The sequence below is a fragment of the Ylistrum balloti genome, unplaced genomic scaffold (assembly GCF_031769215.1).
Source record: "Ylistrum balloti isolate Yb309-2 unplaced genomic scaffold, AGI_CSIRO_Ybal_v1 Utg369614, whole genome shotgun sequence".
Lineage (NCBI taxonomy): Eukaryota > Metazoa > Mollusca > Bivalvia > Pectinida > Pectinidae > Ylistrum > Ylistrum balloti.
Window position 1 is genome coordinate 1,605,286 of NW_026781888.1, and position 108,512 is coordinate 1,713,797.

Genomic DNA, 108,512 nt, shown 5'->3' on the forward strand with positions numbered 1-108,512 from the left:
GTTTTATCACAGTACTTTTACGTCAACGTTTGAATTCAAATTATTCAAGATTTACATAGATTAACCTTACTATTGTGTAAGGAACATAGAATTATTTCACACAGAATGAAAACGATAATCTAAAATCTTTCTCAGAGGCCAGATCACGGCGCATTGTGGGATTGAAACGCATTTAAATGATAAAAGATAACCAATTCTTGAAATTCAAATATCTTAAGCATATTTAGACTGGTATAGTGGATAGCTAACATGGCGCTATATCAGTCTTTTTATGACGTCACTTTCCTATTGGTTGGTAAACTACGGTGGGTGTAATTGCGCGTTGTCGTGATAAAAGCGAGCTTTTATAAACCACAGACGAGCTGAAATAGAAAAAAAAAGTGGAGAAAAATTAAGTATACTTTTACCGTAAGGGGGAGTGATTAATGTCTAAATTAATAAATAATATCGCTTGCCGAATCTATTTATTTATTTAGTTATTTATTTGTATTTTTAATGCCAATAAAGTACTCAACTCAAGTATGCCAGCCTTTTGTGAATATAATACATAAGTGTGTCTCCACTCTAGAGCAATCCAACCGAGGACTTCCGAATGGAGTGGACATATCCGGCCACATACAACACAAGAACGGAGTACTTAATGTCAATTATATATTAATACTTCATATATGTATGTATATTCATTTGAGCATTGCATCCATTCCAATGAGAAAACAGGCTTCGTAACTTTGACTTAAATGCGATTTAGATGACAAAACACATTTATAATAAGAATAACAGTAGTGTTCATTACATTAAAGCACTAAAACACGTGTGGTGCTGTGTAACATAACTTTTCTTAATTACTATATGACAAGTTTGAAACGATTTCATATCTGGCAGAAAAAAAACTCTTCATTGGTAAACACTCTTTTTTGTCTGTGTAAGTGTTATCCCTAAAAGTGTTCAGTTTTTTTATACTAAGAGATCCGGACTTAATCAAAACGTTGTCAAGACATCGATTCAAACTTCCCTATGACGGAGATCTGGAAAACAAACTTTCACTTGATCGGAATTTCAGATTGAAACCAAATCGTGTGTAAATGTTGCATTCTTTAAAACATTTTACGTTTTGCTTGTTTGTATGTTTGTCGGAAACGAAACACTCATCAAATATATCGTTTGAAAGCATGTCATAATTCCTTCAGGCCTAAACTCGACACTGAAACCCTAATGATACATATCAATTACAGTCATAATGACAGAGATAAAGGGAAAATTGTTTACCCTCGGAAAGCCGATGGATAAAAAATATAACAATTTCCGTTTGCATCTGGTGTAATGATTAATGGCAATAAGGAAATTCAATTGAAAATGTAGAAAAAAAAAATAAACAAAACACGCTTTAGGACAATTACGGAACATTGGTACCATGGAAAGACAGATTCTACAACGACAGAATGACCAACGGAAACGCAACAAGAAATAGGCGATCAAAAGGAGGAAAAAGCAATGCTCGAGAGTCATGAGACTCCGACAACAAAAGAAAGGAAATTCAACACAGGAACTAACACCAAAACAAACAAAAAAAGACAAAAGCGGGAACTATTGAGACACCGAAACAAAATGTAATATAACACATTAATTGCTCAGACAACTGAATTGCGTTGTTTTATAGTTGATGGAAACTCATAACATGTATCTCCTCAACTGTTGGGTTCCAAATGACTGACGTTAGTTTATTGGCCTGTAAATTTACGTACAATAAATAAGCTACATAGACAGACTATTTGATTGACAAAAGGCGATTTTGCCGCAGTCCCAGAGAAAATACAAAACCATTCCAACAGATCTATCGATTTTATCATATGTATGGCATGGTTCCCTCGGCCCTGAATTGTTCTTCAGAGTTTGAAGCGACTTTTGACGTCGATGAGAAATGTCACAGGAAGAATGTTTATTTTATTTGTTCACTTTATTGTGATTATTTTCGCGTAATGGGTAGAAGAGTGTCTTAAAGTGCAAAGAAGGAGTAGGTGTACATTAAGGATTGATAGAGTCATTGTATCAATGAATGAAAAGCTGATGTAATGTAAATTTTTTTAGTAATTAAGGAAGTAATTTTATTTTATCTTGTTTAGCTTTTTATGTTTTCTAATCCCTTAGCGACATCCAAAGTGTGTGGGGCCTTCTAACGAGATATTTACACATTCGAAATATATATCTTATAACCATCAATTTGAAATGATCTATCATCTAAACACAATATAGGTTCATGACACGCTAAGCCTCCAGTTGTAACAAAATTCTCAAGTAGGACATTAAAATATGTACTGTGTAAGGCATGTGCTATTTGCATGTACATTTTGTGAAACACTTCTGTCTTCATTGTGGAAGATGAATGTCAAGGGCACACAAATGGTCAAAACTGTTGGTACCATCGGAACGGTCTAGTCTCAAAGAACACATATGCCAAATATGAAAGCACTACCACTTACGATGCAATAGTTATGGGCGAGGTTAAAGTTGACAACAGACAGACAGACATCATAAAATACGACATGTTCTCGATCTTTGGATCCGAGGACATAAAACAGTAAAAATAATTTTCGACAAGAGTACTCTAAGTGGTTATTGAATTTGAGTGATATTTTGCTTCTATGAACAAGTGTAAACCATAACAATTTCGGTTTGGTATCTATAAAATATATAATGTTTATAACCTATTCAATAATTAAGTAACAGTTTTCTAACTTTTTTTTTCTTTACATTGAAAATGTCTAATGATACTCATACTCGCTCCTATCAACATGTTGTAATAATTATGGTTTATTCACAAGGAATGTTTGAATTGTCATTTTCTTTTTTCAAAAGATATTTTTCTTCTCTGACAAAGAAATTCAAACACAAAGCCACACAATTATCTTTCCTTGTCACCATGCTGGCTGTCTGCCATCACATTTTAAAAAAGAAATTAATAGAATGGAGGATGTTTGTTGACTTCCCATTAAGAAATTAACATATTTCACAGTAGATCGAGTGAAAAGTAATTTATAACTATCTGTACAATACTAATGAGCTGGGCTGTTATTCAGCATAAAACCAACCATTTTCTATAAATTACACAACTACAACTCACAACTACGGAACAAATCGGGATGTAATCATATTGGCCTTGTTTTAAAATGTTGACAGATCCCTTATATTCGTTCAAAAGTGTGACATGTAGTAGATGTCTGAGAGAATATTGAAAAGACGAGGCAGTGTTTTCATCGATTAATTCTACTGATTGGTCAGTTATCGAAAAAAACGTCCGTTTTTCTTTGATTTAATAATTTTATCAAATAAATGATTTTTTATTTCTCAATGAAAAAAAAATGAAATAAGCGAATGAACCTTACTACTAATATGCATATTATTTCATTTTAAATCTCAGTTCTTTCGTAACCAATTTAGTACATGGCGGAGTCTTCATGAAATTCATCCAGAGATGAAGATAAAATGTACAAATAATATTTAAAGATAAAAACAAAAAACAAAAACAAGCGTTCCATAACTGTCCCGCTATGAATAAAATTGTCTCTAGAGAACCATTTTCATTGGCTGGAACCGAGGCTGACTCCGTATGTTAGTTTCGAACAAACATTGTTCTGTAGACTCGTACTCTGATAGACATGCCCCGGGGATAACACATGTTCAAGTCAATGCGTTTATTTTTCGTCAATGACACTGGTTGCAATACGTGTATTTGGTATGCTACTGAGAGAGCATTAGTAGATATCTATATACTTTAGTGTTGTTTGCTAATGGGCGACTTTATAGTACTATATCACTGACACGTCATATCATGTAAAATTAAGGCGACAAATCCTTGCTATTTAATCTGACAGGTGATTGGCTGCTTGTGTCCAGAGAATTACACCAGAGAGATAATATGAAGAGAGAAATGCACTTTTCTCGTTTATGTGTTTATGTCCTCGCGCTAGTGAGCGCCTTGTCTGCGATGTTGAATTGATATAAAGACTTGAATCTACGAAAACCTGATATACCAAGACCCTCGTCGAAGTTCCGATAATCCAAAGGTTTTAAACACAAAGGATTCGTTACTCCGAGGGTCCGATACTCCGAAGTCGTGGTACGTCCAATTCTTGAAGACTTGAGAAACAATTACTGCGTAAACTATTAATGTCTGATACTTCGATGTCTGGCTACACAGAATGTCGAAAAATTGAAGGTCTGACACTTGGCAGGACCAATAATTCGAAGAATCGATATTTCGAAAGAACAACAATCCGAGGACTTACAATGAAAATCAATTAATGAGCCTCCGGGGTAACCGTTCTACGGTATAATCTACATTTGATACATGACAGAGCCATCCTTGTTCCGATGTAGACCGCTTCTAAAGTAAGGGGACATTAGCAGAATAAAAACCCTTACAAGAGACGGGGGAAATGAAAATGTTATAAATATTTCATGATTCTAGGAGTACAGAAGCTGAAATCTAACTAATATCCTTTAGGAAGACGACATGGAAAACTGGCGAATCATCTGAAAGGAGTTGAGATGGAGAGGGAGAGATAGTAGATTGGATTAACTCCCTTAGTTATATAATTCTTCACAGGTGGCGCTATAACCGAAACAATTCTATTTCAGAATGGATATCAATCGGTTGGCAGAAAATCTGCGACAGGAGCAAACACAATGGACAGAGCCATGAAATCACATCGTTGATCCTTATCAGGAGAATCGTGGTAACATTCGGATAAAATTATATCATGGTGACAAAATTCATCGAAGAATTGAAAGTAGATCGCATAATGGAAATAAAACAGAAATTCTCTGCAGGATTTCGCCGGAGTCCTGACATGTCTGTCACTGCCAAGCGTAGTGATATTCATCTCCGCCATAGCCTGTTATGCAGTTTTTTCCACACAGATATTTTTTGACAAAAAACAGTTGCCCCAAGTCGATTCTGAACGCAGTGCAGTATCAGCTCTATTATATTGGACATGTGCATTAAAACAAGAGATAGAAATGCAAATAATGTCAAGCGTCTCATAAACAGAGATGATATCACATTCCTAAAGGGCAAACGCGTCCTACATGAGCTGGGTCAGCTTGACGCTTGCTCTGAGCATTTATTAATACTGTCATGTGACGGAAACGGTTTTCATTTTTTGATAAAATATTGATATATTGACAAAATTAATGAAAATTAATGCATACGTGAACAAAATGAATTAAACAAACGATTTTCTGGAACACGTGACACAGGGTGGTTTGCAAAGGACTATCAGCTAATCATGATTCAACATCATGAAAAACAACGCAATTGCATTCGCATCAATTTCTGTAATACCGTAGTCCGCATATCTATTTCGGGACCATTAGCCTGATGAATGAGGTCTTTGGTGCTGCAAGTAATCGTGTAAAGTAGTAAAATTGACACCGTGGTAATCGTATACTTTTTTATCATGTCTCACAGTCTACTAGTAAAATTGACTCCGTGGTTACCGTATACTTTTTTATCACGTTTAACAGTATCGTCTGATTTAAGGTGAAGAGTACCGATAAAACTGTTGTCACGAAAGTAAACGAGTTCCCCATAAGGTGAGTTGATGTACCGGTATTGTTCACTCTCATTTAGATCAATTTAAAACTTAGTAAGAAAGAACCAGCGTTCTACCTGTATTGTAGTCATCTTAAAAATGATAAAATTTCTAACTAGGAATACCTATTTACAAAGAGTAGAGCTGGTTACTGAAAGTTCTCGAGGTCCACTCGTCATGTTTTACAATGTGATTTCAAGCGAAACTAATATACATATATATGACTTCGACGAAAAGGGGGTATTCAACGAATAGCGGTTCGAGGAATCCGGGGTTTTATAACATAGAATATATAGGGAAACGGTAGGGACCGAGCGGAGAGTTCGACGAATACGGGGTATTCGAGAAATGCGGGTTCGAGTAAGTGGGGTTTTACTGTATTTCATATAACTTTATTCCTGAATTAATTCTAATCACTTCTCAGAAAAAAATACTACACATGTTGAGAATATCAATAACATGATATGATAACGACATAATTTTATCTTTAACTATATTCGATATATTATGTTTCAAAATGATTGTATGGATTCCTAGTGTACATACCAAAAAACTGTCATGTCTCTTTGTGAGTGGTAGCGATAATGGGTGGTCTTTTACCAAAACGTCTGGGGTTCGATTCCCCCATGTGAAAAGTATGGGGTCATCTCCCCAACCAAGAGGGCTTTCCCCGAGTTACTAATTTTTCCTCCCTTGAAGCACGCATCAATCCGGGCCAACAAGAGTGATTAGTATAAACTGGATATCTTGCTTCGCAGTTATTGTTAAAATAAGTAAAGTTGATATCTAAAGATAACTGTCTGCTAACTTAAATCAATAAAAAAAAGTGGTGAGGGGTATCATGGAGAAGTTTTGGAGTTTTACAATCCGCAGATTGAAATAAAGTTATAATTATCTACAGACTTCAGTAAAGGTTGGAGACGATTCCATGTGATATGTGTGTGGCTTTGTCTAGTAGACTTCTGTAAAGGTTGGAGACAATTCCATGTGATATTTGTCTGGCTTTGTCTAGTAGACTAGTAGACTTCAGTAAAGGTTGGAGACGATTCCATGTGATATGTGTGTGGCTTTGTCTAGTAGACTTCTGTAAAGGTTGGAGACAATTCCATGTGATATTTGTCTGGCTTTGTCTAGTAGACTAGTAGACTTCAGTAAAGGTTGGAGACGATTCCATGTAATATTTGTCTGGGTTTGACTAGTAGACTTCTGTAAAGGTTGGAAACGATTCCATGTGATATTTGTCTGGCTTTGTCTAGTAGACTAGTAGACTTCAGTAAAGGTTGGAGACGATTCCATGTAATATTTGTCTGGGTTTGACTAGTAGACTTCTGTAAAGGTTGGAAACGATTCCATGTGATATTTGTCTGGCTTTGTCTAGTAGACTAGTAGACTTCAGTAAAGGTTGGAGACAATTCCATGTGATATGTGTCTGGCTTTGTCTAGTAGACTTCAGTAAAGGTTGGAGACGATTCCAAGTGATATTTGTCTGGCTTTGTCTAGTAGACTAGTAGACTTCAGTAAAGGTTGGAGACAATTCCATGTGATATTTTTCTGGCTTTGTCTAGTAGACTAGTAGACTTCAGTAAAGGTTGGAGACGATTCCATGTGATATATGTCTGGCTTTGTCTAGTAGACTAGTAGACTTCAGTAAAGGTTGGAGACGGTTCCATGTAATATTTGTCTGGGTTTGACTAGTAGACTTCAGTAAAGGTTGAAGACAATTCCATGTGATATTTGTCTGGCTTTGTCTAGTAGACAAGTAGTCTAGTAGACCTCAGTAAAGGTTGGAGACAATTCCATGTGATATTTGTCTGGCTTTGTCTAGTAGACTAGTAGACTTCAGTAAAGGTTGGAGACGATTACAAGTGATATTTGTCTAGTTTTGTCTAGTAGACTAGTAGACTTCAGTAAAGGTTGGAGACAATTCCATGTGATATTTGTCTGGGTTTGTCTAGTAGACTAGTAGACTTCAGTGAAGGTCGGAGACGATTCCATGTGATATGTGTCTGGCTTTGTCTAGTAGACTAGTAGACTTCAGTAAAGGTCGGAGACGATTCCATGTGATATGTGTCTGGCTTTGTCTAGTAGACTAGTAGACTAGTAGACTTCAGTAAAGGTTGGAGACGATTCCATGTGATATTTGTCTGACTTTGTCTAGTAGACTAGTAGACTTCAGTAAAGGTTGAAGACGATTCCATGTGATATGTGTCTGGCTTTGTCTAGTAGACTAGTAGACTTCAGTAAAGGTTGGAGACAATTCCATGTGATATTTGTCTGGCTTTGACTAGTAGACTAGTAGACTTCAGTAAAGGTCGGAGACGATTCCATGTGATATGTGTTTGGCTTTGTCTAGTAGACTAGTAGACTAGTAGACTTCAGTAAAGGTTGAAGACGATTCCATGTGATATGTGTCTGGCTTTGTCTAGTTGACTAGTAGACTTCAGTAAAGGTTGGAGGCGAGTCCATGTGATATATGTCTGGCTTTGACTAGTAGAATAGTAGACTTCAGAAAAGGTTGGAGACGATTCCATGTGATATTTGTCAGACTTTGTCGAGTAGACTTCTGTAAAGGTTGGAGACAATTCCATATGATATGTGTCTGGCTTTGTCTAGTAGACTTCTGTGAAGGTTGGAGACAATTCCATGTGATATTTGTCTGGCTTTGTCTAGTAGACTAGTAGACTTCAGTAAAAGTTGGAGACAATTCCATGTGATATTTGTCTGGCTTTGTCTAGTAGACTAGTAGACTTCAGTAAAGGTTGGAGACAATTCCATGTGATATTTGTCTGGCTATGTCTAGTAGACTAGTAGACTTCAGTAAAGGTTGGAGACAATTCCATGTGATATTTGTCTGGCTATGTCTAGTAGACTAGTAGACTTCAGTAAAGGTTGAAGACAATTCCATGTGATATTTGTCTGGCTTTGACTAGTAGACTAGTAGACTTCAGTAAAGGTTGGAGACAATTCCATGTGATATTTGTCTGGCTATGTCTAGTAGACTAGTAGTCTAGTAGACCTCAGTAAAGGTTGGAGACAATTCCATGTGATATTTGTCTGGCTTTGTCTAGTAGACTAGTAGACTTCAGTAAAGGTTGGAGACAATTCCATGTGATATTTGTCTGGCTATGTCTAGTAGACTAGTAGACTTCAGTAAAGGTTGGAGACAATTCCATGTGATATTTGTCTGGCTATGTCTAGTAGACTAGTAGTCTAGTAGACCTCAGTAAAGGTTGGAGACAATTCCATGTGATATTTGTCTGGCTTTGTCTAGTAGACTAGTAGACTTCAGTAAAGGTTGGAGACAATTCCATGTGATATTTGTCTGGATATGTCTAGTAGACTAGTAGACTTCAGTAAAGGTTGGAGACAATTCCATGTGATATTTGTCTGGCTATGTCTAGTAGACTAGTAGACTTCAGTAAAGGTTGGAGACGATTCCATGTGATATGTGTCTGGCTTTGTCTAGTAGACTTCAGTAAAGGTTGAAGACAATTCCATGTGATATTTGTCTGGCTTTGACTAGTAGACTAGTAGACTTCAGTAAAGGTTGGAGACAATTCCATGTGATATTTGTCTGGCTATGTCTAGTAGACTAGTAGTCTAGTAGACCTCAGTAAAGGTTGGAGACAATTCCATGTGATATTTGTCTGGCTTTGTCTAGTAGACTAGTAGACTTCTGTAAAGGTTGGAGACGATTCCATGTGATATGTGTCTGGCTTTGTCTAGTAGACTTCAGTAAAGGTTGGAGACAATTCCATGTGATATGTGTCTGGCTTTGTCTAGTAGACTAGTAGACTTCTGTAAAGGTTGGAGACGATTCCATGTGGTATTTGTCTGGCTTTGTCTAGTAGACTAGTAGACTAGTAGACTTCTGTAAAGGTTGGAGACGATTCCATGTGATATGTGTCTGGCTTTGACTAGTAGACTAGTAGACTTCTGTAAAGGTTGGAGACGATTCCATGTGATATTTGTCTGGCTTTGTCTAGTAGACTAGTAGACTTCAGTAAAGGTTGGAGACGATTCCATGTGATATTTGTCTGGGTTTGTCTAGTAGACTAGTAGACTAGTAGACTTCAGTAAAGGTTGGAGACAATTCCATGTGATATGTGTCTGGCTTTGTCTAGTAGACTAGTAGACTTCAGTAAAGGTTGGAGACAATTCCATGTGATATTTGTCTGGGTTTGTCTAGTAGACTAGTAGACTTCAGTAAAGGTTGGAGACAATTTCATGTGATATGTGTCTGGCTTTGTCTAGTAGACTAGTAGACTTCAGTAAAGGTTGGAGACAATTCCATGTGATATGTGTCTGGCTTTGTCTAGTAGACTAGTAGACTTCAGTAAAGGTTGGAGACGATTCCATGTGATATTTGTCTGGGTTTGTCTAGTAGACTAGTAGACTAGTAGACTTCAGTAAAGGTTGGAGACAATTCCATGTGATATTTGTCTGGCTTTGTCTAGTAGACTAGTAGACTAGTAGACTTCAGTAAAGGTTGGAGACGATTCCATGTGATATGTGTCTGGCTTTGTCTAGTAGACTTCAGTAAAGATTGGAGACGATTCCATGTGATATGTGTCTGGCTTTGTCTAGTAGACTAGTAGACTAGTAGACTAGTAGACTTCAGTAAAGGTTGGAGACAATTCCATGTGATATGTGTCTGGCTTTGTCTAGTAGACTAGAAGACTTCAGTAAAGGTTGGAGACAATTCCATGTGATATGTGTCTGGCTTTGTCTAGTAGACTAGTAGACTTCAGTAAAGGTTGGAGACGATTCCATGTGATATTTGTCTGGCTTTGTCTAGTAGACTAGTAGACTTCAGTAAAGGTTGGAGACAATTCCATGTGATATTTGTCTGGCTATGTCTAGTAGACTAGTAGACTAGTAGACTTCTGTAAAGGTTGGAGACGATTCCATGTGATATGTGTCTGGCTTTGTCTAGTAGACTAGTAGACTTCAGTAAAGGTTGGAGACGATTCCATGTAATATTTGTCTGGGTTTGACTAGTAGACTTCAGTAAAGGTTGAAGACAACTCCATGTGATATTTGTCTAGTAGACTAGTAGACTTCAGTAAAGGTCGGAGACAATTCCATGTGATATTTGTCTGGCTTTGTCTAGTAGACTAGTAGACTTCAGTAAAGGTTGGAGGCGAGTCCATGTGATATATGTCTGGCTTTGTCTAGTTGACTAGTAGACTTCAGTAAAGGTTGAAGACAACTCCATGTGATATTTGTCTGGCTTTGTCTAGTAGACTAGTAGACTTCAGTAAAGGTTGGAGACGATTCCATGTGATATGTGTATGGCTTTGTCTAGTAGACTAGTAGACTTCAGTAAAGGTTGGAGACAATTCCATGTGATATGTGTCTGGCATTGTCTAGTAGACTAGTAGACTTCAGTAAAGGTTGGAGACAATTCCATGTGATATTTGTCTGGCTTTGTCTAGTAGACTATTAGACTAGTAGACTTCAGTAAAGGTTGGAGACGATTCCATGTGATATTTGTCTGGCTTTGTCTAGTAGACTAGTAGACTAGTAGACTTCAGTAAAGGTTGGAGACGATTCCATGTAATATTTGTCTGGGTTTGACTAGTAGACTTCAGTAAAGGTTGAAGACAACTCCATGTGATATGTGTCTGGCTTTGTCTAGTAGACTAGTAGACTAGTAGACTTCAGTAAAGGTTGGAGACGATTCCATGTAATATTTGTCTGGGTTTGACTAGTAGACTTCAGTAAAGGTTGGAGACAATTCCATGTGATATTTGTCTGGGTTTGTCTAGTAGACTTCAGTAAAGGTTGAAGACAACTCCATGTGATATTTGTCTGGCTTTGTCTAGTAGACTAGTAGACTTCAGTAAAGGTTGAAGACAATTCCATGTGATATGTGTCTGGCTTTGTCTAGTAGACTAGTAGACTTCAGTAAAGGTTGGAGACGATTCCATGTGATATTTGTCTGGCTTTGTCTAGTAGACTAGTAGACTTCAGTAAAGGTTGAAGACAACTCCATGTGATATTTGTCTGGCTTTGTCTAGTAGACTAGTAGACTTCAGTAAAGGTTGAAGACAATTCCATGTGATATGTGTCTGGCTTTGTCTAGTAGACTAGTAGACTTCAGTAAAAGTTGGAGACGATTCCATGTAATATTTGTCTGGGTTTGACTAGTAGACTAGTAGACTTCTGTAAAGGTTGGAGACGATTCCATGTGATATTTGTCTGGCTTTGTCTAGTAGACTAGTAGACTTCAGTAAAGGTTGAAGACAATTCCATGTGATATTTGTCTGGCTTTGACTAGTAGACTAGTAGACTTCTGTAAAGGTCGGAGACGATTCCATGTGATATTTGTCTGGCTTTGTCTAGTAGACTTCAGTGAAGGTCGGAGACGATTCCATGTAATATTTGTCTGTGTTTGACTAGTAGACTTCAGTAGAGGTTGGAGACAATTCCATGTAATATTTGTCTGGCTTTGTCTAGTAGACTAGTAGACTTCAGTAAAGGTTGGAGACAATTCCATGTGATATGTGTCTGGCTTTGTCTAGTAGACTTCAGTAAAGGTTGGAGACAATTCCATGTGATATTTGTCTGGCTTTGTCTAGTAGACTAGTAGACTTCAGTAAAGGTTGGAGACAATTCCATGTGATATGTGTCTGGCTTTGTCTAGTAGACTAGTAGACTTCAGTAAAGGTTGGAGACAATTCCATGTAATATTTTGTCTGGGTTTGACTAGTAGACTTCAGTAAAGGTTGGAGACGATTCCATGTAATATTTGTCTGTGTTTGACTAGTAGACTTCAGTAGAGGTTGGAGACAATTCCATGTAATATTTGTCTGGCTTTGTCTAGTAGACTAGTAGACTTCAGTAAAGGTTGGAGACAATTCCATGTGATATGTGTCTGGCTTTGTCTAGTAGACTTCAGTAAAGGTTGGAGACAATTCCATGTGATATTTGTCTGGCTTTGTCTAGTAGACTAGTAGACTTCAGTAAAGGTTGGAGACAATTCCATGTGATATGTGTCTGGCTTTGTCTAGTCGACTTCAGTAAAGGTTGGAGACAATTCCATGTGATATTTGTCTGGCTTTGTCTAGTAGACTAGTAGACTTCAGTAAAGGTTGGAGACAATTCCATGTGATATTTGTCTGGCTTTGTCTAGTAGACTAGTAGACTTCAGTAAAGGTTGGAGACAATTCTATGTGATATTTGTCTGGCTTTGTCTAGTAGACTAGTAGACTAGTAGACTTCAGTGAAGGTCGGAGACGATTCCATGTAATATTTGTCTGGGTTTGACTAGTAGACTTCAGTAAAGGTTGGAGACAATTCCATGTGATATTTGTCTGGCTTTGTCTAGTAGACTAGTAGACTTCAGTGAAGGTCGGAGACGATTCCATGTAATATTTGTCTGGGTTTGACTAGTTGACGAGTATACTAGTAGACCTCAGTAAAGGTTGGAGACAATTCTATGTGATATTTGTCTGGCTTTGTCTAGTAGACTAGTAGACTAGTACACTTCAGTAAAGGTTGGAGACGATTCCATGTGATATTTGTCTGGCTTGGCTAGTAGACTAGTAGACTTCAGTAAAGGTTGAAGACAATTCGATGTGATATTTGTCTGGCTTTGTCTAGTAGACTAGTAGACTTCAGTAAAGGTTGGAGACGATTCCATGTAATATTTGTCTGGGTTTGACTAGTAGACTTCAGTAAAGGTTGAAGACGATTCCATGTAATATTTGTCTGGGTTTGTCTAGTAGACTAGTAGACTTCAGTGAAGGTTGGAGACAATTCCATGTGATATTTGTCTGGCTTTGTCTAGTAGACTTCAGTAAAGGTTGAAGACGATTCCATGTAATATTTGTCTGGGTTTGTCTAGTAGACTAGTAGACTTCAGTAGAGGTTGGAGACAATTCCATGTGATATTTGTCTGACTTTGTCTAGTAGACTAGTAGACTAGTAGACTTCAGTGAAGGTCGGAGACGATTCCATGTAATATTTGTCTGGGTTTGACTAGTAGACCTCAGTAAAGGTTGGAGACAATTCCATGTGATATTTGTCTGGGTTTGACTAGTAGACTTCAGTAAAGGTTGGAGACAATTCTATGTGATATGTGTCTGGCTTTGTCTAGTAGACTAGTAGACTTCTGTAAAGGTTGGAGACAATTCTATGTGATATTTGTCTGGCTTTGTCTAGTAGACTTCAGTAAAGGTCGGAGACGATTCCATGTGATATGTGTCTGGCTTTGTCTAGTAGACTTCTGAAAAGGTTGGAGACAATTCCATGTGATATTTGTCTGGCTTTGTCTAGTAGACTAGTAGACTTCAGTAAAGGTCGGAGACGATTCCATGTGATATTTGTCTGGCTTTGTCTAGTAGACTAGTAGACTTAAGTAAAGGTTGAAGACGATTCCATGTAATATTTGTCTGGGTTTGTCTAGTAGACTAGTAGACTTCAGTGAAGGTCGGAGACGATTCCATGTAATATTTGTCTGGGTTTAACTAGTAGACTTCAGTAAAGGTTGGAGACAATTCCATGTGATATTTGTCTGGCTATGTCTAGTAGACTTCAGTAAAGGTTGAAGACGATTCCATGTAATATTTGTCTGGGTTTGTCTAGTAGACTAGTAGACTTCAGTAAAGGTTGGAGACAATTCCATGAGATATTTGTCTGGCTTTGTCTAGTAGACTAGTAGACTAGTAGACTTCAGTAGAGGTTGGAGACAATTCCATGTGATATTTGTCTGGCTTTGTCTAGAAGACTTGTAGACTTCAGTGAAGGTCGGAGACGATTCCATGTAATATTTGTCTGGGTTTAACTAGTAGACTTCAGTAAAGGTTGGAGACAATTCCATGTGATATTTGTCTGGCTATGTCTAGTAGACTAGTAGACTTCAGTGAAGGTTGGAGACAATTCCATGTGATATTTGTCTGGCTTTGTCTAGTAGACTAGTAGACTTCAGTAAAGGTTGGAGACAATTCCATGTGATATTTGTCTGGGTTTGTCTAGTAGACTAGTAGACTTCAGTAAAGGTTGGAGACAATTCCATGTGATATTTGTCTGGCTTTGTCTAGTAGACTAGTAGACTTCAGTAAAGGTTGAAGACAACTCCATGTGATATTTGTCTGGCTATGTCTAGTAGACTTCTGTAAAGGTTGGAGACAATTCCATGTGATATTTGTCTGGCTTTGTCTAGTAGACTAGTAGACTTCAGTAAAGGTTGAAGACAACTCCATGTGATATTTGTCTGGCTATGTCTAGTAGACTTCTGTAAAGGTTGGAGACAATTCCATGTGATATTTGTCTGGCTTTGTCTAGTAGACTAGTAGACTTCAGTAAAGGTTGAAGACAACTCCATGTGATATTTGTCTGGCTATGTCTAGTAGACTTCTGTAAAGGTTGGAGACGATTCCATGTAATATTTGTCTGGCTTTGTCTAGTAGACTAGTAGACTTCAGTAAAGGTTGGAGACAATTCCATGTGATATTTGTCTGGCTTTGTCTAGTAGACTAGTAGACTTCAGTAAAGGTTGAAGACAACTCCATGTGATATTTGTCTGGCTATGTCTAGTAGACTTCTGTAAAGGTTGGAGACAATTCCATGTGATATTTGTCTGGCTTTGTCTAGTAGACTAGTAGACTTCAGTAAAGGTTGGAGACAATTCCATGTGATATTTGTCTGGCTTTGTCTAGTAGACTAGTAGACTAGTAGACTTCAGTAGAGGTTGGAGACAATTCCATGTGATATTTGTCTGGCTTTGTCTAGAAGACTTGTAGACTTCAGTGAAGGTCGGAGACGATTCCATGTAATATTTGTCTGACTTTGTCTAGTTGACTAGTAGACTTCAGTAAAGGTTGGAGGCGAGTCCATGTGATATATGTCTGGCTTTGTCTAGTTGACTAGTAGAATAGTAGACTTCAGTAAAGGTTGGAGACAATTCCATGTGATATTTGTCTGGGTTTGACTAGTAGACTTCTGTAAAGGTTGGAGACAATTCCATGTGATATTTGTCTGGCTTTGTCTAGAAGACTTGTAGACTTCAGTGAAGGTCGGAGACGATTCCATGTAATATTTGTCTGACTTTGTCTAGTAGACTTCAGTAAAGGTTGGAGACGATTCCATGTGATATGTGTCTGGCTTTGTCTAGTTGACTAGTAGACTTCAGTAAAGGTTGGAGACGATTCCATGTAATATTTGTCTGGCTTTGTCTAGTAGACTAGTAGACTTCAGTAAAGGTTGGAGACAATTCCATGTAATATTTTGTCTGGGTTTGACTAGTAGACTTCAGTAAAGGTTGGAGACGATTCCATGTGATATTTGTCTGGCTTTGCCTAGTAGACTAGTAGACTTCAGTAAAGGTTGGAAACGATTCAATGTAATATTTGTCTGGTTTTGTCTAGTTGATACAGTCGACTGCGAATTTCACTAACCATTTTTCTTAATGTTCTGAGTGATTAGCAGCGAAATTAGAAAGACGAGCATTGAAAAATACCACATCATTGTTCTTTACGCCAGGGAATTCAATGGCAGATTATGTCATGCCTTTATCACGAATTTCTCAAATGTCAACGTCGATCACTTACCTCCACACGAAGGATGGCCGCCATGTTTTGGTTAGCTTCAAAATGATTGCCATGACAAGTTATTGGCGATTCATGAGAATCCATGTAAATTATCCAACGAGGATGTTGTATCCCCCTTACCCCTCCTCCTCCCCCCTCCTATCTCCGAAAAGAAAATGTATTTTTATTTATTGGCTAGTAGACTTTAGCTGAAGTAATGTGCACGTGAGCGTAATATACACGTATAGAAACTATTGTAGAATTTTCACTAAATCCGTTATATGTTCCACCTTCGCAAAATTAAGGTCAAGAAGTTGACGAAGGTCTTTGAGAGTGCAACGATCCAACATCTCGACGAAGTAAAATGTTTTTTAGTATTTACAGCCAATCAAATTTGAGTGAAGCATATTTTGCAGAACGGGATAGAACGAGTTTCCTTGACGAATAACCCAGTATGTAGGATAATGCTTTTACGGATTTCATGCTCGACGAAATACAGCGACATTTAATTCCACTTAGAGGGGTCGGCAATCTTTTAGCTGTATTAATTATTCATCAGTGCTGTCAGACGAATTGATTTGTGATGTCAACAAACCATCGACAAGACCAGAAATATTTTTTATAGTATAACAATAATATTTGTCCTAGTGTGTACATATAACAGCACCCTGTTAAAGGTTATCAGTGTCCTAGGCACAGAGACGTGTTTCTATATATTCCTGGTGGATTTAGCGTCAATTTACAGGTCCGGGGTTCCGGTAAATATTAGTGTTCATAGCTAGACATGGCCAACGAAGCGGTTAGTAGTCAAAGTGGCATACGTCCATAGGAACGAAATAAGCTTTCGTTACCTAGAGGTGCAAGTCACAGCACCGACATAAGCATAGTTATGTATCTTAGTTTCAAGGTCACAGTGACATAGGGAATAAAGTGTACTAGCACTAAAAAAACAATAAGATTCTCTTAACTAGAAGTCATCAATTCTTCCAAAGAACCATTAACTGCAAAGAGTATGGTGCTTCAGTGGTCGGGTGGTGCTATGGTAACGCACCCAATTTCCACCAACGCGTTTTCAATGGTACTTCAAATTCCAAACAACTACAGAAATTCTAAGACAATCGACTCGATAAAGTAGAACATCTGGCATGACGTTAAAACTGTAGACATTGAAGATAGTATATAAACATAGTCCCAAAGCCCACAAGAAACCTCTAGACTTTCATTCATTTTACAGCCACTGCCTTTCCCAATTCGTATGCATTCACAAAGTAGTAAAAGTGTGTTCGAAGGCATGGTTATATGTTTAAAAGACCATTATGCAATTAAAATGTTATCTTTTAAGTCGAAGGAGAGCATAGATACGGACGAGCCTGAATATTCTGAGGTGAAAAGACAAACACCATTCTGTCTTGTCTGATTGGCTAAAATGGAAACTCACACTACAAGAACGACACACGTAATTCCTAAGATTTATTTTTGTTGGCTGGGTTTACCGTCCTGTCAACAGCGAGAGTGGATCTCCACGAAGGTCCTGACCAAAACCACTGGAAACCACTCATGTCACACAATCTAGAGCTGGCACTATCCCTACATTTAGAACAAACCAGTGCATTTCTCAGCTTCCCCAGAAAAGAAAAATATATGCGGAGTAGGGAGCTATGAACCAAGCTCACCTTGTTCACCCGAAGTTTTCTACACTGTCTAAGCTATCTAAAAAAAAAACACCTGCTTGTATAACAGAATGATTATCATTATAAACTAAATCGGTAAATATTTAACATTTTGTCTTTTCGTACTGTTGCTCACGGAAAGAAATCAATCGACAAAATGAAATACCGAATAGAAGAAAACTCGAGGCGAAGGAGTGAAAATTCGGGGAAGACAAAATGAAGCAATGAATGCTTATTATCGTTATGACGAAGTTCGAGGTTGTGATGGCAATTCCCTGGACTAGACTGATTAATATTTGTTTGTTCCTTCTGACAATTTTGAGCTTTCGTTTTTGTCCCATTATCGAAAGAATCTTACGTCATTTAGCAGAGACTTTTGATAAATGACCTCTTTAGTTTGAGTGCTGTTATATATCTCTTCTATACATTGTCGGTCAGGAAGGAACCACTACAGACAATGACGGCACGTTATCCACTAAGCCATGATTTATTCGATTCCTTTTTCCATCTACACCAGCTCCTCAACGATTGTATAGACGATGAACTTAGGTCAAAGAAATGCTCAGCAATCAGTTTTATCGACTACTTTAACCTAGCCGGCTTTGAGCGCGTATGACTCGTGCATCTTACTGTGGGGATTGATTTACAAGTGTTACGTCACCATAGCAATTGATCTTTTTTTGTTCTTCCGCTTTAATCAATCTGCAATCTTAATCTGGATCACGCTGCCTGATTCGGACACTAATCGATCGTCACTTGTAACCTTAGTAACCCGTTAGTAATTCAAAACGATCGTTCTGTCCCGGAGTGTATATAATCTAACAGTCGCCTTTTACAGGACGTAAAAAATCGAACGATGGCCGGTCTTTGACATAAGTAAAAAAAACAGCAGTTGATAAGACTGTAGGCCTATGATCTGAGAAAATGTCTGGTGTCGAATTATTTTGTTTGATTGTCAGATTGTATTCACCATTTTAGTCACGTGACGCAATATATTTACGTGATATAGTTTGCTCAAATAATAAACTCTTGCCATCTGATAAACATGTTCACATGATGTACTGTAATCATGTGATACAATGAAGTCATGTGATACAATGAAGTCATGTGATACAATGAAGTCATGTGATACAATGTAGTCACGTGATACAATGAAGTCATGTGATACAATGAAGTCAAGTGATAATGAAGTCATGTGATACAATGAAGTCAAGTGATACAATGTAGTCACGTGATACAATGAAGTCATGTGATACAATGAAGTCATGTGATACAATGTTGTCACGTGATACAATGAGGTCATATGATACAATGAAGTCTTGTGATACAATGTAGTCACGTGATACCATGTAGTCATGTGATACAATGTAGTCACGTGATACCATGCAGTCAATTGAAGTCAAGGGATGAAGTGTTGTCGCAGGAGACAATTCAAACAGGGAATAGTTCTGTGTTACGGGTTTCCGGCGAAATAGTTCATACTTAATCTTACTTGGAGACATTGAGAATGGGCTAAAATAATGTACATATTGTTTTTTTCAGTCATGTTAACTACCTGTTCTAAATCCTAAGTTTCTTGAAAAAGTATATCTATCGATGTTCCTTTCTGTTTTAAAGGAACATATCAGACAAGTTTGGGTTTCATTAGATGCTATTTTTTCGTTGTTATAGAATTCGTACCCTTCGATCTGTAAAACTTCTACAGATATAAATAGATCGATTTAGCAATGGCCCTAATTGCATCACGGCGTGTTTGCATCTGCAGCATTGCTGTTATCGAAGTTTGTCCTTATTATTTAGCTACCAGCTACATTTCACGCACATCGATATCTATTTTTTGTATATATATGCAGTACATTGCACATGCTGCCTGGATTGGACTTCGTGCTTCTCGTTTCGTTTTCAAAATCATCACCAGATGAATATACTATATATTGGTAAATCCATCAATTTAGCCTGTCCGAACTGACCACACGAAATATATTTTGACTATGACAATTTGCTTTTTGTAATGTACAGAACATCCTGAAATATGCCTGTTGTCGGGAATATCCCTTAAAAATCTTATTTGGGTTACTTTTTCGAAACAAAAGAAGTGTTTTGTATCAGTCTCGTTGTCGATGATGTATGTAACATAAACACTCTCTTAATATACCGATCTCTGTATCCCCTTTGTATAATATATGGTCTCCTCACTTTATGAGCAGTCCCATTCGAAACATCTCAAAGTTTATCAACTTGAACACTTGATCAACTTCGAAAACTACATTGATATATGTTCTGTGTCACGTCAATTCCGATCGTACAGCTGGTGGGTTAGTTAGTTACTAGGATGGATGATTACTGGTTTTTCGTCTCCATGATTATTCCTGTTGCTAGGCGTTATCTAACAGACAAATGTCAGTGTTCTGGCGAAATGATAGGGAGGGGGAAAGGCGGCCTTTATGTCCCTTTCTGATCATATCTATAACTGTGATACATGTCGTGTGATGGGTTATCTCCCGTGTTGGGGTTTTCCTTCTGTATTTAGCATGCTATCATATATTGAGGTGACAACATTGCAGACGACCGACAGGACACTGGTAAAGTACTTGTGCTCAGGCACTTACACAACATTCCATATTTGGACTGATGACGTCATGTCATCAAATATATGTTTTTGACGTCTCACAGTTAAGATCGATAAAGTGAGACAAAAGTTTGAATGCTAGAATGATCACGTGATCACTAGCAATCGGCAAACACTTCATTTTCCTATTGAGAAAGTGCATAATTCCATGGACAACTTCCACAGGCTGGAATTGACCCGCTCTTGACAGTATCTGTGGTATTGCTGGTATTTTTTGTAAAAAACAAAACTGCGTGAAACGTGAATAATGGTCCCGCCGTAAGAATCAATCCATTTTTCTAATTTCAGCTGAAGTCATAAATTATGTATCAATGACCTTAATTTTGAAACGGAAATTGATTATAGCTCGGCTATCTGCCTAACTCTGTCAGTTTTGATACATAGTACAGCTATCTGCCTAACTCTGTCAGCTTTGATACAAAGTTGATACAAAGGGAACCCTATTATTGGTTCTTATCAGCATTCACTACAATTTGAAGTTGTTCACTGACACACAACATGTAATACATATAACATGCGTTACATTTGGTATAGGTTGTTATAATGAAATACTGTGTTATACGTGATAAATTCCAGTGACATGTATTTCGTTTTGTCATACAGAATGTAATATCATGTAATATCTAATTCTCATACAGAATGTAATAAATTGTCATACATAATATGATATGTAATAAATTGTCATACATAATATGATATGTAATAAGTTGTCATACATAATATGATATGTAATAAATTGTCATACATAATATGATATGTAATAAATTGTCATACATAATATGATATGTAATAATTTGTCATATAGAATATGATATCATATGATATGTTATAGATCATACAAAATGTGATACTATGTAATATGTAATAAACATACAGAATACATACCAAGTAATATCCAATTCTCATACAAAATGTGATGCGATGTCACATATAAAAATGTCATACACACAATGATATATAATATGATATAAGTTGTCATACAGAATAGGATATCATTTGATTTATAATAAATTGTCATATAGATTAGGAATGTGGTAATGAGTGATCTGTGGTAATGAGAGTTCTGAGTTAATGAGTGATCTGTGGTAATGAGTGATCTGTGGTAATGAGTTTTATTTGGTAACGAGTGATCTGAAGTAATGAGTGATCTGTGGTAATGAGAGTTCTGAGTTAATGAGTGATCTGTGGTAATGAGTGATCTGTGGTAATGAGTTTTATTTGGTAACGAGTGATCTGAAGTAATGAGTGATCTGAAGTAATGAGTGATTTGTGGTAATCGTGATCTGTGGTAATGAGTGATCTGTGGTAATGAATGATTTGTGGTAATAAGTGATCTGTGGTAATTAATGATTTGTGGTAATGAGTGATCTGTGGTAATGAGTGGTCTGTGGTAATGAGTTTTATGTGGTAATGAGTGATCTGTGGTAATGAGTGATCTGTTGTAATGAGTGATCTGTGGTAATGAGTGATCCATGGTTATGAGTGGTCTGTGGTAATGAGTGATCTGTGGTAATGAGTGATCTGTAATATTAAGTGATCTGTGGTAATAAGTGATCTGTGGTAATGAGTGATCTGTGGTAATGAGTGATCTGTGGTAATGAGTGATTTGTTGTAATGAGTGATCTGTGGTAATGAGTGATCCGTGGTAATGAGTGATCTGTGGTAATGAGTTTTATGTGGTAATGAGTGATCTGTGGTAATCGTGATCTGTGGTAATGAGTGATCTGTGGTAATGAGTTTTATGTGTTAATGAGTTATCTGTGATAATGAGTGATCTGTGGTAATGACTGATCTGTAATATTAAGTGATCTGTGATAATGAGTAATCTGTGGTAATGAGTGATCTGTAATATTAAGTGATCTGTGGTAATGAATGATCTGTGGTAATGAGTGATCTGTGGTAATGAGTAATTTGTGGTAATGAGTGATCTGTGGTAATGAATGATCTGTGGTAATGAGTGATCTGTGGTAATGAGTGATCAGTGGTAATGAGTGGTCTCTGGTAATGAATGGTCTGTGGTAATGAGTGATCTGTAATATTAAGTGATCCGTGGTAATGAGTGATCTGTGGTAATGAATGATCTGTGGTAATGAGTGATATGTAATAATGAGTGATCTGTAATATTAAGTGATCTGTGGTAATGAGTGATCTGTGGTAATGACTGATCTGTAATATTAAGTGATCTGTGGTAATGAGTGATCTGTGGTAATGACTGATCTGTAATATTAAGTGATCTGTGGTAATGAGTGATCTGTGGTAATGACTGATCTGTAATATTAAGTGATCTGTGATAATGAGTGATCTGTGATAATGACTGATCTGTTGTTATGAGTGATCTGTTGTAATGAGTGATCTGTGGTAATGAGTGGTCTCCGGTAATGAATGATTTTTGGTAAAGAGTGGTCTGTCGTAATGCGTGATATGTAGTAATAAGTGATTTGTGATAATAATGAGTTATCTGTGATAATGAGTGATCTGTGGTAATGAGTGATCTGTAATATTAAGTGATCTGTGGTAATGACTGATCTCTTGTAATGAGTGATCTGTGGTAATGAGTGATCTGTGGTAATGAGTGATCTGTGGTAATTAGTGATCTGTGGTAATGAGTGATCTGTAATATTAAGTGATCTGTGGTAATGACTGATCTCTTGTAATGAGTGATCTGTGGTAATGAGTGATCTGTGGTAATGAGTGATCTGTGGTAATTAGTGATTTGTGGTATTGAGTGATCTGTGGTAATGAGTGGTCTGTGGTAATGAGTTATATATAATTACGTTTCGTATGTGAGATTTTGAGATCAATAGTTTAGGGGTATCTGCAATTTAGATACTGAATACTATAAATAATTTGATGTTTTCACTTATTCGTGCTTTTCAGTGTGATTCTGGCCGTGATCTCGTGTTGTTCTACATCACGGTCCACACACGTCATGCAGACGAGTATTATATTATACAACCATGCTTTTAACGATTTACAGGCAAATCCATTACCGTAGACACAAGTAAACTCCCGGGAGACCACTGGACAGACAGGATCCGGAAACACACAATGTAATTGTTAAAACTGTACCTGTAGCTTTTACAGTATCTTCGTCACATCAAGGAGACCTGTCTCGCACGGTGTGTTTTCAGCATTATTTGTAAATACTAGGAGACTGTCACTGCGTGGTAAAACACCTAACGTTCATGAGACTTTTGTACTCAGACATCGTTCTCTCTGAGGAACATCGCGTCACATTAGTGGTTATATAAGTGATGTGTCCGACACATGACTTTATCAAATAAAGAAGAATAAAAGCAAAACATGCTAGCTGAATTTTAAATGATATCCAGCATACATTGATTGTGATTCCGTGTCTGTATATGGTGATTGAGTGTGGACTCAGTGTCTGTATCTGGTGGTTTAGTATGAACTCAGTGTCTGTATCTTGTGACTGAGTATGGACTCAGTGTCTGTATCTTGTAACTGAGTATGGACTCAGTGTCTGTATCTGGAGTTTGAGTATAGACTCCGTGCCTATATTTGGTTATTGAGTATGTACTCAGTGTCTGTATCTTGTGACTGAGTATGGCCTCAGTGTCTATATCTGGAGTTTGAATATGGGCTCATTGTCTGTATCTGGTGGTTTAGTTTGAACTCAGTGTCTGTGTCTTGTGACTGAGTATGGCCTCAGTGTCTGTATCTGGAGTTTGAATATGGGCTCATTGTACGTATCTTGTGACTGAGTATGTACTCAGTGTCTGTGTCTTGTGATTGAGTATGTACTCAGTGTCTGTATCTTGTAACTGAGTATGGACTCAGTGTCTGTATCTGGAGTTTGAGTATAGACTCCGTGCCTATATTTGGTTATTGAGTATGTACTCAGTGTCTGTATCTTGTGACTGAGTATGGACTCAGTGTCTGTATCTGGAGTATGAGTATAGAATCCGTGTCTATATTTGGTGGTTGAGTATGGACTCCGTGGAGACTGTGTGGACCTGATGGCGTAGTTTGAGTATTGACATTTTGACTTTCGCGTTCGAACACGAACTCGATTTGGTTTTTATTTCTTTCCGTATGTTTTTTTCCAAAGTTTGTCGCATGTGTTAGGTCTGAAAGATGAAACAGTCTTGTATAGAATCAGGTGCAATATGTTTACTAATGTACTTATCAGGACTTCACAGAGAACGTCTGGTCTTATGTAAGGCTTCACACCGTAAGGCCTAGTCAAATTGTCTCTCTCTCTTGTCTTAGTTTAATTGTTGGCGAGGAAAAATCAATACTTTCTTTTATCGTGATTCACACTAAGATTTCCTTATGTCTACATACAATATACAGCCGCATACAAACCGTCTCACACTCACTTTTCGTGATATTTAGAAATGAATATTATCGCATTCCTCATTATATACAATTTTATTATTAGCATTATATGCCTCATACACCAGTCATTAAATGTTCCTATTTCGGGCCTCATACACCAGTCATTAAATGTACCTATTTCGGGCCTCATACACCAGTCATTAAATGTTCCTATTTCGGGCCTCATACACCATTCATTAATTGTTCCTATTTCGGGCCTCATACACCAGTCATTAAATGTTCCTATTTCGGGCTTATACACCATTCATTAATTGTTCCTATTTCGGGCCTCATACACCAGTCATTAAATGTTCCTATTTCGGGCCTTATGCACCATTCATTAAGTGTTCCTTTTCGGGCCTCATACACCATTCATTAATTGTTCCTTTTCGGGCCTCATACACCAGTCATTGAATGTTCCTATTTCGGGCCTTATACACCAGTCATTAAATGTTCCTATTTCGGGCCTCATTCGCCAATCATTAAATGTTTCTAGTCCTGACATCAGTCACATTCACTCATTGTTTTTAGTCCAAGCCTCAGTCAACAGTCATTAAATGTTCCTTCCATGTTCTTATTCTGGGCCTCAGGCAATCATTAGATATTCAAAATCCGGGCCTTATTCATCATTCCTTAAGTGCTCATGTTCAAAGCTAGAACATTTAGTTTCGCATTTCTATTAAATAGCTGTATGATGCAATTAAGATTTTAAATTTCTACTGGGAACACAACATTTAGCATCCGAAATCTGATAAAAGCTCACTTCAGTTGGCAGTTACCCTACTTATGGCCTTAATCTCAAGTTGGAAATTTCCCCGTTCACGGCCTGAACCTCAAGTAGGAAATTTCCTCGTTCACGGCCTGAACCTCAAGTTGGAAATTTCCCCGTTCACGGCCTGAACCTCAAGTTGGAAATTTCCCCGTTCACGGCCTGAACCTCAAGTTGGAAATTTCCTCGTTCACGGCCTGAACCTCAAGTTGGAAATTTCCCCGTTCATGGCCAGGACCGTAGGTTGGGATTTCCCTATTCACGGCCTGAACTTTTTGTTGAAAGTATCTCTGTTTATCTTCTGATGTGACTGTTTGAATTTGCAAATATTGCTAGGGCTGTTGTTGTTGTTGTCGTTGTTGCTATGGTTTCTGCTTTGCTTGTTGTTGCTGCTGATTCAGTTGTTGTTGGTGTTGTTGTTTTAAAATATATAATTCACAACCAATATCTCCGAACCGTTGGGTTTGGTTTCGTCTGATATTATATTTTTTCATGGCTGATTTGATAAAAACACAAGCATGCGTATCAATTTTCAATGTGATTTTCCCTCAGGAAAAATGCGATTTATATGACATTCTAATGTAGAAAACAAATCCAGTTTCTATCATGATAGCAGTCAGCCAGACATGTAGATTTTTCATTTCGCAAGTTCTACATTTCTCATTCTCTGTAGAGATTACTTCATGCCATTTCGTCTATTATGTCATGTTACAGGAAACGACAAATCAATAATCAATGACTATCCCCTTCGTATTGCAGTATGAGTGAAGAGAGGGAGAAAGTGGGAGGTTTACGGTCCCGTCGCCTTTAAAGACGGAAAAACGTTGAAATAAGACTATCATTCTACTGTATTCGGTTCCTCTTTCTCCGTTTGTCTGCAGTATATTCTTCCGTATTTTTGTTTTTTGTTTTTGTTTTTGTTTTTTTTTTTTTTTTTGTTTTTTTTATTTTAGCAGTTTGTTGGTGCCTCTTAAAATATATTTGGTATTACTTGGATTATAGAAAAATAACCAGACAAAATTCTGATATTGTCTTAATTTGTCCTTGTGGTTTTGATATAATAATGTGATAAGTGTTTCTATATATAACCAGTTACAGTCCCCTTATGAAGTAATATGAGGCTACCACTAGGGTGACGCCAAATCTCTCCTATCTAATTTGATAACATTCAACAGCTGCCGTTATTCAGGTTGACATTTTCTCGGGTTGCATTTATGAAAATTACACCAAAAATAGGCAGCCATTTTACGTGTTAACTTGTATCAGTGTCACGTGCTTCTCTACCTAATTTTATATATAAAGGACAAGTTTACATCATTGTAAAAGTCTGGGTAGTGAAGTACGTAAAAAAGCTCACATGTTTGTTTCCGGGTCATATTAATTTATGTAGATGTGAAGATTCATCATCATCATCATCATCATCATCATCATCATCATCATCATCATCATCATCATCGTCGTCGTCGTCGTCGTCGTCGTCATGGCACCAACACATCATCGTCATCATCATCATCATCATCATCATCATCATCATCATCATCATCATCATCATCATCATTATGACACCAACACATCATCATCGTCGTTGTCGTCGTCGTTTAAGTTGTGTAATAACTTTGAAAATCCTTCATGGCCGTACTCGCTACTCAGGCCATTTTCTCCAGTCGCTCTCGTTCTTCAAGTTGAGAGATTGATGCAGAGTCCAAACCCTCCCCTCCCCACCCTAAAACATAAAAAGAAAAAAGAAAAAGAAAAATGTGAATCATGTCGGCCACGGTTTCGGAAGATATTCCTGTTTTTTGTATGTATATGTCTGTCAATGAGACTTTCATTAATTATTTGCATACGGTTTTATAGGAAATGAATTTAATACCTTAGTCAACGTTTGATCTTCATCAGTATATATTTTAAACTTCTCCTAGGTCATCTCGTTAACGAGATTTCATGAAAAATATATGAAAAACTTGTCGCTTCGACAATGCAGGACCATGGTCGTGCCGTGGTGAATATTCTTTCCTGCGCTGCAGAACTGACGATGTGTGAGATCGTCATACAATGTGTCTTTCAAATGTGTTGTGTTCCTGTAATTTAGATGCAACTTCCATTAGTAAGAGAAATCTTTGTGAAATCGCTCAGCCCTTTTAGCGAGTGATAATTGCGGCCACGTACTAACACAGGTTGTCAAAAATTTAACCGAGAAACTACTGAACCATGATATATGTACTTGAAACTGTTGTTCAGTGGAACGTATGTCACTCAATAAGCATATCCAGCATCGATCCATAGCATTCGATGATGTAGTCTTTTTATTAGTATGAAAAACGTCTAAAATCGACATTTTCCCCAAAATGGTGGTCGACCGGCCCGCCGACCTGGATTGCCCTTGGTTGCTTCAAGCTTTATTTAAGTCCGGGATTCTATATGGTTCATTACACCTTAAATAACATATCATTCCCTGATATTCCTTTTATTGAAATTAGAATCGATTTTGCTGTTTTAGCTACACTGGGTTCCGTAGGTCTGCCATAATTGATACAGTAATTTTATCGGCTCTGCGATTAAATCGAACAATGGGAGGTAACTCTCATTAAAGGAAGCGTTCGCGTAGAAAGGATTATTACTCACGTGTGATAAATAAATAATTTTTATTGTCAGACTAGAAGGTGGTCTCTTGCCACGTCTGGCGCCACATTGTTCGCTAGAACACAATCAAATGTATAAACCACTATAATCACAGAAAAATATATGATAAAACTCTATATAACACTGTCGTTTACACGAAGTTTATTAGAACTGTGAATGTCGATCGCAGAATCAAAGGTGAAATTACAAACGGTATAAATTTCTGCAGCCAAAAATTCAGATGTTTTATTCTAGTTTATAATTTTATCGTTTGAGATCTTGTTCTTTATTCTTTTAAAATACTGATCGATATAGACGGTATCATTTAGATTCAAAATACGACCCATTCAAAAGAAACATATCTGTGATAGATTGCAATGAATTAATTTCTATTTGTTGTACTAAACCAAAACACAGGACACGAAGGCTTGTTGTACAACGTATGTCAAGCTTAAATAAACATTATTGCGTTTCGAAAGTGTGATATTGTAGAAATAAGACTGCAACAATTCTGATCGGTGTTTCTTATCTTGAAGGGTATATCAGCAAATGTATTTTTGAATTAGTTTTGAAGAAGAAAATCATATGTAAAGTTTAAAGATATTTTGTTTTTATTACACTTACTAGGCTTGGAAAATTTTGTACATGTTTTACATCTCTTTCTTTGTTTTGTTTTTGTTGTAAATTTCATGGTCATACTGATGTTATGTTTTATTGCATTGTTTTACAAAAAATGTAAAAATATCACACTAAACTACACATTTCTAAAGCAAGTCGATAGTGATTGACCCGGTTATCTCCCTTTGCTATAATGGAGTCCTTTGATCTTCAGTGACAGAACTCTTTTTTATATCCGACACACACACATCCCACAGACACGTTTGTATTCTCTGATTGTCGACAAGTAGAGATAATAAATGGACGTCGTCGCGTTTTATTACGTCTGTGAAAATATTTCAAAGGAAAATCACAGTTATTGTCCTAGAGTGTGAAGCATGGTGTTATTTACGTTTGAAAGGATGTCCACGTCTCAGGGACGCTTGACAAAAGAATATAAATGGCATAAATATTTGGTGATCCTAAATAATTGGATATATATTTACATATAGCCATAATAGATGATTTTTATACTATATAGATTTTTATGAGAACAGAAAATTTAAGATAATTAATCGATGTTGCGTCAGTAGCGAAAAATCGAAAGTCGCAGCATGCATAAAATTTCTCTTGTTATTTTTCACATTTACGCATCAGAAATAAAAGACGTTTTACGTTACATGGTAGTAAACAAATCACGTGATTTACATCCGGGGTTGTAGAGTGGTTATCTGTACTTCGAATTGTAGCTTAACATGTAATACCCAGAGGTCATTAACCCAATAATGCGCTGATATATAAAGTTACAGTTTAATATATAAGGCTTAGATAACAGATGTTTCAGATTTGTGTTCACGGGTAAAACCCGACAGAAAGCTTCTACCAGATTCTAACATGACATGGACAAGTTTTTTTCTATCACAAATGATTATCACATTTATTGTAGTAGACCACATACTGTCAGATCGTATTGGCAACAAGCGATTCTCAGACCTGGATTAATGTTAAGATAGTGGTTCATAACATGCATCAATATTCTACCAAATCAGCACGGGTGTGAAACTCATGTACACCGATGTTACACAAAACGTGTAGCTTGCATAACTCGAAACTAGCATTGGGTACAGATTCATGTTTTTATTACAAACATCGGAGATATATGATGCTGACAGAGTTAATACCAGCTGTGTATTATTGATATTAAGCGTGTCGTTTCCAGACGTCATTGATACCGGGCAGTTTTCATGGTTTTGCGTGCTTAAAATTTATAGAACCTCTCCCTAGCTGTAGGCTATGACAGAGAAGTCTTCACCCGCGGTCGTCCTTACATGACCAATGTTGTTGGTAGGACGTTAAATGATGTAATGCCAAATTCAAACTGTAGAAAATGATCTTGATTTTTTGACAGGGGACGTTGCAAAGCTATAGGAAAGATACCATTAACCTATGGTTAAAATGGGAGATTCCATTTCGCTAGATATAGCAATGACGTCACGTTATCGAATGTCAAGTCTCAAGATATATCAGAAAATACCAAACCGATAAGAAGGCAAAAATGACCAAGATGAGAAATCTCAACCGCCGAGGAACACTCGATATTCCTGTGTTTGTCAACACACTAGCGATCTGCCTCTATCTATAATTCTATTGGGATATGTTACAAACCTGTATCAACGACAATGTATTACTTATCTATCGACTGACGCTGGTGTCATGGAAAATATCTCCAAACTACGATACGTAACCAGCTTGATTGTGACATATTTAAACATATGTGTTCTCATTTGTTACATAAAGAACGCAGGAAAGAAATCAACATGCACACACTGCACCGGAAGTGCGTTTTCTGGTGGTTTTTAACCTCGTATCCAATTTCGGAGTCTGTTTCCTCTTCCATGTCACCAGAACGGCCATTGACTAATAGCATTTAGATTTTTTGATGGATATTTCTCATTTTTTTCAATTCAAAAATAACAAACAGCGGAAATTGTATTATATAGGTGAACATCAGCTTGATAATGAATTGTCGGCGACAATTAAAACAATAGCGAATAAGTTAAAGGTGAAATAAAATGATTAAAAGTAGAGCAATTTAATGGCAGAAGCATTCATTGTTTAAATACCGATAATGTAATATCATTAAAAAAATCATCTTTTTATTCACGGTTCTATAAACACAAACGAGAGGCCGAAAGTAGTCCAACGTTACTTCTAATGGTACCAGGCAGGAGGTGCTCACGTGCCACGTAGTGAAGTGGTCGACAGCCATTACGCTATCGATTTCCTGTCATGCGCGGTAATGGCTTACGAAGGTGCTGTCGAACGATTTTCCGTGCACTAATTGTGAAGCTATATATAGCACTATGAATGAAGCAGAATTTGAAGGATCCGTCTGTTTGTGAGGTCCTAGGTAGAGAGGTCTTATTATGTAACAGAAATCTATAAACTCTACACAACCAAGTCTGTCGGTACTACCCAAGCAACGTGTAACGGGCTTATGGAAGCCGCTTGGGACTAAAAAAAATCCACAATCTTTTGTTTCTCGAGATGTATCTGAGAGTGTGGCAACTAAGGGATAAAGTTACGTGACTACTTAAAAGTACGGAGACCAATATAATACAGCATTTCGTTTTGTGGCTGCCTATTGTTTATCGCTTTCGTTGAAACATTAAAATCTTGCTTTGGTTTTTTATCATCCCGCCTCGTGCGCTAACTATATGTATATAAAGTACATATATGCATTAAGATATTATATAACTGAAACAAACACGTCATTAATATGCTATATGGTATCTCACATTGCAACGGAGATCTACAGATAGGAGCAAACTAAATTTGGTGGTCTACTGCGCTGAAATGCAAATGTAAAATTACTCCATTTCACAAGTTAGTGCACAGACAGTGACTTCAGTGCTTTACATTGTGCGATGGAGTTTCATTTACTGGAATTAACTAGCTTGTGCACTGGAGTTAGCTAGCCTGTTCACTCACTGAAGTTAACTAGCCTGTTCACTTAACGGACTTCACTAGCTTGCGCACTGGAGTTAACTAGCTTGTTTACTAATGTTCACCAACTTGTTCACTAACTGGCGTTCACTAGCTCGTTCACTCACTAAAGTTTTCTAACTTGTTTACTCACTGATGTTCACTAGCTCGTTCATTCAATGAAGATCAAAAGCTTGTTCACTCAATTAAGTTCACCAGCTTCTTCACTCACTGAAGTTCACTAGTTCGTTCACTCACTGAAGTTCACTAACTTGTTCACTCACCGAAGTTCACTAGTTCCTTCACTCACTGAAGTTCATCAGCTTGTTCTCTCACTGAAGTTCACTAGCTTGTTCAATCACTGAAGTTCACTACCTTGTTCACACACTGAAGTTCACTAGATCGTTCACTCACTGAAGTTCACTAGTTCGTTCATTCACTGAAGTTTACTAACTTGTTCACTCAATGAAGTTCACTAGTTCGTTCATTCACTGAAGTTCACTAACTTGTTCACTCACTAAACTTCACTAGCTTGTTCACTCACTGAAGTTCACTAACTTGTTCACTCACTGCAGTTCACTAGATCGTTCACTCATTGAAGTTCACCAGCTTGTGCACTAGAAGTTGACTAACTTTCGTAATAGAATTCCCTACCTTGTACCCTCATTAGAGCTCACTAGCAAATATTTCAAAATAAGTGTATCTGTTTGTAAGGACATCTTTATTCTATCTTACAGGTCTGTATTGAGGCACCTTTTCTAGATGCGGTTTTGACCATTCTCTGTACTCCAGGAATTACGATCACTTTCGCTCTCTGCACCCCTGAAACATGTCATGGCAAACTGGAAGGCACAAGCGAAGTAATTTGATTTGTTTTAAGACCAACCGCAGGCTTATACGCTCCTCCAACTTCAAAGCCATTACAATGTATCGTTATACGACCACGAGTTTTGTTTTATATACATCAAAGGATTAAGCTAGTCTTTTCGTGTTGTCCACAAGATGTCGCATACAGAACCTTCAATTTTGCCACATGTTTCCAGGGGTGCAGAGAGCGAAGGTGATTGTAACTCTTGGATTATCGAGGATGAATGTTCAACTGTTAAGACATTCACATAACTGTACACGTAGTATATGATGTATCATAGCAACGGGAACCTTCCAATGGAAAACAGTACCATGAATGTGTATTGTGTTGATGGTGATTAGCTACCAATTCTGCTGTTCATTTGTGAACATATCGGGCTTATTAAGACCATGATTACCAAGAAAATTCATTTAAAACTTGTATACATCATATATATATATATACCAATTACCAGTTTGTCTTATAATAAAGTCTCTGGTTATGAGAAATTTAAACCTTTTTACTTGATGTTTGTTTTGCTATTTAACCTATATGGACTATGCCGAAGTCTACGGATCAAACACAAAATTGATTCGTGATGTCGAGTCTCTGATATTTGTTGTAATGTCTGCTGGACCATGGTCAAGTTAAGTCTTTACAAGGAAGTAAAACGTGATTTTTTTGCTGCCAAGTCTGGGCTGCGAAAAAGAAATTACCCGAAATCGGTTTCTACAACCATACTCACAGTTCACTGTAAACAAATGATTTTACTTAATTTTTTCTTTAATCTCAATAAACGTGAAACAAAGTGCACATGAATGCACGTGAATACAAAAGTAAATTTATTTCGAACAGATAAGTTTTCTTATTTTTTTTCTCGGGGCGCACTGAAATCAGTGTCCGCTGTGATAAACCAGCTGAAAAACCGGAACCGGAAATATACATGGTTGTATAACAATACACGACAGTAGTTGACCTAAAAATATATAATGATGGCCAATTACTCTTAATTATATATATATATGTTTGTGTGATATCATAATCCTGACATATGGCGCCCAGTAATTTTCATGAGTGAAACTGGTTTGTAGTAGAAATCGATAAATTCAAATATGCTGTTTTTGTTTCAGTTGCGAAAGTGCATTTCGCCAAAACCGATGATGGCTTCCTGTCCACATTAGTAATAATAAGATATGTCATTTGTTTATGGTTAAGCCAGTGTCCTCCGATACCAGTGCTGCTGGGGTTCGCCAGCAAACAAAGCTTTAACAAAATCAACAGAGATTCCAGGGTAAATTTTTGCCAAAATATTTTTGTGGCCTAATAGGATTTTGTCTCCAGTTTTTTTTCTACTTGTGATCCTACACTACTTATTAAAACTGTAGAATTAGGCGAATAATCAGGACCAGAAGTTGTAATTGTACTTTGAGAATGTAGAAATGATTAGCTCATCTTTGCTTTCCGGCTATAATTCTAGGAGAAAATATTACACCTGTACTTTAGTCATAATCGATTTTAAAAAACAAGCATTTCGTTATTGAATTCCGAGTCGTTTCTGCACTGTTACAGCTATTTTCTGTTTTAATTAACATCGAAAACGTGTACCATGATTTCTCACCAACTCTATCACTATAAGACGTAAGTAGGATTTGTAAGGCTCGGTATCGAAATTATCAAATGCAATATGACCGAATTTTAAAGGTATACCTTTACTATGATAGTTATGTAATGTAGAACAATAACCAGTAACGACCGTATTTTACCTAGACTTGCGCATGTTCCTGCAAGTAGTGATTTGTGGTCGACATGTAAACGCAAAGTTCACAAATTCCGAAGTAAAACCAACTTACAGGGATTGAGGGCTGCTGTCGTCATTTTTTTTATATTGACAATTTAATTTAAAACAAAATCGAATCAAATTTGTTTCCAAGAAATTTATTTCTCACAATAGCACAGTTATAGATGGAATCGAATAATTTTTCCAGTGCTGCAAAAGCACCCCAACACACACACACCTTAATGTCTTGTACCACACCCGTAGATAACAGTGACAGTGCCTTAAACTGACGCCCTCCACCCAACACACACACCTAAATGTCTTGTACCGCACCCGTAGATAACAGTGACAGTGCCTTAAACTGACGCCCTCCACCCCAACACACCCCTAAATATCTTGTACCGCACCCGTAGATAACAGTGACAGTGCCTTAAACCGACGCCCTCCAACCCAATACACACCACTAAATGTCTGGTATCGCACCCGTAGATAACAGTGACAGTGCCTTAAACTGACGCCCTCCACCCCAACACACCCCTAAATATCTTGTACCGCATCCGTAGATAACAGTGACAGTGCCTTAAACCGACGCCCTCCAACCCAATACACACCACTAAATGTCTGGTACCGCACCTGTAGATAACAGTGACAGTGCCTTAAACTGACGCCCTCCACCCGAACACACACACAAATGTCTTGAACCGCACCCGTAGATAACAGTGATATGCTTTAAACCGACGCCCTCCACCCAACACACACACACCTAAATGTGTTGTACTACACCCGTAGATAACAGTAACAGTGATTTAGGCTACATCGGAAATGAATATTCTTTAAAAGACGAAATTAAATGAGGGGAGGGTGCGATAACGCGATAAGGTTTACGCGCTATCAATAAAAACACGCCAAACCTAAAAACTTAAACATGGCAATCATTCTTGTGTTACCTTGATTATCGAGTCACGAAGCAGGCATCGACCTTTAAATTACAATATTGATGTTCTCTATTTACTAACGCTCTTACTTTAACGTTATTGACCTTAATCAATAATACATTTTCATTTCTGCTAGCACGTGATTGCACATAATGCAATTTCGATTTAAGCAACTACCACGAAGGGTTCGTAATTTGTGTTTGAATGTTCAATTGAGAGGGTCCAATTTTCAAACTGATGTATTCATTTTTGTGAACAGCGTTATAACAATAATCTGTATACGTTCAGGATGTATCAATGCTAATATCCATGTACCTGATACATGATCTAGCCACCTCACCGTGGTTACACAGCCCTATCTACAAAGCACTGGAGAAGGTCTGAGCATTGTACAACCATACCACTTTCTGTGTTCACTACTGAAATTTTACAGCACCTTCTGCTTAATAAATTGAAGTAGGATTATTTGACAGCAAAGTTATTTCAAATGACGCTTTATAAACGTCATAAAAAGTTTCTGAAAAATTCTAAAAAAAACCACCTCTCAATAGATATAAGTCCGATTTTATATTAAGTCAATGCCAAGCGAACTCATTCCAGAAAAGTTTCCGAGTGAAACTGACGAGGGAATTGACGAAAGCACTTGACGATGGAACTTTAAACTTGATGATTTCGGTTTGATTGAACCTTTCGCAATCGAAGCAAATCCTCTTCCGCTCTTTGAAAGATAATGTTCCTAAGTTTACAGAGCAATCATTCAAGATGGCAATACATGCATCTACAAATTTTAGTCAGAAACCTTCATATCCAGGCCTTGTCTAGTTATGTATTCATAAAACACAAACTTTATTTATTTAACAACACTTGTGAAACAAGTTATTTTAACTTATACTAGCGCGTGAGGGGGAAATCAGGTCGCACAGGTAACCACCTGCCTTTTCACGTCCGTTTCGAAACTCCTGACGGCTAGGTGAAAAGCAATGCGTTACCAATGTGCCATCCAACCACTTTACAACATACGAATAAACAAACTGAATATATTTAAACAAAGCCGAAATGTTCATACGTGGAGAGAGATCTCTACTAAGCATGTGTCTTCCTGTACTTGGTATGTTTGTGACAGAGACTTTGAGGAATGTCGACAGGTGTTCGAATCCCGATTAAAAAATAAGACTTAAATTCCTGAGTTACAGTTGTATTACATGAAGTTATGATAGGGCTGTTGGGAATATGGTAACTACTTTTGAACACGTTAAATTAGAAATATGGTAAATGACATTAGGGAACCACCTGCCTTATGTTACTGGAGGGAGAAGTTGGATTGGTGTCTTTATTCGAGAACATGGGTTATTATGAGAACAATCTAGGACAGAATAGACCATAAAGAAAGGTATAAGCCTATTATTTGTACGTTGTATTAAATAGCAAGGACACAATATATACAAAACTGATAGCGAGTGGAATCGACTTCTGACTTTAAAACAAGTAGTTTCCGAGAAAAAAATGCAAGCTTTAAATCAAGGTCAAGTTCTGCGGGTCTTTTATGGAATTAGGACTACTAATCACATAATAGGAGCGATTTATATCCGTCAGCGCTCACTCTAACTTCAATCATTAGTAGACAGCCGGCGCTGCAAAGTGCCAAATACGGCAACTGTATGTAGTTCGACCGGTGCGTTCGATTAGAGGGCTTTATATCCTGTTTGATGAAATATGCGTCATTAAGGAGCGAGAACTGCACAACGAAGTCCAGAGGTCGCAAGTACAAAGAGGACATATTAGATATTATTACTTGAAGTGGTGTTTTTTTATCATAAATGCCTCTTAAATGTGATACTGCCTTTCATAGTTGATTACTATGAGTTGCTTCCCTTGTTCAGTTCAAAGCCCGAACGCACCAGTCTGTCTACGCGACACGGTCATGTATTTTTAATCTGTGTCACGAAGGTGTTTAATGGCAGCGCTTTATTGTTTTTCAAAAACCTGCACGAAAGCAACGTTGTAAATAATAACTAACCTTGTTTTTTTTATACAGTTAGAAAATGGAATATAAGAAAGATGTTTTGATTCCAGAGGAAATTCACCTGCTATGGTGTATTAATTTTTAATTTTTATTTACAACAATTTCTAAAAGTGGTTGAAATAAAAATCATTGAATAATGTTTTGCAGATCTTCAATAATGCTGCCGTAATGAGTTACAATAAGACAAACTTTTAATCATTCGCCTTAACATCGATCGTAATATGTAACATGCACCTCCATCTCTGAATTATTCCTTTTCAATGAAAGACTTATTTTTTGCACACATATTGTTCAGTAGACGGAAATTCACGAATTCGGTCATCGCTTATTGAAATTGTTAACACTAAAACATATCTTTTTTTAAAATCCATCATTTGGTAGTATCAGAGACGTATATAACACGTCTCTGGTAGTATACACTGTTTGAGACTAAGCAGACATTTTCCATTCTTCCAGTCACACATACCAGTACCGTTCAGCTGCTCGGCATACCAGTATGATTGGAGTGGAGTGCGTTGAAATCCTGATTCAAATACCACATTTTAAATATACGATAAAATTAAAACAAGATCTAAAAAAATCAAAGCAGTTATGACGTGACTCTAGCAATTGTTCACGTGACTGGAGTGATCTCCCCTGTTTACAGCATTACATCATAACACCCTCCGGGGATGAGATCTAAACTTCGGGTAAATATCTCTGATATGGGTCGGCATGACATTAGCATTGATCGTGAAAGGACTATCAAATTATACTGTCAATCTTGCTGTCTGTAAAATATTGCCGTTGGCTGGTTGCTATGGTAACATGCAACTCTTATGCAATTGATCATATCGCTAACCCATCATTCATCTTATAACTGCGAGGCGATCTACAAATAGATTGGTGACGTAATCAATCAAAATAATTAAAACTGTAATGGCATTCTCTAATTATTTTTCAAAGGCAAAATAATATTACCAGGTCATGTATTAATCAAAAGGTAGGTATGGATAATTGTGTATATTGAACAATAGTCGTCGCCATTGTATCATTAAATTTACCAGCTCAAGGCGGCATTGTAATGCTGTTTGTTATAGCAACTCACTCAGCAAGATGTTAAGAACAGCCCCGCCTTCTTCACTTTTCCCACTGAAATGTATTTTATTAATGTCATTCAACGTACATTGACTCAGTGCAAAACAAATGTCGAACAATTCGCTGTTGGAATATACATTCGAGTCTTGGTGGCTGTAAAAGTCATGAGATTGCGTAACCAATAACACAAGATGTCTTATCTGCAAGCTTTTCGTCGACGTCGATTGGATCGTAATTAGTTTTAGCGCCACCGTTTCGTATTTATGTATTATACCTATCACCTATACACAGACGGCGATAAAACATGTTTTACAACAGAGGCTGTGTTTTTATTGTCGATCAATAATGTAACTCCGGAAATGACGTCAAGGTTCCGTTAAAGCGGATACTGCATATCGATATGGTATGGGAAGTTTTGCTAGAGCAGTACAGACGATCCGGGGAGCACGCCTTTAAGTGGTTAGACCTTTAATCGTCCCACTAATTAAAATGGCAGAGATTTGAATTTTAACACCGGATTGACTGCACTGAATTGTTTTTTTAGCTTTGTTCCAAAATTATATTGTATTTGGCGTATATTGTAGTGTACCTACATTGCTGTTTCATCACTGCACTGAAGAGCATTAGATTGGACTCCAGCATGAGGTCCGTTAACCTGCCTCAAAATGATCTTAGATTTTAACTAAGAGGCAAACCAAATCAATATATATTTACACAAGGAAATATTTTCTTAAAGGGGTACATGTATCAAGGTCATAACTAAAGAAGGACGAAATTCAATATGAAACAAATGCTAACGATACATGATAGACTTTTGTGTTTTATCGACTCTTTTTTATCAACACTTGGACTTATCAGCTGGAATAGGCACTTGACATGACGCGATGATCCGGTTTTAAAAGTGTCAACTATTTCAACGTTTTCCCGTTGTTTTACTTGTCTTGAGTATAACTAAGGGAGTTTTGGGTAAACATTAACTAAATTTTGCATGAATCATACCATACATCGCAGCACTGTGTTGAGCCCGTATCAGCCATACCGATTCCATGGTCATTGTTACTGTCAAGAATTAAAAAAAAAAGGCTTTGTCAATCGCATTTATCCCATAGATGTGAATCTTATATACCATCTCATTGTGGACTCTTGTTGGTAATACAACATCGTTGTTGAGGAAAGTAACAACTTTCAATGAACGAAACATTCGTCAGAAAAAACCGATTCTTTTGGTGTATTTTTAGGATTGTGAACCGTTACACTCTTAAATTCTCAGTTGATCTATTCCCAACAAAACTGACCAAAAGCGACCGATTTTTGCTCAACCAAAATGTTTCGCACTCGAACAGTCGGTACTGTAAAACACGCCTGAATAATTCATAGCGATTGTCAGTCAAGCTGTAAAAAGGCGTGAACCTATATAGATTTCAAGACCTCATAGCAAAACACTTACGCCTCCAATTATGACTGTAAGGAATTCCCAGGTAGCTCTATTATCTGTTTTCATTGCCATTCCACCAGGTAGTTTCGCAAAGGTCCTGTCTCTCCTATCCGTTACAATCTAGAAAACAGTGAATATGCAAATCACTGGACATTGATGTTACAGTCTACAATTATTGAAGTAAAGTTTGACCGGAAGTAGGACGTCATCAAAATAAAACGTGTTTTTTTTTTTGGTCATTTTTTGTGAGACTTTTGTCGTTTTTTTTTATATACTTTGTTATCTGACGTTTGAAGCTAAAGTACAGCACTAAATACGGCGTTTTGTAGAATTCTTGCTAGTGGGTTAACTTTTGGGATAGTGTAGTTGACCACGAATGTATCTTCAGAATCTTTATACGTTAAAGAGTATCATAAACATTTTCATATAGACAGAACATTTACTGGGGGTGGGATTCGTGTTTACTTTAATGATAAGTTAAAAGTCATGAGTCTTTACGAACTTATATACAGGGGTGATGACGTCATATGGTCACCCGGTTAATCATTTACTTTATGTACTATTTATAGACCCAAAAATTCTATCCAGCCTTTTTGGAATAATCTACAATTATATTTTGAAACTTGGCCTTGAATGTCACTGGTGATCTCAATGTTGATTTGTCAACTATATCTTCTAGGCACGTGTTATCCTTAAATACGTATGGACTTTATCTAATAAACGACCCAACACGCATTGGTTCTATTAGATCCATTCTTCTGGATCCCATCTTAATAACTGATCCTTTAATTTGTGACGAAAGAAATGTCTTTAGTACAGATAATTAAATTAGTAATATACACCAACAGTCTAATTATCGACATATCTCTTTGTTATCCTCACTTGGTATGGGAAAACTCGCTTTTTTATCAACACCGGTCATGTTTTATGCAAAATCATTCCACATTTTACTAATTAGTATCATGATAGATGTTTAGCCCTAGAAGAAAGGAAATATGCTTGTTTAGTGTTCTATGACATTGTTAAAACTTTTGACCGTGTTTGGCACAAAGGGCTTATCACTAAATTAAAGTATTACAAAGTATCTAATGAGCTGTTAAGGTGGTTCATAAGCTACTTGTCAGATAGGCAGCGAAAATGTTTTATTTCAAATTCTGTTTCTCGTACTGGTCTTATAAAAGCAGGTGTGCTTCAGGGTTCTGTATTAGAGCCAGTTTTATTCCTCGTTTATATCAATGATAAGAAATGCAAGGTGATGAAAGCTAACAGCAGGAATGAAGAGAAGTTGAAGGTGCGAGGGAATGAAGTAGAAGAGGCAGAGAGCTAATGTGACAAAGGACGGTGGAGGAGCAGCGGACCTGAAAAAGGGAATAGCCTTGGCAAGTGGACAGTTCAAATGGCTACCGAACATCTGGCAAGCTGGTAACATCAACAGAATGGTCAAAGTCTCCCTTTTTAAGAGCCTCATAATATCGGTGTTGCTCTTGGGTGTGAGACTTGGAAATTGACCAAGGGAGAGGAAGGAAAACTAGATATCTTTCAAAAGAAGTGTCTGAGAAGGATCTTCAGAATTCGATGGGAGCAGCACATCTCGAATAAGACAGTTCTGGAAATGGCAGGGACAGTGAAGATAACCCAGGAAGTGAGAAGAAGGAGATGGAGCTGGATTGGACACGTCCTGAGGAAGAATCAACGAGATGACTGTGCTGTGGCCCTCGGATGGACACCAGAGGGGAAAAGGAAAAGAGGCCGCCCATAAAACAACTTGGCGAAGAATGGTGGAGGTGGAGCGGAATGGCGCTGGCTGGAGTACCTGGAACTCTGCACGCCGTGCCGCCGAAGATCGAAAACAGTGGAGAAGGGATGTCCAAGCCTTGTGTGCCTACTGGCACAGAGAGAATTAAGGTAAGGTTATATCAATGATAAATTTATACGATTATATTATGTTAATACGATACCTCTCTTCTTCGCACGTCATGTAGAAAATACCTTTAACACAGATCTTGATTCATAACGTAATAGGGCAAACACTTGGATAGTTGATTTCAATGCTAGCAAAACTAGTGTTTTATTTGTTACTAACGCTGTAAATCTTGATGGAAATTTTAAATTAAATTCAATTAAATAAAGAAGTGACAGTCATAGACATTGGGAGTAGTTATCAAGGCAGAAGATAAATGGAAAGATCACATAGTATCTATCCATACATCTGTCATAAAGAAAATAAATGTTCTTGGAGTCTTAAGCATACGTTGAAAAGAGAAACTCTATTGATAATATATATGTCTTTTATCTCGCCGATGTTTGATTACTGCAGTGAATCATGGGACGGATGTACAGTTCCTGAAAGTGAAAGTTTAGAAAAATGCCAACATGAGGCAGCTTGCATCATCACCGGTCTGCCATCCTATGCTCCTAACAACTCTCTTTATTTCTAAACAAGATTAGACAGACTATTTGAGAGAAGAATAGGAAATAAACTTCAATTACTGTTTAAAATAACAAAACAAAACAAAACGGTCTTACTCTAGATTTTCTTAATAGAATTCCTCCTAACACAATTATCTTAACTTAATAAATGTTAACGATTTCATCTTACCAAATTTTAGACTTTCCTCTACTAATTCATCCTTTCTTCCTTCTATTCTTCGTTGTAGAAATAATAACGATGTTGCAGTTAGATCGTCAACAACTCATAGCAAATTTTAAAACTCCATCTCACGAAAAAAATATATATCTTTTCCAGTTATTTTGGATGGTAAACACAAACTTCACATTATTCATACAAGGTATAACTGTAGTTCACTTCATTCTGATCTATTTAGAGAGAACATTGTTGATAATCCTGTCTGTGGCTGCGGATTTCCTAGTGAAAATGCCTATCATTTCTTCTTCGATTGTCCTTATTTTGGACACCACAGGTTAGTTGTATTAAGGTTTGAAATTAGCCTAGATTGTCTGTTATCAGGTATCTCCCTGAATTGACAAAACAAAGCAGTCTTGATGTTTTGTATAGATTTATAAAGACCAGCGGAAGAATAATTCAGAGAAAATCATATTATGTGTACGTTTGTGAAATTGTTTGTTTGCTATCTCTGTCTGTCTGTCTGTCTGTCTGTCTGTCTGTCTGTCTGTCTCTTTCTCTCGCTCTCTCTGTGTCTCTGTCTCTCTCTGTCTCTCTCTGTCTCCTCTTCCTCTCTTTGTCATCTCTCTCAAGTTCACTAATCTCTCTCAATATTTATGTATAGTTTAAATATGTATCAGGAGTAAGGGTGTACTGACTTTGCCTAATTCTATTGTCTTTTTCTTGGCAATTAAATAGGTTTAAACTAATGTTGACGTCCTTAAAAGAGTGGACAATTTCAAATTTTCTTTATTGCTAAGGTATTTCTCTTGAGTATAACCCCGAACGTCTTAATTAGGTTTCAAGAAAATTTGGCATGAATTATCGCCACAAGTCAGATTTTAAATACGTAAATCCAGCCTCGGAGGATATCTTTCTTTGATTTTTAGAACCAAACATTAATTGTTTCAGCTGTTCTTGATACTGGAAAATGGCTATCTTGATTAAAATCGCAAAAAAGTAAAGCAAACAATTTAAAAATAAGTTATATTGACAAGGTTCAAGGCAGGATAAATGCCATTTCTCAAACGTTTCATTTTTTGGTCGTTATGCAACTTGGATTTCGTTATATCTAATTAAGTGTGATATCGAACGCTTCCAAACCAACTAGTCCCGTAAGCAATCGTGTCAGCCTTTTTATCCATCTTATTTAATTCATTGGCTACGTAAAATTACATTTTTATCAATATGTTTTTCATTCTATGACTCAATTGAGAAGCGGCAAAATTACAAGCACGCATGCGCTTTCTTTTTACTGCTGTGTGATGTATCTAAGGTAAACAACACCTTTGAAAGTTATGATTCTCATTTCCTATCCATGTGAAATGAAAATTCCAAAACATGTGATTTTACCATATTTGGAACTTTATATTTGTTACCTAGTAACAAAGGAACCATGGATGATTACTTAAAAATGTTACATAATGACATTAAATTGTATCAGAGTCAACTAGTTGTGCATGTGAGTGGCTGGAGTTTTAGCTGTTAACACATTGTATATAATTAATTGGCTATCCCATTGTCAGCTTGTAGTGATGAAGGGAAATAAATGAACCTCGTGCAAATGAAGTGAAATATATAAACTGTAATGGAAGTAGACATTCATTGGAAAAAACGTTCTCCCGAAAAAAAAACCCATAAAAATGCCAATAATAAGAATAAAAGTGAAACTGTCCTGTTACAACGGCATATGAATAGTTTACTTTTTAAAATAACTTTCTAAATTATGACAATATCACCACACCAAATGTAAGGTTTTGGAAAGCTTGATTACCAGACCTCTTTATGGAATAAATACAAAACGACAGCAACGATTTATCTGTAATGAAGATTGCATGAAGTGCACGACACAAACGTGTTCTACAATTTCGCGAATTGTCAATTCGACTGAATGGAGGCAGAGAGAATGACAGACTTATCACTGACGAGTCCTTTTAGGTCGGAGCAACCCAAGGATACAGCGTAATGCCAGTATTAGAGTTTCATAAGGGTAGGGGAGGCTACTCGAATAGAACGTGATTTCTAAAATTTACACAGGTTGGGGTTGTTAACCATGTTGGAATTATGCCTCTTCTGTAAAAACCAGATGACAAGATAGACATATTTTTTTAGGAGAAAACAACTCATCGATTTGAAATCACCATCTTGCATCAAATCCAATAGTAAAACCAGTTGCAGTATTCAAAATAACAAAAGATTTATAAGGTAAATTTTAGTATTCTCCCAGCTTTGGATTTTGAAAGGTTATCTATTTTCCTACAATAGCTCGTATCACTGTCGACGTCAGCTACATTGTGGTCTAGAAGATGTCTGATTAATTTAACGTCTTCAGAAGAACATGTCCGCGGTCCTGATGTATATCTATAGAGAATGACCCAGTGGGCGTAAATCTTAGAAAACTATGGAAATCGATATCAATGCAAATATTGAGTATAGACGGTTTGGCGTTGAAAACATTGCTTGCAATAATTGGATACAAAGCATCAACATGAGGAATGGGTGGGTGGGGGTGGGGGGGGAACTCTGTATTTCGGGTTTCTTGACCGTTCCTATCATTTGGCAATCGACCTTATTTTAAAAAAAAATACTCTACAATCTTCGTGTTGATTTTGTGCGAGTACACCGAGGCAAATTCATTTAGACGCTTGACATATAGGCCAATGTCAAACACGTTTTGTTATTTTGTTAAGTGTGAAAATATATCATATTTGTTAAGTTGTCTACTTATAAAAAATATATATTTTGAGCCTGATTCTACTTCTCCGTGAATACGGGAAAGACCCCCATTTCCGAAATCAAATAACATTGACAGTTTGTGATAATCAGCTTGATAGACATTAAATCAAGGCATTCTGACTTCCTATCCGCTCTGATGTAAGCTATATAAAATATTGCCTGAGTCTGACCAAAACACACAAATCGCAAAAATTTCCTGTTTTCATAAAGAGAGTAAGTCGTATTATCGACCGAGACCAAGACAAAACATAAAATCGCGGATACACAGTCAAAACCCTCCGTACTAACAGATAGATAGTCAGAACCCTACGGCCTAACGGATAGATAGTGAAAACCCTCCGGACTAACGGATATATAGTTAGAGCCCTCCGGACTAACGGATAGATAGTTAGAACCCTCCGGACTAACGGATAAATAGTTAGAACCCTCCGGACTAACAGATAGATAGTTAGAGCCATCCGGACTATCGGATAGATAGTTAGAGCCCTCCGGACTAGATAGTTAGAACCCTCCGGACTAACGCCTAGATAGTTAGAACCCTCCGGACTAACGGATAGATAGTCATTACTCTCCGGACTAACGGATAGATAGTTAGAACCCTCCGGACTAACGGATAGATAGTTAGAACCCTCCGGACTAACGGATAGATAGTTAGAACCCTCCAGACTAATGGATAGATAGTTAGAGCCATCCGGACTATCGGATAGATAGTTAGAACCCTCCGGACTAACGCCTAGATAGTTAGAACCCTCCAGACTAACGGATAGATATTCATTACTCTCCGGACTAACGGATAGATAGTTAGAACCCTCCGGACTAACGGATAGATAGTCATTACTCTCCGGACTAACGGATAGATAGTCAGAATCCTCCGGACTAACAAATAGATAGGCAGAACCCTCCGGACTAACGGTTCGATAGTTTGATCCATCCGGACTAACGGATAGATAGTTAGAACCATCCGGACTAACGGATAGATAGTTAGAACCATCCGGACTAACGGATAGATAGTTAGAGCCCTCCGGACTAACGGATAGATAGTCAGAATCCTCCGGACTAACAGATAGATAGTTAGAGCCATCCGGACTATCGGATAGATAGTTAGAACCCTCCGGACTAACGCCTAGATAGTTAGAACCCTCCGGACTAACGGATAGATAGTCATTACTCTCCGGACTAACGGATAGATAGTTAGAACCCTCCGGACTAACGGATAGATAGTAAGAACCCTCCGGACTAACGGATAGATAGTTAGAACCCTCCAGACTAATGGATAGATAGTTAGACCCCCGGACTAATGGATAGATAGTCAGAATCCTCCGGGATAGATAGTCAGAACCCTCCGGACTAACGGATAGATAGTTTGATCCATCCGGACTAACGGATAGATAGTTAGAACCATCCGGACTAACGGATAGATAGTTAGAACCATCCGGACTAACGGATAGAAAGTTATAATCCATCGGAAGAGGCAAAAATCTTATAATATGTACAAGCAACACTTATACAAGCCAGACACGTGGGTATAAGCCATTCCCTAATAAATAAGTATTTGTAGAAGCCATTGTCACAAGCAAGCAAACATTTGAAAAATGCCTTCCTACCGACAGAAACATGAAACACTACGGGAGCGTATTCCGGCCACGTTGTGTTTTATTTTAACTCGAAATTCGAGAAAGTAACTCGAAATTTCGAGTTAGTAATCCGAAATTTTGAGATATTAAGCCGAAATTTCGAGATAGCACCTCGAAATGTTGAGTTAGTAACTCGAAATTTCGAGTTAGCAAGTCGAAATTTCGGCTTCGACTTACTAACTGAAAATTTCGGATTACTTATTCGAAATTTCGAGTTCCTAACTAAAAGTTCGAGTTGCTATCTCGAAATTTCGAGATAAAATAAAACACAACATGGCCGGAATACGCTTCTGTAAAACACCGACTTTTTTCTTTTTTCCCTTGTAGTTATCTAGCGTCTAATACACTTGATATCAGCTGAATATAGTAACACAATATTGAAGGGCCACATGATCTCACCTTAACGTTATGTAATATGTTAAAATGAGTAGAACAGAACTTACCTTACAAGGTAGGGATATGGGTGCATTGTCGCACAGGATATAGGTCATATCTGCACTGATTACTTCATAGGTATATCTTATCAGTGACAACTTTTTTTATTTTTGTTTTTTTTTCGTCACATTTTTGATACGAAATCAATGGCAGGAAATTAAGTACCTAGCGACCATAACCATTTTACACTCATTTCTATAAGAATGTTTCTCTCTGATGTGATAGGACTCCTAGCATTTGGTTTGATATTGAAACAAAGGTTTATGAGCAAATCACTCAAGTATCTATAAGTATAAAATTTTAATCGTGGAACGTGACATTTCAACATATAGATTTTTTTGTAACTTGACTACGTGAGAGATTGGGTTAGTATTTGACAACCAAAATACACAAGCAAGTTCAAGTGACACCTAGAACATTACAAACGTACAAAGGTGATCGCCATGTTAAAGTTTCACCACTAAGCGCGGTAGGAGGCATGGCAACTGTGTCATACAAATTAAAACATTCGATACGAAGGGAGCCTGGGTGTAGCAAGTGTGTGACTTAAAAGAATAGGGAACTTTAGTTTGTGTGTGTTGTCTGTGATCAACTCATTCGTCCAACTGGTGTGACATCACGTGGTCATTAAGGGTATGAATTTGAAGAATATTTGGATGTAATACCCTCAAAAAGAAAAAGATATCGAAACAGCTATTGACGGAGTGGAAATATCTGACTATCTCACAATGACCCTGCGGAAATGTTTGTCATATCTCACTTTAACCATGTGGAAACATCTGACATATCTCACAATGCTCGTGCGGAAATATCTGACATGCACGTGTCAAATTCACCGTGTGGAAACGTCTGACATGCCTCACATTGACCTTGTGGGAACATCTGACATATATCAGATTGACCTTGTGTCATCTACATCCTCAGAGTGTTCGTCGGATTCCCTACTCCCGTACACACTACTGGATACACCGGTGGTGAAGGTAGAATTCAAATTACCATATGCCATCACTTCTGTTTGTCCTACAAAGGCAGGTGAGGCGTGGACATGTGACGTCTTGTCCAACACCTTCGGACTCCTGGACAAGGAGGGCCACGTCATGAAGACGAGAGAGTTTGACGTCTGTGTGGTTGACTTCAGTCTATCGCTTGCCAGTCATAACCTCTGGCTTTGTACTAGTGAATGTGACGTCATTGAAATGGAGACGTCAGTATGCAAACCAAACATTCGGTTTAGAACAGATGACGTGATACTGTGTATTTGTGTGACAGACACAGATCACGTGGTAGTAGGTACAATTAACAAGGTCACAATGTACACTACACAGGGTCATGAAGTACATACTATTACGTCACAGACATCTGGGGTGATCAGTCCGGTCCGCCTCACACAATGTCCAGTCACGGGGAACATCGCCTTATCAGACTCTGATGACACTGATTTCGGTGGGGAGAATAAACCGGGCATTATGATACTGGACAACAAACTGTACCCGCTGTACCGATACACTGGGGAGGACATACACGTATCCCGAGATTATTCATTTCATCCACGTGATTTGACATATGACAGCAGAGGGAATCTGGTAATAAGGGACTGGATGAACGATACAGTTGAGCTGGTCAGCGGTACCGGACAGTACATCAAGACTTTACTCGCCGATGACGGAGGTGTAAGGACTTTGGGGATGGTGAGTGAGGACGAACTTTGGATAGTTCGCAATACAGGAGATTTTTGTAAAATATTACAATACCATGATTACACCGTGACAAAATAATAAATATTATTGCTTTGTCAACTATTTCAGGAAAAAAATATACAGGATAGCTTTTTCTGGAGAGAGACGGTGAACGAATCGACAGGAAAACCTCCCAATATAACACTTTTTGCTATACATATAAACCTTTACATCTCAGGTTTTGTTACGTATATTTAAAAAAATGTTGCATAAATTATGACATCAGCGCCGGACTAAGTTGTTTGGAACTCTGTGTAGAGACTGTAGTGTTGATGTAGCGGAGATTTCAGATATCCCAACTTCATGGGTTGACCGGGCGTGTCACGAATCAGCTCTCTGGGTTAATAATATAATATTCAAGTTATGATATCATCCTGATAAATTATCTATTTATTTATTTGCTTCAAACGATGATGTATCAAGGAATTATCACAAACAAAATGATACAGTTCATTTTTAATCATTTTTTCAAGTTTTAGTACTTTTGATCACGAAAGTCTTTGTAATATTACATTTCTTTCAAAAAATCTGAAGTTCGGATGTATGTGAAAATATCGAAATGATATTGTAAAATCATCTTTTATGTTTATGCTTTTTCATGATGTAAAATTGAAGCTGAAAATGTCAATGTGCTAAAATGGTTACTCTCACTGTTTATCCGATACATGTTAAAAGATGATTAAAGTTTGATATTGATTTCCAACTTCTGACGTGAATTTTGTACCTTTTATTCAAAAACAATAACAGTAAGTAAAAACAACACGTGAATGTTGAGTTTGGTGTTACATTTATTTCTTTGTTTTAAGGAAAATCACACATAATCACAATTAGACGTAAGAGTAACACCTGACAAGACAAACCTTTATACCATGCGCCTTGCATGCAACTTTTTTTTAGAGAGATGGTTGCGACCAAATGGATCGCCGAAATTTGCCAGCGAGATTGCCGGGAACGTATCACAAATTTTGCCAGCGGGATTGCCGTAACGTATCACAAATTTGCCAGCGAGATTGCCGTAACGTATCACAAATTTGCCAGCGAGATTGCCGTAACGTATCACAAATTTGCCAGCGAGATTGCCGTAACGTATCACAAATTTGCCAGCGAGATTGCCGTAACGTATCACAAATTTGCCAGCGAGATTGGCGTAATGTATCACAAATTTGCCAGCGAGATTGCCGGGAACGTATCACGTAAATAAATGGTGGGTTTAGTCATCAAAGAAATGCAAAAATGGTCGCATAACCTCAAACGTAGAACTGAAATGTTATTAACTTATTTTTAACTTGATTTAGATGTAAATCGTAGTTCTGCTTTCTGCATAAAAAACAAACAGAACAAACGGTACCATGAAAATGTCTCCTCAATTTGTAGACATAGAAAAATTTGGCGATTTAAAATTTTGTAAAACACTACACAATCTATGTGAGAACATTCTAAACTAGACTTTAGTTTTTTAATCTATCGTTGATTTGTAGTGACTGTTGTCAAGTACGTAAGCACGGATCTGAATACCAACTTGTGCTTTCTCACTCATATGTCAGTTTGTGCAGGCTTGGTTATTTCTTCATTTTCACCAGTTCTTAATTAGCATTGTTCTCTTCCGAGTATCTTTAAGAAAAATAAAGACTGATATAGTTTTGCTATCTGTAAAAGGGTATATGTGATGGTCCCAAACGTTTAGTACTTTTGCATGCAATAATCGAATTTGAAATTACCGTCTTATATCTTATATAAAACTTACCGCTAAGGTGAGATTTCCCTGACTTCATTCTATATAAAATTACGTACACGTACCTCAAATTTCTTGATGTGCAAAAATCCACTTAGAAATGAAAACAGGAATCTTGGTGTATACTGCTTGGAAGTTTTGTTGGACAAAGGGAAACAACTCGTATGAAACTATAACATACCGCTTTGTTATATTACTGACGGTTTGAATTTCGATCGTCAGATGAACAAACTAGACTGGTCCATGTCTCTTGAATATTTAATTCATAAAAAATAGTCATAGAGTTCTGATATCTTAAATGGGTCTGATTCGAGTTTCACAGAAACAGAAATCGTAAATGTTATTACCGAATGTATTGTTTATTTTCAAAATATTTACCGATTTAAATGCATCCAATTTATCTGAATCAATTGTGATAAAACAATTGATATCAGCTATTTTTTTTTTCTATACCGATTGTTGAAACCTGAAATCTGTACCCGATCTTAGAAGATTATCCATTATTGCTACAAAATCATAATATTGTGTTTGTTGGATTTTACTCTGTAGAGTATTGAAAATAACCAAGAAAAAACAACTCACGTAGCCGGGCAACTGACCCGTACCTTTTCATGTCCAACCACGGAATCGAACCTGGGCCGCTTACATGAAATGTTGAATCGATCACCAGCACGGTCCTAATACAAACAAACAAACAAACAAACAAACAAACAAACAAAGCAATTGGTATAGTTACCATCATTTCAGCTGAAAAAACTACATTACATTGGAACTAAAGTATACAAGTGCATGTACATGTTTTCAGCTGAACACTATGGGTGAAATAAAGTTTTAAAAAATCCTATAGTCTTTCTCTAGACAATCAAACATCTGCCTGATTGCTGTTTTGTCCCATACTGGAACAAAACTAATTAACTTATATCTTCTGTTGATGCAATGAATAGTCTTGATATGTTTTATAATATGCATGTCTACTTTTTAGTTTTATACATCTTCGAAACCTACGATCCAAGTCAGAGGTACGGACTGATATTTTGGTGCTTTTAAACATAAAAATGTTTAGCATAATGATCAATATGTTTAGTAGTAAAATTTTTCATTTTTCATTTTCCATGTTTCAAAATTACATGCTATAATACAGTTATACAATAATCTAGGGTCATTGTTATATTTTTAAAACTGCAGTGATATGTATTATGTTGAATTTTCTTATGGAATTTTGAAAAATGGTACGTAAAATGTTAAAAAGCAAAAAAACTATGATTAAAAAATAGTGTAATGACTGAAGGACAGAAGATGTAATTAAAACTCACGGTATCTATTTTTGCTTGAATATGCAAAAAGTGTCAGACAGAAATTGGAATGGAAAAAATCAGACAAAATTAAAAAGAAACTGATAGATAATTGGAAGTTGGAAGAGAGAGAAAGTTAAACGAAAAACAATAACTAAGACATATAATGAGGGTGGGATAGTGTAGCCAGACGGCTTATAGGGAAATGGTGTTCCATCAAATTATAAAAAAATATAGCAGAAAAAAAATCAATTATTGGTTTCATTAAAAGTTATAAATGAATCGTTGATCTAATATTTACTATCAGACCTAATGTGTATCTTGAGTTAATAAGATTTATGCTGGGGTGGCAAGATATTGAACACTATAAGTAGGTGAAGTAGGATTACTTTACAAACTGACCAGAAAAAGATTTCATCACATTGAATTACGGAGTATACAATAGTATGTGTATCTATTTCTATATACGTATTATCTATGTACCTATTCCTATATAAAGTATGTATTTTTTGTATTGTGTTGGTCAGCAACAATTTAGCTAACGTCAGCGTAAATTCATGGTTCAAGATACACGGGATATGCGGGGTTTGATCAACGGGCTTTTTTGAGGTTTGTCAGAGAAGGCCGGGGAGCGCTGGAGAAAGGAACACCATCTCTCACAAACTATGACTCTGCTTGTACCTAAATAAACTACATGAAAGATGAAACAACGCCTTTGTGCTTATACTCAATCGGGCCACACTAAATTGTACTGACTTAAGGTCACATGTCGACACAATAAGAATAAGTGGGTAAGAAAACTAGTATTTAAAGATAATGCATTACGGAAAGTTGTCCCACAACTGCAGCTCAACGAAGTTCGGCCAAATCATTTAATTTGTATAATGAATTTAGATAAGTTGTGATCTCCCAAAACATGGATAACACTATATTAACCATTCTATGAGCCAAGCGTTTAAATGACATGCTTTCACAAATCATATAAGGAAATAAAAATATTAAGATGAATGGCAAAGTTCTATACAAAAACGGGTTAGATTCAGGGATATCAACACTAAAAGGTTGTTTTACAAAATCAAGACATAAGTATATATGAAAAACTCAATAATGAAACCAATTTGTTATTAGAATTAACAACAACAACAACAACAACAACAACAACAACAACAACAACAACAACAACAACAACAACAACAACAACAACAACAACAACAACAACAACAACAACAACAACAACAACAACAACAACAACAACAACAACAACAACAACAACAACAACAACAATAAAAGAACCAAATATATGATCTAGAAAAATAGAAGAAAGTCGTGTAAACTTGCAGAACTCTAAGTTTCAGTAGAAAGTGATATTATAATAAAACAAAGTGAATGAAACACTGTACTAATGAAGATACCTACACCAAAATGAGGTGAAAAAGACCTGGCCCCACTTGTATAAAACATCTCAACTTGAGATTTCCTCATGCTCAGATTTTCCTCAGCTAATATCTCCTTGAAAATATCTTGTATGAAAATTCCTCAAGGAATTTCAGGACATCCTAGCCGATGCCTTCCTCCTGTTCCTTGAGAAAATTTTATACAAGCCGTTTTTGAGGAGATATCAGCTGAGGAAAATCTCGACTTGAGGAAATCTCAAGTTGAGATGTTTTATACAAATATGTTGACTATCGGTAGTATGCATTCAAAATGGAAGTATACAAGCGGGTTCATTCTAAGTACATCATTTTAAAATAATCAGACGAAAGAGTTTAAATGGAAACTTTTAGATAACATTCTGACATCTAAACGAGATTCTTCCAACGTAGAAAATACTCTAAAAGTAAATATTGTAACACAAGAGACGACTAAAAAGTAAATACAATACCTTAAAGCAAATGTTTGAAATACTCGGATATAAGAAAAGACACGTGACGCTAAAAAAACCTGGTCAATGGATATAAAAGAGAACTTCAAATTGTTATTAAATGACCTTTTGTACTGACTGGGTTCATCACTTACGTTTGCACCAGCTTGACATAACTAATATATTCAAACAACACATACAAAGCACAGTAGGTGAAAACATATACAGAAACATATATAGAAAAACCTTCCAAAATGTGCTTCAGTTTCTTAAACATGACGCTATCCGAACCAGAGACATCATGTGACTTCTAATCTCTTTAATAAGCACCGTGAAATGTGTACAAGGAAGTGATTCCGCTAATTAAAGGGACATAACTCTTACAAAAATTATCAAACCGTATCGCTATCTCGGGTTCATGAACCTAAAGAAGCATCGAGTTTATTTTTATTAAACACTGCTCTTCCTGTGAAGTCATCCTTCTGCTACTGGAGAAGCTGCAGATATCTTATATTTATATTTGGGAAAATCAATGTTGATAATTATCCGTATCTGGTTTAAGTTTTTGAAAACTTAGAGTGTAAACATATATGACTTGGATGAATACTTCCTGGTTGGACGATACGATAAGTAGATAAATGAAGACAGGAATTCCGGTATATGACAGATTTCCGGAGGTTTTCTGTTGTTGTCAGTGAACCATCTATACACAGATATACAGATATACGTGATCCAGGACACAGATGGGGTGTTGACTGGAATGGATAGGTAAGATTGAAGTTCATTTGTATGTAACATGTAATATCGTGATAGAAAATAGGGTCACATTAAGCTAAACTACGTGTTGTATTATGTGTGTTACATGGTCTGTTTCTTTCTGTATCGCCTATTTCTAGGTATTAGCCACGATAACGATCATACCCTGTATCTAACTGTGTAGGATGTTTTGTCACCGCGATAATCTTCCATTTTAACAAATCGCCTATAAGCTGCTACCAATGATTTTTGTTGAAGTGAACATGTGCATGACAATATTCAAGTGTTAAACTGAAAACTGTTACACAACGTTTCATCAATTATATAGATTTACAAGGTCAAGCACTTAGACATCAGAACGGCCAGTCGTTTTGACCATACCAGAGAACAAAGTATAGACATCACCGGGTGAATTGTGTATACGTCACCAGGGTGAATTGTGTATACGTCACCAGGGTGAATTGTGGATATTTCACCAGGGTGAATTGTGTATACCTCAACAGGGTGAATTGTGTATACCTCACCAGGGTGACTTGTGTATACCCCACCAGGGTGAATTGTGTATACCCCACCAGGGTGAATTGTGTATACTCCACCAGGGTGAATTGTGTATACCTCAACAGGGTGAATTGTGTATACCTTACCAGGGTGACTTGTGTATACCCCACCAAGTGAATTGTGTATACCCCACCAGGGTGAATTGTGTATACCTCACCAGGGTGAATTGTGTATACCCCACCAGGGTGAATTGTGTATACCTCACCAGGGTGAATTGTGTATACCCCACCAGGGTGAATTGTGTATACCCCACCAGGGTGAATTGTGTATACCTCACCAGGGTGAATTGTGTATACCTCACCAGGGTGAATTGTGTATACCCCACCAGGGTGAATTGTGTATACCCCACCAGGGTGAATTGTGTATACCCCACCAAGTGAATTGTGTATACCTCACCAGGGTGAATTGTGTATACCTCACCAGGGTAAATTGTGTATACCCCACCAGGGTGAATTGTGAATACCTCACCACGGCGAATTGAGTATACTTCACCAGGGTGAATTGTGTTTAACTCTCCATGGTGCATCGTGTAAACTTCAAAATTTGACACACCGTGTAAACTTCGCTGAAGTATATATATCTCATCAAGGTCCATGTGTAGAGCTTAATGGTCACCATGTCCTGTAGTAACGTCCATGGTGCAGACCCTACTTTGGCAGGTGTCTCCATGGGAGCAATCATTCCATCCATGTTCAACTACGTGACCCAGCCTGTGTTATTTTTCTAAGACCAAAAAGACTTAACATACAATTTTCTTTTCAACTTTCCTCCTTCTACTATCTTAGTCATCTTAACTTAATATTTATTTATACCGAATAAACGTATATCATAATTGTTAATTAATTATGTATCCGGATTCTTATTCTGATGTAGTACGTTTTTTAAATTATAATTACAGTAGTGGTGTTTATTGTTTAACTCCATGCGTACAAACGCTAGCCCCGTCCTATCTCTCACACCGCCATCTACATTTAATTGTATGATATGAAGCCAGTTTTATTTAATTACTTCCCATTGTGTACTAGATTTGTGGTATTCAACAAACAACAGTTATTATCACATCTCAACAGTTCTAAGTTATACATGTTGTGCAGCTCATATACAACGCTTATACATATAATTGTTCATATACATACACGCTCTTCAGAACGAAAATAGCACAGATGACATGGTGACAAAGGGGCGATTATACATGACGTTTGTTGTTCGTCATACATCCATTCAAACGTTTACAAATCATTTGGATTCAAATCAGTATTATTGAATTCATATTGATTTTTCGAATGCAAATTTCTCGAATCAAGGCAAGTGATTTTTAAAAATTCTAATAGAAATGTTTGAATGAAACGACACTTTTAATTCAATATGAGGTAAAATATCTCTTTTTCGTCTCCCCCTCCCTCTTTTCTTTATAGTCTCCAGGGTGTAAACAAAGTTGTAATGCATCCCTTTAAACTCTATACCTGTATATATATATATATATATATATATATTGTCGTGTTATATTGGAGTGGTAACGTGCACATCATTTATTTGAAGGCCTGTATAGACCTTAAGTATTCTCGGAAGTACTGTTACATATACGCAAGTATGTAAGTACTGACATTCGATAGATAGGTGTCGTTACTATCTGTACACACATATATAAAGTGATATCTTAAGTCGCAAAATATCAATTAAATAGCGCAAACGAAATGAAAAAATCTGTTGATCACAAACCGTGTCGTGAATGAGATGACCAGTAAGTAAAAACCATAGACATACGTATGAAATAATGGTGTGTTTTTACACCTTTTTGTTAATAGGAATTTTTTGCTAACGATCTTTATCGATAAAGTAGAGATTCTTACGGATAAAGTAGCAACTCACGTGAATAAATTAGCGAATATTGTTGATTAACTAGCAATCCTTACGAAACAATTAGCAGTTCTTAAGGGAAAAATATCAGTCATTGTTGATAAATTAGCAATCCTTGAGGATAAGTTTGGAATTCCTTGTTGATGAACTGAAAATCCGTTTAAATTTTTAATCGATGTAGAGAAAATTAGATGTTCATGTGAAACAGAACCCAGCAGTCATAAAATGGAAATTTCTTATATCAAATCCAGTATGAAATGTATTTGTGATGTTTCCATGACTACGGTGTCACCTTCATTAGTCGAATGACCAGTGTGAAGCTTATTAGCAAAGAAATATGCAGTGGGCGAGTTGGTTATGAATCGACAGGACATATCGGCTGTACTATAATCTTGTGTACACAAAGATGGAAAATAGGGGTGACGAAAAGGAAATAAGATTATAGGAAAAACGGGTAGAATAATAGGTGATCTCCCGTACGTACTTGAGAATGTATTATCCATAGAAAGTCCCTAAAAGTTCGCGACGATTTTTATACATCTTGTACGACATGGAAACAATATTTAAGATTGTCTGTATACTTTTACCGGTATTTGTTAAAGTCATCTAATTGTTGTACTGTCGTAAAATTGTACATATTGAGGACATGAATCAATCTTGATGACAGATAAATGAGTCTGACGTCCATTGTCATCGACAATAAATAAATCTGACGTAAGTAAAACACACTAAAGTAATAGTGTATTTTATCTAATACGACGTGCAAAGCGTTGACGTAACGGAGGTCAACATGGCGGCAAAATGACGTCATATCATCGTTTTGTGATTTAGAATATATCAATGTACCGGAGAATGCAATGCACAAGAACATGGAGTTATTGGATGTCTTAATGCAAAATGTAAATATTGACAACATCATCACTCCATGTTTCTGTTTTTGATGACGTCATAATATATATGACGGCATGGTACTATAACGTCATAATATAACCAACTGGAATCATTAGCCAATTACTGTTCCGCTAGGTATTATCACGTAAGCGGTTATAACACAGTTAATATAATGTTATTTCACAGATATCATGGCAATTAAGTTCTGTTACCTGAATAAATAATGATTATATCAAATTAATAAATCTCACGAATCATTCACTAGATTGAACAACTGCTTATTGATTGGTTTTGTATAACAGTCAGTTGTATGTGGGTTTTATCGTTTATAGTAAACAACTAATTTGCTCTACACGGAAGTTCAGAGGGATGTCAAACAGTACATTGCCCATTTGACTATCTTTTTAAGAACTGTGTCTTGCACTACACTTTATCTATACAGAACAAACATACACTTATCACTAATCTATAGTGTTTCCCATTAATTCCGGGCCGTAATCTCTCCCTATTTAAACATTTATCACAACCAAAATCATTATACCTTGTTAGCTTACCACATTTTAATGTTGATATGATTCTAATCTATTATGACCGTCTCGTACATAGAATTTCACAAATACTTAAACCTGTGACAAATTTGTCTATAATACAAGTGTCCCTGTACATAGATTCTCACTTATCTATTTATATAAGTTTTGATAAATGTTAGATGTAAAACTATATGTGTGAGTTGAGTGTCACTTAGACAAATTGGTCCTGTTTCGTTCACTCCTTCCGCTGTGTGTAATAGAAATGTAATATGAGTAATCCTGTACTATACAACACTTAACCCGAATCCGTTCTAGGAAAAATACACACTCTGGTAATGATATATTCCTATATTTTTGCTGTTTTCAGCAGTATATTTTTGCTGTTTGAAATGATATTGAACAATATAACAAAAAAAAAAGGTATTTAAATAAGCGATTTGATATTTTGTAATGAACAAGATTATTTACGAAAATTAATAAAATCTCTGTCATATCCGTTGAAGTGTGGAACTATATTTCTGCGCGGAGCAATTATTTTGACGTGCGTCATCAGACAAAATTCAGCTAGCGCCAATGTCAGGTAAACAAAGATTGCAGGACAAAACTGATGAAGTTTTGATGGTCTGAATATCAGTAAATATTGCAGGAGATATAGAAAACATTGTCAGTGTCTTGAAATATAAGCTGCATTTTAGCAAGGGTTAAAATGACAGAAGTGACAAGCGACTTTTGTCTTTCTTCAACCTCGCCAAAATACAGCTTATATATTTAATACTCTGACCATGTACTCTCTGTATAGTCACAGTTTCCGTTGTACATCAGTAATATCATTCTCTCGCACGAGTAGAGAACGTTATCGTATGAATTTATCACATTTGAAATATCTTTGTGATTAGTCATTTTCATCATTTTTTGGTGAAAAATATTAAGGTTCATTTTGATCTGAGTGAAATGAAAGTTTGCATTATTTATTGAGAAAATGATTCATTAATAATGTGAAGTAAACAAAGATTATTGTTCAATTTGTTCAGGAGAAGAAGATTTTCTTGTTTGATAGTTTGTTTGCTTTTGTTTTCTATTATATCTTTAAACTTTGGAATGGATGAAAATTGCAGGGTAATAAAGCAGTTAAAATTGTAAATATCAGGGGATAGCTACAAATTGAACTCTTCATTTTTACATAATAAAGTTTCGCCAGTTATTCAATGTACCGCGGATGATTTTGATGTGTCATCTATAAAGTTAAATACTAGTCATATTATAGTTAAGATTACAAAATACCAGCAATTAATCTGTACATGTATTTAAAACCATCCAATACCTGTATATAGAGGCTCTAGTTAGGTTGGAATTAGTTATAGCAATAATTTGTAGGGCCACAGACCATTAGACAATTAAATCATTATAAATATATACAAAGCGTATTTCCTTCCTCACTTAAAGCTTCAGATAACTATTCACGATACACAAAAAGATTGTTTTTTATCATATTTATATCCGTGTATTTTGTGTAATGAAGTAGCGCACAAGTGAATTAACATTATTGTGCTATTTAGATGAAATACGATATGTTTATATCCGGAAACGATACTCTGTTTATATTTTATATCGTAAATAAAGCAGAAAATTCTGAGGTCGTCAAATATATAAGAACGAGAGAGTTGTTTTATTTAGGTGATATTTACACCTTTGATTGAATAATTAAATTTCATTTCTTTTCAGATATGGCTTCCCACAGCAGAAACGGTAGGTACAATGTGTTTTCTCTCTTGACAGATTTTTCAAACAAAGTAGCTTACCACCAGATGATGTAAACATCACTCACGATGGTTTTGATATTTATTTCACAGTGGCATTATATATGTCTGTTGTTTTACATCCGGCCACAGACCGAGTAAATATATTGTAAAATTATAAAACGTGATAGTATATATACTTGTCTATTGTACCATTTAATTAGTAGGTCAACTTTTGTTTCAGTACAAAATGAGATTTACTTATGTCATAATTAAGCGCCTCAGTGATAATGAATCTAGAGTTCAGAAATCGACATGAATTTGTTCCACTGTGTAGCTGACACTGTCGGTGCATTTGTCAATGTCCCCGATTAATCATAGTGCTCTGCAATAGTCGTCCTACTTCCGGAATAAGTGTTTCACAACTAGTGTTCGTCCATTATGCTTTTTCCGACCCAAGTAGTTAATTATTTACCGTCCAGTTATCAGTTGTGATTTTAGTGTATTATTGAGAATTTGATTCTATTTTTGACAGAGAATGGAGATTTTGAGCAGACTTTATTAAATGAAGGGGTCAGTCAATCTACGTTAGAAAGACTGCGGAAAGAGGCTATTACAGACTGGTCAACACTGACCATTCTCACCCCTGAGGATATCTCCGAATTAGGACTTCCGGTCGGCCAGAAAGCTATCGTGAGGAAATTGATTCAACGAAAACCACCGGATAATAATGGGCAAACCACTAGAGGTCTGCAAGTCAGGTCAAATTTCCACGACAAAGGTAGTAATTTCATGTTTCCTTCTCAAACAACATACAGTGATACAAGTCATCTTTATCATCTCACTGGGGATACACTATTTCCTCGTGGGTTGTGTAGTGTGTGGTGTGAACTAGGATGTACTCTATGCTTGTTAGGCATTACCGGATGTTCGTTTTTAACAAACCCGATTCTCATTTAAGGAACGTGAAATTACTAGATTTACAAAGGTGCTCGTCAATGAAACAAACATGGTTGACATTCCTGAACATATGGTTGTTGATTTGTCAAGAAAATCCGTTTTAACTATTTCCCTTCGTTTATATATTTTCTTTCTATTGATCTGTTTCTAGTTTTAATTGTGCTTTAAAGATCTGATAAAATAACGATTTTCTGTTGATTTTAGAACGAGAAGCTGTCCTTTCAGAAACTGCGACTGAATACGCGGGAGCGAACACCTTCTCAAGAGGTGAGTGTTTTCTTTATTTAGACTATCACCATAGCAACCGTCTCATCTTTGTTGACCTTGTGCACGTGCCTGCATCCATCGTCATCTCTGCGATCTGATGATCTGTAACACAAGTCATAATTTAGTCTATTATTGTGATTGTGTTTTTTACGAAATGTTAGCGGGTCCGCTTGATATTGAAACTATGTCTCATTAGTGGGGAAGACACGCTTTGTTCTTATCTCTTTTCTCATTAACGACTCCCTTTTTATCAACAGTATGTCTAAATGTTGGTTTGTTGATGAGGGTCACACACGTAGAATGTCTTGTAATCGTGTATTGAATGTTTAAATGATGGTGTTATAGTTTGACATAGGAAGCCAAAAAGGGAAACAAAATATCGATGCTACATGTATGTCTTAATGACATTGTATCAATGACGAGAGATAACAGTGAGGGAAATAGTTAAGAAATAAAACATGCCCGAGGTGTTTTTAAAAAATAGTTAAAGATGAATGTACTGAATCGCGTGATTTGAGATGCATTGCAATTAAAAATGATTTAAAACATGTCCTTGAAACAGCCCTTATTAAACGGCAAATTATTTCTGTTTACGTCAAATGTTCTAGTTTGTGAATGTATTGATATTTTCTTGTGATATTCAAAGAATGTCAAATAATTTATCTGGATTTACACAAATGTTGAGCAAGGATAAAACGCTGTTTATATGGGTCCTTTTGATGGATCCAATATAAACAAGGAAGGTCCATATCTTTGCGGTCAACAAGTAATCTAAACACAAATGTTGTAGTGAAGTTCGAATGTATAATGTGTAGGTAAGGTGTCATTGGTTACAGAGCATCCCTCGTTCTTTTTTAAGCTTGAAGTGTTTGCAGATAAGAATCAAGATGTTTAATGCCTGATCTATACAATACATATATATATATATATATATATATATATGTGTGTGTGTGTGTGTGTGTGTGTGTGTGTGTGTGTGTGTGTGTGTGTGTGTGTGTGTGTAAATATACAATATTTATTAAGTAAATCGCTTAATGTATTCTTGACATTGGCATTAAGGAACACAGACTTGTGCTTTCAGTTTAATATTTAAGCTGGTTATTACTATAAGTTTGATGGATTGAAAATTCAGTTTCATTGTGAATCACAGACGTGTCCACGTACCGACCCCTTTTTAATAGGCATTGTTTGACTTAGAATAAACAGGTATCATATAACTCACATTCCAGTTAACGGAACAATTGATATTGTGACATCCTGAATGAAGAGATTGATTGTTTTTATCTAACATCCTTGACAAGGGTAAGAGAAAAAGTGTTTATTTCCTTGTTGATAAGTAACAAGTACAGCTTTTTATTTAATGACACTCTCAGGGTCAGTAGCTATAATGTTTCACATCTCATCATCTATAATTGTATTAAGTCTTCACTCCTATGTTCGTTTAATATACTGACGATGCTCATGTAAATCTGATTATAGATTGCTCAACAAAGGTACACAAATAAAAAAACAACTTTAAACACATGTCCTAACTGTAGCGATGATTATCATTGGTAGTCGCCGCGACACACTATTGTTTACCTACAGATCATGCGCAATCAGTCCCATCTCATCAATGACGGGAACAGATACACCGAAATTAAACGTGTGTCAACAATTAAGGATCCAAGTATTATTTGGTTCATTTAGTGTTGTTTCTGGGCAAATTGCATAGCTTATCAATGAATGTTGAATATATTGCTCCACCCCCTTCCACTCTAAAAAAAACCTACACAAAACAAAACAAAATAAAAAAATCAAAACAATAAACAAACAAGCAAAACAAAAAGCAAACGAAAACAAAATTTCTAACGTGATCTTCATGAACTGGATGTCTTTGGGTGCAGTCCCCAAGTCGAGACATACCAAAGTCATTTAGGTACCATGCTACCGTATCTAGGTAAGACATTGCAGTGTGATGACGCTATAAAAAGTGTGGTCTTATCACTGTTTTTTTACCCCAAACCGACGCAACCACACAATTTCAGAGCTGAATGTCAACATGATAAAGGTCATTATTTTCCTGTCTCCTCTTCCTTCCAATCTTTCAAACAAAATGCAAGTGAATCCAATTTTAACGACAATTCCCGCCATATGTACACACGGTACCAGTGCATGTATTCCTGTCTAGGTGTATCCAAAGATAATCTCTGATTTATCAACAGACAATGATGACGAAGAAGATTATGAGGACGCCTTTACTGTTGCTACTCGTAAGTTTAGGAAATAAAAGGCACTCTAGCCACATGTACTCAGTAAATCTTTACCGAAGTATATCATGATGTAAAGTTAGCAACTGTACTCAGAATGTCACTTTTATAACGGCGATATATATATACGTACATCACTCTGTACTCAAACTCAGATACTATTTATATAAAAATGTAATTTCATAACAGATATACATTTGAAAACCACTGCATTTTCGCTGGTCTGAAATTAAATGTCTTACATATAGCGTTCTACCACAAACAGTATTTGTATTTATCAATATTTTTTATAAACAAAACCGTACTCACTTTAAAGTCAACTTCTCTATACATAATTAAGATAATATGCGAATAAGTAATTTTAAAATCTTAGTTATGTAAATTAATTTCTGTCTATACCCATTCTTATATATTAATATCTTCTGAACTCCGATAATTGGTTTAGAGCAAATGTTTTCAATAAAGCAATTGTGTATTTAATTTGATACTTTTTTGAGTTTTGAAAGGCATTTCTCTCTCTAATCTGTTGACACTTGTCCCTTTGTCAATTGTCTATGTCCTTATTAGGGCTTAGAGGAGATCTATTGTATTTGGTATGTTTCTTCTTGTTAATTTTCTTCCGAATTTGTGCGTTCGTAATTGTTTAAACGGTAAGGGATAGACACGCAACCTATACAGTATGTCATGGAAGTACATATGAACTTGATAATACCGCATTTTTAAGTAGGTCAAAAATCCAATATGGCCGCCATGACCCAATTACCATAAATTGTTAAAACAACAGTAACTCTAAAACTGTTTGTCCTACAAATTTGCTGCAAAATATTTTATGTAGAGGATGGTCATATCTTACCTTTTTTCTTACATGTTAATAGAAATTCTTTCAAATGGAAAAGCTTGTCAAGGGGTCAAGGTCACCTAAAATTAGAAAAAAAATTACACCCCCCCCCCATATTTTAATGCAGAATGTCAATCTGATCATTTAAGTGTCTATATTTTCTTCTGTAACATCTTTCTCTAACGTTTCATGCCATTTAAAAAAATCCCATAGTACAATGTAAAGACAGAAAGTTTGAACTAAAAACGTTCCAAGATCCCACGGTGAAATTTTGTTTACTTGTTATAGACTAGGTTTGTTAACGTGCCCTCTAAATTCTGACGTGATTTTCAACTTGTCGAAAAACAAAATGGCCGTCATTGCTCCTAATTTGATTTTGCCATGACGTCAATATTTCAATAATGACATAATATTTTGAAATCATGTTTGGCTCTTCTCATAGGACATTTTTGTGTAAAACGTCAACTTCCGGTTTTAGGTAGGGTCAAGGTTCAAAATTGTAATTAAGAGTACCAAACTTCCAGAAACTTAGAGATTTGGAAGTTCACACATATATTGCTAAGGTCTATTAAGTTTGTTAATATGGATGACCTTGACCCACTTTCTAGCTCATGGGGGTCAATTATATTAATATGATCAAATGACGGTTTCAACAACCTTCTGCAGAGACTTGATTTTGATTGGAATAAGCAAAGCAAAACAAAAAAACAAGACCAACTTCCTGTTTCCCTTAGGTGTCAAAGTTCGAAACTTCAATGTAGGGTACCAATGTATATGAAACTTCTTCCCAAGTTTGGAAGGACCTATAGCCTTGATATCTAAAAGATATTAAGTTGATATAATTGTCCATCATTGTTGTTAATATAGATGACCTTGACCGACTTTCAAGGTCACAGGGGTCAATTATATTAATATCATTTAATGATATTTTCTTACTATTTAAGTGGAAAACATTTACGTGATGTGGTCAACAACCGTCTGCGGACACTTGCGTTTGATTGGTTTTAGCACAACTCCAACAAAAAACCAACTTCCGGTTTTCCATAAGGGTCAAAGTTCAAAACTTTAATATAGGGTACCAACGTAAACGAAACTTCTTCTGAAGTTTGAAAAGACATAGAGGTTCGATACATCACAACTATAATGATAAGATAATTATCTATTAAGTTTGTAAATACGAATGACCTTGACACACTTTGTAGGTCACGGGGGTCAATTATATTTATATCATTAAATGAAGTTTTCTTACTTTTTAAAAGGTAAACAATTACGTGATGTGATTAACCACATTCTGTAGTGACGTCCTTTTGATTGGTTGTAGCAAAACTTCAACAAAGACCAACTTCCGGTTTTCCTTAGGGGTAAAAATTAAAAACTTCCATGTAGGGTATCAACATATACGAAATTTCCTCTGAAGTTTGGAAAGGCCTTGAGGTTCGATACGTCAGAAATATAATGATAAGGTAATTGTCCATTAGATTTCACCCACTTTCAAGGTCAAAGGCTTCAACCATGTAAAAATCAATTCAAAAAGTATTCAATTTCATATTTCTAGAGGTAAACAATTGTGAAATTTCCTTAAAAACCCACTGTGGTCCTGTGGACACTTACTATTGATAACAATAAGTAATGTTTTCCAAAATTTCAGCTTCTATTTTTTTGTACAGTTCAAAATTAACGTTATGCAACATTATTTTGGAAAACAGTACACTCAGTACTTTGATCTCTTACTATTGATGATTCCTTTGTACTTTGATTTCATACAGGGAGCCAATGTATTGCAGGCATTGCCTTTAAGCACAGAACAAAATAGGTGAAAAACCAGTTAAAATTGTCTATGACAATTTCTAGTAGTCTTTGTGTTTGTCTGTCTGCATATCTTGCTCAATTTGACATTTCCTGCCTCTCTGCACGTGTCTACTATTTGTTAAAACCAAAAACAAAAAACCACAACACATGACTATTATGAATAGTTTTTTTTCAATGTTCTTAACTGACATCTTGGATCGATTGAAATCTTACGCTTCATAATAAGATATTTGAAAGTTTTATACGAGTGGTTGTATACAGATATCTGGTATAAAAATGTTTTTATTAAGATTATTGATAAGTTTGCTGTGGTATATGTTTTGATATTGCCATGCTTTGAAAAACCGAATAAAAAATATAAATTAAAAGAAGTTTATGAGGAAATGATGTTTGATGAGTTTACGAGATCATGAACCGTATTTCAGGAAGTTCATTAGATTAAAATTATGTTTTAGCGACATTTAGTGAGTTTATGAGGTTTTGAGTAAATTATCTTTCGCCGATACGATAATGAATCATGTTGTATTCCTTCACAGAGGATGATATATACGATGACGCAATAAGTCTTGATCAGCGTAAGTTTTGACATCAGCATGCATTCAAAGCATTTTACTGACATAGACAACTTAATATTGTATATCAGTATCAATATTACAGACAAATTGTTGATAACACTTGTCGACAATATCAATATATGTAAAATTATGCCATGACTTTGTGAATTGAAGTGTTTTCTGATACATCTATTTGCTAGTAAAATATAGGAGTTCATCAATTTTATAAAAGCTTGTCGCTTCAGTGACGATAAAAATTTTCCAGTGATGATTTAACACTAAGAAATCTGACTAATCAGAGTTATGCTTTCTACACTCTGCTTGGAGATAAATCGAATTTCTGGTTCGAACGCAGATGAAGCTACTGTTTTGATGTCTCCTCAGCTCCTGTTGTTGGCTTTCCTATTGTTTTGGTGTTTCCTCAGTTCCTGTTGTTGGCTTTGCTATTGTTTTGATGTCTCCTCAGTTCCTGTTGTTGACTTTACTATTGTTTTGATGTCTCCTCAATTCCTGTTGTTGACTTTGCTATTGTTTTGATGTCTCCTCAGTTCCTGTTGTTTACTTTCCTATTGTTTTGATGTCTCCTCAGTTCCTGTTGTTGACTTTGCTATTGTTTTGGTGTTCCCTCAGTTCCTGTTGTTGGCTTCCCGATTGTTTTGATGTCTCCTCAGTTCCTGTTGTTGGCTTTCCTATTGTTTTGATGTCTCCTCAGTTCCTGTTGTTGACTTTGCTATTGTTTTGGTGTTCCCTCAGTTCCTGTTGTTGGCTTCCTATTGGTTTGGTGTTCCCTCAGTTCCAGTTGTTGATTTTCCTATTGTTTTTATGTCTAATCATTTCCTATTGTTTTGATGTCTCCCCAGTTCCTGTTGTTGGCTTTCCTATTGTTTTAATGTCTCCTCAGTGACTATTGTTGGCTTTCCTATTGTTTTGATGTCTCCTCAGTTCCTGTTGTTGGACTTGCTATTGTTTTGATGTCTCCTCAGTTCCTGTTGTGGGCTTTGCTATTGTTTTGATGTCTCCTCAGTTCCTGTTGTTGGCTTTGCTATTGTTTTGGTGTCTCCTCAGTTCCTGTTGTTGACTTTGTTATTGTTTTGGTGTTACCTCAGTTCCTGTTGTTGACTTTCCTGTTGATTTGGTGTCTCCTCAGTTCCTGTTGTTGGCTTTGCTATTGTTTTGATGTCTCCTCAGTTCCTGTTGTTGACTTTGCTATTGTTTTGATGTCTCCTCAGTTGCTGTTGTTTACTTTGCTATTGTTTTGATGTTCCCTCAGTTCCTGTTGTTGACTTTGCTATTGTTTTGATGTCTCCTCAGTTCCTGTTGTTGACTTTCCTATTGTTTTGGTGTTCCCTCAGTTCCTGTTGTTGACTTTCCTATTGTTTTGATGTCTCCTCAGTTCCTGTTGTTGACTTTCCTATTGTTTTGATGTCTCCTCAGTTCCTGTTGCTGGCTTTCCTATTGTTTTGGTGTTCCCTCAGTTCCTGTTGTTGACTTTGCTATTGTTTTGATGTCTCCTCAGTTCCTGTTGTTGACTTTGCTATTGTTTTGATGTCTCCTCAGTTCCTGTTGCTGGCTTTCCTATTGTTTTGATGTCTCCTCAGTTCATGTTGTTGTCTTTGCTATTGTTTGGGTGTTCCCTCAGTTCCTGTTGTTTTCTTTCCTATTGTTTTAATGTTCCCTCAGTTCCTGTTGTTGACTTTGCTATTGTTTTGGTGTTCCCTCAGTTCCTGTTGTTGACTTTGCTATTGTTTTGATGTCTCCTCAGTTCCTGTTGTTGATTTTCCTATTGTTTTGATGTCTCCTCAGTTCTTGTTGTTGGCTTTGCTATTATTTTGATGTGACCTCAGTTCCTGTTGTTGACTTTCCTTTTGTTTTGGTGTTCCCTCAGTTCCTGTTGTTTACTTTCCTATTGTTTTAATGTTCCCTCAGTTCCTGTTGTTGACTTTGCTATTGTTTTGATGTCTCCTCAGTTCTTGTTGTTGGCTTTGCTATTATTTTGATGTGACCTCAGTTCCTGTTGTTGACTTTCCTATTGTTTTGATGTCTTCTCAGTTCCTGTTGTTGTCTTTCCTATTGTTTTGATGTTCCCTCAGTTCCTGTTGTTGACTTTCCTATTGTTTTGATGTCTCCTCAGTTCCTGTTGTTGGCTTTCCTATTGTTTTGATGTCTCCTCTATTCCTACTATTATCTTGCCCTGTTAGTTTGTAAATCAGTTCCTGCAGCTGTCCATTGTTATTTTCATGTCACTTCTGTAGCTAATTGTCCTTAAATTCTATTGCAATACATTTATATCGTTTGTTTGTACTCCCCCACCCCAGTTCCTATACTTTGTTTTGTGTGTACTCCCCCACCCCAGGTCCTATACTTTGTTTTGTTTTTACTCCCCCACCCCAGTTCCTATACTTTGCACTACCCACCCCAGGTCCTATACTTTGTACTCCCCCACCCCAGGTCCTATACTTTGTACTCCCCCACCCCAGGTCCTATACTTTGTACTCCCCCACCCCAGGTCCTATACTTTGTACTCCCCCACCCCAGGTCCTATACTTTGTTTATGTTTGATGTAATATAAGATGAAGATACTTTATTTATTTTGTATTATCCTGTTTTTTTCTGAATTGATGCCCTTTATCAATTTCTTGATTATTTTTATAGTCTTCCATTTAGTTTGTATACGTATCTATAATGACGTTTCTGAAATAATCTCCATCAGTTAATCCTTGCCATGACTTCACCATGGATCAGGATTTATTTTCAGATAAAACCGCTAATATCTCCTTGTAAATCTAAAATATTACTATGTATGTTTATCCGGCCTCACCACAAAAAACATGTTGTGACTTTGTATGTCAGTGTTGTCGTTATATACAAAAATTACAGTTAAACATTTTTTATTGGACTGCATTGACCTTCTGTCTACTCGAGAATGTTTTTATCGTAACATCACATGTCTAAAATCCCTTTTTGAAACTGTTGAGATTTGTACAATTCTGCATTACATGAAAGATGTTGGTCTATATAATAGACTATGACGTAGCATTTTAACCTTTTGTGTAAACATATCCATTTAAGATTTTTAACATTTATCTTTTACCTTTTGGTTTGTTTAATGTTATTTCCTTTTGGATCGCTGTGTGTTTACCGTATGATGGCCCTAATGACCTTTTATGTGTTGACGGGCCGTTAAGAATGTAATAATGATGATACTAATAATAATATAGAAAAATTACTGTAAAAGACAGTCGTCAGGAACCGAAGATTGTAACTTGTGAAGCTGTCTGCTAAGTCCATACAATGTTGGAAATAAAGTAAATATAATTGGTAACATGGCGATATCTCATATTAAACACAACTGCTTTGATAAAGAACCGACTTGTTCCATCAAAAAGCAACTTATAAACAATCAAATTAACGGCAGTTTTCGGAGTCTCGAGTCGATAATGGTAACATATACCATTAATTCCTTACATCTTTTTCACCAGAAATGGCTCAGAAATCACCTGTAAAAGTTCTTCCTCCACAAACTGATGGTAAGTGACACTGTGTGATCAAATATTCATAGGGAAGTATTGTTTGACAATACTTGTCAAGAAAGCAAATCTCTCGATTGGACAAATATGGTTTCAAATGACTCCTCGCTGTAGAAATGTTATCAGTTCTTTGTCTGTTGACATCGATTTTATAATTTTATTCCAGTTCTGTTTTTGATTGATCAGACTGGTGATACCTATATATATATATATATAATGGTTTTGGGTTCGTTCATTTTACTGAGTCTACATTGTAAGTTAGATATTTTTATCCCTTCTTCAATTAATATATGGAATACTCTCGATGATTCTGTGACAAATTCAAAATCAAATTCTACATTCAGCACCAAAATATCAGCAGTACCTCGTGTTTTACTAAATTATCTTCACATTGGTAACCGACACGTCTCTGTTCTTTTAGGACGAATTAGACAAAAATGTAGTGGTCTTGGTGATTTACTTTTGAATTGTTTCACCTGAATGTCAGTGATGAAGATACGTACCATTATTTTTTTGTCTGTAAGAAATTTTCTATTCTCGAACAAGGTTGTTTGATGCTCTGTCAAACATTGGTATCTACCTAGTCCCCCAACTGGATATTGTCTTATAGGGAGATGTTGATCTTCCTTATGAAACAAATAGTAACATAGTACTTGTTATATGGTATTTTATGAAATCAAGTAAGAGGTTTGATACAAACTCGTGTACAGCTGCTGCAACCAGAACCCCCACCCACCCACATCCTCCTGTCCCCTTATGTCACCTCCCTCCCCGCTCTTGCCTTCTCTTCTTACTATTTCATGTTATTTAGTAGTTTATATATATATATGTTGAACCCCTTTGTCATCACGTGATATCTTTAGTAATGTCTTGTACGCAGAGGGCCTATTTAGTTGTCAGAACTTGTGCCCAAATCCCTTTGATTGTTTTTTAATTAATAAAATATGTTTGAACCGACCCCGAGTCTGCCCCGCTTACTCCCTACTTAACGTGTAACAGTATGGCTGTGTAGCAACTATTGAATATAATAAGATCGGATAGTGTTTTATTGTAGGCATAAGATAGCACACTTCAGCGTTATAAAGTGGTATTTAATTTCGCTCTGTCACAGGCAAACTTATATAAACATACAGTCTCATGAAAACGTATGCGCTTACTGTACAATATAGGGAGGCTGCTCTTAGATGCTCATAGCTGTTGATAGAACGTTAAGCATGATAAAACCTAATTATAGCGTAATGCACGTATGCTGTTTAAAACAATTTAACCTTTACTCGTCAGATATGATAATTATAACGTCTCAGTGATATGAAACTAAACATATCTGTCGTTTAATATCAAATCACAGATGTACCACCGGAAAAACCACCTCGGCTCCCGCGGGAATCATCTCACCGAAGGAAGTCTGGTGAGTTATAGAATACAGAGACACCAGCCGGTTCCTGGAACATAACATTATATACATTAATAACAAGGCACGTCCTCTTTTCCATGAAAACTATATTCCGGTTCCGGTTGACATGTCTTAAACATGAAAATCTACTCACAGCTAGAGCACGTGAAGGTATACATAGGCGTGTATTTTGTAGCATACAAGTATGTATGGATAAGGCATTGTGTAAACAGCGGTTCTTCAGTGACATCTTTTTCATTAAACGAAATATGTTTAACAAAAATTGTGTGAGAATTCGATCTTGCTTAAAGTAGAAACTTTTCGTACAAAATGATAAAGATATTGATAAGGGAACTATCTATGTTCAAATATACTATTTGATTTTTTAATGTCAGCGGAAATGTCAAATATCTCAATTACCATATGTATACTCTAATCTATTTTTTTTATTTACTTATTTCGTTTTATTACTGTCTGTGCCATTTTCAATCACAATATGATTTCAGATCGTTAAGTTGCGCATATGCGAAAAAAAGAAAATGTAAATGTTTTGTTTTTAAAACTTAAATATTAGTTGTACCAGAAGGATCAACAAATCGGCTAGTTGATTGAGGGTGTGTAAAAACTACTGGAAAACACATTATTCATGCTTCTAGATATAGAGTTGACTCGGACAAGGTATTACATATAAAATGTCTGTAAATACAGATTGACGAGTTGAGTGATGGAAAAGATGAAAGAAGAAATCGGCATGTGTGTATTTTGTTATTTTTTTGAACAGAGCAAAGATCAAAGAAACACTCCGGGAAAACTCCCGTCCCACTACCTCAGGGTAAGAAGGATATTTCAAAGTCACTTTTATAAACTAATAAATTTTGTCATTTCCAACAATCTGAAACTAACTGTGCGCTAGTGTGCATTTACATATTGTAGGGAAGTCAAGTATTCTATTGGACCAGTGCAATTTGATTGTTTTATTAACCAGTTGGCACCCTTAATGTAAATATAGGTCGAGAAAAACATTTCATACTGTTGTTCAATCAGCTGTTCAAAGTTTACCTGCTTTCATCCATATGATTAAAAGGCCACGTCGTAACCTCAGGTGAAGGGTAATGTCGTAACCTCAGGTGAAGAGGTCACGTCGTAACCTCAGGTGAAGGGCAATGTCGTAACCTCAGGTGAAGAGGTCACGTCGTAACCTCAGGTGAAGGGCAATGTCGTAACCTCAGGTGAAGAGGTCACGTCGTAACCTCAGGTGAAGGGGCCACGTCGTAATCTCCGGTGAAGGGCAATGTCGTAACCTCAGGGTGAAGGCCAATGTCGTAACCTCAGGTGAAGGGCAATGTCGTAACCTCAGGTGAAGAGGTCACGTCGTAACCTCAGGTGAAGGGGCCGTAACCTCAAGTGAAGAGGTCACGTCGTAACCTCAGGTGAAGGGGTCACGTCGTAACCTCAGGTGAAGGTCCGAGGTGCATGGTTCGAGGCTACCTACCCGTATCAGATTGTGTTTCGCAGGATGCTTAGAAACGGACCAGTCTTTGCTGCCGTGGATGTAGCCTTGAACCGGACGGTATACGACAGACCTCCATTATGTTGTTCATTAAGGCATTCCGAAAATATAATATATATATATATATATATATATATATATATATATATATAAATGTACATTTACATTGCCATCTTTTCGAAACGCTTCTACCTACTTTATCACTTTTTAACCTATTCAATTCTACATAATTATACAAAATAACTAATTCAGAATATTTCCGTTTACGTAATTCGTATTCGTCGACATATATCCTGTATGAATACATTTTTAGAACTTTCAACAAACTAGGTCATCCGAATGTTTTACATACGTGATTTACATTTACAAAACTTAAGAATACATCTGCTGACTTCGTCCGATTGTGTTTGTCTCTATGCTAGTTTACAATTATTCTTCCGGAACGGTTCTATCTACATCGTCCATGTTTGTATCCCAGTGTCCTTATTTGCATAATCACCCTTTCGGAGCGTTTCTATCTACATCGTCCATGTTTGTATCCCAGTGTCCTTATTTGCATAATCACCCTTTCGGAGCGTTTCTACCGACATTTGTACCTCGTCTTCATTTGTTTACCTATAAACTTATTTACATAATCATTTTTTCGGAACGTTTCTAACCTTATTAACCATATGTGTTTACGTTGAATGTCCGTTCACGTATAAGTTAATTTACAGCGACTGAAGAGCACGGTGATATTTATGATGTACCAGAAGAAGAAGGTAGGACAACATATTTAATTCTATATCAATTCTAAATCCAAGGGTTTCGCTTTGTATAATTTTGAAAAAAAATAAATGTATTTTGTGGCAAGCTGACTGGTCAATAGTTAGCGTGGTATTAGACATCGGAAAAAGCTGACCAATAGCTTAAGTCCTGGTATATTTTAAGGGTGATATAATATCCACATCGACAGCGGAACCCTTGGATCATAAGACCTGATAAAAAATCCTAACGAGAATTAAAACCTTGAATTTGAAAACTGCCATCAGCTGGATTTATATTGTAAATGGAAAATGCACACAGATCTTAATGTACTTTGTGTGAAACCGTAAGATACCTTAAAGTGTTGACCTTTAAGAATACTGCTTTCATGTAATATCAAGTAATCTGCTCAAACGTGATAAAATTTCAGTGAACACAGATTTCGTTACTCACATTTTTTATTTTACTTTATCTTTTTACCTATATAAATAAGACGAAAAAATTGCGATGTTTGATAATGTAATTTTTAATGTTTTGCAGACCTTGACAACGGGAACCAAGACGACTTGTATGATGTACCGGGTAAGTCACGTGGTATTATAGTCACACGGCACAAAACAAATCGAACGGTCAATTTAAACGCCACAAACAACGAGTTCTTGATCGCTGAGTAAGCTATTTACTCAGTGTAAAATTTTCCCTGTACAGTTTTCTGACGTTGTAATGTTGAGTAGAGAACAATTTTTGTTATTTTGTAGATATGACCGACGATGGAGGGGATATATACGATGAGTCATCTTTAGATTCACCTCCCCAAATCAAGTCAGCAGCTCGATCTACCGAAAAACCGCAACCGAAATCTGTGACGAAAGCAAGTATGACGTCAGGGTCAGAACGAAACCCAAGGTCAACCATGACAGAGCCCAAACTTGGACCTAGAACACACATAACGTCAGGTTCGAAACGTGCGTCCAGATCTCAGGCGACGTCGGAGTCGACACGTGTTCCTAAATCAGACTTTGCCTCAGAGTCAACACGTGCACCGAAAGCAGGAGTGACGTCAGAATCTGTCCATTCATCACCGGCAGTCATAACGCCCGAAGCAATACAGCTGCCAAAAGCGGCCGGAACCTCCCACATGTCTAAACTACTCTCAATGTCAGGGGATTTAAAGAATGCTGCAAAACATATAATGAAATTTGATACTAAACCAGCGGTTAGACCCACTATTGTGAAAGTAGATTCTTCACCAATGACGGAAACCGAGTCAATTCCAGATTCCAGACCTTCAAAACCCAGACTTTCGTCAGGGTTCCCCTCCGACAGCGGGAGTAAGTCAAGTGCATGACGATGACGTAAACCTATACGTAATAAGACCCGTATGCTCATTGTTTTTCTTTAGCTTAACACATAATGTATGCTGAAAACAGAGAAATCTGTGAGATTTTTCAATTATCGTGTCTACAACAATACACGTACTGAAATAACCTGCATCCAAACATTTTTTGTAAAAAACTAAAATGTGTTTAAGCCAAATCGATAGATATTGAATGAAATAAGTTTAAAAACAATTTCTACCTATTGTCATATCAAGTATGTTATTTTTTAAAGTCACGTGACCGTACATGTATGCGCTTTAATTGTGTGTTAAGCTTTATTAAAAATACAATCCCATCAAATACCATTATACTAGATATATATAACAATACCTATACTGTATTTTACCATGTGTATATACATATATGTTGTCCTGCTGTCCAAAGTCTCTGTATTTAGACATATAGATTCAATATTCTCTATTCTAAAGCTATGATGTAATTACTTATCTAAATGATTAATTTATTTAACATGTTTTATAAGCTGTATGTGTTTCAATTCAGAATTAAAACTTTTCAACATTATCTGTTATTTGTCTCATTTCTGTATCCATATCTCCATACATAACTGTCAGATTTCCACTAATTATAAGATGTAAAATGGCGCATGTTCATGTGTTTTATTGATATGTCCAACTTTGTGTTTTATTTCTTTATTGAATATTTACCAGTCTTTATAATAGTCCACAATCCGAATCAAATAAAAGAATGTTGATGTGAGACGCTTGACTTTTGTATTTATTCAAGGCATAAATATATACAACATATTACTATAAATTCATAAGATGTTTTGCATTTTATTTCATGAATATTCCTGCATGAATGAATATAAAAGTTTGTCTGCTAATGTGATTTCGGCCTTTTTCGATTGTGTATCTCTGTTTAACACCCATAATTATAACCCTACCTATTATTGTAACCCACCCACAATTATAACCCTACATTCTATTGCAACCCACCCACAATTATAACCCTACATTCTATTGTAACCCACCCACAATTATAACCCTACATTCTATTGTAACCCACCCACAATTAAAACCCTACATATTATTGTAACCCACCAACAATTTTAACCCTATCTTCTATTGTAACCCACCCACAATCATAACTCTAAATTCTGTTGTAACCCACCTACAATTATAACCCTACATTCTGTTGTAACCCTACCCACTATTTTAACCCTACGGTTGTTGAATATTTGATGAAGTGATCACATACGAGATTCTTTGCTATAAGCGGTACAATGTAACACATTTTATTTTTTGACAAACATCATCGTAGTCTTCCAACCATTTCAGGAATGGAGATGAAAGAGACTAAAATTTCAAAAATCTTTTTCTCAATACCCAGATATGGTAAAATCAAACTTTCTTCGTGGATGGACGGGCATTCAGTTGCTTTTATATATATGTTTATCACACTGACTCGTGATGTGGGGCCACGAAGCTAAATTAGCGAAAAGTTGACAATCTATTTAACAGGGCAGTTGTATTGAATTTACAGGTTCCAGCAGAAGAATACTATAACTTTGACCCCTTCTCTAAAGTATTTTATTCAGATTGTTTTCATTTGTTGTTTACATTGTAGCTAAAATTGTCTATCTATCGAGATGATTTCTTTATCAGTCGAGTTTTTACAGGCCCTCGGTAACTGTTTAGGCCTTTCAACCTACAGCTAATTCACAACCGATCAAATTACTTTTCACGAACATTTCTGAATAAATTCTTTATTTGTTTGTTTACCTATATATTTATTTATTTTCAAGCTTTCAATAAAACTACCACGAATGAACTTCCACCGCGGAAATCACGAGAGCAACGTAGTCCTCACGGCGTCCACTTCCCTGAAGACATGTTAGCACGTAAGTTGAAGTTGACAATTCATAGAGAATATTCATTCATATATCTATATTATATAGTAAAATTTGTTGGATATTTCGTCCTCTCCCATTCTAGTAGTAGACCTTCTCCAATTCTAGTACTAGATCTTCTCCAATTCTAGTAGTAGATCTTCTTCCATTCTAGTACTAGATCTTCTCCAATTCTAGTAGTAGATCTTCTCCCATTCTAGTACTAGACCTTCTCCCATTCTAGTGCTAGACCTTCTCCCGTTCTAGTACTAGACCTTCTCCCATTCTAGTACTAGATCTTCTCCCATTCTAGTAGTAGATCTTCTTCCATTTCAAAAGTAGATCCTCTCCCATTCTAGTACTAGACCTTCTCCATTCTAGTAGTAGATCCTCTCCCATTCTAGTACTAGACCTTCTCCCGTTCTAGTACTAGACCATCTCCCATTCTAGTACTAGACCTTCTCCCATTCTAGTAGTAGATCTTCTTCCATTTCAATAGTAGATCCTCTCCCATTCTAGTACTAGACCTTCTCCCATTCTAGTAGTAGATCTTCTTCCATTTCAATAGTAGATCCTCTCCCATTCTAGTACTAGACCTTCTCCCATTCTAGTAGTAGATCCTCTCCCATTCCAGTACTAGACCTTCTCCCATTCTAGTACTAGACCATCTCTCATTCTAGTACTAGACCTTCTCCAATTCTAGTAGTAGATCTTCTTCCATTTCAATAGTAGATCCTCTCCCATTCTAGTACTAGACCTTCTCCCATTCTAGTAGTAGATCCTCTCCCATTCTAGTACTAGACCTTCTCCCATTCTAGTACTAGACCATCTCCCATTCTAGTAGTAGATCTTCTTCAATTCTAGTAGTAGATCTTCTTCCATTTCAATAGTAGATCCTCTCCCATTCTAGTACTAGATCTTCTCTAATTCTAGTAGTAGATCTTCTTCCATTTCAATAGTAGATCCTCTCCCATTCTAGTACTAGATCTTCTCCAATTCTAATAGTGGATCTTCTTCCATTTCAATAGTAGATCCTCTCCCATTCTAGTACTAGACCTTCTCCCATTCCAGTAGTAGATCTTCTTCCATGGCAGTACTAGACCTTCTCCCATTCTAGTACTAGACCTTCTCCCATTCTAGTACTAGACCTTCTCCCATTCCAGTAGTAGATCTTCTCCCATTCTAGTACTAGACCTTCTCCCATTCTAGTACTAGACCTTCTCCCATTCCAGTAGTAGATCTTCTTCCATGGCAGTACTAGACCTTCTCCCATTCTAGTACTAGACCTTCTCCCATTCCAGTAGTAGATCTTCTTCCATGGCAGTAGTAGATCTTCTTCCATGGCAGTACTAGACCTTCTCCCATTCTAGTACTAGACCTTCTCCCATACTAGTACTAGACCTTCTCCCATTCCAGTAGTAGATCTTCTTCCATGGCAGTACTAGACCTTCTCCCATTCTAGTACTAGACCTTCTCCCATTCCAGTAGTAGATCTTCTTCCATGGCAGTACTAGACCTTCTCCCATTCTAGTACTAGACCTTCTCCCATTCTAGTACTAGACCTTCTCCCATTCTAGTACTAGACCTTCTTCCATTCCAGTAGTAGATCTTCTTCCATGGCAGTACTAGACCTTCTCCCATTCTAGTACTAGATCTTCTCCCTTTCCAGTTGTAGATCTTCTCCCATTCTAGCACTAGACCTTCTCCCATTCCAGTAGTAGATCTTCTCCCATTCTAGTACCAGATCTTCTCCAATTCTAGTAGTAGATCTTCTCCCATTCTAGTACTAGACCTTCTCCCATTTCAATAGTAGATCCTCTCCCATTCTAGTAGTAGATCATCTCCCATTCTAGTACCAGATCTTCTCCAATTCTAGTAGTAAATCTTCTCCCATTCTAGTACTAGACCTTCTCCCATTTCAATAGTAGATCCTCTCCCATTCTAGTAGCAGATTCTCTCCCATTCTAGTATTATATACTACGATTTACATAAAGGGGTTCACTACTTTTACTTTTCCCTTACCATAAGGCTTCATATGCCAATTTTTGAATCTTTTGATTGATCTAATTTATGGTATTTCGTTAGCTTCGTTAGGAAAACAAGGGATGTCCTATTTTTGGGTATGCAAGTGATGTTGTCCTTGTTGGATGTGAAAGGGATGTTGTCCTTGTTGGGTGTGCCATTTGGATGTAAGAATGTATCCTTTATTCTCGGCGATGTTGTCCTTTTCTCCTGTCCAATCGTGATTGTGTGTGGATTAGGCTAGAGTTGGGAGTGAATAATTGAGATATAACTGATATTTGTAACTTCCTAGAATTAGCGCAGCATCTGCAATATATTACATATTTTCATTCTAACTCTAAAAGCAGGATAAGTCAAAATACATTGAAGTATATGTAATAAAGATATGTGTTCTTGTTACCAATACTCAACCAAACACTTCTTAAACAGCTGACCCAGATGACGACATGTATGAGGCGCCCGTGGGTATGTCACGTGACATCATATAATGTCATTTCCTGTCTTTATGCACTTTTCCTCTCTCCGAAAACATTTCTCCAAATTCTACTCAGGCTTCAATAATGACTTCGAGAAAGCTTGTTTTTTGTTGATAAAATTACTTGTATATCCCGATATATTTCATGCATGTTACTCTATACCAGAATTTATATATATAAAAAAAACAAAAAACAAAAAAAAAAAACCCGAAACAAACAGATTCTGAATAAACGTGGAATCTTACATCTACGTATGTTTGTGTACTGCCTCTATATTATTCATGTATACTTTATTAGTCTACCACGTGGTATTCATGAAACTTAATTTGTTTTGTGTCTGTACACAGTTTTAACAACCCCACGCCCCCCTAAAACGAGATTTAGTGTACAAAAAATCAATTATCAGTAAAGACAACCGAATTATCAAATTGCAGTCAATTCTTTCTGAACAGGCCACTAAAGGAAGGAAGAAAGGGTAACCATTTACTTTACATACGGGTACTCTTTATATAGAGGGTCAATTGCATTGCAAACCTGTCTGCAACTCCAGAAACTCACTGATACGGTAGATAATTATGCTGGTGGAGTTTAGTAATTACTTATCGTCCGCGCTACTACTGAAAGTATTTCGTGGAGACTGTATTGACATTTCATATTGAGTTGCAGCTATGCATGCCTTATATTGAGCTCCATCATATTGGCTATTTAAGATTACAGAGACAATGTTAGTTTTACACTGTCAATACCGTATGGATCGTTTTCAGATTTTATCTGCAGGTCTTGATATTCATCAGAAAAGATTCCAAATGGCGGTTATCTTGGATTTTGAATGTTAAGCTTGATTTTCACCTTTTCTTATAAACTTCTTCATGGGTAATTCAAATTTTGAGGGTTGCCTTAATTGAAACTCAGTTTTTAGAGCGATCAGAAAAAAAATGTTATGACTAAGAGGTAGCCATATTGAATTTTTATGATTGAAATTTGCTATCGCTATTTCCGTTTTATAATTTGTTAGATATGGTCGGCTTTGGGATTGGTCGTTTCGAAAAATGTAGTTAAAAACTGGTGTTATTTCTTAACCTCGTCAATTGTCAATGCAACAAATAATCACTGAATGAAAAAATAAGATCAAAGAAAAATAAGGAAAACGTCACATATCAGTAAATGACAAAAGTCGATAATTGAGTAACAGGCGTCAAGATTCCTCCAAGATTTCTTGTTATACCGCTGTCATTTCTTTCTACGTTTTTAGCCACAAACGGTAAGCATTCTGTAATGAATGTCCGACATAATTCCATACCGGACGAAGAGGCCCCGGATGTTCCATTGAGACAGAGAAGTAAGCCAAAGACACAGCGAAGTTTAAGTGAAGGGGAGACAACCATGCGTGTTGTAAAAATAAAGGAAGATAACACAGGTGACCACGAGGTGGAGCTAAATGTCTCGTGTCTAGAGACAGACGGAAAGGTTTGTAGTACCATACATCACGAAATATCAAATTGAAAATAGAATTCTTAAGTTCGAACCGATAACTAGTACAGGTGTTGAAGTATAATCGAAATTCCAGATATTTCAGTTCAAAATCTGTGTAAATGGCAGTGCACGTATCTACTGTAAACAGCTGCGGGTACATGTTTTTGTATAAGGCACATATTTGGGGAAATGTTCAACAAATTTAACATTTCAGGGTATCAAAATATAATGACAGGAATATTTAGAAAATCCTAAGAACATTTATCAAGGTATTTTAATTGTTAACAAACAAGTGTTGTTATACAGGACATATTACACCAAAAAGTAAATTTGCGCCATTGCAGGGGAAGATCATCCTAGAGCTCACGACAGCTCACCAAGATGTAGTGAAGCCACTTCCGGCTAGAATTTTGCTGCTGGTAGACACGAGCGGAAGTATGGGGATCAAAGTGGGCAGAACACGACGAAGTAAACTTAACCGTCTGAAAGCGTTTGTCATGTCAATGGTTAAAATTCTAGACGACGGTGATCAGGCGGCACTAGTGACTTTCGGGGAAGATACTAAAGTTCTGCTTCCCATGACGGAGATTAACGATCGAACACAGGTTACTATTTAATAAGGATATCTTTGGCGTCAGATGAAGCTATGATAGAAATTGTTTCCTTACTCATGAAGATAAATCGAGATGATGTTGATGTGTCAGTTATTAAAGCTGAATTTAAGTTACCGGAATGAAAATCGGTTTCAAAAGGCGCTTTATTTGACCACTTAACTCTTCCTGTGCGTGAGTCAATGCTTTATAATCGCACGCTTGTATATCCTCAAACTTCAACATACACTTAGAAAATTGATGCCGTTCTCAATGACTCATTTCCGTTTCCGGTTTGTTTACAGGACACGCTGACGAGACAATTAGACGCGCTGGACAAAACCTTCCTGTCACAAAAAACAGATCTGAGTGCTGGCCTAATTACCTCCCTTGATGTGTTTGGTCGTGTCTGCAAAAGGTACGCCCAATGTTAGTTTTAATGGTCAATTGTTGAATGCTCCCTTTATTTTCCGCCCACAGAGGATTGTGGTACTTCCGGAGAGACACACATGTGAGATTAGGAACTTTTTATGTCTTCTGGAGACCTACTACAAAGTCTCCCCGAAGTATTCTACTTCCGCAGTTCTTCCAACAATTCACAAAACGAAATTAAATCAAACTTTGAAATTATGGGAAGAAGTCTATTCAACCTTTCCTGTTTTGGAAAATTCAAAATATTGAACACTTATTTATTCACAATTTGACTATATATCTGGACATGTCTAAAAACTTGTATCCTATAGTTGATGCCTTATTAGATATTTTCATATTTTCTATTAAGCCTTTACCGGTAAGGTAATCATGTATGTAATTACGACAACGCCTATCATCTCCTTGTTGTATACTGACCCCGTCTATTTGTTTGTTTGCTTACAGCCAGAATGACCTTCTCAGTTACCGGAACAGCATCATTGTCTTCTCGGACGGCGAGATTAACATGGGGACACAGGAACCACAGCGACTGGTCCACGAGGTACGCGAAAAGATCCGTTCAATGTCGTTCGGCCTAGATAACACACAGAACCAATGGGTGTCCATATCTACAGTAGTGACCGGAAGTAGTCCATCTGAGATCATGTACTCTCTGTCCAAATTCTGCAGCAGTGACGCATTCTATCACCTCGACACTGACAAGTCATCTAAATCAGATGTTGATTTGTTTCTTCCGATCATGATGCGAAAGACTGCTATAGCTTGGAATGTTTCCCTTCATGTCGCATCTCTGAACGGTGCTACGATTATCAATGCCGACTGTACCCAAGAGAATAAGGTACGTCTGCGCGGACATAAAATGGCAGAAGGTGAAAAAACCGAAAAGGCGTATTTCTTTTATGATATCCAAGCAGCTTCGGAGAAACACGTCGGTATCGTTATAGACCTTTCGGGAGTTAGCGAAAATCCGGATGTCGTTGTTTTAACTGCAACCATACATTTTACGGGTGTATCCGGTAAGCGACGTTATGTCACAAGGGACGTAACTCTGGGTGATTTGACGACGAATGACCAATCGAAGAAAAAGGAGGCACTAGAAGACATATACATGCACGAGGCTCGAATTTTATCCCAGGTAGCTGTAAGTAAGGCCGCGGAGGAACTAAAAACAGGTCGCGCAGAGAAATCCCGCACTCGCCTCATCGAGGGACAAACGGACCTTCAGCGACTTATGGAGAGTTACGGGCAGATGGCGGAAGTGGAAGAAGTGAAAATTGATATTACACCGCATGCAGAGTCCGTAATCAAGAATTTACAGTCTCTACTCGACGCTATTGAGTCGGCTACTGGAAATGACGAAGATGTGAACGGTAAAAACTGGATACGAATGAAAGCCGTATCTTCCGCCATCACTCGGGAAGCTCCGACAACTTCCGACACCGTCGCCGACAATGATATTCTGTGTCCGCTTCCAAAAGTACGACAGGTTAGCTCAGAGAATATCCGGGAACAAATGGTGCATGTGTACCGGAAACAAGGTGTTCGGAACAGCAGTTTCATAAACATGGACCATACTATGAAAGAACTGTCCGCTAGTTTACGAATGAGGCCGATTTCAGAATAAGAAAGAACACTTTATAACACTCTCTGGGGAGTATTTGAACGTGGAGTAACGGAAACGCCTATAGAAAGATGACGTCATTTTAAGCTACTTAGTATGTAAGTAATTTGTAGATGAATATGTCCACCGTCTGTTGGCATTTGAAGTGTTATGTTTTGTCTTATACACGTTCGATTGTCTCATAATACAGCGGTTAACGTCTCATGTCTGCAAAATTCGCCTACAGTATATTTTCGTTTTGTATGAACAAACAAATGTAATTAACTGGTCGCCACAAGTGACTGACTAAGTATTGACCTATTGGTTTCCGCCTGCTACTCCAATTCTTATCTTCAGCACGGGTTCAAAGTCTGTTACAGAGGGAAAAGCAGAATGTATTTTCTGCAGAAACCACGTACATATTACAGTATTAAGCACATTTTCAGGTCTCAAGTCGAAGTCAAAATATTTATGTCTTGTTTCGATATATCTTTATTTAAAATAGACTCCGAATGTACAGAACTTCAAAGATGGCCACATTTGTGGAAATTGCTTTTGTTATGAAATACTATATATATATATATATATATATATATTTCATCAATCATTTCACAAATGACGAAAGAACATGAACGTATTTGTATATATTAGGTCATTTTCCCTAATTAGGGTATATTTTGTCAACAGCATAGTTCAACAATGAATAAATGTTTAACATATAGAAGTCACGTCATACATTCTGGCATAAATATTATGAAATTGTGAAAGATAACATGGGCGAATAAATGCTTTACCGGATAAAGGTATATCTGTCTCGTCAAATCTTGTCATTTAAATAACTCACTGTGAATGTACAGCGTTGTTATGTAAGAAATATGGATGAACCCCATTAAATTGACCGTTTAAAACTTTTACTGTCACAACAATGTATTTATCTTTGATGTTTTATATAAGCTATATATATTGATTTTAAATGTATTTCATGATATTTTATCCAATGCTCGATATTATATATATATATCCTAATCATTTGTAATATGTCTTTTTTTGCATTTACATCAAATGTGAATTCAAACCTTTTTCTCGAACTTTTAACATTTTGAAATTTACTTTGAGGCTTTAAATGAAAGAAAACTGATTCAAAACTTTCTTATTCATTAACTAGAATAAGATTACAAAAAATAATGTTCCCATATTTAGACATATTGTAACAGGTGCACAATATATATATATATTGATATAGGATGTTACACAATAGTATGACATGGTAAAGAAGGGTATATAAGTTATATACAGGAACATGTATATTACAAATCTTCATTCCTTATTTGCAAAGAGCACAGTAAACTTGCATAATCCGACAACACATTTATATAACAATATGTCTGTAAAAGATAAGTTTTGTCTGACAGCGTTTCTGATAAGACATGTTAACATGACCAGTAAGTTTTGTCTGACAAGGTTTCTGTTAGACTTCTTAACATGACCAATAGGTTTTGTCTGACAGGGTTTCTGATAAGACATGTTAACCTGACCAGTAAGTTTTGTCTGACAGGGTTTCTGATAAGACATGTTAACATGACCAGTAACTTTTGTCTGACACATGTTAACATGACCAGTAACTTTTGTCTGACAGGGTTTCTGATAAGACATGTTAACATGACCAGTAACTTTTGTCTGACAGGGTTTCTGATAAGACATGTTAACATGACCAGTAAGTTTTGTCTGACAGGGTTTCTGATAAGACATGTTAACATGACCAGTAAGTTTTGTCTGACAGAGTTTCTGATAAGACATGTTAACATGACCAGTAACTTTTGTCTGACAGGGTTTCTGATAAGACATGTTAACATGACCAGTAACTTTTGTCTGACAGGGTTTCTGATAAGACATGTTAACATGACCAGTAAGTTTTGTCTGACAGGGTTTCTGATAAGACATGTTAACATGACCAGTAAGTTTTGTCTGACAGGGTTTCTGATAAGACATGTTAACATGACCAGTAACTTTTGTCTGACAGGGTTTCTGATAAGACATGTTAACATGACCAGTAACTTTTGTCTGACAGGGTTTCTGATAAGACATGTTAACATGACCAGTAACTTCTGTCTGACAGGGTTTCTGATAAGACATGTTAACCTGACCAGTAAGTTTTGTCTGACAGGCTTTCTGATAAGACATGTTAACATGACCAGTAACTTTTGTCTGACAGGGTTTCTGATAAGACATGTTAACATGACCAGTAACGTTTGTCTGACAGGGTTTCTGATAAGACATGTTAACATGACCAGTAACTTTTGTCTGACAGGGTTTCTGATAAGACATGTTAACATGACCAGTAACTTTTGTCTGACAGGGTTTCTGATAAGACATGTTAACATGACCGGTAACTTTTGTCTGACAGGGTTTCTGATAAGACACTTGTCTTAACATAACATGCCACTTTTGTAATGTTAACATGACCAGTTTTGTCTGACAGGGTTTCTGTGATAAGACATGTTAACATGACGGTAGTACATGTTAACATGACCGGTAAACTTTGTCTGACAGGGTTTCTGATAAGACATGTTAACATTAACACTATGTTGTGTCTGACATGGTTTCTGATAAGACATGTTAACATGACCAGTAACTTTTGTCTGACAGGGTTTCTGATAAGACATGTTAACATGACCAGTAACTTGTGTCTGACAGGGTTTCTGATAAGACATGTTAACATAACTAATGTTCCGCATGATGTCGGGTCAGTGATTTTTGTTTGTGTTTATTGTACGATATTTTTGTGTTGATATTCATTCTTTCAGCTTTGTTTATGGTAAATTTTCTGATACACATATAATTGGTGCAAATATAAACATTTATTTTTTTTATTAAAGCTTTATGATACCAAACAGTTGTAGTGTTGTTTTTTTTATTAAATGTATCAATTAGCGTCGTATTATCACAGATTTGATAGTTAAACCATACTATCAACACAACAGAAGGAGAAAATATATATTTATATCATAGCAACCTAAAGTACCGGAAGTGTTGACCACACAAAAGCGAGAAAAATATATGATTGACGTGAATGCTGAAACACCGGACATGCTTAAAGTGACCATTTCATTTCATGACATAAATATTATAAAAAATATAGAATTTAAACATCAATTAAAACAGAAAATAAAACGTACGGGTTATAGTGGTAATTGTTTAGAGTTTCCTATGAAATAGAAAGTAGATTACTTTGCATCACTAGAAATTATGAAAACTGAATTTTTAAATTACACACCAAATATTCATTACAGACATTAAATATTTCTTAACCATTGACATCGACCTAAATCGTTTCGACATGTTTGGCGATAAAAGGAATTATAGCTAATTGTTCTGATCCGAGTTCTCATATAACATCGGCGACAGTGTGCTGGGTCTATTGCCGCAGTCTCATTACTTTAAAAAAAACCTCCTCTATTCTTTTCCATGTTTGTTTTTCCTGTTTATACAACACTTGATAAAAAGTTTAATTATTGGCCAGCTATGATACAGGTATATTCTATACTTAGATATTTTTTAATCCTGCAACTAGCGCTTCTGTTGTCTAAATACGTCTGCTGTGACGGAAAACAGCTATTTTTTTCGCACGCGCATAAAATCTGTGCAATACTTTAATTAAATGACCATGAATGTGCGATTATTTTGAGTAAGTCTAATAAGGAAAAGTAACACAATCTCCTGTTGCATTCAATGAATTTCGGATCTACTTTTTTCTTGTGGAGCAATATCACTAAGGCGCACGTGACTGGGATTACTTCCGTGTAACGTCAACCGTAAGTTTGCCACAATGTGTTGAAATTTCAAGATTCTGCAGGATAAAGAGAGGATAAGTATGGTCATTGTTTGAAAATATAAACTGCATTATGGCTCGTTGAAGAAACTTTTTTCTAGCATAGTCCTCACGGAAAGTATTAGAAAATACTTTAAGGGACTAAATGGTTAGCTTTTCATCTCACAACTGATTAAAAGCGTTATTACATTTAAAATCTGTTAAAAGTGGTGAACTTTCTGTTAATTAAATTATTTAAAAGTTTTAGGAAAAACGTCAAAAAAGTTCAAATAAAGCAGGAGCGACCCAGCATTAATTCGTGTCATTGTCATTCGGAGAGCGGAAACAAGGTCTTTGCGCATGCACATAGAAATCACAACCAATCGGCTGGGTTCAGAAAGGTCACGTGACGAACTCGGCAATCTCCGATCAAAACAAGGAAAGACGGTAGACACAACAGCAAGTATTGACCGGTATTAGTTTTCCGCTGATAATCTTAGTTTAGTTTAAACATATTTTATTGCCAAAATATTGCAAGAGGATTGGGCACAAGTTCCAAGAACTTATAATCGCCCGCTCCTAATTATTAAACACATACATATGTATACGACATCATAAGATAGCAGATAAAATTAGAAGATAACATGATAATCTTCAATTTTTCTCAAAAAGTATTATAATTGTTTCATAGTCTCATTTTAAATTTTACAAAGCTTGTCCGAAATCAAACGTATGGGGGAAAAAACGAAATCTAACTTTTCAGTTTCTTTAAATACGCCGGACTTAGTCCCTGATTTACTTTATGAATTTAGAACTATATTTCCGTGAGGAACTTGGATTATTCGGAATGTCTGCACGTTCCTGGCATAAACAGTGTAAACAACAAGCGTTGATAGTCACAATTTTCAATAAAATGTTCCCCAGGTTTAAATTATCATTATGACATTCTTTACGGCCCGTCAACACCTAAAAGGTCATTAGGGTCATCAACCGGTAAGGTTTAAATACGTGGCCAGTGTATTAAAACTAACGTGTATTTTGGCTTGATACAGACAGGCGAAAGTGGCTCTTCTAAGACTAGTCACATTACTCTGTAAAGTTTATATTGTAACATACTTGCCATGCATTCTCTATGTTACACTTTTGTAATCCTGATGCGATGGCCGAAGATGAAATGTTAGTTCGATGGCTATATGTAAGCGTCGCTATGTATCACATTGTAACAAAAGATCAATCTGATTTTGGAGTTGAGAACGTGAAAGATTTGTTCTTTTTAGCATTATTTGTACACACACCTTCCTTCAAAACACAAGTGGACTTAATGTCCAAATATGGCAATTTGTCTTGACCACATGTTACACCATGCTTCCTGAACGCATGTTCTCGCCATTTGCATCGAGTTTGTCCCTCTCTTGAAATCTGACGAAATTGGTTTAGTTGCATCCAATCCATATTGCGCATGCGTTGTATTCGCTGTTTTTCGATGTCCGACAGTTTTAAATCGAGATGACGTTGGTAGCTTTTATTCCCGTATAATATTGTCTTTCCGAGATGAGATTTCGATGCGCTCAATCCATTACTATTGTCTGCGCGCATGCGTTCCTTGTAGAATCCGGTTCCGGCTATTCGCTGGGTGTCTTTTTTGTTTGTCCAATTCACAATATCTCCTGATGGACGATTGAAAACTGGTGGCAGTTTATACTTCTCCTGTCTATCCATCCTAGTTCCAAGATGTAAAACTTTTAATTACAAAAAGATATAACACTCTAAAATAGGACATAAACTACACTGTATTTGTAAAGAGAATTAACTCACAACAATACATTATATGTACAAATTAGGCAACACAGAATGTAAACGGGAGATAATATGGCATTCATTTGAATTCGAAAAAAAAAATTCGATCGTACGCTAGTTCCTTATTTTTTTTAAGTTACGTTTGTTACTCACTTGTCAGTCCATGTCAATAATGCAAAACCTTCGAAATTCACTTCAGTGTGGCATTAGTATTGGTCTCGTTTCCATTCCAAATATCTGAGAATCTTTTTTTAGATGTTAATTTATTCTAGCAGTGGTGTTAGAAACGATAAAGGCACGAGAGTGTCACGTGCCATAGATTGGTCAGTTTCGTGTCAGATGAGTGTCTATAGTTAGGTGTAAATATCATACCTGGCCGGGACAAATGGCATAATTAGCATATTCATGACACGTGTTGACCAGAAGTGTTACAAACTAGGGGAAAATAGCTATCATTATCGCACGTTCGAATAACTGTCACTTTTAGCAAATGGGTACTTAATTTGTATACAAATTCACACAAAAAGTCAAGATTTGGAAGAATTATTTTTATATGTCAGCCAAAATTTTGGAAGTATGACATGGTGTTGAACATCCACCCGTCAATCTTTCCTAAACGTCTACTTTCCGGAAATTTCAAGGTATTATTTTTTTTTTCGTATTATAATTTGGTTCGGATAACCCTTAGATTATTATATAACTGTATTTACTACTGCATGGTATTTCCACTATATAACCTTAACAAACGTAGTTGCGCAATGTCACTTCATAACTGCCAACTGGCGTATGAATTTGGAAGTAATGGAAAGGAATTGAGGTTGCCTCCCCTCGTACAGTTGGTATACGAGATTACGTTTGCCTAACTTTTTAATGTTTATGTAACAGAAGAATATATATATATATTTGCATTTAATGAACCAGGTTTCTTCACCAGTGCGTCGTTTGAACACTGTGTTTTTAACTTCCACAGCTCGTAAGCACGTTGAAGACTTAGACCTGGGCTACCTCCGTTGTAACGTTACGCAATAGCGGAGTGCACTCATCCACAATCTTGACAAAATTAAAAGATTGCAATATTACCTTTTGTAGATGACAATTGAATCAAATATTGAAATATGCATTATCCGTTTGTTCATAAGCCCATGAATGCCCATGAGATTTATCACCCTTTGTCATCTTTCCAACATTATAAATTTGTCCAGCAAGACATTTTCTACCTCGGTTTTAAATCATTAAATCTGTTTGCCTCAGCGAGTTTTGTTCTTTTCAACTTTTCAACTTTGTCTGGAGACCCACTTTCTCAATTTGAACGATTGTACAAAAGACACACTTTTAAATACAATTTTTAATAAGACAGAGTCAAATAATCAATTAAAATGCATCATACAGCTGTTTTGTTCTCTGTTAGGACTTTGAGGCTTAGTGGCCCGAAATATATATGTTATGCTCTCTCTCTCTCTCTCTCTCTCTCTCTCTCTCTCTACAACAACTGTATATCATGAACATTTTTTAGTCTATCTTATTGATATTTGTTGTTTTATGTTCGGAATGTGAAACTTATAACATTACCAGAAAGTGTCCGTGTGGAGATGGTATTGATGAGGTCACTATTTCTTTACATGTTCGTTTTTTCCTAATCGTCAAAGTATATTGTTTGTTACGTTGTATAATTTAGACGTAACTTTTAATATAGGAACTATCTTATGGGGTGACATTAACGTTTTCTCGTAAGAAACCAATAGTAAAATGGTTAGATCTGTTCAAAAGTTTATGAAACTATCAAAGCGTTTGAATACAACATGATTCTAAACTGTTTGTCAATACAACCGGATTCTGAAGTGTTTGTCAATGCTACCTGTTTCTGAACTGTTTGTCAATACTACCTGATTCTGAACTGTTTGTCAATACTACCTGATTCTGAACTGTTTGTAGTCGGCACTTAATTGAAGTAAAATCTATAGCCACTTTCCCCTTTATTCTTTCTATCTTCTCATCCTTTTGATAAAATTATTTAAACTCGCATTCATATTTATAGTATAAATGTGTGTCACGTGCAGTACATTAATTGTTTGTAATTTGTGATGGAGAAGAGTTCATAAGTAGCTAGAACCTGTCTCTGATCTATATATCTGTTTCTGATAATAAAATATGATTAAATAATAATAATGATAGAGATAAAAATCAGGCGTCACTAAGTTTTTCAAGAATCTTGAAATGATGTTAGCCGTATACAGATGTGAAATACCAGCGATCACAAAGCACTTTCGGAGATATTTATGTATATGGTCGTAATGAAAGTGTATGTAAGGACGTGTTAAAATCCTTCGTAATTTCTGATAACATTATATTTACTGAATTTTTACTAGTTCAGTTTAGAAAGAGACGTCACAGCCTGTGTATTCCATTAAAAGGTTAACAAATGAATTAAATTTCCACACCGGCTTTTCTTAGATGATTTTTATTTACACTTGTGAGCACCAGCTTCACCCGGATAATGGCTTGTGGAAAACTTTCTGATAAACAAGATTTTGTGAAATTGATTCTGGATGGTTATTGTCATTACTAACGTGATTTCTTATTGGTGGACTTTCGTCCAATCGTTCTTGTGTTCGATATTTTTCACAAAGTTCCTTCTCTGTGTCTGGATTATCCTTTCTTGGTCTTCCTTTCGGTTTTGTCGGTGATTCTGACCCGCCTTTCTGCATGACCTGTTAAAACGAAAACAAACAAAAATGTATGCAGTGAGACTAGACTCAATGATTGAGCAGACATCGGAAATCCTTTCTTTTTATCTAAATAATTCTTACAGACAAAAATCATTATGCTAATTTATCTTATAAGCAAACGACGAAACTTTTTCACAGCCTAATCATTGACTCGGTACAGCTGAATGCGTCCAAACCTTAATCATTGAACGAGGCAGTGAGGGAGTTCTTTACTCGTTTCTAGGGTAAACACAGTCTTAAATATCGAAGTCAGTATCATGAGGGCGAGAAATTCAATAGAAAATTAAATACATCAACAGATATTTTTTATTTGAGAAGTTATGTATCGTTTATTTTGCATATTTTAACATATTCTTGTCCATTATGTAACCAACGTTACAGATCCACAACATTTAAGTGCATATCATAATTCGTCTAGAGTTATCGGCCCTTACCAATTTTTTCCATTTCATCCGTCTGTTTTGGTACCAAGTTTTGACCTGGATTTGTGTGAGCCCAAGACTATCTGCCAAATCTAGTCTCTCTGGCGTTGAGAGATATTTCTGTCCTTCAAAACGCTTCTCTAGCCCAATTAGTTGTAGGTCCGTGAAGACGGTCCGGCTCCGTCGACATTTTCTCGGCTTCATCAAACTTTCCGCGTCCTCTTGCGATCTTGACCTTATATAAACCGGAAGTGGAATAGGCACTGTCATGGCGTCCCTCAGGTCCACCATACTATCAAGTGGAAATCCTGTCATACCAAAAGAAAATGATAAATATCAAGCACTATCTGCCAAACAATATGATTGTCCTAAGAAACACTAGCCCGTGTTTCCTGTGGGTACTTTTGTTAGGCATTTTGACGTATAATTTAGAACCAAAGAAAACACGCGCTTACCAAGTTAGCGTCCATATAAATCAGTGTATGTAGATTGTTTCATTCACGCGAGTTTTCTATTTTGTAAAACAATAACCTACAGATGTATACAAAAATGTAGATATATTTGTTTAAATGATAAGGACATACACTTGTAATTTGTTGCTTTGATATAGTCTCAATACGAATGATATATCCTGTGAAATATGTATGTTAAAGAAAATGATAAAATGTGACCAATGGTAAGAGAATATATATTCACAAAAAATTAATTTAAAAATTGATTAATAATTCAATCAAAACGGTCAAAGTTATTCCTGCTACAGATGTTTATGTTCTTTATTGACTTTGAGTCGACTTTTCGGTTTAAATTTAAAACAGTATCAAAAAGATTGTCACAATACACTGAGAAAGGCACACGATCAAAAATGTCACAAAATATATCTGTAGAGGGCAACCAATTAGATTAATTTTTTTCAAAACATCAGCTACTTTTGATGCATTTGTCAAGTTTTTCGATATATTTTTTGTTTTGTTTTGTTTGTCTTTTGTATTTGTTTTTGTTTTTGTTTTTTGTTTTTGTTTTTAACGATGACCGATATTGAAGGCCATTCAATTATCTGATTTTCAGACAATTAATCAGTAAGTCGTCATTTCTATTTTGCCGTGTTTTATATTTTTGTACGATATCACTATAAAATGTAAAGACATTTCGTAAATCAAAAGATAAAACGTAACCGTAGTGTCAATTTTAAAGATTTCTGGAGTACAAATAGATGCCTATCATTGAAATATATTTTTATATATAATATATAGATATACAGTGGTATTATCTATGTTTATTAATTATAATTGAGGATCTGGATAATTTTGAAATCACTCATTTATCAAAGATGATATTTATTGGATATTTTACTAATACAAAAACCTGTGAGACTGAAATTACTTTCACTAACACTGTATATGGTCCGGAGGGGACATATATATATATATTAAAGCGTATTTTGTATATTTGAGACAATTTTACCGAAACATTATACACAATTTTAGAATAAGCTTAACTATATATCAGCACATAAGTATAGATAAGTATTCCAACTGAAAAAAATGAACAATTATGTATTTCATTGTAATTCAAATTATTTGATTTAATGTGCAGAATGGATGTATATGTGTACATTACTCATATATATATATATATATAAAAACCTTCAATGTCCTTAATTATAAATATATGAACAATTACAAACCTGATGTTTAGTATTGATATATACAATAGGAAAAAACATAAATCTGCAAGAATTCTTATCAAATTATATTTCATCGTTAAGATTTAGGTACAATGTTAATTTATCTTAGTATTATTTGCCATAGACAATGACAGTAATTCTGAAATATCCATTACAAAAAAAATTAATTTATCATTTATTCTAAATCAAAATATAGTTCAGTCCTGAAATTTGCGGAGCTGTCATATAGATTGATCAATTAATTATACGTTCTACATTCTATCATTATCATCCTGGACAGGGACACAGAAAAGTAAATCGACATGCATTGGATGTTTATCTAGGAAAATGAGAAACGACTCCCGTTAGAAGGAATATATTAGATGGGACAACATTCTAGACTAATCATGCGACCCTTTCTTCAACAGGGCTAACTTCAGCACCTTTCTTCATCACAAATTATAAATGCGTTTTGAAACTTTATTATAATGAGCGTGACAAAAATAAGAAAATGTACGGAAATCGGATAACAACTTGAGAGGAATATAGCTCCATGCCTTCGCTTTCAAATAAATAAATAAACAAATGAAAGTAAATAAATAAATAAATAAATAAATAAATACCCCTTTGCATTGCTGTGTAAAAACTGGCTTGGTATGGTGTCATTCCCAAAGTGGGACTGGTCACTGTCCCAACGGTACCATTATGAAAAGGTGGGGTGAGGTAGGGTTGCGACACACCCATTAATGGCTGGTCCATCCCGGGGTAGAACCTTCCGGATGGCGTCGCATTAGAAGTGTTACTTTCCGGTCTTAAAATATCTCGGATGAAGAACGACGAAGATGATGATGAGGATGACATTTTTTGTGGATACATCTGACCAAACATTGTTGTGTCGTACATTAAAACACTCGCCAAATTCAGTCTGTTTACTTAATTGTTCAATAAAACTGGACATTAACGTCTGATTACCGTCTTTTCTGTTATTTTGAATATTCCTTTAGAAAGTGTATAATTCTCCGAATCGTAGTCTTCACATTTGCGGAACCGATAATTCATATTTGTCAACGCAAGTGTACCAAATTCCACCGTCACCACTCACTTGGGTTCATAATCATATTCTTGAACATTCTTTCGCGCGTAATGGTTCTACTAAGATTTTGTTGTTTTTGAAGATCATCATTATTTAATCAACAACTTTCCTGTAAACAATCCATTTGTCATCCTTTTTGACGTGCCTTATTTGCGTTTTTTGAATATAATCACTACGACGTGTTCCTCTGATTTCTCTCTTTTCTTTCCATAAGAAACTAGACATCAATGTTCAATTCATTACACTCACTTCAACATAATAAAAAGTGTTGAGCTGTTTATGTCATCCACATTGCATATTTCATTCGATTTAAACGCTCAAGAAAGTTTGACTTTTAAGAATGAACTTCGTATCACGCGTGAGTAAAAGTCCAATTTGTAGCTGACGAAAAATTCACTTGCAATGCCATTGATATGTCTGTCAGTAATCAGGGGGGTTAAAAAATCACACAAAAATACTACACAGAAAATGATTAAAAACAGTTCCACTCTACAAAAACAAATTCTCAAAGCGTGTTGATTCACAAGGTGGGTGTTCGGGGAGATTTTCCTCTCGAATCGGTGTCTGTTTGTATAAAAATATCATGAACAACTCTTAATGTTTGCAAACTTCTGTTGAGGTCATAGCACCACGCGGACTGGCGAAAGTAATATTTATATAAGCAAAAGACCGAAGCATCCAATCAGAAGCGTCGTTAACAGAATCGGTCTGAGCTAATTAGCCAATCAGTGCACATTATCGCTAAATAAATAATTCTGCTGCGCTATACTTCTAAGATGCCATATGTGCTTGTGTAAATACCCAGCTAAGTAGTTGGAGAGGTCTCTTATCGCCCGTTAATCGGAAATTAATTCTCCCGGACTGTCGCTCAATTTAAAGGTTTATATAATAAACGGGAATACACCCTGAAATTAGTTGAAATTATAACGATTCGTGTCAATTGATAATACGACACGCGCGTGTATTTCGGACACAAACAGGCAAGCAGCAGGATTTTGTTTTCGTCCGGGATAGCAATAAATGCAATTTCGTGACCGAGATATATTCGTACCGTGCAATGTTTTCATTACAACCAGAATGAGTCACTTTGTTTGTTTAGAAGTTTGGCTCTGCTGTTTATTTATTTATTTGAATTTTTGTAATTAAATCGATCTATCGAGAAATATTTCACATTTTAATGATAAATACTACTTTCTACTCGCAATATAAATTAATTAAATGTCCATTTAATTTTTTTTTAAACTTATTCGACCTCGTACGCTAAATATCGACTTATTTCTGAAGTTGCGGGGTCTCTTGAAGGGGAATCTGTAAATTAGGATGCTATCTAAGAAAAAGTAGAAATGTTCCACAGGTAAAAGTTTTGTATTAGAATGACCGTTTGTATTACAGTTATGAAAGAATTATTGTTATTTACAAACAAAATTAAAGTGCTTATAAAAAGCAATATTCCTGACATTCCAATATACAGAAATAAAATCTCACGTGAGTTGACGGATTTTGTTTTACTGATACAACTAAAACATAATCACATTCAAAATGAATTAATAAACAAATAAATTCACCTTTATAGAATTTATTGGTGCTCTGGCAGACTTGATTAAAAACTTGCTTAATTCCAAACGCGGGATTCTGAAAAGTACTTGATCAAACCACAGGGATTTGATACGAATTCTGGACGCACGGTATATATATTATAGTGATAAGAATACATCTATATGAACTGTGGGTCCTGAATACGTGTCAAATCCCTGTGGATCAAACGGGAAATACATTAAACATCAATGAGACAGCTTCTGTGATTATTGAACTGTAAGCTAGTGTAAATAATCCACTTATTTCTACCATTACTCAGATAATTCAATCATCGCATAATTCTTCTCATCTCCCTTATCATTGATCGTCTCGTCGCTCTTGACTCTCCCTCAGCCGTATCGAGTGTCCAGTCCCGCCCGTGCTCAAACATCTCCGGTCGTAACGAAGGATTATGCTGTGGTTGTCTGGGAAATGTCTGGCCAATATCCCGACACCTACGACCCCATATGGATGTGATTAGCCTTGTCCATGTCATTAGAATCTGGAATTTATAAGAAAACGAGATTTAAAATTCTGATCTCATGTCCAGCCTTAGCGAACTTATTTTGACAGTGTTCAAACCGCAAAATCGAGTCTCAGTGTGGCATGTAGTTACAGCCTGATTTTGGCTGAAAATATAAAACGTATGCGAAGACAGTTAAATGTACCTATGCATTTCACTTGATAACATATATTGTGGCAACCATGACAAGAAAATACTGTTATGGCCACACCAGTAGTAAAATCCAATGAAGCTTTGATCATGGTCGTGTGTGTAGTGCTGAGGACACTTCAAAAAGCTGGGGTACTATTCTGTTAGTCTAGTACCAACTCAAGAACATGGAATATTGTACAGCGGTATCAACCCAAGATGTTTGGGTACTGTACACTAGTGGTGACTAAAGAAGATGTACTGTACACTAGTGGTGACTAAAGAAGATGTACCGTACACTAGTGATGACTAAAGAAGATGACGTATTATACACTAGTGGTGACTAAAGAAGATGGGGTACTGTACACTAGTGGTGACTAAAGAAGATGGGGTACTGTACACTAGTGGTGACTAAAGAAGATGTACTGTACACTAGTGGTGACTAAAGAAGATGGGGTACTGCACACTAGTGGTGACTAAAGAAGATGTAATGTACACTAGTGATGACTAAAGAAGAGAAGATGGGGTACTGTACACTAGTGGTGACTAAAGAAGATGTAATGTACACTAGTGGCGACTAACGAAGATTTACTGTACACTAGTGGTGACTAAAGAAGATGACGTATTGTACACTAGTGGTGGCTAAAGAAGATGGGGTACTGTACACTAGTGGTGACTAAAGAAGATGGGGTACTGTACACTAGTGGTGACTAAAGAAGATGGGGTACTGTACACTAGTGGTGACTAAAGAAGATGGGGTACTGTACACTAGTGGTGACTAAAGAAGATGGGGTACTGCACACTAGTGGTGACTAAAGAAGATGTAATGTACACTAGTGGCGACTAAAGAAGATGTACTGTACACTAGTGGTGACTAAAGAAGATGGGGTACTGTACACTAGTGGTGACTAAAGAAGATGTACTGTACACTAGTGGTGACTAAAGAAGATGTACTGTACACTAGTGGTGACTAAAGAAGATAGTGGTGACTAACGAAGATGTACTGTACACTAGTGATGACTAAAGAAGATGTACTGTACACTAGTGGTGACTAAAGAAGATGTACTGTACACTAGTGGTGACTAAAGAAGATGGGGTACTGCACACTAGTGGTGACTAAAGAAGATGTAATGTACACTAGTGGCGACTAACGAAGATGTACTGTACACTAGTGGTGACTAAAGAAGATGTACTGTACACTAGTGGTGACTAAAGAAGATGTACCGTACACTAGTGATGACTACTGCACACTAGTGGTGACTAAAGAAGATGTACTGTACATTATTGGTGACTAAAGAAGATGTATTGTACACTAGTGGTGATTAAAGAAGATGTATTGTACATTATTGACGACTAAAGAAGATGTATTGTACACTAGTGGCGACTAAGGAAGATGGGATACTGTACACTAGTGGTGACTAAAGAAGATGTACTGTACACTAGTGGTGACTAAAGAAGATGGGATACTGTACACTAGTGGTGACTAAAGAAGATGTACTGTACACTAATGTACACTAGTGGTGACTAAAGAAAGTACACTAGTGGTGACTAAAGAAGATGGGGTACTGTACACTAGTGGTGACTAAAGAAGATGTACTGTACACTAGTGGTGACTAAAGAAGATGTACTGTACACTAGTGGTGACTAAAGAAGATGTACTGTACACTAGTGGTGACTAAAGAAGATGTACTGTACACTAGTGGTGACTAAAGAAGATGGGGTACTGTACACTAGTGGTGACTAAAGAAGATGGGGTACTGTACACTAGTGGTGACTAAAGAAGATGTAATGTACACTAGTGGCGACTAACGAAGATGTACTGTACACTAGTGGTGACTAAAGAAGATGGGGTACTGCACACTAGTGGTGACTAAAGAAGATGTAATGAGTGGTGACTAAAGAAGATGGGTACTGTACTGTACACTAGTGGTGACTAAAGAAGATGTACTGTACACTAGTGGTGACTAAAGAAGATGTACTGTACACTAGTGGTGACTGACTAAAGAAGAAGATGGAAGATGTACTGTACACTAGTGGTGACTAAAGAAGATGTACTGTACACTAGTGGTGACTAAAGAAGATGTACTGTACACTAGTGGTGACTAAAGAAGAGATGTACACTAGTGGTACTGTACACTAGTGGTGTGGTACTGACTAAAGAAGATGTACTGTACACTAGTGGTGACTAAAGAAGATGTACTGTACACTAGTGGTGACTAAAGAAGATGTACTGTACACTAGTGGTGACTAAAGAAGATGGGGTACTGTACACTAGTGGTGACTAAAGAAGATGTACTGTACACTAGTGGTGACTAAAGAAGATGTACTGTACACTAGTGGTGACTAAAGAAGATGTACTGTACACTAGTGGTGACTAAAGAAGATGTACTGTACACTAGTGGTGACTAAAGAAGATGGGATACTGTACACTAGTGGTGACTAAAGAAGATGTACTGTACACTAGTGGTGACTAAAGAAGATGTACTGTACACTAGTGGTGACTAAAGAAGATGTACTGTACACTAGTGGTGACTAAAGAAGATGGGGTACTGTACACTAGTGGTGACTAAAGAAGATGGGGTACTGTACACTAGTGGTGACTAAAGAAGATGTAATGTACACTAGTGGTGACTAAAGAAGATGTACTGTACACTAGTGGTGACTAAAGAAGATGGGGTACTGTACACTAGTGGTGACTAAAGAAGATATACTGTACACTAGTGGTGACTAAAGAAGATGTACTGTACACTAGTGGTGACTAAAGAAGATATACTGTACACTAGTGGTGACTAAAGAAGATATACTGTACACTAGTGGTGACTAAAGAAGATATACTGTACACTAGTGGTGACTAAAGAAGATATACTGTACACTAGTGGTGACTAAAGAAGATGTACTGTACACTAGTGATGACTAAAGAAGATGTATTGTACACTAGTGGTGACTAAAGAAGATGTACTGTACATTATTGACGACTAAAGAAGATGTATTGTACACTAGTACTGTACACTAGTGGTGATTACAAATAAAGAAGATACTGTACACTAGTGAAGATGTATTGTGAAGATGTATTGTACACTAGTGGTGACTAAAGAAGATGTATTGTACACTAGTGGTGACTAAAGAAGATGGGATACTGTACACTAGTGGTGACTAAAGAAGATGTACTGTACACTAGTGGCGACTAAAGAAGATGTGGTACTGTACACTAGTGGTGACTAAAGAAGATGTACTGTACACTAGTGGCGACTAAAGAAGATGTACTGTACACTATTGACGACTAAAGAAGATGTACTGTACACTAGTGGTGACATTTATGTTCTCGTGTCAGAGTTATCGAGTTGATAGATTGACATCATAACTGGATATTGGCCGCAACAACACAATTTATTTTCAAACGGTATCACATTTGCAATTCTCCTCTAGGAATCGAACTCAGTAACCTTCACTTAGACGAATGCTTTAAACCTGAAAGTGCTTAAGAGAATCTCTCAGCGGTAACCAAGAAGAATCTGAAGTTCCCGTATGTTGTTCAGTGAGAAAGTCACCACCTACAACAAGGAGACCACTACTCATAAAACAAACAAACATTTAATATGTTTACGATTTGTTATTCTGATGGTAATGAACTCGAATTCTGGGTTATCATGCTGATAAATCGTTCTGTACACGTACTTAAGGCTCGTGATTTAATTCCCTACTTGCAGAAATAGTGGGCTACATTAAAGGAATACTCCGCACAGGTTAGAATTTCGTGGGATTTTTTAAGGAAAACTGTACAAAATAATCCACTTATGCTCTTATGGAAATCATAAACCTCAATTTACCATTTAAATTAACATATGATATTTGATACGTGGAAATGCACTCCAGATATATCTAGATCGATTTACAAACGTTCGCGCGGCCCTGATTGTGTCATAACAGGTTTGTGTTGATATAAACCGAACAAAAATGAAATATTTGTGTAAATTACAATATCAACAGAAATAAGCCTACTGAAGTAATAAGATTGTAACTCCAGCAGAAATTCTAGTGAACAACATACACCCTTTTATGTTTACCCATAAAATCTATTATCTAGTGACTTTTCAGTTCCCAATTTCCCTTTGGCTTTATTTAAACGGTTGGGCTGGGAGTATTCCTACAATTTCGCCTGTCCTAACTGTTCAAAGGAGAAATATTTTGATGCCAACAATAGTTTTAAAAGCCGTAAGTATGAGTTTTTAAAAAGTAAAGAACAACCAGAAATTTTGTAGCTTGGGCAGAATATCCCTTTAAGGTTCCTTATGATATTAAGTATTACTTAGTCTTGGCAGAGTGGACAGACGGGACCACACGGACACAGAACAAATTGATAGAGGTCATACTGACCACACTGCTGACCACAATGACCCGTGTCAAAACCAAAGGAATGCTAAATTCTAGTAGAACAAGGACGAGTAAGAGTAGGGTTACGTGTTGTGGGTGGTTGGCACTTATCTACAGTATTTGTCTTATTTTTGGTTCTGGTTATTAAAAGAAAGCGCTCGAGATGAATCACATATTTAACATGTAAAATAGGATATTATTAAGTTTGATCGTATCCCTGTATAGGTGAGGTCTGTGAAAATGTAAACAGGCGATGTGTGTGGAGGTGGGATGTTGAGTGATGGACCAGGGTACGTGGGTGAACTAAGGGAGTGGTGATGAGGGAGAATCTACTTTAGTCGGAAACAAAGAGAACAAAGAAATGTCTTTGTGACAGATAAACAGTGTTTTCTATTGTTATGTACTAAGTTGCTATATTAAGAGAAGAGCATAACATCCATGTAAAATTCCCCATCCCTCGGTCTTCAGCAGAAAAATGTGTTATTTCTGTTGTTCAACTTAGTATAAAGGCGACGAGTTAGAAGAAGGTGGAGTAAAGGGGCAGAGGAGGAAAAAGGAAGAGCAGAGTAAGAGATAGGGAAAGGCAGAGAGAGAAAAGGAAGAGCAGAGTAAGAGATAGGGAAAGGCAGGGGTGGGGGAGGGGGCACGAATAAACGGCGAGATGGAAACGAGTAAGAAAGTTAGAGGGGAAATGTGTTGATCACTTGTCACTTAAACTGAGAAAGATAGAAAACAACGAGGTAAAAAGAATGACGGCGACGACGACGACGATGATGACGATGATGATGATGATGATGATGATGATGATGATGATGATGATGATGAATAGGTGGTTTCATTTGTTTACATACAGTTCTTTTTGACTACACATTGCTATCACATACCAACGTTGTTCTGTAACTAGAACTAGAAGTTTAAGATCGCACAATGAGTTTTGTATATCATTGTGTGAAAAATATATTAAATATTGATGGAACAAGGCCCTGTTTCAGTTCAGCTCACGTGTGGTGGTCCACGGTAAAGGGAGATAATCATGGGAGTGAAATTGACACCATAATGATACGATCTGCAATAAAGTGGACATATCACCTTCATCGGCAGCACGTCAGGACTGGCCGGATAGGTTCAGACAGCTACATGGCCCAACAGAGCGGCAATTAGCGAGGAAGCGATTGGTGTAGACAGAACAATTACCAACAATTTACCGACAATAACTACATCACTACCAGATCTACAGCTATGGAAGCCCGGAGCAACAGTCCATAAAGTTTGCGTACAACTTCAGCTTATTCAATTTCAAATGTCTCGTGAAAGTTTTGGCCGAAATTAAAGCAAAACAATATAGTTATGTATACATAGAAAAATCATAAATTTATCTTTTCATTGAATTCTGATCCACGCATCAGAATTCAGTGAAAACAAAAAGAAACAAATTTTACATTGTTTTCTCTCATCCCCTATCTTTATTTCCTTTTCCGAGAAATTAAGTCCACAACCAGAGAACGACCCTTAGTCTTTGTAATATATGACTGTTATTCAACCCAAAACCTCACTACCTGACAGAACGCCAAACATTTACCCCTTGTTGATACGTCTCATATATATCCCGTTGACTTGGAATTCCGTCCGAAAATATCTCTCATTGTTGCTGCTGCCATATACCAAAATCGAATCCACTATGTCACCTGAAATTGGTGATTGTTGTATGTACATATTCTGAAGTGCAGACATTTGGCTTCAGACCACAATGACTCGTTCTTTGTTAAGAAAGCCACGCTTTGTATGGAACAAGCTGTCTTCTACAATTGTCGTGCATTTTTAAGGTAGTACCTGCGGATTTCTACTGATGTCTATTACTTAATATGGTACAAAAATGTGGCGTGAAGTTGCAGTGGGCTATATGTTGTCTGTGAAACTCGACCTATGAATGTATGGACTACCACACTATTCTCAAGTCTTCAAATAATGGAATTGAAATTGGTCCTTCCATGGTTTCTATTGCATTGAAAATAACAATTAAAATTGACCGCTATCGTCTGTGTTAGACCTACTATACTGGCATTGAATAAAGAAATCCCTGATAATGGCATCGAAAATGAACCTCTCCTCTAGACCCCGAGTAATAGCTGCAAAAATGGAAATCTACCCTCTCTTCTATACTCTCGGTAATGACACTATTTTTTGTTGTCGTCCTCTCCCTAGACCCCTAATAATGGCTGTAAAATGGAAAGCTACCCTTTCCTCTTGGCCCTTGGTAATGGCACCGATAATGAATTGCTATCCTCTCCTCTAGTCCACTGATAATGGTTGGACCCTAAGCCTCTCTCCCAGGCCCCTTTTAATAATGATGAGAAAGGACCGCTATTCTTTCGCCTTGATATTGACAATGATATTAACAATCCACTTCCTGCTTGCTTTCTGATAACTGTACTAAATATAGACGTCGCCTGTCCATTACACCCTAATAATAAAAGTGGGACACTAACTTTAAAATTATTTCATGTCAAACATTGTTAAATCATATTGTGTTGTTTCTGTCATTGTCTTCGTGTGATTCACATTGTTTCGATTTGGTTATTGTATATTTGGTATTATCGATTTTCTAACTTTTAGAGTTAGCACTGAAGTAGAAAGATACACCCTCCTCAATACTAGCACTAAAAGTACAGTTCATCCCTCTATGTCCAGGACAACATCGGAGTTAACCTGGGCGAACCTATGACCGGTTGGCGGTTGTGTATGGCACAGCGTTGTTCCGTACAAGTCTCGCTGTTTCCTCCCTGACAGAAAAATGTATTCTGTCTAGTTCAGGCATGTCAATCACAATTCTTACGAATTCGAAGGAATTCTATCATTTCTTATGCCAAGCTTTGTCACAGCTAGTTCACTGTAAACGACTGGCATATCGTGTAAACGTTCTTCCTGTGTAAACAGTATTAAATCTCTGACCGATAAGTATAATCAGAGAGCGGACGTAAGGGGGCGCTGTTCTCTTCTAGGATTACACAACTTTGTAGTAAGTACTGACCAGGTGTAAACACTGTTGGCACTTTCCGTTGAAAACTCGTTCACGGAAAATGTCGAATACCTGTTAAGTATTAACTCAATACCAGATACGGAGACTGAGGACGAGTGCAAGGTGATTCGAAGGACTAAATATAGTTATAATAACAGAGATTTAACAATCAAAACGTAAACTAGATTTCCGAGTAAAAGCGGTGCCCGTCCCATCAAATTGCTGCCACTGTACCAAGAAGAGTGTTAAATTCAAAATCAACACTCAAACCATATCAATCTGACTTCTCACTTTTGTTTCATCCATTTTTTTTTTAGTTTTCACTAACCACTGGTTATTCCTAACCAACATTTGAACAACTGGGACCTGGCCCCACTTGTATAAAACATCTCAACTTGAGACTTCCTCAAGCCCAGATTTTCCTCAGCTAATATCTCCTTGAAAATATCTTGTATGAAAATTCCTCAAGGAATTTCAGGACATCCTAGCTGATGACTTCCTCCTGTTCCTTGAGAAAATATTATACAAGCCGTTTTTTGAGGAGATATCAGCTGAGGAAAATCTCGACTTGAGGAAATCTCAAGTTGAAATGTTTTATACAATGGGGCCAGGTGTCTAAAGTGTCCATAATACCACATGTGACGTCAAGTTTGTAAACCACGGAAACGTCAAATAAGGCTATGAAAAAACCAGTCTCTTCAAATTACCATTGGGAAACTACGTTGATTGGCCTAAAAAATAAAAATACCATTAGTGATTATATAAGAATGCCTTGATTACTGATGTAACGACAATACCTACGGTACATTAAAAAATCTATGATTTTCGAAACATGATCTCCAGTCAAAAGCAGCGTGGGACCAGAGCTGACGAGACGAAGACTTTGTTAAAAGAGGTGATATTCATTGCCCAAGCACTTCCTTGTAGGAGGTAGTGATTTCTTGGCGCTTAGGGTGTAAATTATCGCTGGTTGGTGATTTTAATGACAAAACTCTACGTAAAGATGACTGTGTGTAACCTGATTATATACATACTTAAGCTATTGTCAAAATGTGAACGACGAACTTTACAAATATATTTATGATCTGCAAAATAAACTTGATGTACATGTACCATTAAAACGGAATAAATGGTTAAGGTATGATCAAATAATTTTAGCTATAAACCGATAGAATTTTGTTTTAAAGAAAAGTTGCCGCAGACGATGGTCGAGCTGAAAAGAACAGATTGGTTGATAAGAAAATTTGTAATGTAATTGACTATTTTTCATTATCGTTAACCTTTTTGTACCGATTTCGAAATTTTCGGATTTGATCTTTTGATTTCAAATGTCCATAGTAGACTTAAATTCTGTTTCAAAAGAACGGAAACACAATCGAAGTGGTATAAGCAACATTTGCATACAAGTAACTATATGAAATAGAATATTGCTATAGTATCGAACATGGTTAACTATATTGAAGATAAACGTACCTTCAGATATATTGTTGTAATACTGGACCTGATTTCGGGGAGACCATGTAATTTATTCATAGGCGTCGAAATAACTGACATAGTAAATACAGGCAGCAATTTATTAAAACATTCGGCGAACGATATCTTAGGGAAAGTTTTTCATTTAATCAACAGAAGACGTAATTCTAACAAACTTTGGTTTACAAGGGAATGTCCCAACAAACGACTATATTTTCATAAAGGTAAACGCAGTTCAATGTCAATAAAACTCACAATAAAATCACGCTTAAAATATCGGTATATATTACAGGCGACCTTTAAATAAGTCCATGAAGAGACATGGAAACAGAATTAAAGAATGCTTCAAAGTAAGTACCAAAAACAATCTGGTATGTTCTCATTGAAATTGACGGCAATGATATAAAACAGAAACTAGGTAACATCAAACTTCTGAAATTACTGAAAGGTTAAATATGTTGATAATATATATATATAGATGATGTAATCAGTCACATCCCAAAAATCTAAACACTTTCATAGAAGATGAATATCAACGTACAAATTTGAAATTTTGAAAACATTTTCCATGAAATCAGTGAAATTTGTGCAAAATGTACTATTCATGGAAACAATTTAAACTTCCAAATCAAGAGATTACTACCGACATCGGTACTGGATTTTGAACCCAGAAAAAAAACCACTTTATAACAGATTATATATGGTAAATGTTGCTGCCGTAAAAATCCGTGCGTAAAAAGGCGCATTTTTAAGAAAAAAAGGGTCAAAAATGGGGAATGTGCACATTACATAGTTCTAGGATTTTATGTATTTTCCCTTTGGAAAATCAAAGATTTTGTAAGGATCGTCCTAATTGATTGTCCGGGATTATCCGATACGGAAAAAAATTCGATCGACAAAAATTAAATAAATTATTACTGTATATATTAATGCTATCCGAGTTGAAATCATACAAAATCAGGACGAAGTGTTTATAACGTGAGAGCTACTAGCAAGACAGGAAATTAAAAATCGGTAGAGAATGGTTTGTGGAGAATATTGTTTGACGAGGAATTTAAAAAAGACATGTGTTATGTTCAATTTTAGTAAGTGTTTAGTATACCTGATTGCCTCATGGCAACAATATGTATGACAAGATAGTTTATAGGGTACAACTACCGCTAGGAGTCACTGATAAGTCGTTAGGATATTTCCACCATCAAAAAGCTAGGATTGGTAGCAATCACTTTTATCTTCATATAATTCAGTGTCTCACTCTGTCTGATGGTATAGCGATAAGCTTGACAGTCGATGGGGGCCGAGGCTGTGTTACGTTTAGCCAAAAATTATGTGTTTTGAGTTTTGTTTAAAAACCGTTTAGGTCATTGATATTATTGAGCACAACAACTTATAACAAACCGGTAAGTACAAACAAAACACCAGTAAATCAGGATTAAGCGAAAACGTTTCATCCAATTGCTATATTAGGTTACGCCCCTCCTTCCCAAGATGCACTGTTGATACAAAACTGTACTGTATGAATCTGAAACGGAGAGCATCTTAATGCATCTGTCTTTCCTTCTGTTCTCTTTATGTTTTAAGCATAACTTTGCCCACAGTTAAGCAAGGACCATCAAACTTGGGTGAATACACTTGTCATATTGAGACCATGTGTAGTGTGCCAATTTCAGGGCCATCAAGCCCTTAGTTAACCCCTTTTTTGCCCAGTAAATATGTTTTCAGAGAGAATTCATCAGTTTCACTGTTACTCTGTTAGATAGACTGTCTATACTGGACTAATCTTCATGTCAGTTAACTAATATGTCCCAATGATTGCCAGCTTATCCATGCTACAGCTCATCCCTCCTGTATTCAGCTCATCCTTTCTTCAGATTCAACCACTTTGAAATAAATATTAAGCAATAACACAAAATCCACTTTATCTTTGTTCAAGTTTTATTATCTATCAATAAATACAATCTCATTATGAATTATACAAAAGGCAAATTTAATTTTCCTGAATCTTATAGTCTTATAACCTACAGTTATCATATC

General features: G+C 36.5%; 3 protein-coding genes across 3 annotated transcripts; 1 reads left to right on the plus strand and 2 right to left on the minus strand.

Moving 5' to 3' along the window:
* Nucleotides 1–27,181: 27,181 nt before the first annotated feature.
* On the minus strand, nt 27,182–46,655 carry LOC132547896 (uncharacterized). Its single transcript, XM_060211703.1, has 2 exons — nt 45,761–46,655; nt 27,182–27,258 (listed from the first exon to the last, which is right to left on the minus strand). The coding sequence occupies exons 1-2, from the start codon at nt 46,653–46,655 to the stop codon at nt 27,182–27,184; spliced, it is 972 nt and encodes a 323-aa protein (XP_060067686.1).
* A 3,243-nt stretch (nt 46,656–49,898) lies between these two features.
* Nucleotides 49,899–84,894, plus strand: LOC132547906 (uncharacterized). The gene is made up of 11 exons (XM_060211714.1): nt 49,899–50,190; nt 60,197–60,220; nt 60,746–60,991; nt 61,375–61,437; nt 72,589–72,639; nt 77,206–77,301; nt 79,741–79,776; nt 81,040–81,254; nt 81,605–81,865; nt 82,156–82,268; nt 82,727–84,894. Exons 1-11 carry the CDS (start codon nt 49,899–49,901, stop codon nt 83,904–83,906), a joined length of 2,577 nt encoding a protein of 858 aa, XP_060067697.1. The 3' UTR covers nt 83,907–84,894.
* A 7,076-nt stretch (nt 84,895–91,970) lies between these two features.
* LOC132547915 (homeobox protein BarH-like 1) lies at nt 91,971–95,186 on the minus strand. Its single transcript, XM_060211726.1, has 3 exons — nt 94,922–95,186; nt 92,648–92,943; nt 91,971–92,195 (listed from the first exon to the last, which is right to left on the minus strand). Exons 1-3 carry the CDS (start codon nt 95,184–95,186, stop codon nt 91,971–91,973), a joined length of 786 nt encoding a protein of 261 aa, XP_060067709.1.
* Nucleotides 95,187–108,512: the final 13,326 nt, after the last annotated feature.

What these genes read in the sequence shown, in the direction of transcription:
- LOC132547896 (XM_060211703.1), bottom strand. Translation starts at nt 46,655, where the DNA reads ATGGATTATAACTTTCTATCCGTTAGTCCGGATGGTTCTAACTATCTA. An exon ending in TCTATCCGTTAGTCCGGAGA is followed by an intron (nt 27,259 to 45,760) that starts GTAATGACTATC and finishes TTTATGTTTTAG; the next exon opens with GGTGGGGAGGGGAGGGTTTG.
- LOC132547906 (XM_060211714.1), top strand. Translation starts at nt 49,899, where the DNA reads ATGGTTGCGACCAAATGGATCGCCGAAATTTGCCAGCGAGATTGCCGG. An exon ending in TCCCGTCCCACTACCTCAGG is followed by an intron (nt 72,640 to 77,205) that starts GTAAGAAGGATA and finishes TTTATTTTCAAG; the next exon opens with CTTTCAATAAAACTACCACG. An exon ending in TTTGGTCGTGTCTGCAAAAG is followed by an intron (nt 82,269 to 82,726) that starts GTACGCCCAATG and finishes GTTTGCTTACAG; the next exon opens with CCAGAATGACCTTCTCAGTT.
- LOC132547915 (XM_060211726.1), bottom strand. Translation starts at nt 95,186, where the DNA reads ATGTTTGGTCAGATGTATCCACAAAAAATGTCATCCTCATCATCATCT. An exon ending in TTACACAGCAATGCAAAGGG is followed by an intron (nt 92,944 to 94,921) that starts GTATTTATTTAT and finishes TTGGTATGACAG; the next exon opens with GATTTCCACTTGATAGTATG. An exon ending in GGATGAAATGGAAAAAATTG is followed by an intron (nt 92,196 to 92,647) that starts GTAAGGGCCGAT and finishes TCGTTTTAACAG; the next exon opens with GTCATGCAGAAAGGCGGGTC.